The sequence below is a fragment of the Onychomys torridus genome, chromosome 5 (assembly GCF_903995425.1).
Source record: "Onychomys torridus chromosome 5, mOncTor1.1, whole genome shotgun sequence".
NCBI classification, from domain to species: Eukaryota; Metazoa; Chordata; class Mammalia; order Rodentia; family Cricetidae; genus Onychomys; species Onychomys torridus.
This window is the reverse complement of record NC_050447.1, coordinates 32,251,281-32,395,459: the sequence shown is the minus strand read 5'-3', so window position 1 is coordinate 32,395,459 and position 144,179 is coordinate 32,251,281. Positions and strand designations below refer to the sequence as shown.

The window sequence follows — 144,179 nt, the reverse complement described above, 5'->3', positions numbered from 1 at the left end:
AGTAATCGAGACCCAACTAGATATCCTTACTTGTTAATAACCATAGCATGGTATGTGATGTGTATGGACTTTAGTAAGTATGAAACTTTTCCCATTTTCTGGAAGCTCAGAAGTGACAATCAGTGTTAACTTTATGCATACTTCATTTTTCATGCTCTTCTATGTGTGTGTGCATGTGCACATGACTGTGTGTCTCTGTGATTCTCTGTGTGTTCCTAACTGAGTGCAGGTTTATCCACAATAAAGTTTATGTGTGATGGTCAGAGGACCACCTTACATGTCAGGCCTTACCTTCTAACACTTGGTTTGAGAAATGTTCCTTAGTCCACTGTTGTCCACACAAGCCTAGCTGGTGTGTGTTCTTGCAGAGATCCCCCGTTACTCCCTCACCATAGGAACACTCAGATTACAGACAAGTACTACTATATCCAGGCTTATGTGGGTTCTGGGATTTGAACTCTGATCCTCACACAGGCACAGCAAGCTCTTTTACCCATTGAACTATCTCCCAAATCCACACATACTTGTTCTTGCCAGTGATTGAAGCTTCTAAGGACAGCTTTGATATCCACATAACATACTCAGCCTGTAGAAAGCAGAGGTGTGGATTCTAACCCTTGAGCCTTTCATAAATAAAAGAAGTCCTTTCCCTAGATCCTTATATTCCCCATAGTTCCAGAGGGTAGTGCTATGGTAGTAGATACAGGACTGAAGTAGTTGGAGGCACTCACTTGATAAACCACCTCAGAGGAGCTGGAGATGAGACCAGGCAACACGACTACTCCAGTCTTCATGATGGCACCATGGAAGAGGCCTTGGGACATGGGGGACACAACAAGTGAAGACACACTTGTACCACCTGCTGACTTGCCAAAAATAGTGACCTGGTCAGGGTTGCCTCCAAAGTGGGAGATGTTCTGCTGGACCCAGCGTAGGGCGGCCACTTGGTCCAGGTAGCCCCAGTTGCCTCTAGCATGCTGGTCTCCAGTGCTGAGAAGTAGAAGGGATGTGGATCACAGGGCTGTCTAGGTTCTTCTCAAATGATACTGCCTAGCCCCAGACTCACCAGACTCACCTGAAGAAGCCCAGGACACCCAGATGGTACTGGATAATGACAACCAGCATATCCTCAGTGGCTGACAGCATGGATCCACCATACAATGGAAGCTGTGCCTATAACCAGAGCACTACCATGCATCCATACCATCACCCAGAGAAGTCAAGAGAGATGTCAGGAGGCTTCTATCGGACACATGCTCAAGTGGGACTGACTTCCAGATTATGGACTGCTTCCTATCTGTGCAGCTAAACACATCAGGACTCCTCAGCATCTTAGACCCAGGCCACATGTAAGAAATACAGTCTCATCAGCATATTTCCAAGTCCCACTGTCACACCAGGAGTCTCAGTTTGGATTAATGGAAATAAGTACAGAGCAATGTCACTCTTACTCCCAGACTCCTCAAAAGTGGAAAAGGTATCTCCATAAGAGTTTTCCTGATTATGAATCCAAAGAGTCAGCAAATATCATTGGCACAATCAATATCCCCAAGCTAGAAATTTGGCTTTTCTCAATGTTCATCCCTCAGACACCTGACTGGGTCTCTAGGGATCAAGTTTGTTGAGAGTCCAGAGTTAGTGCCTGGGCCACTATCTTTGACCCCTCAGAGCTCCAGTACTCAGTGTCTTATACCCAGGGTTTAGCTGCCTGGTGAGACAGTACCATGGCTGAGAAGGCTCTCTTGGACATACTCAAAAATGCTGACTTGCTAACTACACTGCAGTAGAGCTCAGGTTGGCTTTGTGCTTTCTAATCCTCCTGAGAAAGAAATCCTCTCCTGATTCAGGACTGACCAATACCTGATACTCACAGGCAGGTTAGAGTTCTCATGGGCATGGGCTGGTGTGTAGATGTTGAGATACAGGTGGTCCTCTGACATAGAGATAGAAGTTGTGATCAACTTCATCTTTTTCAGACCCTCTGTATTCATCATATCCTCATTTTGCAGCCACCTGATGACAATGGCAGATAGTGATCCAAAAAGATGTTCAGTGATCAAAAACAGACCCTTAGTCTGGATTTCCTTCCCGTCACCCTTAATGCCTGCTCCTCATGCTGTCCTCTACTACATGATCCCTGTCTGAAATCAGTTCCTCCCAAGGTAAAGGCCACAGGATCTCTGGAAGCTGTGAAGGACACATACTTCAGTGAGGCCTCCAATTGTGTGGGGTTTGGATGGAACACTTTATGAAGTTGGAATTTCTTAGGTTGTCTGTGAATGTGACGGGCTGCATGTAGTGACATTTACCACTTTTTCCTGTAGTACTTAATGCTGTTTTGATTGTTGACATAACATAGAATCACTTGAGAAGAGAGTCTCAGCGAGGGATTGTCTAGAACACATAGGTCTGAGGAGATGATAACATTAATTGAGGAGGGAAGATTTTCCCATGATTGGTGGGACCATTCCCTAGGAAGGGGCTTCTGAACTGTGTGAGTAGAAAAAGTGAGCTGAGCATTAGCAGGCAGCCAAGCAATCTTTACTGTAAAGTATAGATATGATGTTACCAAATCCCTTAAGCTCTGCTACTGTGAGTTGCTTCCTATGAAGGAATGTTCTGAAACTGACCTGTAATAAACCATTTCTCCAAGAAGTTTCTTTTACCAGTATATTTTATCACGGCAACAAGAAACAAAATAAAGCTGTATGGATAATATAGTGCTATGCCTACACCTGTGTTATGGGAGTCAATGGACAATGCTGTTCCATGGGATAGTTCTCCATCCCATGTCAGGCTCTCAGGGCACCTCTTCTTCCCACATAATATTCAGAAGTTTGTTTTCTTGAACAATGGCATAACAGAATTTTTCCAAGGGCCTGCCCTGAGAAGATTCCTCCCAGAGTCCTGAGGAAGAGGTTACATCCAGTGGGGGCTTATCTGAGGGAAAAGAATCTATGTAAACCATGCTCTTTCATCTATTACTTTATTTCTCTAAGACAAAATTCTATCTCTACAGCTTCAGTTCCATCCTGACTCTTAGTTCCTCTCTGTACCTACTTTTTCTGTCCCCTTATAGCCCTAGTAACAACTAACCCTTATGCTTTTGATCTCATCTTCATCCCCTGTACCTTCATCCTCCATCTTTCCTTGCAAGCTCCTTACTCCTGGCTCTGAGAAAATGCTACAAAAGATCTGCCTTACCATCTATGGAATCTCTGCCTTTCTCTCTTCTCTCTGGCCATGCAGTTCTGTGTACCATCTACAGAAACTACCTTGTTCTTTCTTTCCTGTCCACGTGATTCTACCTACCTCTGGAATTCTGCTCCAGTCCTTACCATACCCAGTTATGCAAAATTGTCCTCAGTCAATAGCTCTGCAATGTTACTAGGCCTGAAGGCAAGGGATGGTCTGAGCTTCATTTGCACAAGAAACAAAGCTAAGCATCTACAGTGCCTGCTGTCTCCTAGGCTCTGCAAGGCTGTTAGTTACCTAGTGGATCAGCATCTGAGAAGCTTAACTCTTCACCAATATAGCCTAGAAGTATATGGGCACACAAGAATTTCATAGCAGAAGACAGCTGAAATATTAAAAACTGAATAACACCAAATATTTATTGATAAATGGCTTCCTCTAGAAAAATGCCTTGAAATTTCTAGGTATAGCTTTAATATATAGCTGAATCTCTACAATATATTCTTGCAGCCTGGAATAATGGCACTTGGCTCTATGGATTGTCTCAGTGACTGTAGAAGATGGAGATGCCAAGGACACATCATTGTCACCCTCTTGAGAGACTTACAGTATATGACACTTGAGTCTGAGTTCTTGCTTGCTCTATGTCTACACTAACCCTTGTCCATAGACCTCTCACATGCTGGTAAAGATCACTTGGCACAGTCTAAGTCTGGGAGTGGCTTATATCTTCTCACTATAAAACCAAGAGATAACTCCATATAGGGACTGACCTCTGTCTCAGGAGACTGGCAAAGTTGTTCTACTAGAAGCCTTAGCCATTTATCTGAAAATGCATGGTAGACTACACATCACAGACAGAAAACTTCTGTGGTGTTGGGATGAAGGAAGCACCTCATTCTGGACCAGAGCTCAGAGCGCATTCTCACCAAAGGCCCTGTAAGTCCTTTGGGCCCCAGGACTTACATGGCTGGATAGGAGGTCCCATCTCTCATACCACTCCATGGTTCAGGGGCCTCAGGGGGTGCAAAGTACAGTGGTCCTACAGGTGGCTAGGCAAAGGGAATTCCCAGGGAGGTGTGCATTGGTGAAATTATTAAGGCCACTCCACGTAGTTAAAAGGGAGGTTTATTTTGTGGGATAACTTACAAATGAAGGGTTAGGTTGCAGGGTCTGGCAAAGGTATAGCGCAGTCCGGTGGTGTTCTCTGGAGAACTCTGCTCGGTCTACCTCCAGAGTCCAGGGTCCCGGAACCAAGAGAGAGGCCTCCTCCCGATCCTTGGTCTTCCGTTTCCTCCTCCGCCCTGCCTTGTGGGCGTGACCATTCCCGAAGCCTCAATGGGGGTTGGAACTTCCAGGCCAATTCTGGGATGGCTATCCACTACAGGTGTGGACACCAGCTTTGGTGCCCTTCACATGGACGAGGCTTAATCTAACTTGGCCTGTGTGTGTGTTCCTGATGGGGCTGGCTGAATCCTGGCCTGTGAGTGAAGAGATGCCATCAGGGTTAGTTCTGTTCAGGCAGCTGCCACCACACTGTTGTTTTCCATCTCATTTTCGCTAGGGTACATGAGGAAGGGAATCTGTGATGTCTAGGTTCAGGTGTAAGATGTGGGAGTAGGGTTTCTTTATCCCTACTATGGCTAGGAACATTGCTCATGCTCCTTTTGAGTGGCGGCTGTACATGTCTTTGGCAAACCAGGAGACTACTCAGAGATACTTGGCAGCAGGAATGCATTGTTTTCATTGTTATCCAGAGTTCTATAGCAGCTACAGTCACACACAGACAAGACAATGTCCCCTTTTTCTCTTTCCCCTAATCTGCAGGTCCAGTTCTGCTTAGACCTCCTTACACTGGAGTGACTTTTTTGGTATGGACATTTCTAATTCTCTGTGTGCTGCAGAGGTCACTGTGTGGGCTTTGGTGGGGGCATTGGGAGACACACAGTTCCCTTCTTCTTATCTACCATCTTTATGAACTCTTCCTACCCTGGCGCCTTCCCTTCTACAAGGTTAGCCTCTATTCTGCGAAACTGGGCCCACCTGGGACCCTGAGTCAACTACCTTTCTCCTGGACCAGCATTATAAATCTACAAACATACCAAGGCCAGCTTCTCACACAAGTGGACACTTGCAGTTTGGGAAGGAAATAGATGAGATTTCCTCTATAGGGATAAACTGCCTACAGTTTTTGGTGTGCTCAGTAGCTGATGTCATAGGGGTCTAGGAGCTGACCTCTGACAGCCTGGGTGACTCAAATTCATTTGTTGGTCCTGTATTTCTTGGCCCACAGAACTTTACATACATTTCTGCTATTTACAAATTACCCAGTTGTTGTTTCCGTTTTAGAGATATGGGTTTTGCTATGTTGTATAAGGCGGTATGGAACTCCTAGGTTCATGCACTATTCCTATCTCAGTTCAGAGTAGGTGGGACCACAGATATGTATCACAACACCTGCTGGTAGTTAGTGACCTATTTTGGAACAGCAGCCTGAGCTTGTGAAGATTATGGGACTTTGGGGCTCATAAATCCATAGTCTACATTGTTATAAGAACTTTTATTGAGTGGACCTAACAGAAGATTGGTAGTGTTTTGTGAAGGAGTAACATGTAGAGAACTTGTCATACAAATGGGTAAAGTGGGTAACTGCATATGTTAGGAATGGTTATGTGAATGTAAGGACCAAAAGGCCTTACAAACCTCAGACAGAACCCACCCTCCATGAAGTACACATGCCTCTTCACACAGGGTACTACAACTCTTTGTGCCTCTTCTGAGATCTCTTTAGCTCCTGGATCTTCTGGGGCAGAGTCTTGGTCCAGAACTGCAGCCTTCTGGACTTCAGGGCTCGGCCCACAGTAGGCTTGATGTCCAGCTGCAGGTACTGCTCATCATGGTCCAACATGGGCCAGTAGGGTAGACCCTCGCTGTTGGGGTTCCTGTGGATATGCCGGACATTGGGGAAGGGTGAGGTCACTCTGATCCAAAGTCTGACCCTCTGATTTGTGTCAGCACAGTGGAAAGATTAGGACAGTGGTTAAGGGGGTTGATGGGTCAGGTGTCTTGATATAAGCATACAAGTTTCACCAACTAGTTTCTCTCCATGTGGGGGAAAGACTACCTCACTTGTTTTATGTTTCCCTCTGAGAGGCAAGATCTAAAGAACAGTACCACAGCACTTCTGAGCCAGGTCACTGTGAGGTGACTAGTAACTGATAACTACAAAGTATCTGTATAAATGTGCTATGGGGTAGAAAAGACTTTATCATGTGATGAAATGTCCATGCATGATAAGAAGACTTCCATCTAAAAGGGAGTCCTAGATAGGGACCCAAACCAGAAGTTTGAAAGAGAGAGGTATGTTCTCACCCATGTCTTGCAAAACTGGCCCAGTACTTCATCATCCTCGTGTTGAGTAGCTGTTCCTCCTCAGTGAGGTCAACTGGAGTCATTAGAAAGAAAAGGGTCCAAGTATATGCCACATCATACAACTGCCAACTTATGCTTCAGACTCACAATTCCAGCTGTTGTCTGACCCCAAACTATTGACTTTGCTACCACCCTTTTTCACCATATACAGTATCCAAGATCCATGCAAGCCTCTAATTGAATTCTTATCCCAATGTACCACCATATCCTCCATTACAGGCTAGACTGTGAAGGGTCCAGATTCTAAACGCCCACCACCCCACGTACATATACATGTTTCGTAAAATGGACTGAGAGCTCAGGAGTCCCTCAGTGAGCCATCTGGGACCTTCTTCAGCTTAAAGAAAATAAGGAGGACTCACATTTCATGCCCCAGAAGAAGGACCCAAGGACAAAGGTAATCTCATCACCATGGTCAGCCTTCACATATGGTGGCCTGATATCCTTGAAGAAGCTGGGTGGATGTTGGAATTCATAGAAGTAGACAGGAGCATGGGAACCTGGATATAAGGACATGTGGTGACAAGGCAGCACTTTGCCTAGAACTGTTCTGACACACATTTTGTGACAAGAGAACTTGGTCTCAAGTTATCTGGAATCACAACAGTTGAGTGTGGAGTTCCAGCATGGAAGATTGGCTGTGGGAAAGCCCCCTGTTAAATAATGACTCTGTCCTCCACAGGTGAGTAGTTTGGTCAAGACACAGAGTATCACTCTGCTATTTTCTCATCAGTACTGGGATAAGATGGCACTCTCTCATACTCAACATAAGGATTTACTAGAAACAAGACTCTAAATTGTGAACCAACATTCAGTGAGCCTGAATGGGTCTAACCTAGGTCCTTTTTATATGTGTAGCTTTGTGTTTTTGTGAAACTCCTAACAGAGCGAGAGTGGGGACTGTCTCTGACTCTGTTGCCTGATTTGGGGACCCTTTTCCTCCTACTGATTTGCTACATTCAGCCTTGATGTGTGGAGAGGTGCCAAATCTTATTGCAATTTATATGCTATATTTGGTTGACATCTCTGAGAGACCTGCACTTTTCTGAAGAGAAACAGAGAAGGAAGGAATAGGGAAGGGAGAGGAGCAGAAGGAGGAGAGAAAGGAGGGGAAACTGCAGTTGGGATGTAATATATGAGAGACTAAATTAGTGAAAAAAGACTCAGTTGTCTGGAACCAGAGATCTGATCCAGACACAGGACAAGCATGGACACTACAGAGCTCCCCTGGGACCCACAGCTCTGAGCTTCCTCCCTCGACCTTGTTATAGATGTACTCACGCTGAAAATGTGCTACTTGGAGTGCAGGGATCACGAACGTGAAGTCTGCCATCATCTCTGAGAACTGTATTTGGAGGGTCAGTGGGTCCTCAGTGTCCCCCATGTACTCTTCCATTATCAGGTCACTACACTCAGGAGGCAGCTTCTACAACAAGGGGATCAAGAAGAATGAGGTGACATAGGCACTAGGATATGTAGGCAATAGCCTCAGGGTGGAGAAATGCGAAGGTGTGGTATGGGGAAAGCTTGGAGTGACCTCATATAGACAGGTCCAAACACACACACACACACACACACACACACACACACACACACATACACACACACACATTCCTGGGGATGCTCCTTGTGAAGAGTAGACAGAGGTCCTTGGAGTTGTGACAGTGTCCCAAGATTCTCACCATCTGTGCTGCTGTGCTCTTCAGAACAGCAGGCAGGGTCTTTCTGGTTATTTCCTTTATTTTCTGAGCAGAGCCCATGATCTAGGGTATGGAGAATGGTTTTAAGTGTGCCATGACATGAATATGGATCAATGAATCTCTGAGTTCCCATTGCCTACCAATGAGTCCCCAGGAACCCAGAAGATTACAACTGAATCTCACCATAGGGAGTAGCCAGCCATACTCATCATTGTTGACACCAATGATGCTGGGGACAGGGTGAAAATCAGCAGAGGCCAACAGCTCCTTAGGGTGCCTGGGAAAGAACTCCCCATCTACCACAGCAGGGATGACCTTGAAGACCTGAGAGGCATTAAAATTCAACGCTGAAGATCAGTGAAATACATATGCCAATGTCCACCCCTTTTCTACTTCCTAATTCATCTTAGGATGGTTATTCTTCACCATACTTCTCACACCTCACCCTGAAGAGAACTTACACTTAGACTAGCCTATGTTGGTATTGATTTTGCACCCAGGACTAAAAGGATACTCAACCATGGAGATTAGGTAATTTGTTCATAGTAATGAGCACTACCTGCAACACACCTTGCTATCTGCTATCTTCCCAGCAAAACAATTCTTCAAACCTTGTTAATAGCCAGAATCTCTGCTTCATCTTTGCCTCGTAGACAGCGTACCAGAGTCTCTGTGTTCACAGCTGCACAATCAGATAGATTCGCCACTATCTGTAAAGAGAAGAGCATGAGGGTGCCTGGATGCCATGCTGTCCAGGCACACAAGTTTTCCTAGCTCCTGTAGCCTTCCATTGGCTCTAAATTTTCTACCATGCTGTGTAATGTATGTGGACTGGAGTAAGTACAGAATTGTTTCCATTTTCCTGTTGCTCAGCAGTGACAGCTCTCTTCCCTCTCCTTCCCTTCTCCCCCTCCCACTTTCCACCCAATTTGAGAAATACTCTCTTGTTCTGCTGCAGCCTACACCAGCCTAGCTCGCCTGTATCCTTCCAGGAATTATCTTGTCCCTGCCTCCCATCTCACCATTGGAAAACCTGGATTAGACACAAGAAAAACCACACCTGGACATATATGTGTTCTGGGGAATTGAACTCAGATCCTCCACTGGCACAGCAAGCTCTCTTGTCTCTGGTATCATCACCCAAACCCATACATACTTGATTTGCCAATGACGTAAGCTGCTATGTACAGCTTTGCTGAACATAAAACATGCACCTTGTAAAAAACACTGTGGGGTGGGGTGGGGTGGGGTGAGGGTTCTAAACCTTGAGTCTTTAAGGAAGTGCTGAAGAAAAGTTAGTTCCCATGGTCCTCATTTTCTCTACTATACACAGTAGCAGAGTACTAGAGAGTGAGTGTTAAGACAGAAGGTCAGGGCTGAAGGGATAGAGTGCACTAACCGTGTAAACCTCCTCAGAGGAGCTGGAGATGAGATCAGGCAACACAGCTACTCCACTCTCCATGATGGCACCATGGAAGAGTCCTTGGGACACAGGGGACAAAACAAGTGAAGACACACTTGTACCACCTGCTGACTCGCCAAAAATGGTGACCTGGTCAGGGTTGCCTCCAAAGTAGGCGATGTTCTGCTGGACCCAGAGTAGGGCAGCCACTTGGTCTAAGAAGCCCCAGTTGCCTCTGGCATGCTGGTCTCCAGTGCTAAGAAGTGGAAGGGAAATGGATCACAGGGCTGTCTAGGTTCTTCTCAGCTGCCACTGCCCAGCCCTTGTCTCACCTGAAGAAGCCCAAGACACCCAAGCGGTACTGGATAGTGACAACCACTACATTCTCAGTGGCTGACAGCATGGATCCATCATACATGGAAGCCATGCCTACAACCAGAGCACCACCATGGATCCATACCATCACCTGGAGAAGTCAAGAGAGATGTCAGGAGGCTTCTATCAGGCACAAGCTCAGGTAGGACTGCCTCCCAGATTATGGACTGCTTTCTATCTGTGCAGCTAAACACATCAGGACTCCTCAGCATCTTAGACCCAGGCCACAGGTAAGAAACACAGTCTCCTCAGCACATTTCCAAGTCCCACTGTTTTTATCAAAAATCTCTGCATGGATTAATGGATTTAAGTTCAGAGTAATGCCACTATCACTCTCAAGCTCCTCAAATTATAGAAAAGGTGTCTCCATAAGAGTTTTCCTGATTATGAATCAAATATCATTGACACAACCAACATCCCCAAGCTAGAAATTTGACTTTTCTCAATGTTAATCCCTTGGACACCTGATTAGGTCTCTAGGGATCATGTTTGTTGAGTAAGTCCAGAGTTAGTCCAGGAAACACAACCCCTGACCTCTCAGAGCTCCAGTGCTCAGTGTCCCATATCCAGGGTTTAACGGCCGTCAATGGCTGAGAAGGCTTTTGTGGACATATTAGGAAAGACTTCTCATCAGGGTCTACACTGCAGTGGAACTCAGTTGGCCTTATGCTTTATAATCTTCCTGAGAAAGAAATCTCCACCCATACCCAGTTGACCCAACTCTTACAGGCAGGTTAGAGCCTTCATGGGCATGGGTTGGTGTGTAGATGTTGAGATACAAGCAGTCTTCAGACATAGAAATGGGAGGCATGATGAATTTCAGCATCTTCAGACCCTCTGAATTCATCATATCGTCATTTTGTAGACACCTGGTGACAATGACAGTTATTACAAGAGACTTTTGGTTGTCAAGACTGAGTTTTAGTACAGATTTTTCTCTCATCCACTCTCATCCATTTTTCTCCAAGATGTCCTGCTGAAGCATGATTACTCTCTAAAGCTCTTTTCTACCAAGGTAAAGGCTACAGGCTCAATGAAATCTGGGATGGAACCAGATTTCCAGAAAGGCCAGTACTTGGATGAGGGAATATATTTTGTTCTTTTTAATCTGGGATCTAGAGAAGTCTTGGGGGCTCAATGAGAAAGATTTCCTGCATGCACTGACAATCATCACTTCTCTTTGTACTTTTTAATTCCTATTGAGATGGTTAGTTTTGATTTCCTTCTCAAAACAACATAGAATCATTCAGGGATATTGTCTCAATGAAGGATTGTTTAGATCAGCAAAGCCTATGGGGGATTTTCTTGATTCAGTTAACAGAGGTGGGAATATTCCCAACCATGAGTGGCATCATTCCCTAAGAAGGGGCTTCTGAACTGTATAAGCAGAGAAGGCCAAGTGACCATTAGCAGGTATGTATGCGTTCTTTGATCTTTGATGCCAGTTAAAGATGTGATGTGATCCAGTCCCTTATGTTTCCCCCTCATAATGGAGAGTAATATGGTAGGAACTGTGACCCATAATAAACTGTTCCTGTCTTAAACTGAATTTACCACAGCAACAAGAAGTGAAGATACCTGGATAATGTGGTGCTATGTCTACACAGGTATTAATGAAGTCAGTGGATAACAATGTCCCAAAGTGTATTGGGTTGGTCTTCACCCTATGTCCAGGAACTTAGGGTAGCTTGACTTCCCATGTAATATCCAAGAAACTTTTATCCATTTCTTTGAACCATGGCACTGTGGATTTTTTTCAGTGAGTGCAGAGGATGGCGTTACCAAGGACACATCACTGATGTGCTCCTGAGAGACTTACAGTACATGCCACTAGACCCCAGGCTTTTGCTAGTTAATGTGCTTATATTGACCCTAGTTCATAGACCTCTTTCATGGTGGCAGAGATCACTTGGCACAATCTGAATCTGGGAACCGTTTTTTATCTGTTTCTCACTGCCAAACTGAGAGCTAACTCCCTATAGGAACTGAACTCTGACCCAGAAGACTGGCAAAGTTGTTCTACTAGAAGCCTTAGTCATGTATCTGAATATGCATGGCAGACTACACATCACAGACAGAGAACTTCTATGGGGTTGGGATGAAGGAAGCACTTCATTCTGGACCAGAGCTCCAAGCACATTCTCACCTCAGGGCTGTAAGTCCTCTGGGTCCCAGAACTTACCTGGCTGGGTAGGTGGTCCCATCCCTCACACCACTCCATGGTTCAGGAGCCTCAGGGGGTGCAAATCGCAGAGGTCCTACAGGTGGCTTGGCAAAGGGAATTCCCAGGAATGTGTGGACACCAGCTTTGGTGCCCTTCACATGGACGAGGCTTCCTCTAACCTGGCCTGTGTGTGTGTTCCTGATGGGGCTGGCTGAGTCCTGGCCTGTGAGTGGAGAAATGCCATCAGGGTTAGTTCTGTTCAGGCAGCTGCCACCACTCTGTTGTTTCCCACCTCATTTTCACTAAGGTACTTGAGGAAAGGAATCCAGGGTGTCTGAGTTCAAGTGTGAGATGTGGGGGTAGGAGTTTCTTTATTCCCCTAATTTCCAGGAACATTGCTCATGCTCCTTTTGAGTGGTGGCTGTTCATGTCTCTGACCAACAAGGAGACGACTACTCAGAGCCACTTGGAAGCAGGAATGCATTATTTTCATTATTATCCAGAGTTCTGTAGCAGCTGCAGTCTCACACAGATGTACTAAGTGTCCTTTTTACTTTCTTTCCCCAAATCTGCAAGTCCAGTGTTGCTCAGACTCCATACACTGGAGTGACTTTTGGGGTATGGGGTGTCTTTAGGTAACTCTAGCCTTCTGTGTGCTACAGGGATCACTGTGTAGGCTTTGGTGGGGGATTAGGAAGTCCACAATTCCCACTCTTTTGTCTTCTGTCTTTACCAGCTCCTCCCCTGTTAGTTCCTTTCCTCTGGAAAGATAAGCTGCTGACTGCAGAACTGGGCAGCTCTTACTCTGCTCCTCACCGCTAACTTAAGGAGTCTCACCTTGCACATGTAGGAAGAGAAGCAGGAGCCCACAGGTCACAGCATTCAGCCATCCGGGAAGTCTTTCCAGTGTCATGGTCGGCTCCTAGTCTGAGTCTGTGTGCCGAGTCTGTGTTGCTGCAGGATAGCTGTGTGTCATGGACAGGAAAGAGTAGATGTAGGTCTTGTGTAAGTAGGAATTTGGACCTAAAATAAAGTAGGTGGAAACCCAGCAGGGTGGGGCAAAGTTCTTGTCCAGGAGGTGCAGATTAGCCGGCAGAAAAGCAATCTTTGTTCCTGCTCTTTGGCCTCCTAGAAAGGGATATTATGGCATCTCAAGTCCTTTTGTACTACCATGAATATTGTATGTAAACTTAAATACATTCAAACCATGATAGCTGTCCTTGTACTCACTGGTCAGAGGTCAGTGCTGTGTTGATTGGGAACAGAAAACTATGATAGGATAAGCTGGGGTACAGTGCTCCTCTGAATAGGTAAGTACTGAAGATGCCACAGATGGAGAGAGCTGAGAATTGTGACCATTACAATACTCTTAGGATCTACTAAAACCCCATGCACAGGTTGTGGCTGTTTCATTCAAACACTGCAACTCTGACACGTTTTAAGTCCCAACACCTATTCATACCTCCTCCATAATCTGTTTCCTCTTTTAACCAGCTTTTGCTCAGATAAACTTCATAGTTCTTTATTGACCTGAGAAACACTTTTGATTTTTTCTGATGTATTTCTTTATTGTGTATGTATTTACATGTATGTGTGAATGGCATGGCACACACGTGGAAACCCACTTCCACCAGTCAAAACTCTTCTCTCACTATGTGGGTATGGGGGTCCGTTTCAGGTCCTCTGGCCTTATAGAAAGTTCCTCTACCTCCTGTTGTCTACTTAACAAATACTTAATGGGGCCCTGCTCATCCCAACACTGAGGACAGTCTGGGCTCTCACAGTCCACAATCAAGCTGAAGATACAGGTCTGTACCGGGAGTTTCATAATCCCAGAGAATCCTGGCAGAACAGATTGAAGAGTACAGGGTTAGAAGCTCCCACAAGGCCCAGATGACCACTTGGAGAAAGTGATACAGAGATCAACCTCAGCCTGTGAATTTACCTTTGCCCTGTCTTTCCAGACCCTGATAATCTGTGGACCCATGGTTTAACACTCCAGAACTTCTTCCTTGGTGTTTCTCTGTTTCTCTGAGCACAACACAGCCATGCCTTTCCCCATCCAAACTTGCTACTGTTTCAATATGGTGGCTGCAATGCACCCCTGTCCAAACTGTGGTCCCAGATCTTACTGGCTACTCCTCTCCCTGCCCTCAGTTCCTTGACCAAATGCAATGTTGGGTTGTTGACTTGAGGTTTTCACCTCCTTCTTACTCAGAGTCAAGGAATCAGCTTCTCCATGTTTCTTGGGCTTTCAGCTGCTTCTTTTTGGTATAAGACTTTTTCTCAGCTCAGCTGGTGTGCTGGTTAGAATGCAATGGCACCTGTAGACTCATATATTTGAATGTTTGGTTCCCAGTTAGGGAACTGTTTAGGAGGGATCAGGAGGGAGGTGTGGCCTTTTTGAAGAAGGTACATCACTGGGGGAGGGTTTGAAGTTTCAAAAACCCATGACTGGCCCAGTCTAACTCTGGCTCTTGCTGGTGGATCAGGGTGTAATCTCTCAGCTACAGCTAGAGCCCACAGCATCATGCCTGTCTGTTGCCATGCACCTACTAGGAAGGTTATCATGTACTCATTCTTTGAAACTATAAGGAATCCCCAATTAAATGTTTTCTATTACAAGTTCTTCTCTTGGATCTTTAGCCCAATGGGAAAAAACATTGTTTTCAAAAACCTATGTTTGAGATGTTCCTAAGATCTTGATTAAAAGTAGTCAAAATTGGGTTGTTCAGGTGTGCTTCAACTGGAGAGTGGATCAAATGTGTTACCTGCATGTGTGGTATGGCACTGTTAACTGAAAGACAACATGCTTGAATAACTTGTACCTAGTAACAGTCACAAATGATTCCTTTTCCAGGATAGGATAGCTAGGGCCCAGATGGTTTTAAATTCTATGGAGTTTTCAATCTGCTCCATCACAGACCAGTCAAGGGGTTGCAGAGAGCAGAGATCAGGCAATAATTAATATAAAAGATGACTAGCTAAATTTTTCCAGTGAAAGAATTATTCTCATCCTTGAAGTGTAGTTTGTTGTTTATCTCAAATTCTTATGCAAATTTACCTAGTTATGCTGGTGAAAAATAAATTTGTTTGTATAGAAATCATTTGATGATAAAGTTTTCCAAAGATAAGAGGATTACATAGTGTCTAAAACTGTCTTGTCCATCAGCAGAAATGCATACCTCAGAGAGGTGTGTTTACAGCAGGAACTAAGTAATGCCTTCAGGCTCCTGTGGAAGCTTCAGGCACAGCTCATCTGTACACAAAAGAAGGGCTCTTTTCTCTACCTAGCTTTAGAGTCCAGGCTAGAGTATTCTCTTTTCTCTCCTGCCGCCTTGTGTTCAGCGAGAGCATTGTAAGAATCTTCATTGATGATGTTTTATTGGTTTAAAACAGCAAATGATAGAAGGACTGGGTACCAGTTTTCCAGGTCAGAGAGTAGTTGCACACCCCTGTAATCTTAGGCCCCTAGACAAGAGAACTGTATTGTGTTTCAGGCCATGCTGGGCTGTGAAGTGAATTTTAGGACAATTAGTCCAACATATGGAGACCCTTTCTCAAAATAAACAAATGACATAAGGCATTCCTGTAAGATGAATTGCTAAATGGCCTTGTTTATAAAAATTCCAAACCAGACATTGGGGTGAAAGCCAACAGATCAGAGGAACAGAACAAGTCACAGCCACAAGTTCTTACTCTCAGAAATCCTCAGCCCAAGAAAGAGAGTTACTTCCTGTATACCCATGCCTATGTGCCCTTCTGTCCCTGCCCTCTTACTTCCTTTCTCCACCCAGCTATATCACTTTACTCTTTCCTCCCAGCTCTATCACTTCCTATCTGTCTGTACAGACCTCCAGACCTCTATGGTTAACTAGTGCTGAGAATTAAAGCCACCACGCCTGGCTCTGTTCCCAGTATGGCCTTGAATTCAGAGATCTGGATGAATCTCTGCCTCCTGAATGCTAGGATTAAGGGCATGTGCTACCACTGCCTGACCTCTATGTTTAATATAGTAATTGACTTTTTCCTCTGATTCTCAGATAAGCTTTATTGGGGTGCACAAATAAAATATTACCATACATTCCCATCTACCTCTATGCTTGTTACTGTGCTCATGTGGGGGTGGGTACAGGAGGGTACACAGGCTGGTGTGGAAGGACTTTAACCCCACAGTAGCTTGGAGCTGTAAATCAGTGCACGCCCGATCTTTAACTTCCTGATCCTGTCAGTCCTTGAGATTCTTCCCACACCTGGACACATGCTTCTTGCAGGGCAGGGATCAGAAAGGTGAATTCTGCCATTGTCTCTCAGAACTGTAGTTTGAGGGTCCGAGGTCTGTAGTGAAACATGGCTTTCTTTATCAGTAAGTCACCAAACTCAGGGATGACCTTGAAGACCTGAGGCCATTCAAGGTGAGGGAATAAAGTCAGGTCCCTAACTTTAGGTGTTCTTATATCTGAAAAGTGAATTCTTCCCCACACAATTATTAATTCATCCCATAATGCTCATATCCATCTCAAGAGATTTCACACTTAGTGTAGCTGATTTTGGTTTCTAATTTTGCTTTGAAAACCATAAGGTCAAAAAGTCATGGAGATGAGGTAATTGGTTCAAAGTAGTAAGGCCTCTTTATTCCATAGCCATTAGTCCCCTCTCTACACAAAATCACTATTCAATAAAAGTGAGAATCCCAATTCCTTCTTGACTCCAAGGCACCTGAGTCTATCTGTTGACATCTGACATATTTGACAGCAGCTGTACAGGAATTATGCAGGGGCAGAGACAGGCAGAGCGGGGGCAGAGACGCTGTCATAATAAAGACCAGAAACTGAGCTATTACCTGCTGAGGAGTTAGTAAAAACAAGGAGAATAAGAACCTGGAACAGGGACGCCTTTAACCCCAGCACCCAGGGAAGGAGCCATCTCCATGAGACATGACCAGAATGGATCCGAACACTCAGTCTGAGGCCAACCCAGGGCCCAGCTGCTGATCCTGAGAAACCCAACAACTTGGAGGTATTGGTGAAATTACCCTACTAAAAAACCTGCTTAGCTGAGATCCATCCGGGAGAGGATTCAGAATCCTACAGTCTGCAGTCTGAGGAAACAAGATCAGCTGAGGAGTTGATGAAGGAGCAAAACTTGACCTGAGAACATAAAAGAAGGTGCCCACCAGTCACCGAACCAGATCACCAGAATCATACATAAGCCTACACTATACCGACTGGGAACATGTAAGCCTCCATCTCTAGACTGGAAGATCAGGTCTCTAGCCCCTAGGCCCTACCCATCAGAGTCCCAACAACCAGACAGCTACCTTTCCTTGCTCCCCTGCCCACACGAAAAAAACCCCAAAAACCAAAAAAAAAAAAAAAAAAAAAAACAAACTCCTGCAAACTTAACAACCACTGAAACCATAAGCACACCTTGCACCAACTGGGAACAACTGCTCCCTGAGACAGAACCCACTAACACTGATTGGACTAAGCTACTCCCAAAGAAACAGAGCCCAATAGCACTGATTTAACCAAGAACTCCTAGTGGACCAAGACTAACAATTAGAACAAAAGAGGCACCTTCAGACACTGACACCACCTACACCAAGCAGAAGAAGAGATTAGTAGATGCCAGTGCAAAAATATAGGCAACAACATGAAGACCTATATGACAACATCAGAACCTAGCGATTCTACACTTGCAAGACCTGAACATACCAAGGCAGAAGAAGCAGAAGAAATCAATCCTAAAATGACTTAAAGAAGATGATAGAGACCCTTAAAGAGGAAATGAAAAACTCCATTAAAGAGAAAATAAAAACTCCATTAAAGAAGAAATTAAAAATTCCCTTAAAGAAATGAAAGAAAAAACAAACAAAAAATTGGAAGAAGTCAAAGAAAGCCAAGAAAAAGTAATTAAACAAATGAAGGAAACAATTCAAGATTTGAAAATTAAAATTGAGACAATAAAGAAAACACAAACTGAGGGAATGCTGGAAATAAAAATCTTGACTAAACAAACAGGAACTACAGCAGCAAGCGTAACCAACCGAATGCAAGAGATGGAACAGAGAATCTCGGACACTGAAGACACAATAGAGAAAATAGATGTGTCAGTCAAAGAAAACACTAAAGACAAAAAAGTTGTAACACAAAATGTCCAAGAAATTTGGGACACCATGAAAAGACCAAACCTAAGATAATTGGGATAGAAGAAGGAAAATAATACCAACTCAAAGGCACAGAAAATATATTCAACAAAATCATAGAAACTTTCCTAACCTAAAGAAAGAAATACCTATGAAGATACAAGAAGCTTACAGAACACCAAATAGGCTGGATCAAAAAAAAAGTCCTCTTGACACATAATAATCAAAACACTAAACATACAGAACAAAGAAAAAATATTAAGAGCCACAAAGGAAAAAGACCAAGTAACATATAAAGGCAGACCCATCAGAATAACACCAGACTTCTCAATAGAGACTATGAAAGCTAGAAAGTCCTGGACAAATGTTATGCAAACACTAAGAGACCATGGATGCCAACCCAGACTATTATACCTAGCAAAATTCTCAATCAACATAGACAGAGTAATCAAAATATTCCAGATAAAACCAGATTTAAACAATACCTATCCACAAATCCAGCCCTACAGAAAGCACTAGAAGGAAAAACCCAACCTAAAGAAGTTAAACACACCCATGAGAAAAATCAGGCAATAGATAATCCCACACCAACAAACACCAAAGAAAGAAAACACAATATGGCCACAAAAAAGTAACAGGAATTAATAATCACTGGTCTTTAATATCCATCAATATCAATGGTCTCAACTCACCTATAAAAAGACACAGACTAACAGAATGGATAAGAAAACAGGATCCATCCTTCTGCTGCATACAAGAAACATACTTTAACTTCAAAGACAGACACTACCTCAGAGTAAAGGGCTGGGAAAAGGCTTCCAAGCAAATGGACCTAAGAAGCAAGCTGGTGTAGCTATCCTAATATCTAATAAAATAGACTTCAAAATAAAATCAATCGTAAGAGATCAGGATGGACATTACATATTTATCACAGAAAAAATACACCAAGATTAGTCTCGAACCTGAACATTTATGCCCCAAATACAAAGGCACCCACATTCATTAAAGAAACATTACTAAAGCTTGAAATGCACATCAAACCACACATGTTATTAGTGGGAGATTTCAACACACCACTCTCACCAAAAGACAGATCTACCAGACTGAAACTTAACAAAGAAATGAAGGACCTAACAGATGTTATGACTCAAATGGACTTAATAGATATCTACAGAACATTCCATCCTAACACAAAAGAATATACCTTCTTCTCAGCACCCCATGGAACCGTCTCAAAAATTGACCGCATGCTTGGCCACAAAACAAATCTCAACAAAACATTGGAATAACCTCCTATATCTTATCAGACCACCATGCCTTAAAGTTAAACTTCAACAACAGCAAAAATTATAGAAAGCCTATAATATCATGGAAACTGAATAATGCCCACCTGAAACATCAATGGGTAAAGGAAGAAATAAAGAAAGAAATTAAAGATTTCCTAGAATTCAATGAAAACGAAAGTACAACATACCCAAACTTTTTTTTTAAATAATTATGAACATTTATTAAGCACCAAAGGTATACAGCAATGGTTTGTACATAAAAAGCACAATTATTGATATAATTTCCTGCCATTAAGCTTACAATCTAAAATAAAATACAGGAATATTGTCAGCCTACATCAAAGTTTCCTAAACTTGGAATTGGCTACTTTGGCAAATGGATGAGGCAAAATGACCTATTTCAGGCAAAGTATTAATAAGGCTTTGAACATGACACAAATCTTTTATGTGTATCCGTTTCCCCTATTACATTAGGATAACTAAGGACAAAAAGAGCACTTAGAAATTCGATAAGCCCAATGAATAATTTCAGATTGCCCCTAAAATTCAAACAGAGATGTTCTCTGGCAAATGCCAGCAGCCATCAAAACCCAACAACAAACAGGAACTAGACCAAGTCTCTGTGTTTGCTCCACTTAAACCTCTCCATCTTCTTCCAGGAACTAGACCAAATCTCTGTCTTTGCTCCAATTAAACCTCTCCATCTTCTCCACACTAAGGGCTCCAATGACACCCACCACAGAGAGAAGCATCATCTCTTGATTATGTATCATATAATTACCAAGTCAAACTTGCAGGAACAGTCCTGTCTGAAGAGGACTGAGCAAAGGCAGCAGCAGGGACTCTGGCTATGCAAGGACATGTAAGACGTGTAAGCAAAGGCTCAGGCCACATGTCTCCAAAGTGATGAGGGAAGCATGTGCACACTTGCTTTTCTGCTCCCTATTTCTAGTGAGGTACCTAAGAACTTAGCATTGAGACCCCAGACTACAAATTCTACTTGCCTAAGCACATGTATAATACTTCATAAATACTTTTAAGGTGCCCCCTGCTTGTTATTATTAGCTGACAAAGGCACACTGAAGATATTTTGGCTCTTATTGTCAAACACAATTTTAAACTGCTAAACAAGCACAAAAGCATGTATTATTTTTAATCACTTACAGTTTTCTTAATCACAAAAGAATATTAAAAGATAAAATAACTGGTTACAAGTTAGTTATCTGAAAACAGAAATGTATTCTATAATGTGCACAACCAAATATTTGAAAAAAGTCATGATTACAAACATTTGAATGGCAGAGTAATAGCATCCTGAGAAACACTTTGTTGTATATATGTGTGAGTATATATTTCTGAATGTGTGCGTAAGAATGCGTATTTGGAGGCAAGATATCAATCTTGGGGTGTCTGTCAGGAGCCATCCACTTTGCTTCTGGATCTGGGGCTCACCAGTTAGGCTGGGTTGGCTACCTAGTGAGTCCAGGGATCTGTTTACCTCCAGGTTCAAACTCAGGTCCTAAGGCTGGTATGACAAGTACTTTACCAACTGCGCTCTTTCCTAGGCCCCTGAGCTAGCCTTTATGGCAAAGCAGTATACTAGTGTTTTAGTTTGTGGGGATGTCTTGGGGACAGCATCACAGACTGTAACCTAGGATTGGCCTCCAAATCATAGCAACTTTCCTGCTTTAGCTCCCAAGTGCTGAGACTACACTGGGAGTCACCAGACCCAGCAATGTTGGCTATATATCTTGGTAACTTAGAAAAAAAAGGCAACACGGTAGCAGCAGAAACATTTTTAAAATGTTCATACTGTTGCATATTGAATTTCTACAAAAAGAATGGTCCAAACATTTCAGGACAAAAAATTTTATGAAATAGAACTGATTTTTACCTAAAGTTGATATTCTTATTACCCTCTTTCAATCTAAAAGTATTATTTATAACTTTTTACTATCTTATAATAGATAAAACCCAATTATGACATTTGAAATAAAAAAGCCTAAAACATATATCACCATCATTCTAATAGGAGGACAGGGAGTAATTTCCATTTGCTTCCTGAGAAAAGAATTTTTAAAAAAGCTTATATCAGTGGTGAATGATTCTAAATTTATAAATCTCAGAACAAGTATTTTTATTTGGTATTATATGAAACATCTAGAATTCTTGATTAGGGAATGCAGTTTTTTTCTTTTTCTTTTTTTTTTCTTTGCTTCCTTCCTTCCTCCTCCTCCTCCTCCTCCTCCTCCTCCTCCTCCTCCTCCTCCTCCCTCTTCTTCTTCTTCTTCTTCTTCTTCTTCTTCTTCTTCTTCTTCTTCTTCTTCTTCTTCTTCTTCTTCTTCTTCTTCTAACAGTCCACATACTGCTAAAGCTAAAGGCTTGATTTCATCTGTGTTTTACATCGGAATAGATATGTTTTCATTTTAACTCAGAAAAGGGAAGTGAAGAAAAGCATTCTCTCTAATGCTTTGATCCACCTTTAGAAAAGGGTGGGTCAAGTTAAGTACTATTGGTTAGAAGACAGAACAGAACAAAACAAACCAACCAGGGGCTGGAGAGATGGTTCAGCGGTTAAGAGCATTGGCTGCTCTTCCAGAGGTCCTGAGTTCAATTCCCAGCAACCACATGGTGGCTCCCAACCATCTGTAATGAGATCTGGCGCCTTCTTCTGGCATGCAGGGAGAACACTATATGCACAATAAATAAATCTAAAAAACAAACAAAATAAATAAATAATTAAAAAACCCCAACAAACAACCAGAAGTTACTTCCTCCCTAAAGTCTCAGCCTGTTTCTTAAGTCTTTTCTTCAGTTCCAGTGGGAATTTCTCATAGCACTTCTTACAGACTGGCTTCATGTCAAACTCCACAAATTTATTCTTGAGTGTTAACTTGGTATTGTAGGTGGAACAGGCAAAGCAGCCAACACACCAGGCCTTGTTGAGGACAGAGACCATATCCTCTTCTATGACATGGTTGCAGTGGAAATAGACATCACCAAACAGCTGATTATAGTGAGTTTCACAATAGGCCAAGCCCTTCCTCTCATAATGGTGATGTCCAAGAAATGGCTTTTCACATTTGACACAAACAAAATGCTCCACATGCCATTGCTTGCCCATGGCATTCACTACTCGCCCTTCAATGGGCCTTCGACAAGCACCACAGATAGGGATCCCCATCTTATCATGACCTGGCAGACAGTACAGCTCCCCTTTCAGTTCCCGGGCATCAGCAGTTAGCTCCTTCCTGCAGTTAGCACAGTTGAAGTGGTCTGGATGGTAAGGGTCATTCTTGAAGATCAGAGGCTGTTCATCAATGATGGCATGGCATTTCTGGGAGATGTATTTTCCAAGGCCTCTGGCCTTTTCACAATTATGACATGAAGGACAGGTATCTGCTAGCATTCTTGACAAACCCTATGTCTGCCAGCACTTCCTGGCAGAGGTCACATCAAAAGCACTCAGGATGCCAGCTGTTGTTCATGGCTTTAATAACCCAACCAATGATGAATTCACCACACTGGTGGCAGCAGAGAGCAAAGAGCTTCTGGAAATCATGCTCACAGTACTTCCTTCCTTCCAACTCATAGAAGAGTCCTTCTGGGAACTGCTGGAAGCACTGAGCACACACAAAGCACTGTTCATGTTACAGCTAGCTATTACTGTTCACAATCTTCTCGGCAGTTGCAAAACCTCCCTTGCAGTGCTCACACGTGGTGCTGGCCAAGGCATTGGCCATGTTGCTGTTGGTCATTCCAGGCCCCACACCCAGCATCTCTGGCAGTCCACTCCAGGTCCCTCGGTGCCTCAGTCCCCACCACCGCGGCCACACCCTCTTCCCTCGCTGCCCCAGCATACCCAAACTTATGGGACACTATGAAAGCAGTGCTAAGAGGAAAATTCATGGCTCTAAATGCACACATAAAGAAGATGGAGAAATCTCATTCCAATGAATTAACAGCACAACTGAAAGCTCTAGAGCAAAAAGAAACAAATTCACCCAGGAGAAATAGACGCCAGGAAATAATCAAGTTGAGGGCTGAAATCAATGAAATAGAAACCAAGAGAACAATACAAAAAAATCAACGAAACAAAGAGTTTGTTCTTTGAAAAAATCAACAAGATAGACAAACTCCTAGCCAAATTAACCAAAAGGCAAAGAGCGAACACGCAAATGAACAAAATCAGTAATGAAAAGGGAGACTTGACAACAGACAATGAGGAATCATCAGGTCATACTTCAAAAACCTGTACTCCACAAAATTGGAAAATCTGGAAGAAATGGATAATTTTCTGGATAGATACCACATACCAAAGTTAAATCAACACCAGATAAACCATTTAAATAGACCAATAATCTCTAAAGAAATAGAAACAGTCATCAAGAGTCTCCTAACCAAAAGAAGCCCAGGACCAGATGGTTTCAGTGCAGAGTTCTACCAGACTTTCAAAGAAGAACTAATTCCAATACTCTTCAAATTGTTCCACACAATAGAAACAGAAGGAACATTACCAAACTCTTTTTATGAGGCTACAATTACTCTGATTCCCAAGCCACACAAAAATGCAACAAAGAAAGAGAATTACAGACCAATTTTCCTCATGAACATTGATGCAAAAATACTCAACAAAATATTGGCAAACTGAATCCAAGAATACATAAAAAAAATATCCATCATGACCAAGTAGGTTTCATCCCAGGGATGCAAGGATGGTTCAACATACAAAAATCTGTCAATGTAATACACCATATAAACAAACTGAAAGAAAAAAAAAAAACACATGATCATCTCATTTGATGCTGAAAAAGCCTTTGACAAAATCCAACACCCCTTCATGATAAAGGTCTTAGAGAGATCAGGAATACAAGGAACATTCATAAACATAATAAAGGCAATTTACAACAAGCCAACAGCCACCATCAAATTAAATGGAGAGAAACTCAAAGTGATTCCACTAAAATCAGGAACAAGACAAGGCTGTCCACTCTCCCCATATTTATTCAATATAGTACTTGAAGTTCTAGCTAAAGCAATAAGACAACAAAAGGAGATCAAAGGGATACAAATTGGAAAAGAAGTCAAACTTTCACTATTTGCAGATGATATGATAGTATATATAAGTGACCCCAAAAATTCTACCAAGGAACTCCTACAGCTGATAAACTCCTTCAGTAAAGTGGCAGGATACAAGATCAACTCAAAAAAGTCAGTAGCTCTCCTATACACAAACGATAAAAGGGCTGAGAAAAAAAGTCAGAGAAACATCACCCTTTACAATAGCCATAAATAATATAAAATTCCTTGGGATAACACTAACTAAACAAGTGAAGGACCTTTTTTGATTTAAGAACTTTAAATCTCTAAAAAAAAGAAAATGAAGAAGATATCAGAAAATTGAAGGATCTCCCATACTCATGGATAGGTAGGATTAATCCTATTTTGTCATAGTAAAAATGGCAATCTTACCAAAAGCAATCTATAGATTCAATGAAATCCCCATCAAAATCCCAACACAATTCTTCACAGACTTGGAAAGACAAATACTCAACTTCATATGAAAAAACAAAAGATCCAGAATAGCTAGAAAGAATCCTGTATAATAAAGCAACCTCTGGAGGCATCACCATCCCTGACCTCAAGGTCTACTATAAAGCTATAGTAATAAAAACAACTTGGTACTGGCATAAAAACCGGCATACAGACCAATGGAATCATATCGAAGACCCTGATATTGATCCATGCACACATGAACATCTGATTTTTGACAAAGAAGCCAAAACTATACAATGGAAAAAAGAAAGTATCTTCAACAAATGGTGCTGGCATAACTGGATGTCAATATGTAAAAGATTACAAATAGATCCATATCTATCACCATGCACAAAACTCAAGTCCAAGTGGATCAAAGACCTCAACATAAATCCAGGTACACTAAATTTAACAGAAGAGAAAGTAAGAAGTACTTTTGAATGCATTGGCATAGGATATCACTTCCTAAATATAACATCAGCAGCACAGACACTGAGCACAACAATTAATAAATGGGACCTCTTGAAATTGAGAAGCTTTTGTAGGGCAAAAGACACAGTCAATAAGACAAAAAGACAGCCTACAGAATGGGAAAGACCTTTACCAACCCCACATCTGACAGAGGACTGATCTCCAAAGTATATAAAGAACTCAAGAAACTAGACATCAAAATACTGAACAATCCAATTAAAAAATGGGCTAAAGAGCTAAACAGAGAATTCTCCATCAGAATTCTCAAAAGAAGAATCACAAATGGCTGAAAGATATTTAAAGAAATGCTTAACATCCTTAATCATCAGAGAAATGCAAATCAAAATGACTCTGAGATACCACCTTACACCTGTCAGAATGGCTATGACAGTCAATGTTGGAGAGAATGCAGAGTAAAAGGAACACTTCTCCACTGTTAGTGGGAATGCAAACTTTTACACCACTATGGAAATCAGTATGGTGGTTTCTCAGAAAATTGAGAATCAGTCTACCTCAAGACCCAGTCATACCACTCTTGGGCATATACCCAAGGAATGCTCAATTATACCACAAAGATACATGCTCAACTATGTTCATAGCAACACTATTTGTAATAGCCAGAACCTGGAAACAACCTAGATGCCTGTCAACTGAAGAATGGATTAAGAAAATGTGGTACATATACACAATGAAGTACTACTCAGCAGAGAAAAACAATGACGGCGTGAAATTTGTAGGCAAATGGATGGAATTAGAAAATATTATCCTGAGTGAGGTAAACCAAACCCAGAAGAACAAACATGGTATGTGCTCACTCATAAGTGGATTCTAGATATAAAGCAAAGAACAATCAGAGTGCAACCCACAGAACCAGGGAGGCTATATAGCAGGGGGGACCCTAGGATAATTGTGGCTTATTATAAGTTTTGGTTCTACTCAATTACTGGGAAAGCCTCAATAAAAAATTTCACTACTAGAATAAGAATTTATACTATATCAAGCTGATAATAGAAAAATAAATAAATTAATTTAAAAAGAATTACGCAGGGAAGGACTGACTCATTCTTCTAGTAAGGGAGAAAAAAATTTTCGACATCCCTAAGTGAGCATGTGCACCCTGAAAATCTCATAGTGTATAGTGTGTGCGTTGTGGCCAGTATGAAACTGTTCCCACTTCCCCATGCTGAAAAGTGACAATCATAGGAGTCATCCCACCTCCTCACATGATTCTAAAGAAAATGGGGGACCATTAGGTACAATTTGTTGGCCAAGAAGAACACTTACCCTATGTGAGGCAGAGGGGTATGGATTGTGTCCCTTGAGATCCTCAGCATCTCATGAAACTTTCTCCAAAATTGAACACATATTTAGGTGCAAGCAAGTCTCAAAAAATACAAAAATAAAAAAAGAAATTGAAATAACACTTTGAATCCTATCTGACCACTATGGATAAAGCCCAATATCAACAACAATAGAAACAGTAGAAAGTCATGGAAACTGAACAACTCTCTACTTAATGAAAAATGGGTCAAGACTGAATTTACAAAGAAATTACAGACTTTCTAAAATTGAATGAAAATGAATACATAACATATTGAAACTTATGGGACATGTTGAAGGCAACTTTGCAACATTAAGTACCTACATAAAATATCGATCAATCTACCAGGCTGAGCTGAATCCCCAGGGAAGTCCTTGCCCTGGAGGAAATGGAAATGGGGGATGAATTGGGGGTGGAGGGGAGAGGAGGGCAGGGGTTGGGAAGAGGGAGGACAGGGGAATGCATGGCTGATTCGTAAAATTGAATTAATTATAAAATTTAAAGAAATAAAAAAAATATTGATCAATCTCATACTAGTAACTCAGCAGTTCACTTGAAAGCTCTACTAGAACATTAAAAAAAAGTAAGAAAGGAAAGAAGGAAGGAAGGAAGGAAAGAAGGAAGGAAGGAAGGAAGGAAGAAAGAAATCACACTCAGTAGGAGTGTAGATGGCATGCTGTAATCAAACTCAGGGCTGAAATCAATAATATAGAAACAGACAAAAGGTAATACAAATTATAAATGAAATGAAGAAATCAATAATATTGATTAATCCTTATCAAAACCCAAAAACTAGTAGGTAGAGACCAAAGATCCAAATTATCAAAAATTAGAAATGAAATGCAACAGACACCAAAGAAATCCAGAGAATTTTAAGAACATACTTTAAAAACTTGCATCCCACCAAATTGGAAAACTAAAAGAAATGGATAATTTTCTCCATACATAGTACTTACCAATGTTAAATCAAGGTCACATAAGCAATTTAAACAGACCTGTAACCCTTAGTGAAACAGAAGCAGTCATTAAAAGCATTACAACCAAAAAAAGGCTAGGGCCACATGGTTTAGTGTAGAATTCTACCAGACTTTCAAGAATAGATAATACCAATACTTCTCAAATTACTCCACAAAATAGAAACAGAAGGAACATTGTCCAATTCATTTAACAAAGCCACAATTACCCAAGGCCCAAACTACTTAAAGGCTCAACAAAGAAAGAGAATTACAGACAAATTTTTTCTTATAAACATAGATGTAAAAATATTCAATACATTACATGTAAACCAAATCTAAGAATACATAAAAAGATCATCTACCATGATCAAATAGGCTTCATTACAGAGATGCAGGGATAGTTCAACATAGGTAAACTGATAAATGTAATACACCAAATAAACTAACTGAAAGAAAAAAAAAATCCCATGATCATCTCATTAGATATAGAAAAGTCCTTTACAAAATCCAACATGCCTTCATGATAAAAGTCCTGAGGAGATTAGGAGCATACCTCAAAGTAGTAAAGGCACTTCACAGGAGGGCCATAGCCAGCACCAAATTAAATGGAGAGAAAAATCAAAGCAATTCTATTAAAATAAAAAAACCAGCCCTTTTCTCTTTCTACTCTCTTCCCTACACGTGGTCTCTCTGTCTCTCTGTTTCTCACCCTTTCTCTTTCTCTCTCCCTTTCCCCCAGTCTCTCAATAAAGTTCTTGAAAGGTTAAAAAAAAACAACAAAAAACAAACAAAAAAAACCAACCCAAAAAACCAAGACAATATTGTCCACTAACTCCATATATATTTAATGTAGCACTTGAATTCTAAGCTACAACAGACAGCTGAAGGAAATCAAGGGGATATAAATTGTAAAGGAAGGTGTCAAAGCACTTGTATTTGCAGACGATATGACAGTGTGCATAAAGGACCTCAAAAAATTATACCAGGAAACTCCTAGAGCTGATAAACACTTTCAGCAAAGTAGCAGGGTATAAAATTAACTCACAAAAATCAGTTGCCCTTCTATTTACAAAGGAAAAATGGACTGAGAAAGAAATCAGGGAAATATCTTTCTCAATAGCCTGAAATAATATAAAATATCTTGAGGTAATTCTAATGAAGAAAGTTAAAGATTTGTATAATAAAAACTTCAAGTCATCGAAGAAAGAAATTGGAGAACGTATCATAAGATGGAAAGCTCATGGTTCAGTAGGATTAACATAATAAAAATGACCATCCTATGAAAAGGAATCTATAGATTCAATGTAACTTCCACCAAAATTCCAAGGTAATTCTTCACAGAATTGCAAAGGATAATTTCCAACCTCATTTGGAAACAACAACAACAACAACAACAACAACAACAACAACAACACCCAAGATAGCCATGGGGCTGACCTTGGCCCTCTGCACACGTGTTTCAGCTGTGTGACTTAGTTTTCTAGGGGGACATCTGTCAGAGGGAATGGGGCTGTCTCTGACTTTGTTGCCTGCTCTTAGAACCATTTCCTCCTGTTGGGTTGCCTCATCCAGCCTCAATAGGAAAGGAGGTGTCTATTCTTGCTGCAACTTGATATCCTATGACTGGCTGATATACTAAGAAGGCCTGCACTTCTCTTAAGGGAAGGGAGAGGGAGTGGGTGGGGGAGAAGGGAGAGGTTTGGAGGAGGGACTGGAAGGAGAGGAGGGAGGGAGAGGAAACTATGATCATGCTGACTAATTACACATTGATTAATTAATTTAAAAAACCTAGATTTTAGATAGCTAAAAGAATACTGAATAATAAAAGAACTGGAGGTATCACCATTCAAGTTGTACTACAGAGTTATAGTAATAAAAACAGCATGATACTCATACAAAAACAGATATGTTGATCAACGAAATTAAATTGAAGACTCGGATATAAGTCCATACACCTATGGACACCCAATTTCTGACAAAGAGGCTAGAAGTACATACTGGAAAAAGACAGCATCTTCAACAATTGGTGCTGGTCAAACTGGATGGCTGCATGTAGAAGACTCCAAAGAGATACATGCTTATCACCCTGAATAAAATTCAACACCCAATGGATCAAAGACCTTGATCTAAAATCAGATACACTGAACCTGATAGAAGAGAAAGTGGCAAATAGCTTTGAACTCATTAATACAGGAAAAGACTTTTTGAAAAGAATTCTATCAGCACAGGCACTAAGATCAACAATTAGTAAACAGGACCTCATGAAACTGAAAAGCTTCTGTAAGGCAAAGGGCACCATCAGTCTTACAAAGTGGCAGTCTACAGAATGGGACAGAATTTTTACCAACTTCACATCTGATAGGAAGCTAATATTCAAAATATTTAAAGAACTTAAGAAACTTTAAAGAAATTAAGAAAAGAAATGTGGTGTTGGTGAAGACCTTTTCCCATTCTGTAGGCTGTCGTTTGGTCTTATTGACCATGTCCTTACTCTACAAAAGTTTCTCAGTTTCAGGAGGTCCCATTTATTAATTGTCGCACTCAGTGTCTGTGCTACTGGTGTTATATTTAGGAAGTGATCTCCTGTGCCAATGCATTCAAGAGTACTTCCTACTTTCTCTTCTATCAAGTTCACTGTAAGTGGATTTATGTTGAGGTCTTTGATCCACTTGGACTTGAGTTTTGTGCATGGCGACAGATATGGATCTATTTGCAATCTTCTGCATGTTGACATCCAATTATGCCAGCACCATTTGTTGAAGATGCTTTCTTTTTTCCATGGTACAGTTTTGGCTTCTTTGTTGAAAATCATATGCTCATCAGTGTGTGGATTAATGTTAGGGTCTTCAATTCGATTCCATTGGTCCACATGTTGGTTTTTATGCCAGTACCAAGCTGTTTTTCTTACTATATCTTTATAGTAGACCTTGAAGTCAGGGATCATGATGCCTCCAGAAGTTGCTTTATTATACAGGATTCTTTTAGCTATCCTAGGTTTTTTGCTTTTCCATATAAAGTGAAGTGTTCTTCTTTCTATGTCTGTGAAGAATTGTGTTGGGATTTTGATGGGGATTGCATTGAATAGGCAGGGGGATCGGGATCTGTCCCTGGTCTATGGGCAGGCTTCTGGAATCTGGTGACTGTGGTGTGACACATTGCACAGCCTTGGCGCAGTGGGAAGGAGCTTGGACCTGCCTAGGCTCAGTGTGCTGGGCTCTGCTGACTCCCCATGGGAGACCTTGATTTGGGGGATGTGGTGATGCAGGGTGGCTTGGGAAAGAGTGCTGGGGGTGGGAAGAGGGAGGAGGGAGGAAGAGATTCTGTGGATAGCATGTAAAGTGAGTAGAATACTTCTTAATAAAGAAAAATGAAAAAATTGAACTTAAAAAGAAAACAAATAACCCAATTAAAAATGGTTTAGATCTAAACAAATAATTCTCAATAGAGGAAACTCAAATGGCTGAGAAATATGTGCAACATCCTTAGCCATCAGGGAAATGCAAATCAAACTACTTTGAGATTTCATCTTATTACACCTGTGAGAAAGGCTAAGATCAACAAAACAAGTGACAGCTCATGCTGGTCAAGATGTGAAGTAAGAGGAAGACTCCTCTTTGTTGGTGGGAGTGCAAACTTGTACAGCCACTATGGAAATCAGTGTGGCAGCTCCTCGGGAAGATGGCAAAAGATCTGCCTCAAGATCCTGCTATACCACTACTATTCATATACCCAAAGGATGCTTCATCCTAGCACAGAGACACTATCTTCACTGTTGCTAAAGTTATAATAGTCAGAAATTGGAAACCACCCAGATGTCCCTAAACAGATAGTGGATTAAGAAACTGTGGTATATTTACGTAATGGAGTATTACTCAGTTGTTAAAAAATATGGTATCTTGAAATTTGTGGGCAAATGGATGGAACTAGAAAAAAATCATCATTCACAACCTTGGTGGCTGATATAGGGACCTCTAGGTACTGAAACTTTATGCATCACATAAGTTCAAACCTATTCTCCAATGGGATGTTAGTAAGAGTTGGGTCTTTAGGAGTTGTCACAGGGGACCAGGAGATTTAAAAAAAGCCAGGAACCAGACTCGGATCTAGGGTCTTGCACAACTGTTTCACTTGTTTATTTGCTCCTCTTTTTTGGGACAAGGTCTCTATGTAGCCCAGGTGGGCCCTGACTTCATGATCATACTGCTTGGCTTCCTGAGTGGTTGAATTGTAGACATGGGCTTCTCATCCTTACTTTGGGTTTTAATAAAGCTGTATGGATATTATCACACATGATTTCATGTGATCCATGTATTCAATTTTTAGATTTACAACCTAGAGGAGAATTGCTAAGTCATGAGACACATGTGTTAAACAATTCAAGAAATTGAGAGGCTAGGGATATAGCAGGGCTAGAGTGCTTCTCCCTTTGTACAAGGCCCTGGGTGTGATGTCTAGCTCCTTAAAAAAATAAAATAAAGGCAGGTCAGATGACATAGATTTTAAATGCTAGCTACTCAGAGAACTAAGGCAAGGGTGCACAAGTTAAGACCTTCCTGAGTTATAGCACAAGCTCCAGGCAAGACTGGGAAATTTAACTGTGGTCTGTCTCCACATTAAAAAGTACAAAAAAAAATTGGCTGGATAGTGGCAGTGGCACACACCTTTAATCTCAGTACTGGAGAGGCAGAGGCAGGTGGATCTCTGAGTTGAGGCCAGCCTAGGCTATAGAGTGAGTTACAGGACAGCAAGGGCTACACAGACAAACCCTATGTTGAAAACTAAGTACAAAACAATGGTGAAAATCTAATTTGATTTAGTGAGTTATTGAAGAGGGGGATGGGAGGAGGAGGAGGGAAAGGAGGAGGAGGATGTAGATGAACAGTCTTGTTAAATAGAAACACAGAGCCAAATGCAGAGTTAAAGCCAAGAGGTCAGAGCAGTAGCTAAGAGCTGAGACTTAAAAACACCTTCTTACTCTTCCTGCCGCTGCCATCCTTCCTCTCAGAAAGAGACCTACTTCCTGTGTGTCTGTCCTTTTATTGACTTTCTGTTCTGCCTTCTCATTGGTTGTAAACCCGATCACATGACCTCCTCGTCACTGCCTGTCTATACAGACCTCTAGGTCTCCATGATTGGTATTGAGATCAAAGGCATGTGTCTCCATGCTGGCTGTATCCTTGAACACAGAGATCTGCCTGTCATGTGATCGGGATTAAAGGTGTGCACCACCACCGCCCAGCTTCTGCTATGGCTTGCTATTTGCTCTGACCCCCAGGCAACTTTATTTATTAACATACAAATAAAATCACATTTGAGTACAAATATCACCATAGTAGGAGGAGAACAGCAATGAGGAAGAAGAAGGAGGGGGGAAGAGAAGAAGAAGAAATAATAAAGGTGGAAAGAGAATGCGGTGAGAATTTGCAGCACCTCAGGAGTGATAGGGGTAGGAACACATATGACACATTGTATTCATGTGCAAAATTACCAGAGAATAAAAAAAATCTCAATGTTCTTGGAATACAGCTCAGTGGTAGAACACTTACCTGACATCCAAATCTCTGTCCCCTTTTTAGCAGCTTTGGGGTAATTGTCTACACTGGAGCTGGTTGGGTGTTAAATTTCCATGACCATCTCTTACCAATGACCAAGTTTTCTCAATATCTGCAAATGACTTAGAACACTTCTGAAGAGCCTGAGCCCTGATGTCCTCATCACTTCAAGCTGCTAGCTAATTCAGTCCTGAGATAGATGTCTGTGACTCAGTTCCTTGGAAGATTAAAGCAGGAGGGCTTGGTGAGCTCAGTAACTAAAGGGCTACCCATTCTATATAATACACTGCAACTCAATAATATATATGCTATATACATGTGTGAACATGTATGTATCATAACATGTGTGTCTTGTAAACAGTAGAAGTGTGTTCATAGTTTTGGAGAGCATGAAGCTCATGTTGACTATATGAGTGTACGTGCTATATGGTGAGAGCTAGCTCTCTATGCAAAAGATGAACCAGTGTCTTCAACAGGGCAGATGGAATACATAATGATGTTCAAGATCTGGACACATTGTGTTCACATATGAAATTACCAAAAAATAAATAAACCCCCCAGGTTCTGGGAATACAGCTCAGAGGTAGAGTACTTATCTAGCTCATGCAAGACCCTAGATCCAAATTCACAGTTGTCTGAGGCAATAGTTCACAAACAGAGCACTTGCCTATCATGTACAATCCCTAAAATCAATCCCTGGCCCCATAAAAACAATCCACACTTAAGCTACTAAAAATGAGATAATTATTAAAAGTTTAAAACACATTCTGACTCCCTGTTGGAAGCTAAACTGAACTGAAAAGCAGAGGCAAACTAGCAGTAGGAACATCAATAAATGCTCTACATATAGAATGGAAACAACCTGCATGGTCAGTCTCACTAACAGGAAAATCTTCCCTGCCCCCAGTTCAAGTCAGCAGGGACTTAACATTGTCGACCAGGAGAGGGCACCTTGAGACCTCCAGCTGTTAAGTAAAGGATAACCATGTTACAATACAGAGACCTAGAGAAACTAAGTAACAAGGAGGACTCAAGAGTGGGGGTGCATGGATCTGCCTGGCAAATAGAACAGATTTTGCGGTGGAATAGGGCTGGGTGGATTTGGGAGCAGGAGAGATCAGACAGGGCAGGGAAGAACAGATAGGGAGGGTACTGGGAAAGATGCCTGAGATTTGGGCGCATTTGGGAGCTATGTGGAAACCGAGGGCAGTGGAAACTCCATGGATCCTATGATGGTGACCCTAGTGAAGACTCCTAATAATGGAGGATACAGAGACTGAGCTGGACATCTTTTGTAACCAGGCAAGGCTTCCTGTACTGATATGTAAGTAAAGCCTTTGTGTCTGGCTTTGAGAGAAATGTACAGTAAAGCCTTTGTGTCTGGCTTTGAGAGAACTGTTTCAGCAAAGCCTTTGCTGTGTTTAATCATTAGAGGCTGAGAAATTGTTTTGAGATGGTTTAAACCTTGAAGAAGTGTTTCTCTGGAGAGTGAGCACTTGATGCTGCATGAGAGCTTGCAGCTCCACTGACCTGGGTCCTAAGACAATCCTGGCAGATCAAGCGTTCTTACTTCTGATTACAGATGCTATAATAAAAAGGGCCTGAGATTTGTGTGGGTTGTCTGCTCCCATGGGCAGCAAGAGTAAGATGACTTTGATCATTGGAACCTTTCCCAGTCCCAATTGACCTTGTGCATGTTTGAATAAAGTAACTGGAGAGAGCTAGGTAGGTGTCAGTCTTTTTCGACAGGGCTGAACTCCTAGCTTAGCATCGTGGCGACCTTCTCTCTCTGCTGGGGCACCTATGACCCACCATCAAACAAAAGCTCCCAGTGGTGGGACAGGGACAGAGCCCTTTAATGAAACAGAGAAATATTTTAGGAGAATATAAAGACAAATGAGCAACATTTGTCACCTTTATATGATGGCATAAAGTTTTTAAAAATTATTTTTTAAAATTTATTTTACATACCAACCACAGTTTCCCCTCCCTTCTCTCCTCCCATTCTCTCCACCTACCTTCTTTCTACTCCTCCCTGTTCAATCCTCAGAAAGGGTGTGGCCTCCCGTGAGAGTCAATAATGCATGGCATGTCAAGTTGAGGCAGGACCAAGCTCCTCCCACTCCATCAAGGCTGAGTGAGACATCCTACCATAGGGAATAGGTTCTAAAAAGTCAGTTCATACACCAGGGACAGATCCTGGTCCCACTTCCAGGTGCCCCACAAACATACCATGCGCACAAACATACCATGCTACACAATTATCTCTCACATGCAGAGGGCCTAGGTTGGGCCCATACAGCCTCCCCAGTTGTCAGTCTAGAGTTCATGAGCTCCCATGAGCACAGGTGAGCTGTCTTGGTGGATTTTCCCATCATGATCTTGACTGCCCCCCCCCCCCCCACACTCCTATAATCTCTTCTCCTTCTCTTCATTTGGATTCCCAGAGCTTGGCCCAATGCTAGGCTGTGGATCTCTGAATCTGCTTCCATCAGTTACTGGATGAAGGTTCTAAGATGATAAATAGGGCACTCACCAATCTAATTACAAGAGAAGGCCAGTTCAGGCCTCTCCACTATACTAAAAGTCTTAGCTGCTGTGGATATTGCTCTGTGTAAATAAAGTTCTGATTGGCCAGTGGCCAGGCAGGAAGTATAGGCGGGACAAGAGAGAAGAGAATTCTGGGAAGTAGAAGGTTGGAGAGAGACACCGCCTGCCGCCGCCATGAAAAGCAACATGTAAAGACACTGGTAAGCCACAAGCCATGTGGCAAAGTATAGACTAACAGAAATGGGTTAATTTAAGATAGAAAAGGTAGATAACAAGCAGCCTGCCACGGCCATACAGTTTGTAAGCAATATAAAAGTTTTTGTATGCTTTCTGGGTTGGGTCTGAGCGACTGTGGGACTGGCGGGTAAGAGATTTGTCCTGACTGGGCCAGGCAGGAAAACTCTAGCTACACTTAGCTGGGCTCATCCTTGTAGTTTCCCTGGAACCAGGTTTCTCCCTAAACCCATAATGGCCTCCTCTATTAAGATATCTCTTTCATTGTTCTCCTTCTTAGTCCCTCCCACAGCCTGACCATCCCAATCCTTCATGTTCACCCCATCCCCTGCACCTCTACTACTCCCATCCCCAGTTTACCCAGGAGATCTCATCTACTTTCCCTTCTCAGGGTGATTGATGGGGTCCCTCTTAGGGTCCTCTGAGTTACTTAGCTTCTCTGGGCTGTGGATTGTAGCCTGAGTGAGCATATACCATGTTTGCCTTTCTGGGTCTGGGTTACATCACTCAGGATGATATTTTCTAGTTCTATCCATTTGCCTGCAGATTTCATTATGTCTTTTTTTTTTTTTTTTTTTTTTTTTTACAGCTGAGTGTACTCCATTGTGTATAGGTACCACATTTTCTTTATCCATTTTTTTTTTTTTGGTTGAGGGGCATCTAGGGTGTTTCCATGTTCTGGATATTATGAATAATGTTGCTATGAGCATAGTTGAACAAGTGTCCTTGTGGTATGATTGAGCATCATTTGGGTATATGCCCAAGAGTAATATCACTGAGTCTTGAGGTAGATTAATTCCCAATTTTCTGAGAAACCATCATATTGATTTCCAAAGTGGCACTCCTACTGACAGTGAAGGAATGTTCTCTTTGTTCCACATCCACTCCAACGTCAGATGTCATCAGTATTTTGATCTTAACCATTCTGAGAGGTATAAGATGGTATCTCAGAGTAATTTTGATTTACATTTCCCTGATGACTAAAGATGTTGAACAGTTCCTTAAACGTCTTTTGGCCATTTGAGATTCTTCTGTTGAGAATTCTCTGTTTATATCTGTAGTCCATTTTGTAACTGGGTTGTTTGGTATTTTGATGTCTATTTTCTTGAGTTCCTTATATATTTTGGAGATCAGCACTCTGTTAGATATAGGGTTGGTGAAGATCTTTTCCCATTCTGTAGGCTATCATTTTGTTTTACTTACTGTGTCCTTTGCCTTACAGAAGCTTCTCAGTTTCAGGAGGTCCCATTTATTAATTGTTACTTTCAGTGTCTGTGCTACTGGTGCTACATTTAGGAAGTGGCTTCCTGTGCCAATGCATTCAAGGTTCAAAGTTCCTACTTTCTTTATTATCAGGTTCAGTGTAACTGGAATTATGTTGAAGTCTTTGATCTACTTGAACTTGAGTTTTGTGCATGGTGACAGATATGGATCTATTTGCAATCTTCTACATGTTAACATCCAATTAGACTACCCACATTTGCCAAAGAAATATTACTAAAGCTTAAATCACACATCAAACCCCATACACTAATAGTGGGAGACTCAACACCCCACTCTCACCAATAGACAGGTCTGCCAGAGAGAAACTTAACAGAGAAATAAAGGAACTAACAGATGTTATGACTTAAATGATTCTAACAGACATCTATAGAATATTTCACCCAAACACAAAAGAATATGCCTTCTTCTCAGCTCCTCATGGAACCTTCTCTAAAACTGGCCACATACTCAGTCTCAGAGCAAATCTAAGCAGATATAAAAAAAAATTAGAATAGCCCCCTGTATCTTATCAGAAAACCATGGCTTAAAGTTGGAGTTCAAAAACAGCACAAATTAAAGAATGCCTACAAACTCATGGAAACTGAACAATGCTCAACTGAATCACCACTGGGTCAAGGAAGAAATAAGAAAGAAATTAAAGACTTCATAGAATGAATGCACAACATACCCTAACTTATGGGACACTACGAAAGCAGTGCTAAGAGGAAATTCATAGCACTAAATGCCTACATAAAGAATTTGGAGAAATCATACACTAGTATCTTAACAGCACACCTAAAAGCTCTAGAACAAAAAGGAGCAAAGTCACCCAGGAGGAGTAGATCAAAGGAAATAATCAAACTGAGGACTGAAATCAATAAAACAGAAACAAAGAGAACAATGCAAAGAATCAATGAAACAAAGAGTTGGTTCTTTGAGAAAATAAACAAGATAGACAAACCCTTATTTAGACTAGCCAAAAGGCAAAGCGAGACTATTCAAACTAACAAACTCAGAAATGAAAAGGAGGACATAAAAATAGAAATTGAGTAAATCCAGAGAATCATTAGGTCATACTTCAAAAACATGTACTCCACAAAATTGGAACATCTAAAAGAAATGGACAACTTTCTGGATAGGTACCATATATCAAAATTAAATCAAGCCTAGATAAACATTGAAAAAGACCTATAAGCCCTAAGGAAATAGAAGCAGAAATTAAGTCTCCCAACCAAAAAAAGGCCAGGGTCAGGTGATTTCAGTATAGAATTCTACCAGAATTTCAAAGAAGACTTAATACCAATACTCCTCAAATTGTTCCACACAATAGAAACAAAAAGAACATTGCCAAACTCTTTTTATGAGGCTACAGTTATCTTGATACCCAAACCACACAAAGACACAGCAAAGAAAGAGAATTACAGACCAATCTCCTTCATGAACATTGATGCAAAAATACTCAATAAAATACTGGCAAACAAAATCCAAGAACACATAAAAAATCATCCACCATGATCATATAGGCTTCATCCCAGAGATGCAGGTATGGTTCAACATATGAAAATCTATCAATAAAATCCACCATATAAACAAACTGAAAGAAAAAAACACATAGTCATCTTACTTGATGCTGAAAAAGCCTTTGACAAAATCCAACACCCCTTTGTGATAAAGGACTTGGAGAGGTCAGGGATACAAGGAACATACCTAAGCATAATAAAAGCAATATACAGCAAGCCAACAGACAGCATCAAATTAATTGGAAAGAAACTCAAAGCAATTACACTAAAATCAGGAACAAGACAAGGTTATCTACTCTCTCCATGTCTGTTCAATATAGTACTCAAAGTTCTAGCTAGAACAATAAATGGAGATCAAGTGGGTACAAATTAGAAAGAAAAACCTCAAACTTCCACTATTTGCTAATGATATGATAGTATACATAAGTGACTCCAAAAATTCTCCTAGGGAATTCCTACAGCTGATAAACACCTTCAGTAATGTGGCAGGATACAAGATTAACTAAAAAAAAAAATCAGTAGCCATCCTATATACAAATGATAAATGGGCTGAGAAAGAAATCAGAGAAACATCACCCTTTACAATAGCCATAAATAACATAAAATATCTTGGGGTAACTCTAACCAAACAAGTGAAAGACCTTTATGACAAGAACTTATGTCTTTGAAGAAAGAAATTAAAGAAGATATCAGAAAATGGAAAGATCTCCCATGCTCTTAGATAGGTAGGATAACACAGTAAAAATGGCAATCTCACCAAAAGCAATCTACAGATTCACTGCAATGCCCATCAATATCCCAACACATTTCATTACAGACCTTGGAAAAACAATACTTAAATTCATATGGAAAAACAAAAAAACCAGGATAGCTAGAACATCACCATCCCTGACTTCAAGCTCTCCTATAGAGCTATAGTAATAAAAACAACTTGCTATTGGCATGAAATCAGACATGTGGATCAATGGAATCAAGTCAAAGACCCTGATGTAAGTCTACATACCTATGAATGCCTGATTTTTGACAAAGAAGCCAAACTTGTGCAATAGAAGAAAGAAAGAATCTTCAACCAATGGTGCTGGCATAACCTGATGTCAACACGTAGAAGATTGCAAATAGATCCATATCTGTCACCATACACAAAACTCAAGTCTAAGTGGGTCAAAGACCTCAACATAAACCAAGTGACACTGAAGCTGATAGAAGAGAAAATTGAAAGCAGCCTTGAACTCATGAGTACAGGAGACTACTTCCTGAATATAACACCAGTAGCACAGACACTGACAACTAATAAATGGGGCCTCCTGAAATTGAAAAGCTTGTGTAAGGCAAAGGACATAGTCAATAAGACAAAATGACATCCTACAGAATCGGAAAAGATATTCCCGAAGCCCACATCTGACAGAGGACTGATCTCTAAAATATATAAAGATCTCTGGGTTGGGGATTTAGCTCAGTGGTACAGCACTTGCCTAGCAAGCCCAAGGCCCTGGGTTCAATCCTCAGCATATATATATATATATAGCTTATAAATAAATAAATAAATAAATATGTATATGTATATATATATATATATATACAGATCTCAAGAAACCAGACATCAAAATACCAAACAACCCAGTTACAAAATGGACTACAGATATAAACAGAGAATTCTCAACAGAAGAATCTCAAATGGCCAAAAGACGTTTAAGGAACTGCTCAACATCTTTAGTCATCAGGGAAATGTAAATCAAAATTACTCTGAGATACCATTTTATACCTCTCAGAATGGTTAAGATCAAAACACTGATGACATCTTATGTTGGAGTGGATGTGGAGCAAGGAGAAAATTCCTTCACTGTTAGCAGGAGTGCCACTTTGGAAATCAGTATGGTGGTTTCTCAGAAAATTGGGAATTAATCTACCTCAAGACTCAGTGATATTACTCTTGGGCATATACCCAAATGATGCTCAATCATACCACAAAGACACTTGCTCAACTATGCTTATAGCAGCATTATTCATAATATCCAGAACCTGGAAACACCCTAGATGCCCCTCAACCAAAAATGGATAATGAAAATATGATACATATACACAATAGAGTATTATTCATCTGTTAAAAAACCAATGACATAATGAAATTTGCAGGCAAATGGATGGAACTACAAAATATCAATCTGAATGAGGTAACCCAGACTCAGAAAGACATACATTATATGTACTTACTTATAAGTGGATACTAGATGTGAAGCAAAGGATAACTAGACTACAGGCCACAGCTCCAGAGAATTTAGGTAATAAGGAGAACCCTAAAAAAAGGAGAACCCTAAGATGGGCATATGGATTGCCCCGAGAAGGGGAAATAGATGAGCTCTCCTGAGTAAACTAAGGGTAAGGAAGGAAAATAGAGGGAGAGGCAATGACAGATAAGAACTTGAATGACCAGGATGGTTGAGCTAAGGGAATGGATGGAATGGGAGAGCAATGAAAGAGATATCTTGATAGAGGGAGACATTATGGGGTTAGGGAGAAACTTGTTGCTAGGGAAATTTCCAGGAATCCACCAGGATGACCCCAGCTTAGACTACTAGCAATAGTGGAGAGGATGCCTGAACTGGCCTGTCCATGCAATCAGATTGGTGAATACTCTGTCATCATAGAAACTTCATCTGGTAACTGATGGAAATGGATACAGATATCCACAGCCATGCACCAGACAGAGCTCTAAGAGTCCAGTTGAAGAGAGGGAAGATGGATTATATGAGCAATATGGGTCAAGATCATGGTGGGGAAATCTACAGAGACAACTGAACCAAGCTCATGGGAACTCATGATCTTTAGACCAACAGCTGTGGAGTCTGCATGGGACTGGACTAGGCCCTCTGCTTTTGGGAGACAGTTTTGGGAGCTTGGTCTGTTTGAGGGACCCCTGGCAGTGGGATCAGGATCTATCACTGGTTCATGAGCTTACTTTTTGGAGCCAATTCCCTATGGTGGGATGCCTTGCTCAGCCTTGATGCAGAGGTGAGGGGCTTGGTCTTGCCTCAACTTGAATGTACTATGATTTGCTGACTCCTCATGGGAAGCCTTACCCTTATGGAGGAGGGGATGGATGGGTGTGGGAAGGGGGAGAGGGAGCATGGGGGGAGTGGGAAGAGGAATAAGAAGGGGATCTGTAATTGGTAATGTAAAATGAATAAAAAAATTCTTAAATAAAAACAAAAACAAATGTGGGTGCCCTTGTAATTGGGGCATAAATGCTTAGAATTGAGACTTAACCTTGATGGATTTTTTTTCTGTCATGGATATGAATTGTCCTTCTTTATCTCTTTTGATTAGTTTTAGTTTGAAATCTATTTTGTTAGATATTAAGATAGTTACACCAGCCTGTTTCTTAGGTTTGTTTAATTGGAAAAATCTTTTCCCAACCCTTTACTCTGAGTTAATGTGTGTCTTTGGAGTTGATATGTGCTTCTTGTATGCAGCAGAAGGATGGATCTTGCTTTCATATCCATTCTGTTAGACTGTGTCATTTTATAGGCAAAATGAGTCCATTGATACTAAGAGATATTGATGACCAGTGATTGTTAATTCCTGTTATTTTTTGGTTTTGTTGTTGGTGATAAAGTGAGTGTGTTTTCCTTCTTTGGGATTTGCTGGAGTGAGATTATCTATTGCCTGTGTTTATGTGGGTGCAGCTAACTTCCTTGGGTTGGAGTTTTCCTTGTACTTTCTGTAGGGCTGGATTTGTGGATAGGTATTGTTTAAATCTGGTTTTGAGACGGAATATCTTGTTTTTTCCATCTATAGTGATTGAAAGTTTTGCTGAGTATAGCAGTTTGGGCTGGCATCTGTGGTTTCTTAATGTCTGAAAAATGTCTGTCCAGGACTTTCTAGCTTTCAGAGTCTCCATTGATAAGCCAGGTGTATTTCTGATAGATCTGTCTTTATATATTACTTTGCCTTTTTTCTTTGTAGCTCTTAATATTCTTTCTTTATTCTATATGTTAATGTTTTGGTTGTTATGTGGTGAGAGGATTTTTTTTGGTCCAGTCTATTTGGACATAGGCCAAATAGCTTTATTTATTAACCAATGGGAGCAACACATATTCACAGCATACAGAAAGACATCCCAGTGCACTTCCCCTTTTTTTTTTGTCTAATCAAAAAGGAAGGTTTTAACTTTAACATAGTAAAATTACATAGAACAAAATAGTTATCAAGCAAGAATTACAGTTACAATACTAGTATATTTGTATTTGGCAAAATTAAAGAAAATATTTTATTTTCTATCCTATTTTTGTGAGTCTAAAATTTTGTATCTAATTTATGTTTTATCATGACTAAGGAAAACTATAATTATAACTATAGTTATATTTTATATAGTGGTAAACTCCATCAAAGACCCCAGAAGTATATAGTATTACCTAAGTAAACAGTTGTAAGCAACTTCCAAAAATTCTAGAAATTACAGAGACATCTGGCTGCTTGGCAAGTCGCCCAAAGCCCCACCCCTGGGCACCAGCCATCTCTGGAAGACCTGCCCAACTTGGCCCCAGTTTCTGGCCATTCAGCAGGCCCTGCAGAAAGGTTCCCCTTTTCCAAGACTGCAGGCAGACCCTGCAATCTCCACACCCTGCCCCAACACCCATCTGCCTGAGACCCCAGCCACTTCCTGAGCCTCAGAGACCAGCCCCCAGCTCCTATCTGCCCCGGAACTCCCATCTGGACCAGAGGTGAGTGCCTGGGGTCACATCCAGAGAGGTCTGCACCTAGGTCCCAGCTGTGGGCACCAGCCATTCTGGGGAAGACCTGCCCAACTTGGCCCCAGGTTCTGGCCATAGAGCAGCACCCCCAACCCCACCGGGAAGGTTCCCCTTCTCCAAGACCCCCTGGCAGACCCTACAATCTCCACACCCTGCCCCCACACCCATTCTCTGGAGACCTCAGCCACTTCCTGAGACTTAGAAACCAGGCCCACGCTTCCATGCTGCCCGGGACTCCCATCTGGACCAGAGCCCCCAGCTCCCATCACTCACCAGAGCTCCCATCTGGACAAGATACAGAGACCCCAGCCACTTCCTGAGACTCAGAGACCAGCCCCCAGCTCCCATCCAGCCAGCAGTCTCATCTGGACCAGAGAGAGGCTCCCTAAATCTGTCAGCTCTGTCTGGACCAAGTGCACTGATAAGACCAAGAATGAATCCTTGAGGAGATGGGCAGATGTCAAGGCAGAAGTACATACAACAAAATAAAGAGCAATACAGCATCACCAGAACCTAGCCCTCCACCAGCAGCTAGACCTGAACATCACAGAATGGAAGAAGCATAAGAAAACAACCTTATAAAATAACATCATGAAGAGGCTAGAGCCTTATATAGAAGAAATCAAAAATGAAGTGGAGGAACAGACAAACAAAAAATGGGAAGAACGCTATAAAAAACTAGAGGAAAGGACAAATAAAGCAGAAGAAAACAATAAGTCCCTGAAAGAAAATCATGAAAAAACAATGAAACAGATGAGGGAAATAGTCCAAGACCTGAAAAGGGAAGTGGAAAAAATGAAGAAGACACAAGTGGAGGGAATGCTGGAAATAAAAAATCTGAGTAAACAAACAGGAACTTCAGATGCAAGTACAACCAACAGAATGCAGGAGATGGAAGAGAGGATCTCTGGTATTGAAGATATGGTAGAAGAAATAGATTCATCAGTCAAAGAAACACTAAAGCCAACAAAGTCATGATCCAAAATGTCCAAGAAATTTGGGACACCATGAAAAGGCCAAACCTACGAATAATAGGGATAGAGGAAGGAGAAGAATACCAGCTCAAAGGCACAGAAAATATATTTAACAAGATCATAGAAGAAAACTTTCCCAACTTAAAGAAGGAAATACCTATGAAAAAACAAGAAGCCTATAGAACATCAAACAGACTAGACCCCCCAAAATGTCCCCTCGCCACATAATAATTAAACAACTAAACGTACAGAATAAAGAATGTTAAGAGCAGTAAAGGAAAAAGGCCAAATGACTTATAAAGGCAAACCCATCAGAATAACACCCAATTTCTCAGTGGAGACTTTGAAAGCCAGAAGGACCTGGACAGATATAATGCAGACACTAAGAAACCATGGATGCCAGCCTAGACTAATATACCCAGCAAAACATCCAGTCATCATAGATGGAGTGAACAAGACATTCCAAGACAAAGCCAAATTTAAACAATACTTATCCACAAACCCAGGCCTACAGAAAGCACTAGAAAGAACATTCCAACCTAAGGAAGTCAGATACTCCCTCGAAAACACAGGCAATAGATAACACCAAGAAGTAAACCCCAAAGAAGAGAAGTAAACACACACTACCACCAAAAATAAAAAAAAAATAACAGGAATGAACAATCACTGGTCATTAATATCCCTTAATATCAATGGACTTAATTCACCTATAAAGACATAGACTAACAGAATGGATATGAAAACAGGATCCGTCTTTCTGCTGCATACAAGAAACACACCTCAAATTCAAAGAGAGACACTACTTAAGAATAAAAGGGCTGGGAAAAGACTTTCCAATCAAATGGTCTTAAGAAGCAAGCTGGTGTAGCCAACCTAATATCCAGCAAAATAGACTTCAAACTAAAAACAATCAAAAGAGATCATGAAGGACATTACATACTCATCACAGAAAAGATCAACCAAGATGAATTTTCAGTTCTGAACATTTATGCCCCAAACACAAGGGCATTACTAAACCTTAAATCACATATAAACCCCCACACATTAATAGTGAGAGACTTCAACACCCTGCTTTCACCTTTGGACAGATCGGCCAAATTGAAACTTAACAGAGACATAATGGACTTAACTGATGTTATGACTCAAATGGACTTAATTGATATTTATAGAACATTCCACCCGAACAAAAAAGAATATACCTTCTTCTCAGCACCCCATGGAGCCTTCTCTAAAATCAAACACATACTTGGTCACAAAGCAAATCTCAACAGATACAAAACAATTGGAATAACCTCCTGCATTCTATCAGACCACCATGGTTTAAAGTTAGATTTCAACAACAACAAAAACTACAGAAAACATACAATCTCTTGGAAACTGAATAATGCTCAACTGAATCACCAATGGGTTAAGGAAGAAATAAAGAAATTAAAGACTTCTTAGAGATCAGTGAAAATGAATACACCACATACCCAAACTTATGGGACACTGAAAGCAATGCTAAGAGGGAAATTCATAGCACTAAATGCTCACATAAAGAAGCTGGAGAAATCTCACACTAGTGACTTAACAGCACACCTGAAAGCTCTAGAACAAGAAAAAGCAGAGTCTCCCAGGAAGAATAGATGCCAGGAAATTATCAAATTGAGAGCTAAAATAAATAAAATAGAAACAAAGAGAACAATACAAAAAATTAATGAAACACACAGTTGGTTCTTTGAGAAGATCAACAAGATAGACAAGCCCTTTGTCCAAACTAACCAAAACACACAGGGAGAGCATCCAAATTAACAAAATCAGAAATGAAAAGGGGGACATAACAACAGACAATGAGGAAATCCAGAGAATCATCAGGTCATACTTCAAAAACCTCTACTCCACAAAACTGGAAAATCTAAAAGAAATGGATAATTTTCTGGATAGGTACCATATACTTAAGTTAAATCAAGGCCACATAAACCATTTAAATAGTCCACTAAACCCTAAGGAAATAGAATCAGTCATTAAAAGTCTCCCAATCCCCCCAAAAAAGTCCAGGACCAGATGGTTTCAATGCAGAATTCTACCAAATCTTCAAAGAAGAGTTAATATCAATATTCTTTAAATTGTTCCACATAATAGAAGCAGAAGGAATATTACCAATCTTCTTCTATGAGGCTACAATTACCCTGATTCCTGAACCAAACAAAGATGCAAAGAAGAAAGAGAACTACAGACTGATCTCTCTCATGAACATTGACGCAAAAATACTCACTAAAATACTGGCAAACAGATTGCAAGAATGCATCAAGACAATTATCTATCATGATCAAATAGGCTTCATCCCAGAGATGCAGGGGTGGTTCAGTATATAAAAGTACATCAATGTAATACACCATATAAACAAACTCAAAGAAAAAAAACCCACACGATCATCTCAGTAGAGACAGAAAAGGCATTTGACAAAATCCAACACCCCTTCATGATAAAGGTCTTGGAGCGATCAGGAATACAGGGGACATACCTAAACATAATAAAGGCAATCTACAGCAAGCCAACTGCCAACACCAAATTAAATGGAGAGAAACTCAAAGCAATACCACTAAAATCAGGAACAAGGCAAGCTGTCTCCTCTGTTTGTAATAGCCAGAACCTGGAAACAACCTAGATGCCCTTCAACTGAAGAATGGATAAAGAAAACGTGGTACATATACACAATGGAATACTACTCACCAGAGAAAAACAATGATATCATGAGGTGTGCAGGCAAATGGATGGATCTAGAAAAAAATCATCCTGAATGAGGTAACCCAGACTCAGAAGGACAAACATGGTATGTACTCACTCTTAGGAAGATACTAGATGTAAAACAAAGATGACTAGACTGCTACTCACAACTCCAGGGAGGCTACCTGGAAAACAGAATCCTAAGAAAGACACAGGGATCGCCCAATGACAGAGAAATGGATGAGATTTATATGAACAACCTGGATGAGAGTGGAGGTAATGAAGGGCAAGTTTTGAGAGAAAAGGAGCTTAAGGGAGCAGGAGATTCCAGCTGGATCAAGAACAGAAAGGGAGAACGAGGAATAACAGACCACGATAAATGAAGACCACATGAGAACAGGAATAGGTAGAGTGCTGGAGAGGTCCCCAAAAGTCCACAAAGATACCTCCACTGTACACTACTGGCAATGGTCAAGAGAAAGCCCAAACTGACCTAGTCTCGTGATCGGATGGCCCAATACCCTAACTGTCATGCTAGAACTCTCATCCAATAACTGATGGAAGTGGATACAGAGATCCTCATTCAGGCCCCAGGTGGAGCTCCAGGAGTCCCAATTGTCAAGAAAGAGGAGGGATTGTAAGAGTGTGAATTGTTGAGATCAAGATTGGAAAAGCACAGGGACAAAAAGCCAAACTAATGGAGACACATGAATTATGAACCAAAACCTGTGGATTCCCCCAATTGGATCAGGCCCTCTGGATAAGTGAGGCAATTGAATAGCTTGAACTGTTTGGGAGGTACCCAGGCAGTGGGACCTGGACCTGTCCTTAGTGCATGAGGTGGTTGTTTGGAACCTGGTGCTTATGCAGGGACACTTTGCTCAGCCTGGAAGGAGGGGAGTGGACCTGCCTGTTCTGAATCTTCCAGGTTGAGCTGAAACTCCAGGGGAGTCTTTGCCCTGGAGGTGATGGGAATGGAGGGGAGGGGCTGGGGGGAAGGCAGGGGCGGGGGTGGCATGGGGGAGGACAGGGGAACCCATGGTTGATATGTAAAATTAAAACACAAATATAATAAAAAACTATAATGAAAATAATGGGGATATTCTTAGTGTTACAAATATATATTAATTATAAATGTTATTCAATTTTTGGTTCTTAGCTTTAATATCTGAATCATCCAGAGTTAGTCTCTGCATGCATATCTGTTTCTTGTGTCTTTTGTTGTGCTCTTTTCCTTTGGCTTTATTTATTTTATTTTATTTTGTCTATTAGAAGCCTATTTGTTTTCTAATGAGAGAGAGAAAGGGGGTGGATTTGGATGGGATGGAGGGAGGAAGAGAGGGAGGCATTGGAAGTGATAGAGGTAGGGTACAACAATAATAATGATATAATTTGTAGAAACAATTCTATTTTCAATATAACAAATTAGTTAAACTGGAAGCAAATATCTGAAAAATTCAAGGAGATGATCCTATTTAAAAACTATAAAATAACAGATTTTGTTATGTAAAACAAGGACAAAATTCTGCATAAAGTCCAAAAGGTATAATAAAAATATAATAAATTTAAAATATTATGATACAATATAATATAAACTATTAATCTTCAAGTTTTTGTACCACATCCTTTGGAAAGTTTAGTGTATTTAAAAGGGATTTAAATATTTTGTGTGTGTTTGTGTGTACATGTGTGCATGTGTGTATGTGTATATGTGTGTCTGTCTATGTAGGCATGCTTTTTTGCATGTATGTTCCCTAGAAGTTTGTAGGTTTCCAATGTCTATAAGATGCAATCAAGTCATCTGGAACTGGAATTACAGGTGATTGGGAACTGTCTAGTGTGAGTACTGGAGCAAACTTAATTCCTCTCAAAGAGTTGCCAGTGCTTGTAATTATTAAGCCATTTCTCCAGCACTGATAGTTTAATACCTCATAAAAGGCCAGCAATATTCACTTTCCAGTTATGAAATGTAATCATAAAGAAAATACTCTAAATGAATGAAAAGGGAAGGAAAAATGTATTTTATTTAGTGTATTCTGTGTAGTATATAAAAGGGTTTAGCATTAATGTGTCTTTTCAAAAGCACTTTATCTTTTCAGGGCCATGGCTGAAATCCTTTGAATAAAATCCATCCAACATTTAAAATAAAAAAAGGAAAAAGGAAAGTCACCCAAAGTTCCCCTGCAATGTTGGAACATCTGTCTTCAGCCTATAAGCCTAGGGTCTATGGCAGACTTTTTTTGTGAAGCAGGAAATTTGAAGGATTGTTTTACTTATTGGCAAAGTTCATTAGTCGCTTTCCCTGTGTCCTGCAGAAGAATGTCTGGCAGTATCTTCTGTGAAGCAGGTACCTGAAGGACCATCTCACCTGTTTTGGCAAAGTTCAGTTACTGGTCACTTTCCCATGGTTCATGCATGTCCAGTTTATACAACATATCATAAAGCAGACCAGTAAAGAGCAGTTTCTTGCTCAAATGGCCAGTTTTGCCAAGAACTAAACTCAACACGGAATGTCTTTGATACTCACCTTCCTCTTTGAAGTAAATTGGTGCTGCCAGGAGCATACGTGTCTCACTGTTCATTTTAAATGCCATATTCTGTAGGTCTTTGAAGTGTTTGAAGGTTATCTACCTAATTGAAATACATCTATGTATATCTAGAAAACTTAACTAAGATGACTATAAAAGTTTGATTATCATAGATGACTAACTATTAATGTGCATTTCTTAATTATATATTTTAATTTTAAATGAGTTGCATAAGCACAATACCATAAACAAGAGTAGAAATATACATGCAGTATAAGAGGATTAACTTTAAATTTGTATCAATAAACAAAAATCTATATTAATGTAAAATATGTAAGATTAATAATTGTGTTTTTGGGCAGGGTGGTGGTGGCACACACCTGCAATCCCAACACTCAGGAGGCAGAGGTAGGTGGATCTCTGTGAGTTCGAGGCCAGCCTGGTCTACAAAGTGAGTTCCAGGACAGCCTCCAAAGCTACAGAGAAACCCTGTCTCGATAAAAAAATTTTTTTTTTTTTATTAAATAGATTCAAAAATCTACCCTTTGGTCCCATCATTTCTATATCATACACTTCTATATCATATCCCCCTTTCTTATTTTAGAAAAAGATTAACCATGACCAATAACAATTTGTAACCAACCCCCTAGACAAAGACAATTTGTGGTAAAGTATGTATAGTTTTCTAGACTATGTCCTGCTGATTGGGGTGCTGCCAATATCATGGGAATCCTAAGAAAATTTAGAATTTTGGTCAAGTATTGACAGTAGTAGTCTGTGAGGCTGGATCACCTCAGCCAGCACCCTTGAACCTGTTCTGGATGCAGAACTCAGAGGAAACTACAACAGAGGCATTTTGAGATGCTGATCATTGGGGCCATTTGTTTTCATTGATGTCTGGTCCCTTTATCCTGAAAATACATAAACTTTTATAGGTAACATATATATCTGCATTAGTACAAGTACAGACTGGGCATTGTACACAAGTCAGCAAAGGTAATTTCTTGTAAAGTGTTTGAGCAGGTAAAATATGCATCATATGTCTGCAGTTCATTCAGGTTTATGTTTTTATGTCCATAATCAGGATTTCAAGGGATCTTCCTCTATCAAATCTGATCATCTTTAATTTTGAATGAATCTATAGCCTCTCATTTCCTGAGGAAACAAAATCATAACCTCTCTCCCAAAGTGTCACACCTTTTGACTTAAATTTTCGAGTCAAGATATTTTTAAATTATGTATGATTGTTTAATCCAGCAGCTTTTATAATCAAATGTCTTATAGCAGTTAACAATTTTAAAGACAACACAGTAATATACATAATCCAGAATTTCTGTGGATTTTCCATCCTCGTGTGGTTCATTTCCTTTATATTACTTTTCTCCCCTTTCTAAGGACTTTATTTTACTATTTTAAAATGATTTATTTCTTTTTTATGACTGTCTATACCTTCTCTTTACTCTCACAAGCCTACATATATTTTTAAATACACTGTAACCCGTTTAGAGCTTTTTCCATCTGAGTCTGTTCTTATTGTATATCTGTAATCCTTTTCCAACCAGGAGAGATTTTAAAGTGTTAAGCTGCATGGCTAGGATGAAAGCGGCAGCAACTCTGGCTGCTGGCTCCACCCAACTTGGCTTTTCGACATGGCGCAGGTACCAAGGCATCATGCTTACCTCCCCAATTCTGGGAAGCAGTATTAAGTAGTACTTGAAAACAATATTAAGCCTGCAGTTGTGCTCCCAAGCCTGAAGACAGAGGCTGGGAGAAGCCTCTTTGTGTCATGGCCCATGAGAGACCACAGGAGCCCACCATGTTATCGCTGAAGCCCACAGTGACCAGGGGACAAGTCTCTGTACTGTGGCCTGTAATGAGAGATGTGAACTAGGAAGCTGATTTTAGCTACATTCTAGAATCATGTCTTAAATTCTCTAAGGTTTTAGGTGGAAAATCTTACCACTACGTATGGGTGACAAATGTAGCTGGAAGTTTCTCTGGATGAATCTCTCTCACCCACGGTCCTGTATGGCCTATAGATTAGGCTCATTACTAACTACCTCAACCCATTCCTATTAATCTATGTTTTGCCATGTGGCTTTATGGCATTATCTATTTTCTCACATCTTGCTTCTCCTGGCAGCAGCTCACAGTGTCTGCTGTGACCCCACCTTTTTCTCTCTCTCTCTCTCTTGAATTTCCCACCTGGCTCCATTCTGCCCTACCAAAGGCCAATGCAGCTTTATTTATTAACCAATGAGAACAACACATATTCATAGCACACAGAAAGACATTGTACAGCACAGAGGTGCCTCAGCTAAGGTTTGTGGGGGCTTGGGTGCCTAGATCAAGCATATCACCCAGTTCTTCTGGATGGAATGGGTTTAATTGTGTCTATGAGTATAGTGATATTTTATTTGTATTGAAATGTGATTTTATTTGTATGTTAATAAAGTTGCCTTGAGGTCAGTGCAAGCCAGAGCAGAAGCTGGGCGGTAGTGGTACATGCTTTTAATCCCAGCACTTGGGAGGCAGAGCTAGGTAGATCTCTGTGTGTTCAAGGACACAGCCAGCATGGCAGACACACACCTTTAATCTCAATACCAACCATAGAAGACCTGGAGGTCTGTACAAACAGGCAGTAACGAGGAGGTCATGTGGCTGGGTTTACAACCAATGAGAAAACAGAACAGAAAGTCTATAAATAGACAGGACACACAGAAGTAGGTCTCTTGTGGAGAGGAAGAACAGCAGAAGCAGTGAATGGTAAGGTTTTCCGCTCTTGCTCTGACCTCGTGGTTTTTAACTCTGCAATTGGTTCTGTGTTTCTTATTTAACAAGCCGGTTACATCTACAATTGGCGCCCAACGTGGGGCATGAACCCACGACCCTGAGATTAAGAGTCTCATGCTCTACTGACTCATATCTGATCTTCACCTTGGCAAAAATAGCCATTTGGGCAAGAAACTGTTCTTGCCTGGACTGCTTGATTGACTGGACATGCAGGACCCATAGAAAGGTAACCACTGAACTTTGACAAAATGGTCCTTCAGGTACCTGCTTCACAGAGGAAACTGCCAGAAATTCTACAGGACACTGAGAGAAGTGACCAAGAGACTCTAGCCCTGTGGGTTGAAGACAAATGCCCCAACTTTACAAAGGAGCATTAGGTGATTGTCCAGGCTGCCAGCTGTCTCTGTATACCCTGCAAGACTCCTGAAAGTTACTTGCATCCTTCTCCTGGTTCTCAGGTAATATTATATCCTTCTGAGGTCTTTGATGTGGTTGATGACTAGATAGTTATAATTTCCTCAGTTATGATAAAAGTTAAATTAGATATAAAGACCTTAGACTCACAAATATAGGATAGGTAAAATATTTTGTTTAATTTTGCCTAAACAAATAGACTAGATATTGTAACTATAATTCTTGCTTGATAATTGTTTTGTTATATGTAATTTTATTATGTAAAAGTTAAAAACCTTCCTTAAAAAAAAAAAAAAGAAAAGGGGAAGTGCTATGGATATCACTCTGTATAAATAAAATTCTGTTTGGCTAGTGGCCAGACAGGAAGTATAGGCAGGACAAGAGAGAAGAGAATTCTGGGAAGTTGAAGGCTGGGGGAGAGAGACACTGCCAGCCGCTGCCATGAGAAGCGACATGTAAAGACACTGGTAAGCCACAAGTCATGTGGCAAAGTATAGACTAACAGAAATGGGTTAATTTAAGATAGAAGAAGTAGATAACAAGAAGCCTGCCACAGCCATACAGTTTATAAGTAATATAAGTCTCTGTGTGCTTTCTTGGTTGGTTCTGAGCGTTATGGGCCTGGCGGGTGAGAGAGATTTGTCCTGACTGTGAGCCAGGCATGAAAACTCTAACTACATATGAGGTCTGTTCTTCCAACTGGTGTGGGTGGCACTTGTGCCTATGGGGTCTGCTGATGTTGCTGGAGAGAGCTGTTCATGGGAGGCTACTGGGGTGGGTGGGACTGGGCAGCAGAGTGGGTCTCTTCTTCCAACTGCTGTAGGTGAAGCTTGTGCCTATATGGGCTATTGTTGCAGGGGATGGTTGGCCAGGGGAGAATGATGAGTTTGCACAGCAGAATGTGTCTTGTAGGTTACAGAGTCCAATGGGTGGTGAAGTAGCCTGCCTGCAGATCCTTTACCTGCTGACTAATGGCTGTTGCACCAGAACAGTGGAATTCCAGCAGAGTTGGGGGCAGGGCCCAACTGCCTTGCTGGAGCTTAGATAGGGGAAGGGGGAGGGGCACAGTATATGCTCTGGGGTTTAGGGCCTAGGAATTGGGGCAGTTTAGCTGGGAGATCAGTCACTCACCCCTTCTTCTAATTGATGCAGGTGGTGCTTGTTGATGGTATAAAGTTTAAGTAGAAGTTTTAAATAGGGGCCTCATAACAGGTTTAGGGACCACAATAAGGTAAGAACAAAAATTAATAATATGGAAAAAGAAGTAGAATGATTGTGTAACAAGGAACCAAAGAGTTTTAGGGGAATTTGTGAAAGTTAAAAGTAGCCTTTTTAAAATTTTTATTTATTTATTTATTTATTTATTTATTTATTTATTTATTTATTTATTTTTTAACATGGAGAGGTACTCAGGAAGATAGGGATTGGATACTCTCCTCTTGGACAATTTTGGACCTTCTGATACTTTCCATCTCACCTCCAGGATACACCTCATAGTCAAACATATTTACAGATGTCCTGAGCATGTGAACATGAAGCTAATAATATCTCCAGGCCCTGGTGCATGGGGAGAAACTTCAACAGACTCCTACACACACACACACACATACACACACACACACACAACACACACACACACACACATACACACACACACACACACACACACACACACACACACACACACACACACACACTGTCTCAGGCTAGAGTGACTAAGGGGGACAGGTCTAGATCTCTTTAAAAATGTCACTCACCACTTCTGAAATAAATAGATAAATGGATGGATTGTATTAAATGTCAGTCATAGGTAACACCTAATTGTGTCACATGTTGAAGCTGATTCTCCAATGTAATGATATTAAGAACTGGGACAGTTAGAAGGTTGTGAAGCCATGGGCACCATTGCTTATACCTTCTATCCTCTGAGGACAAGAGTTACAATCTTTGGGCTAGATAGTTAGCCCTTGCCACACAGCAAAGCTGCCAGCATCTTGGACCTAGACTTCTGTATCTCTAAACTTATGAACAATTTTTTTTTATTATTTTTAAGCTACAAACTTATGATATACACATAGCCATACAAGCATATTAATATATAATTATTGATATGTAAGGCCTAATGCCCCTGTATCATATGGGCTATTCTTGGAATCCTGAGCTCATGCATCCTCCTGTCTCTGCCTTCCAAGTAGCTGGGCCATAGCCATTTGTCTCAGCACAAAGCTTGAAGCTTAGGAAGATTTTGCTATAGCAGCTGTATTAGGCAAAGTTCCCTAAGGGAGCACAAGAGATAGAATGTGCATGTGTTATAAAGGGGGATTTACAGCCAGGTGGTGGTGGTACACACTTTTAATGCCAGCACTTGGGAGGCAGAGGCAGGTAGATTTTTGTGAGTTTTCTGTGAGATTGAGGTCAGCCTGGTCTACACAGCAGTGGAAGGACAGCCTGGGCTATTAACACAGAGAAACCTTGTCTTGAAAAATAACAACAAAAAAGAATGGCTGGTTTACAAAACAAGGGCTGGGTGTTCTAATAATAGCCATCTGCACCCTAGAGAGGTTCAGAACACCTGTAGTTGCTTAATCCTTGAAGCTCAGTGTCAGTTCCAATCTATCATTGAAGTTTTGGAAGGCTATTGGAGTCTCTAGTTTTCAACACACATTGGAAGGCTGAAGATGTTGGAGTCTGATGTCATCAACAGATGGTAGCATCAGCAGCAGAACCAGTTAGATGCATTCACCAGGAAGAGGCAGAGGCAGGAAGGCAAGGAACACTGCTGTTTACATGCACCTCTTTATGTGTGGGACACACTATGGAGAAGGTCCTTCTCCCCTCAAATAATCCTTCTTGGAAATGCTCTTCAAGTCCCATCCAAAAGTGTGTCTCTTAGTTGATTCCAGATGCTATGAAGTTGGAAATCCTTGAATTTTTCTATTGGCATGGTATAATAATGGCTGTGCCTGACTTCACCAGTCAGCAAAGCATGATGTTAATTTAGTATTTCCCTTCAAATTATCTGTGCTTCCATTCCTGGCCTAGGAAAATGTTCTCTCTTCCCTCAACTTCCCTTCTGAAGGAATAGCTGGGCTTTTGGAGATGGACTGTCTCAGCTCTTCTAAGAACAAAGACATGGAACTAGATTTTTTTTGTTACCTGAACAGCCTGATGTGTCTTAATCACTGGCAGCAGGAGCCCAGTAATGAGCTCAGGCCACAGTGGGAGAATCTGGCAGCAGCCCTCCTGGAGGATCCTTCTCTACACGTGGTATCCAGGATGGACGATCAACAATCTTAACCTTGACCTCAATGGCCAGGCTGTGCTGGGGTGGGTATTCCTTGCACTGAATTTTAAAAGGGAGAGTTTGCATCCTGGGAGAACCTGACTTGTAGGGCAAGCATATCAGAGGTAAGGGGCTAGGGCATATTAGGGTCTCTGGCATAAAGGATCTGGCCTCCTAAGGACAGAGAGAAAATGTTTTGGGAGAATTCATGAAGCTAGAGGAGAATTTGGCACCTTTATATGATGATATAAAGTAAAACAGAGGATATTAATTAGAAAGGTCAAAAATATCTAGTGACAGCAAAGAGGTAAGAATGAAAGTCATGAATATAGACAATCAAGGAGAAAGGAGTTATCACAGGAGTCAGGAGGTTTCGGGGAAACTGTATAAGTAAAGAGAAATCCCCCATACATGGACAAGTGCTCAGTGAGATGAGAGATAGAACCTCTGTTGTACATGTATGGACCTTCTGACACCCCCACCCTGCTATTAAGGACTCACCCCATACTCAAACATCTTCATAGATGTGCTGTGATCATGCAAATGTGGGCATTGCCATGTCTATCGAAACTTTGGACAGACCCCAGGAGACACAAAGTAACTAATTTGTTTCTTCTGGACACACATAGACACACATACACAAATGTCTCACATACACACTCACATAAATGTATCTCATGCACACACACATGCATGCACAAAACCTCATACACACATATGGGGACACAAATGTATGCAAGCACATATGTGTACACAATTGTATACAAACACACACACACAAACAAAGCCACATACACACATATGCACAAAAGGGCATGTAAGCATGCATGCATGCATGTACACAAATGCATGTGTGGTGCCCACAGAACCTAGCAGAGGGAGCTAGATCCCTGGGACTGGAGTTATAGACAATTGGAAGTCACCATGTGGGTGCTGGGAGTCAACCCTGGCCTCTCTGAAAAGCAGCCAGTGTTTTTAACCCTTGAGCTATATCTTTAGCCCCAGACTGATACTTTTTAATAAAAATTTGTGAAGATCTAAGTTAGCTTATCTAATCCATAATCACACATCCAAAAAAAAAACAAAAACAAAAACAAAAAACAAAAACAAGCAGGTATTGGGGACTTGAAAGATGTTTCAGCAGTTTGCAGCACATATTGCTTATAGAGGACCTGAGTTCTGTTCCTAGCACCTGTATCAGCTTATAACCACTTGCAATTCTAGTTCCAAGGGATCTAATGCTATCTTCTGGACTCCAAGGGCTCCAGAATATATGTGGCATATTCTTACACTGTCAATATACATATTCATGAATAAAAATAAAAATAAATCCTCAGAAAAGTAAGATGGGCAAAGTGAATTCTGTTGGTAATCTCAGCACTGGTGAAGCCTAGGCTAGATGATGGTAAGGGCAATGCTAGCTTGAGCATGCATACACACATGTGCATGTACACACACACACACACACACACACACACACACACACACACACACACACACACACACATGCAAATACTGTCCCAGACTGGAGGAGATCCCATCCCAGATACTTAAACCTACTTATCATACAAAATTGTGCCAGTAAGTACTTTGGAATGGGATAGATGAATGGGCTTCAATGGTGTACAGGGTAGAAAAAAGAAATCAATACTGATGAATGAACAGATTATATCTTAACTGAAATTATAATTGACATTTAATCTACAAACACAACAGCTAGAGACACTTTAGGATGTTTTCAAATCCAGTGACTGACATGTGAACCTCTATATGTTGTGTTTTGAAAGTATGAGTCATATTTCTATATTGAAACTTAGACTCCAATGTGATGTTATTAAGAGTGAGGCCTATTGGAGACCTGGGTCAGGAGAACTAGTTATCCCATCTATCAGTGAAAACACAAGGTATCATCTTTGGGTAATACAGCAATCCTGTTGGTATCTTAACTTTGGACTTTATGTTCTCCAAAAGTATGAAGCTGATGAGAGAGGGTATGTGATTTTGACACAACTCACTCAGATGATATGAGTTCTTCTAAGAACCTACATAAACATTTTCCAAAGCTCTTCTGCTCTATTTTAAGAGGGTTTTGGTCTTAGAGAAGAAGACAACATGGATGAGAGCTTAAGAAAGGAAGGATGGAAGGGGCCTCCTGCAAGTAGAGTGTGTAAGGAGATGGGTACTTTGGGACTCACAAATCCATACTGTTATTGGAGCATTTATTGAGTGGGTCTAACAGAAGATGACCCAGCAGGATAAAGAGTCACATGCAGAAGATTTGTCATAAATGTAGAAGAGCAGACAAGTGCAGAGGTTATGTGAATGTTAGAATCAACCCAGGTTCCTCAATATTACTGGGAACCTCAAGTTGACCCCATAAGTAGGAAATCCCACATACCATTCCTCACAAAGGTGCTAAAGCTCTGTGTGATTGTCCTTAGTTCCCTGTATCTCCTGGATCTTCTGGGGCAGAGTCTTGGTCCAAAACTTCAGCCTTCTGGCCTTCAGAGCTCGGCCCACAGTAGGCTTGATGTCCAACTGCAGGTACTGCTCATCATGGTCCAACATGGGCCAGTAGGGTAGACCCTCGCTGTTTGGGTTCCTGTGGATATGCCAGCCAGTGGGAAGGGTGAAGTCACTCTGATCCAAAGACTGACCTGCTTATTTGGGTCATGGCAGTGGAACAATTATGCCAAAGGTTAAGAGGGCTGATGGGAAAGGTATATTGATAAAGGGATAGAAGTGTCACCCACTAGTTTCTGCTCCATATGAGGGAAGGGAATCAGAAACTATTTTATGTCTCTCTCTAAGAAACAAGATCTAAAGAGCAGTATCATATCACTATGGCCCACCAGCCAGGTCACTGTGAGATGACCAGTATCTGATAGCTAGAAATTATCTCTATCATGTGATGGAAGATCCATGCAAGCTAAAGAGATCACCACATAAAAGGGAGTCCTAGATAGGGATCCACACCCAGAAGGTTGAGAGAGAGGTGTGTTCTCACCCATGTCTTGCAAAGCTGGCCCAGTACTTCATCATCATCCTGCTCAGAAGCTCCTCCTTCTCAGTGAGGTCAACTGGAGTCATGAGGAAGGTAAATGTTGAAGTCCCTGTTACCTCACACATCTGCCACCTCATGCTTCACACTCATAATCCCAGGTGTTGTCAGACCCAACCTATTGCCTTTGTTACCTCCCATCTTCACTATACAGAATTCATGATCCATGCATGCCTCTAATTGAATTCCTACCCCAATGTGCTTTCATCTCTATCACAGGCTAGACTGGAATGTGTCCAGATTCTAATCCAGGTAAATTTTTAAGGCTGTGATATGGTATATATTTGATTTTATTCTCTCCCAGATCCTAAGTTTCCTCAAATGAACTGAGAGCTCAGGACATTTTAGGCAGTTGTCTGTGACCTCATTCACTTCAAAGAAAATAAAGAAGACTCACTTTTCATGCCAAAGAAGAAAGGCCCAAAGACAAAGGGAACTTCATCACCATGGTCAGCCTTCACATGGCGTGGCCTGCTACTCTTGAGGAAGCTGGGTTGATGTTGGAACTCATAGAAGTAGACAGGAGCATAGGAACCTGGAGGTGGGTACAAATGGTGATTTAGTAGCCCCTCACCTGAAGTTCTTCTGAAACAGATTTGATGACAAGATACCTTGATATGAAGCTACCTGGAATCATCAAAGTTAAATAGGAGGAGCTCCAGGCTGGAGCACTAGCTGTGGAAAAGCTCTTGGCTAAAGGGTGCTCATGGCCTTCCCAGTTGAGTTGTTTCAAGAGTCAACAGAGTATCAGTCACCCACTTTCTCTTCTGTACCTAGATGTCACTCTATTTAAGTAGACATGAAAAAACCTGGATACCTCCACTGCTCACCCATGACCCACACCTGTGAGCTGATCCTCTGAGCCTTGTTATGGATGTACTCACGCTGAAAATGTGCTACTTGGAGTGCAGGAATCCCAAACATGAAGTCTCCCATCATCTCTGTGAACTGTATTTGGAGGGCTTGGGGATCCTCAGTATTTCCCATGTACTCTTCCATTAGCAGGCCACTACACTCAGGAGGCAGCATCTACACCAAGGAGAGCAGGAAGAATGAAGTTAGGCATGTTGTTGGTTAGGTAGGCAATAACATTTAGTATTGGAAGACTAGGGCCTGGGATGAGGTAGGATATAGGTAAAAAGGTTTATGCTCTGAGGTCACCCCACACGGAATCACACATATGTACTGTGGTGGTTTGAAAGAAACTAGCCCCCAAAGAGAGTGCTGGCACTCTTAGGGCGTGCGACTTTGGTGAAGTAGGTATGGCCTTCTTGGAGGAAGTGTGTCACTGTAGAGCTGGGCTTTGAGGTCTGATATGTGTTCTAGCCACACCCAGGGGTTCAGGCCACTTCCTGCTGCCTGATGTAGGAATCTCAGCTCCTTCTATAGTACCACCTCTGCCTGCACACCACCATCTCACACCATGAGAATAATGGACTAGACCTCAGAAATTGTAAGCCCCCAATAAAATGTTTCCTTTATAAGAGTTTCTGTGGCTATGGTGTCTCCTCACAGTAATAGAAATCCTAACTGAGACATATACTGACCTTTATTAATAAGAATCTTTCTGAGAAGGAGATATGAGGAGCCTCTCTATTTGCATAAGACCAGAGGTATCTCACCATTTGTGCTGCTGTATTCTTCAGAACAGCCTGCAGGTTCTCTCTCCTTATTTCCTTTATTGTCTGAGAGGAGCCTATGGCCTGGGAATCAGAGGACACTGTTAAGTATGGGATCTGATTGACTTGGATTAAACATGTATTGAGTTTCCACTGCTTAGCATGAGTGTCCAGGCTCCCAGAGGATTGGAACAGAGACTCACCATAGGGACAACGAAACCATACTCATCATTATTGAAACCTATGATGCTGGGGACAGGGCGAAAATCCACAGAAGCCAACAACTCTTGGGGATGCCTGGGAAAAAACACTCCATCCACTGCAGCAGGGATGGTCTTGAAAACCTGAGAGGCATTAAAATTCAATGGTGAAGGTCAATTAAATGCATATGCTGATATCCACTGAGTCACTACTACCATTTTCTCATTTCTCACTAGTTTCAGGGTGCTCTGCTACTCTGGAAGGGAATGTACACTTGGAACAGTCTATCTTGGTGTTCATATTGTACACAGAATTAAAAAAACATAAAGAGTGATGAGGCTTGTCCACACAGAAAATTATGCTAACCTTATTAATAGCCAGAATCTCTGCATCACTCTTGCCTCTCAGACAGTGCACCAGGTTCTCTGAGTCTGTGGTCTCACATCCAGACATGTTGGCCACTGTCTGTAAAGGAAACAAGCAGGGAAAGAGTTTTCTCAATTTCAACTAGATGCAATTGCACCTAATTCTCACACTTACTGTGTGTTGTGTGTCAACTGGAATAAGTATGAAATCGTTCCCTTTGTCCTACTGGTCATAAGTAAGAGCTTTTAAAAGTACCCTTTCTCTATGCATGCTTGTTCTTTTTGTTTAGGGTGGTTTTATTTTTTCCACCCCTCTCCCTGTGTTTGTGTATGTGAGAAGAATAAGTGTGACAATGTTTGTGTGTGAATGTCAGTGGATAAAGTTTCCTTTCTTCAAGGACCCCCACAACCCTTATTTGAGGCAGGGTTTATTCTTTTTCTGTCCCTACAATAGCTGAACTGCTCTGTGAATATACAGGGATTCCCTTGTTTCTGTCATCCACCTAACTACAGGAATAGTGAAATTATAGACACATGTTACTATCTCCAGCCTTTTGTGAATTCAGGACATATGAACTTAGGTCCTCAGGCTTACACTCTAAGCACTTTTGAAAAACAACTGAACCATCTCCCAATTGCATGTATATTTTTTTCCAATGATGGGAGTTTCTAGGAGCAGTTTTTTGGTCAAATAACATACTCACACCATATAAAATAGATGTGAGTGGAAGCTACTCCTAAATTTCTGAGAAATAACTGGGAAGAAAACTATTTTCTCCTGTGCTTATTTCCCCCAATGAACAGAATACCAGAATACCAGAAGGTGATGGCTGAGGGGGCAGATTAGGGCTATGATGGTTGAAGGCACTTACAGTGTAGACCATCTCATGGGTGTCAGAGATAAGGTCAGGCAGCAGGGCCACTCCACTCTCCATGATGGCTCTGTGGAAGAGTCCTTTGGACATGGGGGACACAACATGTGAAGACACACTTGTGCCACCTGCTGACTCGCCAAAAATAGTGACCTGGTCAGGGTTGCCTCCAAAGTGGGCGATATTCTGCTGAACCCAGTGTAGGGCAGCCACTTGGTCCAGGTAGCCCCAGTTGCCTCTGGCATGTTGGTCTCCAGTGCTGTGAAGAGGAAGGTATATGGATCACAGGCTGTCTAGGTTCTTCTTAGCCGCCATTGCCCAGCCCAGCCCTGGAATCACCTGAAGAAGCCTAGGACACCCAGACGGTACTGGATATTGACCACCACCACATCCTCAATAGCTGCCAGAGTGGATCCATCATACATGGAAGCCATTCCTAAAACCAGTCCACCACCATGAATCCACACCATCACCTGGAGAAATCAATAGAGATGCCATGAAGCTGCTAGCCAGCCCAACCTCTGCAGGACTGCTTACTCCAGTATCAACTGGAGAATCTTTGCAGCTACACAAATACATGGCCAGGGGCCTCTAGTAACCCCATCAATGTATATCTAGTTGCCGTTCCCACCATGTGTCTCAGTTTGAATTCAAAGCTCTATGTATAGAGTAATGCCATCATTACTCAGGCTCTTCATAGTGGAAGAAAGAGGGTCTGTCTCCATGGATATCTTTTCAGATTAAAAAAGAAAAGGATCACTAACTCTCATTGGTACAACAGATAATCCAAAACTACGAATGAGTGACATCAGTATTTTGGTCTTGAGCAGGCAAGTGGTTCTGTAGGGCTCAGTTTGTAGAATGAGTCTTGGTTTTATCAAAGAGCCAGAGCCTTTGATCATGCAGTGCTCTAGTGCTATGTGTACCTTACACAGGATTAGCTGCATAGTGTGGCTGCTTGTGACACAGCAGGGTGAGGCTTTTCAACTGAGTTCACACTGCAATGGAGCTTAGGTTGCTTTCGCCTCTTCTAATCATCTTGACGAACATACCCTGTCCCTAAATTGATCATGGCCCAACACTCACAGGCAGGTTAGAACCCTCACGGGCATGAGCTGGTGTGTAGACGTTGAGATGCAGGCAGTCCTCAGACATAGAGATGGGAGGCAGGATCTGTTTCATATCCACCCTACCTTCTATATTCATCATATCAAAATTTTGCAGACACCTGATGGAAGTAGCAGACAGATATTCCAAGGATTGTATGGTGGTTAAAACCAAATGTGAGTCTGGATCTTTTCTCAATCACCTTCAGTTCCTGCTTCTTGTGATGCCTTAACACCTATTCTCTCTCTGAAGTCCCTTCCCACCAAGGTAAAGGCCACAGGCTCTATGAAAGCTGGGGTGGAGCCAGATTTCTAAGAAGTCCTCCATTTGGCTTGGGCTTGGATGTTGTTTTTTCCTATGTTTCAGATATAGAATATTCTAGGTGTCTCTATGGGAATGATTGGCTGTATGTGGAGGCATTTGCAGAATTGCATAATAATAGAAAAATGACCTAAGCATTAGAAGGTATATCATTTTCCTCCTGCTCTCTGTTCCTGGATGTTGATGTGATGTGACCAGCTCTTGCAATTTTCCTTCACTGTGAATCCCCCTACATGATGGATTGTAATCTGGAGCCTATGATAGTAGCTTTCTCCTCTAAGTTGCTTTTGTCAGTATTTTATTACAGCAACTGAAAACAAACTAAGATTGCAATAGTGTAGTGTTGTATCCACAGGTGCTAGAGGAATCGGTGGACACTGCTGCCCCAAAAGATGGTGAGAAATCCTTCATCCCATGTACAGACTCTCAGGGAACTTCTTTTTCCTACACTGTCTCCAGAGGGAATTAGTTACATATCCTTGCTCCGTGGTTAGTAAGTGCACTTGGCCCTAGAGGTCATCACAGTGACTGTGAGGGTGAGGTTAGTGAGTATTCAGAATGCTGCACTCCTTCAGGACCTGAAGTCTATTCTACTGGATTCAGGGGGCACTTTCTGCTTAATAGGTCACATAACTCATGCCTAGAGACTCCTCCCATTGTGGCAGAGAACACTGGGCTCAATTTGAATCTGTGAACAATTTTAGATTTGTTCTGTCCTATAATACCTGTATCTAACTCCCTGTGGGTGTCCAGCACTGACAAAAAGGTGGCACAGTTGTTCTACTCAACTTTATTCCATGCTTCAGAAAAACACTTGGGGGACTCCTGCACTATGAGAGAAATCTGCTATGGGCCTGAGATGGAGAAAAGACTTCAGCATAGCTCACAGCTTAGAGCGACTGATTACCCTAGTGCCAGACATCCTCTGGACCAAAAACTTACATGGCTGGATATGAGGTTCCATCTCTTACACCACTCCATGGTTCAGGGGCTTCAGGGGGAGCAAAGCGCAGTGGTCCTACAGGTGGCTTGGCAAAGGGAATTCCCAGGAATCTGTGAACACCAGCTTTGGTGTCATTCACTTGGATGAGGCTGCCACGGACCTGGCCAGTGTTTGTGTTTCTGATGGGGCTGGCCTCTGATGAGTCCTGAGCTGGGTGGAGAGATATCCTCAGAGTTAGTCTTATGCAATCAGCTGCCAGCAGATTGTGAGTGTTCCTATCTCATTGTTACCAGGAAACACAGCAGAGGAACTGTGTGTGTGTGGGGTGAGTGTTGGAGCTTCCCTACCCCTCAAGGCCAGGAACCATTCCTCTTACCCCTTTGAAGGTTGTGAGAACATTTCTCTGGCCAAAGAGGTCACACACTCAGTCATTTGGCCACATGAATTTGTGATTATTGTCATAATAATCTGAAGGTCAGCAGTAGCTGCAATCATAGCCATATACTGTGGGAAAATTCCTTCAGCTCATTTTTTCCTTGAATTGTCTAGCACTTTCCAGAGCTCTTTACACTGAACTGTCTCTTCACTATGAAGTGACCTTTGACATCTCTGACTCTCTGTGTGCTGGTAGGCCCACAAAATCTGTGGGCTGTGGCTAGGGAATTAGGAGGCACACATTTCCCACACTTTTATCTGTGTGCTAGATTCTATCATTTCCATCAGCCCCCATCCCTGGGCCATCCCTCCCACAAGCTCAGCCTCTGACATGCAGAATTTGGCAGCTCTGACTCTAGTCAATCCCCATTGCCAGCTTAGTGAGCCTCACCCTGCACATGGAGGAGGAGAAGCAGGAGCCCAAAGACCACGGCATTCAGCCAGCTATGCAGTTGATTCAGTGGCATGACAGCTCTCATCCCGAGTCTGTGCTGCTACATACAACTCCCATGTTTCACAAACAGGAAGCAGAACCTGTGGGCTTTGTCCAGGCAAGAGTTTAAATCGAAAGGATGTAGGCGGAGACTTGGTGTGGTGGGGCAAAGTCCTCACTGTAGAACTGATTCATCAAAAGTGACAGGAGCCAATGGCCGGGAGGCAGGGCAAGTCACCTCTGCTATTTCTATTCACTCTTTGGCTTCCTGGAAAGGCACAGCATGGATTCTGAAGCTCTTCTAGGATACTAGGAACCCTGTCCTCACTCTTGGGCAAAGAGCTGTAACAGAAGTTAGAGGGCTTCTGTGAGTAGGTACTCACTCAAGAAGTCACAGGAGAGACAGAGGACTTCTACTCACTCAAGATGTCACAGGAGAGACAGGTAAATGCAGGAGCTCCGAGTGTGACCTTCATCTTCAAGACTCCTTCGTGCTTTGAAGACTCAGTTTACTGAGCTATTTCCAGGGTCCCTGGTCCTTGAAATGATCTTAGGGCCTACTTGGACACCTCCCTGTTAGGTCATAGTCATTTGATCAGAACACAGTGCAGTTCTGGTGCTTTAAAAGTCCACAGACCCTATTCATGCCATTCTCATGATATGTCTCCTCTAGTGGCCAGTTCCTGTCAAGAAAAACTTCACAACCATTCATGCATTTAACAAATATTTTTAAATGTTTGCATTTATTTATTTATTGTGCTCATCTACGTGTGTGTGTGTGTGTGTGTGTGTGTGTGTGTGTGTATGCTCCAGGCCATGGCTCATATACGGAGGAAAAAGGACATTTAAGTAAGCCCATATTTTAATTCCACCATATGAAGCCCAAAGTGGAACTTAGGTCATCAGGTTTGGAGGAAAGTTGATTAATATTACACATAACCATATGACAAACACTTTATGGGGCTTGCTGTTCCAACACTGGGGTCAATCTGATGTCTTAGGAACTATGATAAACCTGAAATATAGGCCTATAAATAGAAGTTTCAGAATCACAACAAAATGCTGAGAAGATATATCAGTCCAGACTGACTTCCTAGAGGAAGTGGTGTAGGGTTCAGTGTCAGACAGCCTTTAGTGAAACTTGAGAATTGACCTTGGCTTCAAATTATCTTCATGATTATCTAAATAGTAGTCTAGATCCCCATAGCATGTCACTGTGGCACTTCTTAGTGTATCTCTGGCTGTTTCCCTGGCACAGCATAGCTCGGCTTTTCCTGCCTCCTCTGATCAACAAAGGGCTCCTTTAATTCCATGTCACCTCTCCGAGCCTTCTTTGCATGTGTTCTCTCCACTCCAAGTTCCCTACTAAAGGAACTGCTGGACCATGAGAGTTGAGAAGTTTCCTGTTCTATAATTTCAGAGAGAAAGAACCAAATTCCCAATGGATCTTGGACATCCTGTGCTTCTTAGGCCCAGACATGTTTGTAGCTCAGCTAGAGAAATCCCTGTGTGCTCTGCTGCTCACTGCACCATCACTCAGAGGCCCTGTGTTGGTGATGGCCATGGCCACAGTAGAAATGTGAAATGAAGAATGAAGAAGACACTCAGGTTCTGTTCTGTGCAGGCAGGGAATGAGTAGGGAGATTGTGAGAGGTAGAAAAAGAGATGAGGAGAGAGAGAGAGAGAGAGAGAGAGAGAGAGAGAGAGAGAGAGAGAGAGAGAGAGAGAGATGGATTAGTTGGCCCTCTGCTTATGTAGGAAGTTGGTAAATGTGACCCCCAGCCTGGACTACATAGTGAGATAAGAAACATGATTTATCCCCACCAAAGAAGAGTCTTAACAGGGAAGTGACTCAGGCTGCAGCTGCTGAGAGAATAAATGGAGCTGAGACTCTGCAATGACAGGAGGGACTCTCAGGGACATTATGCAGGATGGCAGCTAGTCTGCAGTGGTTCCTCTTATAGGACCTGACAGGAAGAGCTGCAGTGTTCCTAAACCATAAGCAAGTGCAAACTACAGCAACAGAACACAGTGCAGGAGGCCATGGAGGGATTCTTGAGATGGGGCATGGTACCCATGAGCTCAGGCACTGAGCTTTTGCTTAGCATTCCCCTCTTCTGTGCCTTGGTGTCCAGGGCAGACAGCACATGCAAAAGTCATGGTACCTATGGGTGGTCTCAGTGCAGTGACTGAAAAAGAATTCTTGGTCAAAGGTAGAGGGTTGTACAAGTCCTTGGGTCTAGAGAAAATGTTTTGGGGAAGCAAAAGGCATATTGAAGACAATTTGGTATCATTGCAAATGACATAAAATACAAGACATGATGAATTGGTGGATGTGAGCAGTTTAAGTACAATACTAACAAAGAGAGCTCTAAGAGTTGAAATTAAATGAAAATTCATCACATGGAACACACAGAAGAGACATTATGGTTCAGGAGGATTTATGGAAAACAGGAAGACACTCCACACATTGAGAAGTCATCAGTTAAGGTGCCAGGGATAGGGATATCTTCTGCTAGACAAGCCTCTCCTGTCTCACACCCATGACACACACCATAGCAAAAGATCTTCACACTCCTTACAGGTACATATCCCTGACCCAGGAGACTGGCAAAGTTGTTCTGTTAGAAGCCTTAACCATGTGTCTGAATATGCATGGCAGACTACACATCACAGACAGAGAACTTCTGGGTTGGGATGAAGGAAGCACCTCATTCTGGCCCCAAGCTCAGAGCACATTCTCACCTCAGGGCTGTAAGTCCTCTGGGTCCCAGAATTTACATGGCTGGGTAGGAGGTCCCATCTCTCACACCATTGCATGGTTCAGGGACCTCAGAGGGTGCAAAGTACAGTGGACCTATAAGTGTCTTGGCTAAAGGAATTCCCAGGAAGTATGGACACCAACAGTGGCGCCCTTTACATGGGATGAGGCTTCCTTTAACCTTCCCTGTGTGTGTTTCTGATGGGGCTGGCTGAGTCCTGGCCTCTGAGTGGAGAGATGCCATCAGGGTTAGTTCTGTCCAGGTATCTGCCACTTCCCTGTTGTTTCCCACCTCATTTTCACTAGGGTACATGGGGAAGGGATTCAGGGTGTCTGGGTTCAGCTAGTAGGATGTGGGTGTAGGACTTCTTTCCTTCTCTTTTTTCTTCCTTATTTTCTTTCTTTCTTCTTTCTTTCTTCTTTCTTCCTTCCTTCCTTCCTTCCTTCCTTCCTTCCTTCCTTCCTCCCTCCCTCCCTCCCTCCCTCCCTCCCTCTCTTTCTTTCTTTCTTTCTTTCTTTCTTTCTTTCTTTCTTTCTTTCTTTCTTTCTTTCCTTCCTTCTTCTTTCATTCCTTCCCCCTCTCTCTTTCTTTTTATATTTCTCCTTCTTTCCTTCCTTCCTTTGTTTTGTTTTTTAGGCAGAGGTTCTCTGTATAGCATTGGCAGTCAGTTCTGGAACTGCTCCGTAGACCAGGCTGGCCTCAAGTCAGGGAGATCATCTTGTCTCTGCCTCCTGAGAGCTGGGATTAGGGTGTGTTCATTCACAGCCTGGCTAAGGTAGGAGTTTCTTTATCCCCACCATGGCCAGAAAGATTGCCCATGCCCCTTTGAGTGGTGCCTATGCACATCTCTGCTCAACAAAGAGACATCCTCAGAGGCACTTGACAGCATGAATGCATTATTTTCATTGTTATCCAGAGTTCTGCAGTAGCTACACTCACATACAGAGGAAGGAACTGTGCCCTTTGCTTTCTTTCCACTAATCTGCAGGTCCAGTTGTTCAGACCTCTTTACACTGGAGTAGCTGTTTTAGTAAGGGCTGTCACAGACAGAGAGACCTCAGAATGTGACCATAAAGGGATCTTAAGATGTACATGGACCCCTTAGCCACATTCCCTGTTCAACCCATCTCTATAATTTACACCAGGGACTTAGTAATGCCTTTAGGCTCCTGTGGAAGTATCAGGCACAGCTCATCTGTACATAAAGAAAGGGCTCTGTCTCTTTGAAGCTTTAGAGTCCAGGCTAAAGAATAGTCTCATTTTTCTCCTGCCCCCTGGAGAGGGCATTGCAAGAATCATCACTTTGATAGGGATGTAAAATTAAATTAAATTATAAAATAAATTAAAAAAAAGAGGGACTGGAGAGATGGCTCAGCCAGAGCGCTTGTCATACAAACATGAGCAACTGAGCCTGGATTCCTCTGTAAAAAATAAAGCAAAATATCCAGGCATAGCAGTAATGTGATAATATCAGCACTAGAGGTAGAGACTGGAGGGTCTCTGGGGCTTTCCAATCAGCCAGTCTATTTCAATACATAGCAACACATTTAACATACAGAACATCCCACAGCACCAATGGCTGCCTTGGCCAGCTGCTCCAGCCTTGGTCACTGCAAATCTACTCTGGTTAAATTCTTCTGTGCCAGCCAGGGTGGTGTTGATCTGTAAACTTCAGCGAAGGGAGCTGGCTGATGCTATGAACTCTTGCCTTGGACCCTTGTCTTCTGGCAGAGAAAACAAAATTCCATTTCACAATCTGTGGATTCATCTTGCCTCACTCTAGGTTGGGAAAGTGACCATTGCTCCATTACCTGGCCAGTGCAGCAGAGGCCTTGTTCTCACCACTCTCTCCAGTTCATACCTGCAGTGGTGTTGTCTCAGAAGATAAAGTCACTGTACCTTTCTGTATGTGCTTGGAAGCTCTTGACATCTGGGAGAGGTGGTGATGCTGAGACCCATGCTATCTTGATTCCTCTCTAGAATGATCAAATGGAAATCAATAAACATGAAGCCTGGAAAAAATAAATGCATGGATAAATAAATAAACAAATAGATAATTGATGGATAGATAGATGATAAACAGATGGATAAATAACATAAGGCATAGCTCTCTGCACCTATGTTTGGTGCTGTGCTCACGTGGGGTGAATACAGGAGGGAGCACAGGCTGTGGTGGAAGGACTTGAACTCTAACCCCACAGTAGCTTGGAGCTGTAAAACAGAGCATACCTGATCCTGTCCTTCCTGATCCCGTCCTTCCTTGAGACTCTTCCCACACCTGGACATATGCTTCTTCCAGGGCAGGGATCAGAAATGTGAATTCTGCCATAGTCTCTTAGAACTGTAGCTGGAGGGTCAGGGGGTTTGCAGTACCTCATGGCCTCCTCTATCAGCAGGTCACCAAACTCAGGGATGACCTTGAAGACCTGAGGCCATTCAAAGTGAGGGAATAAAATCAGGTCCCACACCTAACTTTGGGTTTTCCTATATCTAAAAAGTTAATTCTTCTCCCACACTATTAATTTATCCCATGATTCTCATATCCATCTCAAGAGATTTCACACTTAGTGTAGCTGATTTTGGTTTCTAATTTGCTTTGAAGATTTTAAGGTCAAAAGGTTACGGAGATGAGGTAATTGGTGCAGAATAGCAAGGTCTCTTTACTCCATACCCGTCAGTCCCCTTTCCTCACAAAACCATTGTTTAATTAAAGACAGAATCCCTCTTCTCTCTTGCCTCTCAGGCAGTAACCAGAGTGTCTGAGTCCATCTGTTCACACACAGACATGATGGATAGCAACTGTACAAGAATTATGCAGGGATGGGCTGGCTCATTCTTTCAGTATGATAGAAGAAAATTTTCAACATTCTCAACTGTGTGTGCTCTGCAAATATCACAGTGTACACTGCAGGCACTGTGGCCAGTATGAAACTGCTCTCACTTCCCCATGCTGAAAAGTGACAGGCATAGGAGCCATCCCACCTCCTCACATGATCAAAGACAATGGGGACCATTAGATACAATTTGTTGGCCAGGGAGAATGCTCAACCTGTGTGAGGCAGATGAGTATAGATTATGTCCAATGAGACTCTCCTCAGTTCCCTGGAACATGTCACTTACACCTTTATGGTCCTCCTTATCCTCCCACTGTAGGCAGAGCCAGGAGCTCACAAGATGAACAGAGAGTCAGCAGGTCAGGACAGGGCAAGAGGGCACTCACTGTGCAGACAATCTCAGGGAAGATGGAGATGAGAATGGGAATAAAAATTTCACTGCTCTACCTGTTTGCCACAGTGGAAGTGTCTGAGACTTGTCAAGCATCCTTGTGCCTCAGGCAAATAATTCCATTCCCATCACAGTATACAAGGGGTTTAAAATTTCTTAATTATAGTTCTCTTCCAAACTTCAGCACCAGAAAGCAGTTAGTTGGTTGCCAGGAAACATGGATCAGGACTATAGTTAATATAAAGGGGTGAGATGGAACTGGTTTGAGAGACAGAAACATCCTCACACTTGAAATGGATATGGTTACAATGTTTCATGCATGTGCTCAAAATGACCAAGGTATGCAGATAAATGGATAGATTTATTACATATAGATCATTTAATAATGAAGCTCTTTAGAAATAATGTAGCTATTGAAATTCTAAAGTGTCCTGTGAGGCCCAGATGGGTGTTTACAGGAGGAGCTCTATAATGCCTTCAGACTGCCATCCTCCTGCACTCAGAGGAATTGCTCTTCCCTCTCCCAGCACCTCAGTCAGGCTGTGCTGTATCCTTGTCTACCCGACGGTGTCCAGGGCAGAGCATGCAAGAATTACCATTTTCATCTAATGATCCTAATAAACCTAGGATATGCAAGTTCTAATTTGAGTGAAGTTGATGATGAACATCACAAGGATGCTAACTTTTTTCTGTCTCGGAGTAGGAGACTTGGATGCTGTGCACTCCTTAGGCAGCCATTTTCTTTCCATGCCCAGAAGTACAGGGAGGTGTCCAGTGAAGCCTTTCTTGCCCTTCTGGGTTTGTCATCTCTGCACACTTCCACTTCCTTGGCACCTTGCCTCCCAGAGCACCATGTTTTGACGCTGTAGAATTTGACAGACTTAAGCTTCAAATCAGCCCGGTGTTTCTGATCCTCATGGATCAGTGTCTTTTGTGCCAACTGATGTGAGTGAGGCCAGAGCAGCAGCATATATACAGGCATCAGAGGGTTTTTGCCTACATCGTTCCAAGGTCAAAAGCTCAGTCCCTGTCCTCAGTGACTTGATGCCTACATGGGATGCCTTGCTGCATGGCATATCTGTCCATGAAGCTCATTTGGTCCACAACTGATGGCTGACAATGTTACAGACACAGACATAACTTGATGAAGTGGTCCTGCTTCAACCCTGGCACAACCATAATGTTTCATCCTCCAAGAGAAGCTTTCCTGAATTGTCATTTAATGGGATGGTGTCTTTCAGTCTGAGGATAGAAACACCCATAGCAAGAAGAGGTCAGATTGTAATCACTATGTGAAAATCAAACATATCTGCACACATTTATCTTCTTTTTGCTTTTATTGCTATGAAGCAGAGCTGGCATTCTTTTTTATTTCTTGGGTGACCAGTGAGTCTATTGGGGATGTGGTGTCTGGGGAAAAGGCTGCTTACAGGAGCATGGATAACTCAAAGGCCAGCCCAGCCTGAGTGATGACTCAGGAGAGCTGCTCCGGAGAGATCTGTGTATGATTTTCACACAGCTCAACCGATCCAAGGGGCTCCTCTCCTTAGCAGTCTACTTCTTTCAGAGTTGGCATTTGAAAGAACAGATGTTTGCATGTTTGCAGAACAGGATTAAAGAGAGGCATCCAAGGAGAGGACAAGATACACTCAAGCATGGGTGTTGTCTTCTCAAGAGAGCCTCCCCTTTACAGTAGCCATACATCTGACTTTAGAGCCTTCTGGAATTACATGTTAAGAAACCTCTTCTTTGTTAGTGAATGGGGTTGTGTGTGGTTGCTGATGTGCACTGGATAGAAGTCCACCAGAGATGTGGTACTATAAACAGGTTCACTGTCTTCCTTGTGAGGTTCCCAGAGCCTTGTAGCATTATATCTGGCAGAGGAGTAAAGCTGAGCATACTTAGGCCTGCAGCATGATTAAAGCTCTTTTAATGTTCCCCCAACCTTTTTTTGGTTTTTTGACACAGGGTTTTTTTGTTTTTTGTTTTTTTGTTTTTTGTTTTGTTTTGTTTTGTTTTGTTTGTTTGTTTGTGTGTGTGTGTGTGTGTGTGTGTGTGTGTGTGTGTGTAGTTTTGGTGCCTGTCCTGAAACTCTCTCTGTAGACCAAGCTGTCCCTAAACTGCCTAAAGGTGTGTGCCACCACCACGTGTACACGTGTTTTAATACTCCCCTTTTAAAACATCTCTCTACAAAAGGAATATTGTCTTGATGCAGATAATCTTCACAGCTAACATTATTGTGCTGGAGTTCTTTTGTGTTTTCTCGTAGTATATACTAATGACACACAATAGTCATTTTCATCATGACATTTTCATACATGTGAATGTGGCACTTGCTCATGTTCATTCTCCTATTACTCTCATTTTTCCCTTCTCCTTTCTGCTGTCAGCTATTGGTGAAATTATTAAGGCCACTCCACGTAGTTAAAAGGGAGGTTTATTTTGTGGGGTAACTTACAATGAAGGGGTAGGTTGTAGGGTCTGGCAAAGGTATGGTGAAGTCCAGCGGTGTTCTCTGGAGAACTCTGCTCGTTCTACCTCCAATGTCCTGGGTCCCAGAACCAAGTGAGACCTCTCCTCTCCACTCTGGGTCTTCAGCTTCCTCCATCAGCCCTGCCTTGTGGTTGTGACCATTACTGAAGCCTCAGTGGGGGTTCGAACTTCCAGGCCAATGCTGGGATGGCTACCCACTACAGTCAGCTAGTCCCTCTTCTCCTTTATTACCTTTTTGATTGTTGTTGATCATTCAGTAAGTTTGGTTAGAGCAATGAATTGGGTGATGGTTTATTTACAGGAGTATGGGTGGTTTACTGGTAGCTACATCACTGTGGGAAATGTCTCTTTCCTCCCCAGTATTCACCACTCATCTAGAGATGCCGAGGAAGAAATGGAGCCTCCTGAGCCTGTATGTACCTCAGCAACCCTTCATTGCCTGAACATTCTCAGGGTTTCATTGTATGATCAGATTCTTGTGAGATTGCCAGACTTCAGTTGGAGACCCTCCTATCTCCTTTACCTCAACAAGAATGCTGGATTATCTCATGTGTTTCACCACACCCTGCTCACACCTATCATTTTAAGTAATCCTGGGGAGTGTGTGTAAAACACTGACCTTGATGTCCCTGTGGATGAGCCAGCCCTGGGTGTGGTAGAAGAGGAGGTGATACAACTCTGTGCTTTCTTATAGTTGTCTGTGATTCAGAATCCGGGTACGCGAACCAAGACTGTTCAGAAGAGCAATCATGTATGACAACATTAGATCTTCTTGCCTGTAATGTCGAGTGACCATTAGAGTCGAGGAACCTGCAGACAAGGGACTCAGGTCATGGGAAATGTGACTTCCTTATAGTAGCTCCAGCTGGGGGGCATATGTCAAGGATTTGCCGGAGTCCACAGAAGAATGTTGGGGAATAAGAGGCATCAAGGTTTGCACAAACTCCCTGTCCTGGTACTCTCTTGGCTCAGTTTCTGATAAGGGCCTGAAGACTTTGTTGCAGGCCCAGACCACATTCTCTTTGCCCTAGAAGCCATGTTGTACCTTTGTCCAAAGTTAGACACATTAGGAAGGGAACCTGGGCCTCTCATTTCAGCAGTGTGGTGTAAGGCTGGAGAGTTCTAGGTCTGTTTTGGCCAGGATACTTTCCAGAGTCTTCTTGGGGGCAACCTCATAATTCTCTGACCTACATGGTGAGTCATAAGAGCCCAATGACGTCATGAAGGTGTTAATAATTTCATTGGTATCCAAGAGTCCTCATCACCAGCAGCCACAGTCTAACCACAGCCACACACAGAGAAAGGAAATTGTGATGATATAGTGTGTACCCTAAGAATGCTTGCCTGAGGATCAGAGGACAGAGCCAGCCATTAGATTAGACACAGAGGCCAGATAGTGATGGCCCACACTCTTAATCCTATCACTCTGGAGGCAGAGATCCATGAGGATCTCTGTGAGTTCAGGACCCCACTGGAAACAGAGTCAGGCAGTGGTAGCATACAGGCCTTTAATCCCAGGAAGTGACAGCAGGGCAGAGAAAGGTATAAGGTGTGAGGAAACAGGAACTAAAGTGGTTCAGCTGAGACACTTTTGGGTGAGGACTCAGAGGCTTTCAGTCTGAGGATTCATGGAAACAGGTTGGCTGAGGAGTTGGCGAAGTGAGGTTGGCTGTTGCTTGTTCTGCTTCTCTGATCTTTCAGCTTTAACTCCAATATCTGGCTATGGGTTTCTTTCTTTCTTTTTTTAAATTAAAAGACCATCTAAGATTTGAACAACAGGAAATGTCCCATCTCTCTCTCTCCTCATGACCATCTGACTCGTCCTTTGGACCTCTAGGCCCATCATCGGTCAGAGCCCCTCACACTGTTTTGTTCCTCAGTGCTCACTGACTTCAGGCATCACTGACCCTCTGTGTGCTACAGGACCACCCTGTGGGCTTTAGTGGATGCATTACCCCTCACTGCTGTCTGTCATCCCCATAAGCTCCTCCCTCCCTGATCCATTGCCCCCTGCCCTCCCAGCCTCTGACTCTGCAGAGGTTGGCAGCTCTGACCCTGTTCCCATCTTCCCCTTTCAGAGTCTCACACTGAACACACAGGAGGAGAAACCCACAGGCTACAGCCTTTATATAGCTACAAAGTTGATCTATAGTGGCATGATCAGCTAGCTCAGTGGTTCTCACCCTTCCTAATGCTGTGACGCTTTAAGACAGTTGTGGTGACCCCGAGCCATAAAATTATTGTGTTTCTGACAACCAGGGAGCTTTCTTGGAACTACACTAGGCTCTCTGCATGTATGTCACAGTTATGTGAGTGGTTTTCCTGTGGGACTCTTAGCAGTGAGAGCAGGGGATGTCTCTGACTCTTTCTTGCTTTTGAGACCCATTCCTCCTGCAGCATTGTTTCATCTAAGCTTGGTGGAGGAGAAACAGAAATGGTGGAAAAGGAGTGGATGGGGTGGGCATGGTGTATGAGTGTGGGATGACTGGGAAAATGGGACAGAGGGGAAGCTTTGGTTAGGAAGCAAAAACAAGAAATGAATATAATTTTGCTGTAATGAATTGTAATGTAAACTCCTGATATTTGGGATATAGCACATGCAACCCCTGTGAAAGGGTCGTTTGACCCCCTCCCTCCTCCCCAAAGTGGCCCCTACTGATAGGTTGAGAACCGCTCAGCTCGCTCCTGGGCCTGAGTTTGTGCTGCTATAGGATGTATTTTGTTTCTCAACAGGAAGCAGTTGTGGGCCTTGCCCAGGTAGGAATTTGTACCCAAAAGGTCTAGGTGGGAGCTGTATGGGGCAGTGTAAGATGATGTCACAGGAGACCTGCACTGATCTGCAGAGGTGAGGAGAGCCTGTGCTTATCGGGCTGATAAAGCCACCTATCATTTTGCTTTTTTATTGCTCTCCCTTCTGGAAGGCACAGCATAGACTCTGAAATCATTCTGAATATCAGTAACCCTCATCCCAAACCTCAGCCCAAATCATGGTAACCCCCTTGTCACAGATCCAGCTGGGTGAAGGAGTGGGGAGCAGGAAGCAGAATATTGCACTAAAGATTCTGGATCTCTTAGCAGGTGTGTGCAGAGGATCCCACAAAATGGAGAAACCGCAGATGGAGAAGGCATGGACATTTGAAGTTTATACCCTGGGACTTAGGCCTGCAGATGCCCACCCCATGGACTGCTGTATCTCCCTTGGGATTTTGTCTGCTGTCTTTTGCTTTTTATTTGTTTCCTTTTCAGTTTCATTTCATTCGTATAATTTTAACTTTCCTTTTTTATTTCTTCAACGACACACTCATCATTCAAAAGGGGGTTGTTTAATCTCCATGAGACTGTGTGTGCTTTATAGTTTCTCTTGTTGTGGGTAGGGAGTTTTATTCCATTGTAATAAGAGAAATTATTAATGTTTCTATATTTGTCAAAATGTGCTTTGTATCCTAATATATGACCTATTTTATAAATAGTCTTGGGATGGCTAAAAAGAATGTGTATTCTGCAGTGTTTGGATGAAATTTTTTGTAAGTAGCTGTTAAGTCCATTTGTTCTATGATATTATTTAAATCATATTTTTCCATTTATTCTGTGTGGCTTTCTTAAGTGCCCATCTCCTATTCATCCCTCTTCTATTCTGTACCCACACTAGTGCAAGCTCCCACTGAGATCAAACTTAGAGACATTTATATCCACCTGACAAACATTTCCAGGCCTGTGGTTTCCAAAACTGGGACTCTCTGAACTCTCAGAGCCTATGATAAAGCTGGAATATTGGCCCATGAACAGGAATTTCAGAATCCCAGGGAACCCTGCCAGGATACCCAAAGAGTACAGAGTAAAGATTCTGAAATAACTCAGTATGAATTCCTGGATGAAGTGCTAAGCAACCTCAGACTTTAGAGACACCTGAGGACTAGCTACCCTTGGCTCCCTCTGTCTAGTCCCCTAAGTCTAGTGCATCCACACCACAGTACCATTAGGCTTTTCTCTTTAGTGGTTTGTAATGTTCTCACTGGCATGATGCAACAATGGTGTCTCCTGCTTCCTCCAATCAGTAAAGAATTCTACAGATTCAGCATCTCCATCCAACACTCTATGCATTCCAGAGAGTATTGTGTTTTCAGTCCTTACTAGGACAAATGTGCTCTCTGTCTCTGTCTGTCTCTCCAACCTAATGAATAATTGGTCTATGGAAGATCCCCAAGTTTAGAATTATGAAAGCAGTTTATTTATGTTACATGGAAAATCTGATGTGCTCTGTTAATCCTGGGCTACTGTGTAGCATGACTTGGGGGAAGGTCCCTATGTGCTCTGTCAACCAATGCACTGTCATTCAGAGACCTTTTGTGGGTGATGGTAGATAAGAATTTTTTTTTTTCTGAAATCCAGCTTTAAGCCATGGCAGTCAGATAGGATTCAGGATGTTATTTCAGTTTTTAAAAATATTATTTGAGACTTGCTTTGTATCTAAGTATTTGGTCAATTTTGGAGAAAGTCATGAGGTGCTGAGAAGAAAGTATTTCCTTCACCTTTGAGTGAGAAGTTTGGTAAATATCCAAGAAGACCCACATTAGAGAGAATCCACATTAACAAAATTAGAAATGAAAATAGGGATATAATAATAGACACTGAGGAAACACAGATAATCATAAGAACATACTTTAAAAACTGGAAAAATGAAAGAAATGGATAATTTTTTCAATACATACCACTTACTAAAGTTAAATCAAGATCAGATATGCAATTTAAATAGACCTATAACCCCTAGTGAATTAAAAGCATTCATTAAAAGTCTCCCAACCAAAAGAAGCCCAGGGCAAGATGGGTTTTAGTATAGAATACTACCACACTTTCAAAGAAGAATTAGTGCTAATACTACTCAAATTATTCCACAAAATAGAAACAGAAGAAATATTGTCCAATTCATTTTACAATGTCACAATTACTTTGATACTGAAATACAATTTTTGTCACAAACATGGATTAAAAAATACTCAATAAAATAATTGCAAACTGAATCCAAGAACACATCAAAAAGATCATCCACTATGATCAAGTATGCTTCATCCTAGAGATGAAGGGATGGTTCAACATAGGTATACTGATAAATGTAATCTACCATATAAACCAGTTGAAAGACAAAAACCACATGATCATCTCATTAGATGCAGAAAAGGCTTTTAACAAAATATCCAATACTCCTTCATGATAAAAGTCTTGAAGAGATTAGAGACATATATCAACATAATAAAGGCAATTTACAGCAAAGCTATAGCCAACACCAAACTAAATTGAGAGAAATTCAAAGCAGTTCCACTAAAATAAAAAAGTAAGACAAGGGTGTCCACTCTCTCCATATCTATTCAGTATAGACTGGAATTCTAAATTAGATCAATAAGACAACTGAAAGAGATTAAAGGGATACAAATTGGAAAGGAAGAAGTCAAAGTACATTTATGTGCAGATGATACGATAGTATGCATAAGTGATCCAGAAAATTCCACTAAGAAACCCCTATAGCTGATAAACATTTTCAGCAAAGTAGCTGGATAAAAAATTAACTCACATAACTCAGTTGCCATCCTATATACAAAGGACAAATGGAATGAGAAGTCAGGGAAATATCTTTCACAATACGTCTCAAATAATATAAAATCACTTGAGGTAATTCTAAGCAAGTGAAAGGTTTGTGTGATAAACTTCAAGTCACTGAAGAAAAGTTAAGAACATATAAGAAGATGGAAGGATCTCCCATGATCATGTATCAGTAAGACTAACACAGTAAAAATGTTATAGTAAAAATTGTATAACATATGCATAATAATACTATAATAGATGATCATAGTAAAAATGACCATCCTCAAAATAGGACCCTACAAATCAATGCAACCACCTCCAAAATTCTAACACAATACTTCACAATTTCTCTATACATATGTAAACACAAAACCCAGGATAATTAAAACAATCTTGAATAATAGAAGAATTGCAAGAGGTATCACCATTCTTGATTTCAAGTTGTATTACAAAAAGCTATAATAATAAAAAGAGCATGGTATTGGCAAAAAGACAAACACATTGATCAGTGGAATCAAATTGAAGACCAAGACATAAATCCACACACCTACTCTGACAAAGAGGCCAGAAGTGTACACTGGAGAGAAGACAGCATCTTCAACAAATGGTGTGGTCAAGCTGGAGGGCTGCATGTGGAAGACTTCAAATGGATCCATACTGAATGAAACTCACCTCCCAGTGCATCGGAGACCTCACCCTAAATCAGACACACTGAAGCTGATAGAAGGGAAAGTGGGGAATAACCTTGAACTAACTGGCACAGGAAAGGATTTTCTGAACAGAACACCTTTAGCACAGGCACTAAGATCAACAAGTAATAAATGGGCCTCATGAAACTGAGAAGCTTCTGCACAGCAAAGGACACTGTCATTCAGACAGAGAGGCAGACAAAATGGGATCAAACTTTACCAACTATACATCTAAGATAGGGTTAAAATCCAAAATATATAAAGAACCCAAGAAACTAAGTATCCAAAACCCCCAAATTATCCAATTAAAAATGGGGTACAGATCTAAGAATTCTCAGTAGAGGAAACTCAAATGGCTGAGAACACTTAAAGAAATGTTTAACATCCTTATCCATCAGGGAAATGCAAATCAAAAGTACTTTGAGATTTCACCTTATACCTGTTAGAATAGCTAAGATTAACAAAGCAAGTTACAGCTCATGCTGGCAAGGGTGTAGAGTAAGAGGAACACTCCTCCATTGCTGATGGGAGTGCAAACTTGTACAGCTACTGTGGAAATCAGTGTGATAGTTCCTGGGCATGATGGGAATTGATCTCCATCAAGATCCAGCTATTCCACTCCTGGGCATATGCCAAAGCCTGACATCTTCTTTAAATGTTTAACATTCTCATAGCTTAGCAATTCTGCTCTAGCTTGTAAATCCATAATTAGAATACATATGATCATATAAAATCATGTGTGAGAATATCCATACAACTTGATTAAAACCCAAACCTGCAATGGGAGGCCAATATCTGTAATCCAACCATTCAGGAAGCCATGGCAGTGAGATCATGAGTTCAGGGCCAATGTGGGCTACATAGTGATCTTGTCCCCCAAAAGGAGAGTAAATAAGCAAGTGAAATTGTTGTGTGTAGATTGGGTAATTGGATAGAATGTGTCGTGTGCACATGGGATTACATGCCATTCTACTATAAAAGGCGACCAAACACTATGTGAAGTGCCAAGGCTGAAGTGACAAGGCAGGTCACAGAACACTCTACTTATGTGGAATAGGAGACAAGCCCTAATATAACAAGAAAAGTAATGTCTTGGTTTCTTTAAAACGGGGTCAAAGGTAGTGAATGACAACAGAGGGGCCTGAGAAAAAGCCTTTGGTGGGAGACTGAGGGCTGTTCTGAATCTGATGTGGTGGCAGTTGCATGCCTTGAGAATTTTCTCAGACTTACTAAACAATACACCTAAAAGAGATTGATTGCATTTAAGCAATCCACAGTAGTCTGAGGGTATATTTCACAGGCAGAGCACTTGCCTAACATGCACAAGCCCTAAGATCAATCCCTAGTCCCTTAAAAACAATCCACAATCAAGCTACTAAAAAGGAGATATTATTAAAAGTCTAAAATACATTCTGGCTCCTTGTTGGAAGTCTAGTGTGTATGTACAGAACTGAAAAGCAGAGGCAAGCTAGCAGTAGGAACATCAATAAATGCTCTTCAGATAGAGTGGAAACAATCTGCATGGTCATCTCACTAACAGGAAGATCTTCCCTGCCCCAGTTCAAGTCAGCAGGGACCTAATGTTATCCTTGGAATGCCACTGTCTACTCTTTCTACCAGGAGAGGGCACAAGATGTAATCATTGAGATCTCCAGCCAGAGACCTGTTTCTCACCACAGCAAATCTGTGGACATCTGGACCCTGGATTTCTCAATCTACAAAATTGTAATTTGTTACTGTTTATAAGTTACTGAGGTTATGGTTTCTGTTTTGTTTCTGAGATGTGGGTCTTGTTATCTTTCCCTGGGCTTATGTAATCCTTCTACCTCAGCCTCCAAACATCTGAGGCCACAGACACTAAAAGCCCAGTTTTTAGTTTATTGTCTATTGGGAACAGCATTGTGAACAGCATAATTAACAGTGTCTGAAGCTTCTGCTTCATTTGAAGAGGGTCTGAAGGCTTGGAAAAGAGGAAAGAGAGGATGGGGAGAAGATGGTGGGAGGAAGGAAGGAGGGAAGGAAGGAGGAAGGGAGACAGATAGGCAGGAGTCTAATCCTAATAAAGTGTTAAAGAAGATGGGGGAACTTTGGGGCTCACACATCCATATGATTGAGAATATTTATTGAGTCTAATAAAATGTGTCCAGAACTATAAGGAGCAACACAGAGAGGGTTTGTCATGCAAATCTGGAAGGGAAAATGTTAGGAAGAGAAGTGCTTATGTGAGTGTTGGAACAAATAAAAATAAATAAATGGACTTTGTAACCTCAGGATGACTCCATTTGCCTTTCACCCCACACACCTTCCCTGTCACAGGGCCCTAAAGCTCTGTGTGTTTGTCCTGAGTCCCCTTTAGTTAGTTTAGTTCCTGTATTTTCTGGGGGCAGAGTCTTCATAATCTAGAACTGCAGCTTTCTGGTCTTCAGATCTCAGCTCACAGCAGGCTGAATGTCTAGCTGCAGCTTCTGCTCGGCATGTGGACCAGTAGTGTAGACCCTCACTGTTGGGCTTCTTTTTGATATATCATCCAGCAGGGAATAATAAGGTCACTCTCATCCAAAGCCCAATTCCTTGATTTGGGTCAGAGTAGTGGATGAACAGGTCAAGGACTTGAGAGGACAGATGGACTGGTGTACTGATATAGAATACAAGTGACACCCACCAGTGTCTGCTCCATTTGCTGTCTAATTTTGTGTCTCCCTCCCAGAGGGAAAAATCTAAAGAACAGTACCACAATACTGGTCTCTGTGGGATGGGGAGTAACTAAAGCTAGAAGGTATCTGCCTAAGTGTGCCCTGTTTTGGAGAAGACTGTGGTATAATTAAGAACCAATGTATGCTAATGAGGCACACCCACATGGGAGCCCAGGGTGGAAACCCAACCTTAAGGAGACAGAGGGTGTGTTCTCACCCTTGTCTTGCAAAGTGGGCCCAGTACTTCATCCTCCTCCTAATCAACAAATACTTCTTCTCAGGGAGATCAACTGCAGATAGAAAGAGACAAGAATGCAATTTCTAGCCACCCCATGCAGGTGCCAACTCATGCTCTACCATAGCAACCATAGCCCGAACCTGAACCCTAAGCCTGGTGTATACTCTTCCATCAGCACTCAGAACCCAGGATCCATCCAAGCCTCTACTTGAATTCTCTGGGGATCACTCCTATCAGTGTGCTCTCATTCCTTCTAGCACAAGCTAGACAAGGAAGGTTCCTATTCTAACCCTGCTAGAATTGTCGGTTTTTATTTGTTTATTTTTAGCTAAGAAATGGTTATCAGGCCTGGAGATTTAGCTCAGTGGTAGAGCACTTGCCTAGCAAGGGCAAGGCCCTGGGTTCAGTCCTCAGCTCAAAAAAAAAAAAAAAAAAAGAAAAAAGAAAAAGAAAAAAAGAAAAAATAAGAAAAAGAAAAAGAAAGAAAAGAAATGGTTATCACTCAATCCTGTTCTCTCCCACAGCCTCAGTTTCCTCACCTGGGGCTCCATCCAGCTCAAGGAAAACAAGAAAAATCACGTTTCATGCCCCAGGAGTAGGACCCAAAGACAAAGGGAATGAGATCACCATGGTCAGCCCTCACCTGGAATGGCCTGACATGCTTATGCTTGATGAAGCTGGGCTGATGCTGGAACTTATTATAGAAGTAGATGGGTGCATGGGAACCCGGGAGTGAGGATACATGTTGACATAATGATTTCTCACATTTAGCTTTTCCACCTAAACTTTGGTGACAAGAAACCTTTCTCTAAGTTATCTGGAAACACAGTAGAGTGGTGAGCACACAGTATTGAAAGGACAGCAAACCATGGAAACAATTAACTGGTTCAAGTAGTAAGGATTGGCAATCCCACACCCTGATGATCAGGTCCTCCAAGCCACACAATTCTCCCAACCTGGTTGATAGCCAGAATATCTGTTTTAGTCTTGTCTCATGGGCAACATTCCAGGGCCTCTGAGTCCTCAGCCTCACATCCTGACAGGTTGGCCACTGCCTGTAAATGGAACAGGTTCATCCCTTCCACCAAGGAGCAGTTTTTCCTTGATTCCAAGTAGATGATATTGCCCCCCAATACCACATCTTACTGTTTCTTGTGTGTGAAAGGACTTAAGTGGAATTGTTCATATTTTCAGTTGCCCAGAAGTGACAGCTGGGACAGGGACCATTCTACCTGCATATTTGTTTTGTTGTTGTTGTTTTGTTTGTTTTTGTGTGTGGCGTTCATGTATGACAATGGGTATGATGTGTCATGTTTTGGCTGTGAAGGTCAGAGAACACCCTCAGGTGTCACTTGTCACCCCTTGTTTGTATTTGTCTACACTGGCTTAGCTGAACTATGACCTTCCAGGGAGTCTACTGTCTCTACTTCCCATCTGTCCACAGGAGCACTGGGTTTACTGACACATATTACCTCTTCTAGCCTTAGGTGGGCTCTGGGGATTTGAAATTGGGATCTCACACTTGCACAGCTGACCCTTTTCCTCAAACCATGCATTCTGGCTGGATTTTGTTGTTGTTATTGTTGTTGTTGTTGTTAAATTGACACTAGCCAGAGTCATCTGGAAAAAGGAACTTCAGCTGAGAAAATGCATCTATCAGATTGGTCCATAGGTGAGTCTGGGCATTTTCCTAGTAAATGACTGTTACAGGAGGCCCATCCCACTGTGGGCAGTGCCACTCATGGGGAGGTGTCCTGGGATGTATAAGACAGCAAACTGAGGAAGCTATGGGTTACAAGGCAGTAAGGCAGTGTTCCTTCCTGGCCTATGCTTCAGTTCTGGTCTCCAGGGATCTGTCTGAGTGCCTACTCTGACTTCCCTCCAAGTTGAACTATATACTGGAAGCTGAAATAAAACTTTCATTGCAAGTAGCTTTTGGCCGTGTTCTTTATCACAGGAAAACTAGGAAACCACGAACACGTGGTTTTTTGCCAATGGTGGAAGCCACTGGGCACAGCTTTGCTGTCATATAACATACTTAGCATACATAAAGCAGAGGGAGATGGATTCTAAATTTTATGCCTCTCAGAAATTACCGGAAAGAAGCAATTTCCCATGATCCTTGTTTTCCCCACTTAACAGATTAATAGAGTGCCAGAGGCAAGAACTGAGGTAGCAAGTAAGGATTGGTGCTGTTGAGGACACTCATTGTGTAGACCACCTTGGACTTCTCAGAGATAAGGTCAGGCAGCAGGGCCACTCCACTCTGTACAATGTGGCAGAGTCCTTTGCACTCTGGGGGCACAAGAAGTGAAGACTCACTTGTTCCTCATTCTGACCCGACAAAAATAGTGATCTAAATTGTCTCCAAAGTTGGCCACATTTTGCTGGACCCAGTGTAGAAAAGCCACTTGGTCCTTGTAGCCCCAATTGCATCTGGCAAGCTTGCCTCCAGTGTTCTTAAGTTGCAGGGATAAGAAACAGGTCTGTCCATGTTCTATTCAGTCCCCTTATCCAGCCCAGTCACAGGCTTACTTGAAAAAGCTGAGGATACACAAATGATACTGGATATAACTATTACTATTTACTCACTAGCTGCCAGTCATGGAAGCCATTCCTATTTTTATTTTTATTTATTTTAAAATTTTATAATTAATTTAATCTTACATATCAGCCACGGATTCCCCTGTCCTTCCTCCTCCCGCCCTCTCCCCCAAAACCCATCCCCCATTCCCACCTCCTCTAAGGCAAAGTCTCCCCTGGGGATTCAGGTCAGCCTGGTAGATTCAGATGAAGCAGGTCTAGTCCCTTCCACCCTACACCAAGGCAGAGCAAAGTGTCCCAGCATAGGCCCTAGGTTCTAAAAAGCCAGCTCATGCACTAAGGACAGGTCCTGGCTCCACTGCCTGGATGCCTCCCAAACAGTTCAAGCTAATCAACTGTCTCACTTATTCAGAGGGCCTGGTCCAATTCCATGGGGGCTCCTCAGCTATTGGTTCATAGTTCATGTGTTTCCACTAGTTTGGCTATTTGTCCCTGTGCTTCTTCCAATCATAGTCTCAATATCTCTTGCTCATATAAGCCCTACTCTCTCACTGATTGGACTCCTGGAGCTCCACCTGTGGCCTGGCCATGGATCTCTGCATCTGGGAAGTCATTCCTATAACCAGTCCACTACCATGTATCCATACCATCACCTGGAGACATCAACACTGATGCCATGAGGACCACTCTCAGCCCAAGATCAAGTGGATTGCCTACTGGATTATCAACTGTTTGTCTCTGTGCATGTCAGCATACACACAGATTGCCTCAGGATCTCAGGAAATGGTCCACTGTTGTGGATGATTGATAAATAAAACACTGATTGGCCAGTAGCCAGGCAGGAAACATAGGCAGGACTAGCAGAGAGGAGAATTGAGGGAACAGGAAGGCAGAGAGGAGGAGATGCCAGCCTGTTGGCTAGGAAGCATTATGTAAAGACAGCAGGTAAAGCCACGGAACATGTGGCGACATACAGCTTAACAAAAATGGGCTGAGTATAAGAGTAAGAGCTAGACAATGGTAGGCCTAAGCTAATGGCTGAGCAGTTTAGATAATATAGGTGTCTGTATGTTTATTTTCTAAGTGGGCTACAGGACTGCCAAGGCTTGGCGGGACCTGGAGAGAAAAACTTCAGCTACAAATGGCACCCAAGGTAGGGCAAGAGTTTTACCTAAACCCTGAAAAAAAAAAAAAAAAGAGAGATTCTAAAACGGAGCTAAAGACAGATTCCTAGTTGTCTCTTTCAAGTTGGTGGGTTCCTAGCATGCAAGTCTGACTGGCAGTGTGGCAGGAATGAGGCATCTACCAGGAGCACCTAACGCTGCTGGGTGGTGGATTTAGCCTTTGCTAGTACAGAAAAAAAAAAAAAAAAAAAAAAAGAAAGAAAGAGGTTTCTGGGCTACATGCTGCTTTGATAGAAGCATAGAACCACTGTTTCTAAGAGCTGATGGCTCCCAGAGCTGGTGGCAAATGTACCAAAGCCATAATTGAAAGCTAAGGTGGGTGGAGCCACCAACCAAAGCTGCTATTTTAGCCCTAGTAATGCTGCAGTTTTAAAACAATAGATTCACAATAAGACAGATTCAGATAAAATAGGATTTTAAATGGTTTACAATGTGTGTAAAAATGCACATAGGCTTAAAAGAGAAAGAAAAAGGAATATATATATAGTTATATAAAGAAATAGATAGTTTTTAAAAATAAAGTCTTTAAACAGACAGTAAAGGTAGTATAAAAAATAAGCCATATAAAGATGGACATTACACATAGAATCTGGATTGTGTTGTCTTTGGGATTTTTAACTACAAAAAAAAAAAACCAAAAAACCACATTTGATCATAAAAGCTGTTGAGTTAAACAAATATGTATATTTTAAAGGTACCTTGACTTCAAAATTTAGATGTAAGGATATGTTGCTTTGGAAAGGAGGCTCTGCTTTTGTTTCCACAGAAAACAAGAGGCTATGGATTTGTTCCAGATTAAGATACATCAGGTTTGACTAGTCAAGACCCTCGGAAAGGTCTCCGATGACACCATTGCCCAGATGATCCAACATCCAGAACAGTTTCAAGGCAACTGGCTCAGATGATACACCCTCATGGACTACTTCATAATCCTAAAATTTTCTTTGTGTCCCCATAAGATACAATGCCCCCCTACAGCAGGAAGTAGTAAGAAAAGCTACACCCGAATTCCCAAATATACCAAGCTGGCTGAGGAGATGGAATTGGCTCACTCCTCTAATCCCAAACATACTGCTAAAAAAAAAAAAGGTTAAGAAATTCTTTTGTCCCACATCAAAAGAGCCATAGTTCATGTGTTTCCACTAGTTTGGCTATTTGTCCCTGTGCTTCTTCCAATCATGGTCTCAATATCTCTTGCTCATATAATCCCTCCTCTCTCTCACTGATTGGACTCCTCGAGCTCCACCTGGGGCCTGGCCATGGATCTCTGCATCTGGGAAGTCATTCCTATAACCAGTCCACCACCATGGATCCATACCATCACCTGGAGACATCAACACTGATGCCATGAGGACCACTCTTAGCCCAAGATCAAGTGGATTGCCTACTGGTGTGGGACAGAAAAAACAACAACATTTTTATTTAAATCAGATTGATTATAAGTGTGATCTGTTTCTAAAGAAAAAGGGGATATAGATACAACAGGATGAAAGAGTAGATTATTGAATCTACTTTTAAAGAGCAACTTGTTTAAAATGTTTTACATTGCTATGTATTTTAGTTTATTGATACAAGTTTAAACAATTTTTTTATACTATATATATATATATATATATATATATATATATATATATATTTCTATTCTCATTTGAGGTATTATGTTTAATGTAACTCATTTAAATTGTAATGGATAATTAAGAAACACAGATTAATAATTAGTCTTCTATGATAATCAAACTTATAGTCATGTTGTTTTTAGGTATACATAGATATAATTCAATTAGGCAGGTAATCTTCAAACACTTCAAAGACCTACATAATATGGCATTTAAAATGTTTTTAAAATTTAGACTTTCTGGACAATGAGACATGTCTGCTCCTGGCAACACCAATTTACTTCAGAGAGGAGGATGGACATCAAAGACACTCCATATGGAGTTTTTCTTCACGTTGGTAAAAATAGCCATTTGGGCAAGAAACTGTTCTTGCCCGGACTGCTTGATCAACTGAACATACAGGACCCATAGGACTGTGACCACTGAATTTTGCTTGGCAAAACGTTTTTTTGGGTTCCTGCTTCACATTCTACAGGACACAGAGAGAAATGACTAAGAGACTCTAGCCCTGTGGGCTGAAGACAGATGCTCCAACTTTACAAAGGAACATTAGGTGACTGTCCAGGCTGCCAGCTATCTCTGTCTACCCTGCAAGACTCCTGAAAGTTGCTTGTATCCTTCTCCCATTTCTCAGGTAATAGTATATCCTTCTGAGGTCTTTGATGTGGTTGAAGACTAGATAGTTATAATTTCCTCAGTTATGATCAAAGATAAGTTAGATATAAAACCTTAGACTCACAAATATAAGATAGATAGAATATCTTCTTTAATATTGTAACTGTAATTCTTGCTTGATAATTGTTTTGTTATATGTAATTCTACTATGTTAAAGTTAAAACCTTCCTTTTTGAAAAAAAGAAAAGGGGGAAGTGCTGTGGATGATTGATTGATCAATAAAACACTGATTGGCCAGTAAACTAGGCAGGAAGTACAGGAGGACTAGCAGAGAGGAGAATTGAGAGAACAGGAAGGTGGAGAGGAGAAGACACCAGCCTGCCATCCAGGGAGCATCATGTAAAGGCAGCAGGTAAAGCCACAGAACATGTGGCGACATATAGATTAACAAAAATGGGCTGAGTATAAGAGTAAGAGCTAGACAATGGTAGGCCTGAGCTAATGACTGAGCAGTTTAGATAATATAGGTATCTGTATATTTATTTTATAAGTGGGCTACAGGACTGTTGAGGCTTGGCTGGACCCAGAGAGAAAAACTTCAGTTACAGTCCACAGATGGGGTACTCTAGAACTATAAGCATAGTTCCATACCTGCTGGGGACCAGCCTCAGCATTTTGGGGGTCTGAGGACAGGATACCTGGAAGGCGTAGTAACCACTCATAGACAGTGCTCAAGCAAGCTGACAGGTCATTTCGGGCTTCTGCAGTAGCTAAGTAGCTTTTGCTACAGCTTCTGCTTTTGCCTTGGTAACCTCAGTCTTTTATTTTCATGAGCAAGGGGAAACAGAAAGAAAAGAGGGAAATCACGCAATATGGAGTGTTCTCATAATTCCAAAGGTTATTCTTAGAAAATCACCAATATATTCTTCATCATCTTTAATTAAACCCAGGAACTATCCCAGGCTTAACACCAAAGCGAGCATAATCTATTTTTATTATTAATGATTGTACGATCTTCTAAGCACATGACCCAGAGGCTAGCAACATGCAATTTCATAAAAAAAATGTAAAAATAATAACAGTGGCTAATATACTAGACAGTCATTTCCTTCTCACAGCCTGCTTAGACCTCAAGACCCCTGCAGCTGCCTAACTTCCTCCCTCAGCCTTCTGCAAACACCAAGCCCCATGACTGGTGGACCACAATGACCTCAGACAAGAAATCTGCCCCTGCAAGTCAGCAACTTTTGTCCTTCTTATCCCAACAATTCCAAGAAAGACCTGATCCAATTTCCAGAGCTTCCATTAAAGGAAGCTCACCTTTTCTGGCAGCTCTTTTCAATCCAGGAGCCCAATAAAACTTACAGCAATCACTCCAACCATTGCCACATTGTCTGCACACTCCTTCAGGAGGAATCAAAATATCAGGATTAAAGTTGCCATCTCCCCCCCCCCCTTTTTTTTGTTGTCACCTTCCTTTCTTGGTGGAGGCCACTATTTTCCTCCTATTCTAGATTCCCACACTTCTAGTTTGTCATCCCATCTATACATTACTCCATATCCCTTAGGTTCTCAAGTTTTACACAATGCCCTTGGAATATCATCAGAAACTGAATTATTCATCATGGCCAATTTGAGTCCAGTTTGCTGGTACACATAATACCATGTGCTATAGTTGACCACACATTCAGTACAGTTTATCCAAGCCTGAAAAGCTTCCCCAGGATGCAGGTTCTTTCCTATGACATGCATAACTGCCTTAACCCCAGCCTGGGTGATCATCTCAGTATAATTTCCCATGAAATTTACTTCACTCCTTTCTTGTATCACAGAAATTACCATTGATCTAGGAACACAAAACATGAAGATAAGATAGAAGAAAAAGACTAGCATTACAAGTAATTATATGGAGGAGGACATGACATGTACATGCCATAAAGCACGACCTCGAGACATGTAGGCATTTCTGCTTTGGCCCTCTAGAGACATGCTAAGCAGAAGATCTGGAGGGGAATGCACAGAGGGTTGATGGTCCACAATCTCAGGTCCCTCATCTCCAATCTACTGGCAGCACATTAGGCATCTTATATGCCATTCCTGGCACATTACCACCCTCAATCAGGAAATCTCATCATGGATTAGTGGCTCTAGGTCTAAAGTAATGTCATCACCAACCACTCTGAGACCCATCAAAGTGGAGCAAGTAGGAATGTCTCCATGAGTGTCTTTCCTGATTGCTATTCAGAAGGGTCACCAGATCCCATTGGCATAACAGATAACCTGCAGCCTGAAATTTTGGTGATGTCAATATGTGGCCATTGATCATCCTACAGAGTGGGTCTACCAAGTTCAAGTTGATAGAATTCTTGGTTTAATCAAAGACCTAGAGCTTCTTACCTCTTTGATCCCTGTAGCTGAAGGTTTTTCTGTCCTCTCCCAGGACCAAGGTCCCCACATCTGCTTATAAATCACTCAGAAACTTATATTAATTAAAACTGCTCAGCCATTAACTCAGGTTAACTATTAAATAGCTCTTACACTTAAATTAACCCATAATTCTTACTTATGTTTAGTAATGTGGCTTGGTACCTTTTCTTAGTTCTGCCTTCACATCTTGTTTCCTCTGTGGATGGCTGGTGACTCCTGATTCAACCTTCCTATTCCCAGAATTCTCCTCTCTGCTTGTCCTGTCTATACTTCCTGTCTGGCTACTGGCCAATCAGCTCTTTATTTATTAACCAATCAGAGCAACACATTCACAGCATACAGACTGACATCCACAGCAGAACCTCTGTGTTCTGAGTCACACACCCAGGTTAAAGCAGCCCACCATGGCTGAGATGACCTTCTTGACCCAAATATGGTAAGACTAATCATGGTCTAAACTACAGTGGAGCTCAGAATTACTTTGTCTCTTCCAATCTTCCAGAGAAAGAAACATCTTTTTCCCCCAGCTTACCACAGCCTGACACTCAGAGGTAAGTTAGAATCTTCATGGGCATAAACTGGTGTGTAGATGTTGAGATATAGGCAGTCCTCAGACATGGAAGTGGGTGACTTGATGAGATGCATCTCCTTTATGATCTGAAAACTCATATCAGTCTGCAGACACCTGGTGAAAATGGAAGACAGTTAGTGCAAGATATGTCATTGTGAAACCTACATGTTAGTCTACACTTTCTCTCAGCTACCTCCAGATGCTGCTTCTACAATGCTCTGTCATATCTGACCCCTCTCTAAAGTCCCATCATATGAATGTAAATCTACTAGGTCTATAAATAGAAATGGAGTAAGAGTTTCAGGGAGGCCTCTGGTTGAACAGTAATATTATGAGCCCTAGTATATGGAGACTTCTGAAATATTTTATGGAAATGATTGCCTTTCTGTACTAACATCCATCCATTCTGCCTGTACTACTTAAATCCTGGTGTAGTAGTTAGTTTTGATTGCTTACTGACACAATGTAGAATCACCTGGAAAAAGAATCTTAATGAGGGTTTTCTAGATCATGTTGGCCTGTGGCTATGCCTTTAGCAAACTATTTTGATTATGTCCGTTGAGATATGAGTATCTGCCTATTGTAGGAGGTGCCATTCCCTAGGTAGTGGCTTCTAGATTGTATATGAATGGAGGGTAAGTGAAGCATTAGCAGGCATGCATGTGTCCTTTTGGCTCTGTTCATGATTAGGCATGTGATATGATCAGTTCCCTTGAACTTCTGCTCTGGTGGTTTCCCATCTATAGTTGATTATAACTTGTAATTGTGACCCACATTAAAATCTTTCTTCACTCTGTTCCCTTTGTCTAGGTACTCCATCACAGCAACAGAAAACCAGGACACTTTGGTATCAGGATTCTGTGCCCACATAGAGCTATAGGGATGAATGGACAATAATACCATAGGGCAGGGAGACATTCTCCATCTCACTCCAGACTCTCAAGGTACCTCCTTCTTCCACATAGTCTCCAGATGAAAGCAAGTGTACTTGTTCCTTAGTCAATGGCACCTGGGTAATTGATGGTCACAGTGCCTGTGAAGAATGGCCTTAGTCTCTCTCCTCACTGCAGTACCTGCAGCTAAATCTCTACAGGTGTCAACTGTGACCCAGGAGCCTGGCACAGTTGTTCTTCTCTAATCCTTAGCACATTCATCATAAACATGCCTGGCAGATTGCCCTCAGCACAGACTGAAGCTGCTGTAGAGCTGAGATGGAGGAGGCACTGCAGTGAGGCCTAGAGCTCAGTCAGGAAGTACCCCAGGGCCCAGAACTTACATGGCTGGATGGGAGATCCATCTCTCACAACACATCATGGCTCAGGGAGTTCAGGGGGAGCAAAGTGCAGTGGTCCTAAAGGTGGCTTGGCAAAGGGAATTCCCAGGAAGGTATAGATACCAAATTCACCATCTTTCACATGAACAAGGCTTACTCTCACCTGCCCTATGTGTGTGATCCTGATGGGGCTGACTGTGTCCTAGCCTGTAAGTAGAGAGATACCATCAGTTGTGACACTTGATAATTCCCAACTCATTGTCACTGTGCTACATGGAAGGTAACACAGCTGTGGGGTGTTGAAATGAGGCTTCTGGATTACTTAGGGCTGGAAACCATGTCTACTGGCCCTCTTGAAAATTGACAGGATACATCTCTAGTGAACACGGTGACAGGCTGAGAGCCACTTGGCATTATGAAGGAATTATTGTCATTATCCAAGGTCAGAAGGAGCTCTAGCCATAACCACACACACAGGAGGGACATGTCTCTCTTGGTCTTCAATCCCTGCTGGCTCCTCAGTACAAGGTAACCTTACACATCTCTGACCCTGCAAGTGCCACAGGGCCCATCCTGTGGGCTTTGGTGGGGGCATTTGGGGATGCACAATTCCACACTTTTATCTGTCATTTCTACCAGCTTCTCCCTCCCTGGTGCTTTCCTCCCACAAGCTCAGCCTCTGACTTTGCAGAACTGAGCTGCTCCAAGCCTGGTTCCCTCTTTTCACTTAGACTGTCTCACAATGCACATGGAGGAGGAGAAGCAGGAGCCCACAGGCCACAGTATACAGCTAGTCAGGAAGTCTATTGAGTGGTATGTTGAATCCCAGGATTAAGTCTCTGCTACTACAACAAGATGATCATCTCATAACAACAGAAAACAGAACAGGTAGGCCTTACCCAGGCAGGAATTTGTACCTTTTAGGGGTGTAGATGTGGAAATTTGGTTGGGGGTGGGGGAATATTCTTATTGCAGGAGAAATGATAAGACAGAAGCCACAGGAAGCTATGGAGATATTTTATTTGTACTGAAATGTGAATTTATTTGTATGTTAATAAATAAAGTTGCCTGGGGTCAGAGCTAATAGCAAGCTTTAGCAGAAGCCAGGTGGTGGTGGTACACACCTTTAAACCTGATCACATGACAAGCAGATCTCTGTGTGTTCAAGAATACAGCCAGCATGGAGACACATGCCTTTGATCTCATTACCAACCATAGAAGACCTGGAGGTCTGTATAGACAGGCAGTGACAAGAAGGTCATGTGATTGGGTTTATAGCCAATGAGAAGACAGAACAGAAAGTCAATGAAAAGATAGATACACAGGAAGTATGTCTCTTTCTGAGGGGAAGGATGACAGCGGCAGTGAAGGGTAAAAAAGGTTTTTTTTTTTTTTTTAAACATGGTTGCTTTTATTTTCAAGCAATTGATTAGTGAGTATAAATGTTAACAAGTGTATATTTTTTAATTCTTTTTTGTTTATTATATTTGTGTTTTAATTTTACACATCAGCCATTAGTTCCCCTGTCCTACCCCTCCTGTCTCCCCAGACCCTCCCCTCCATTCCCATCTCCTCCAGGGCCAAGACTCCCTTGGGATTCATTTAAACCTGGTGGATTCAGTACAGGCAGGTCCAGTCCCCTCCTTCCAGGCTGAGCAAAGTGTCCCTGTGTAAGCTCAAGGTTCCAAATAGCCAGCTCATGCACTAAGGACAGGTCCAGGTCCCACAGCCTGGGTGCCTCCCAAACAGTTCAAGCTATTTAATTGCCTCACTTATCCAGAGGGCCTGATCCAGCTGGGGACTCCACAGCCTTTGGTTCATAATTCATGTGCTTCCATTTGTTTGGCTATTTGTCCCTGTGCTTTTCCAATCTTGGTCTCAACAATTCACGCACTTACAGTCCCTCCTCTTTCTCGACAATGGAGTCGTGGAGCTCTACCTGGGGCCTGGCTGAGGATCTCTGCATCCACTTCCATCAGTTATTGGATGATCGAGTTCCAGCTCGACTGTTAGGGTGTTTGGCCATCTGATCACCAGACTAGGTCAGATTAGGCTTTCTCTTGACCATTGCCAGCAATCTACAGAAGATGTATCATTGTGGATTTCTGGGGACCTCTCCAGCACTCTACCTATTCCTGTTTTCATGTGGTCATCATTTATCATGGTCTGTTATTCCTTGTTCTCCCTTTCTGTTCTTGATCCAGCTGGGATCTCCTGCTCCCCAAAGTTTTCTTTTCCTCAAATATTGCCCTTCATTACTCCCACTGTAGTCCAGGTTATGTATGTAGATCTCATCCATTTCTCTGTCACTGGGTGATCCCTGTGTCTTTCCTAGGGTCCTGTTTTCTAGATAGCCTCCCTGGAGTTGTGTAGCAGTCTAGTCATCTTTGTACATCGAGTATCCATCCTACTATGAATATATATATGACATGTTTGTCCTTCTGAGTCTGGGTTACCTTACTCAGGATGATTTTTTTCTAGATCCATCTATTTGCCTGCAAACCTCATGATGTCATTGTTTTTCTCTGCTGGGTAGTACTCCATTGTGTATATGACCATATTTTCTTTATCCATTCTTCAGTTGAAGGGCATCTAGGCTGTTTCCAGGTTCTGGCTATTACAAACAATGCTGATATGAACATAGCTGAGCAAATGCCCTTGTGGTATGATTGAGCATTCCTTGGGTATATGCCCAAGAGTGGTATAGCTGGGTCTTGGGGGAGATGGATTCCTAATTTTCTAAGGAAGCGCCATATTGATTTCCAAAGTGGCTGTACAAGCTTGCATTCCCACCAGCAGTGGAGGAGAGTTCCCCTTGCTCCACATCCTCTCCAGCATAAACTGTCTTCTGTGTTTTTGATCTTAGCCATTCTGACAGGTATAAGGTGGTATCTCAGAGTCATTTTGATTTGCATTTCCTGGATAATTAGGGATGTTGAGCAATTCCTTAAATGTCTTTCAGCCATTTGAACTTCCCCTGCTGAGAATTCTCTGTTTAGTTCTACAGCCCATTTCTTAATTGGACTGTCGGGCATTTTGATGTCTAATTTCTTGAGTTCTTTATATATTCTGGATATCAGCCCTCTGTCAGATGTGGGGCAAGGCTGTGCCCTCTCCCCATACTTATTCAATATAGTACTTGAAGTTCTAGCCAGAGCTATAAGACAACATAAGGAGATTAAGGGGATACAAATTGGAAAGGAAGAAGTCAAGCTTTCCCTATTTGCATATGACATGATAATATACATGAGTGACACCAAAAATTCAACCAAGGAACTGATACAGCTTATAAACATAGCAGGATACAAGATCAACTCAAAAAAATCAGTAGCCCTCCTACATACAACAGACAAACAGGCTGAGAAGGAAATCAGAGATACATCACCCTTTACAATAGCCACATATGATATAAAATACCTTGGGGTTACTCTAACTAAGCATGTGAAGGACCTATATGACAAGAACTTTAAGTCCTTGAAAAAGGAAATTGAAGAAGATGTCAGAAAATGGAAAGATCTCCCATGCTCATGGATAGGCAGGATTAACATAGCAAAAATGGCGATCTTACCAAAAGCAATCTACAGATTCAATGCAATTCCCCATCAAATTACCAACACAATTCTTCACAGATCTGGAAAGAATAATACTCAACTTCATATGGAAACACAAAAAACCCAGGATAGCCAAAAGAATCCTATGCAATAAAACAACCTCTGGAGGCATCACGATCCCTGACCTCAAGCTCAACTGTAGAGCTACAGTAATAAAAACAGCTTGGTACTGGCATAAAAACCAACATGTGGACCAATGGAATCAAACTGAAGACCCTGACATTAACCTGCACACCTATGAACATATAATTTTTGACAAAGAAGCCAAAACTGTATAATGGAAAAAGAAAGCATCTTCAACAAATGGTGCTGGCATAACTGGATGTCAACATGTAGAAGGCTGCCAATAGATCCATATCTTTCACTGTGCACAAAACTTAAGTCCAAGTGGATCAAAGACGTCAACATAAATACAGTTACTCTGAACCTGATAGAAGAGAAAGTAGGAAGTAGTCTAGAATGCATTGACACTGGAGATCAATTTCTAAATATAACACCAGTAGCACAGACACTGAGAGAAACAATCAATCAATGGGACCTATTGAAACTGAGAAGCTTTTGTAGAGCAAAGGACATGGTCAACAAGACAAAGCGACAGCCTACAGAAGAGAGGTTTTTTAGCTACTGCTCTGACCTCTTGGGCTTTTAACTCTGCATTTGACTCTGTGTTTCTTATTTAATAAGACTGTTACATCTACATTTGGTGCCCATGTGGCAAGGATTCATTAAAAACCACTAAGCTTGGCTCAGCTTGACTGGGCTTGGTGGCCTCGGCAGGCCTGGCTCCCCAGCTTGGGCCAGCTTGGCCTAGGCCCCAGGCCCAGCTGACTGTAGCTACAAGTGGTTACCTGCAACTGGAAATACTTGCTTAAAGCTGGTGCTATGAACAAGTCAGGCTGGCCAGAGCTACCCATTGGCTGTACTCACTGTAATTGCAACAGCTATATGCAACTGCAGATAGAGTTACTTGAGGCCAAAATGCCAACACACATGGTCAGAGCTTAAAGAAGCCAGAGCCAATGCTCAACTCAGCTCAAGCAGGAACATATGGCTGGATTTAAGCTTTTAGCCAGTACTTGTGGCTATGCTTTCTTGCTTTCTTCTGTCTGTCTGTCTGTCTCTCTCTCTCTCTTTGGATTTATACTTTAGATGCTAGGTAGCTGTTTTGAAATTCCCTCAGATTTCTACTCTTCTACGCAGACTTGGTAAGTCAATTAAGATATCAGATATTTTAAAGGAAAAAGCTATTTAAAAGAGAAAAAAAAACCTTTTTTTCCACATTAAAAAATGGTTATTATGTGTACATTGGAAGAAAATTGGACTTTGATAAAATTTTAGGCAGTCTGAAAATGGAACAATTATATGGGAAAAATAATGTTGATGGGATTATGCACATTATTACTTTCTTTATCCTTATTTTACTATTTAAAAAGATAGTCAATTTAAGTGCCAGTATAAAAACTTTAGAAAACCTGTTAAACCTGTTGAAATGAATTATAGAGAAATTCAGACTAAGACAGAAGAAATTACTGGTGAAATTATTTCAGGATTGGATTATAAGGTTACAGAAAGAAAGCCTGTTTTCACACAATAACCCTTAATTTATCCGGTAACCTTACAGTAGCTACCTGGTCAAGTGAATGCACAAAATATTTGGACTCCAATTGAAATGTTAGACTTACGAAGGTTTAAGGAGGCAATAGTATCTTATGGCATTTGTAAATCAAATGTTAAACCTCAACTTATAATAAGATTATCCCACAGGACTGGCGAGAGCTGGTAAATGCTGTTTTGGACCTGGGGCACAGCAGCAGTGGCACATGTGGTTCAAAGAGGAAGGTAAAAACATAGAAAATCAATGGAGGGCTAAAGGTATACAAATCTCCTAGGATCAGCTTGTTGAAGAAGGCCAAAATGCTGCAATACAAACACAATGTTTATATGTTATCTAAACCCTAATTCTGTGTCAAATGGCAACCTTGAATGCAAGGAACAGAACTGAGGAACCAGGAAAGGAAACTGAGTCATTTACAAAGGTTATACAAGGCCCAAAAGAATCCTTCATAGATTTCTTACAAAGACTGACTTCAGCAGTAAATAGAATGGTCTCGAATTCAGAAGCTAGCAAGATAGTAATTGAATCTTTGGCTTTTGAGAACGCAAATGCAGCATGCAAGAGAATAATCAGGCCGTTAAAGGCAAGATCTGCACCCTTGGAAGATTGGATTAGAGACATGTTTAATGTTGAGGCAAATGACTATGATGATATGTGGATATGAGAAGCAATTTCAAGAGGTTTGAGGAATGTCAGATGTTTTGGATGTGGAAACAAAGGACATTTGAAAAAGAACTGTAAACAGAGCACTCCTAGAAACAATGTTTCTTCAAGGAACAATGACAACAGAATGCCACTTCCTTCTGTGGTAAGGGAAAACACTGGACCAACAAATGTACATCAACAAGGGACAGACAAAGTAATTCTTTGCCTCAGTTTTTGGGAAACTTCCAGAGGGGCCTCAGGCAGGCCCCCACAGTAAATCCAGTTCAGACCTTTCCTGCAGTCATAGAGGAGACCCCTACTCAGAGCAATTAAATAACCAAATGCCTATTGGAATAAACCAGGCTACTCAGAGTAATGGAACAACTGAGACAGAGAGAACAGAAAATTCAGGAGAAAACATAAAGAATTTTTTTGGCAAACTTCTATAAATAAACAAAGACCAAAATTACCAATAAAAATAAATGGTGTTTTGTTTTCTGGTCTGGTAGACACAGGTGCTGACATGACCATAATTGCACCAGAATTTTGGCATCCAACTTGTCCTCTTCAGGAGGCAAATGTTCAGCTGTTAGGAATTGGAACATTATCTCAAGTGAAACAGAGTGCAAGATGGCTCGAATGTATAGGTCCAAAAGGACAGAGAGGAAAATTAAAACCATATGTGGCTAACATGGGTATGAACCTGTGGGGTTGAGACCTGTTGCAACAATGGAATACTCAGATTAACATCCCTCCAACCTTAGAAACAAATCCTAAACTAGCACATGTTTCTGAGAAAAATATTAGAAGATATTATTCTAATGAGTGGTCACCAGCCATCCATATTATACAAGAACAGGGCACAACAACTGATGATCTTCCAAAGACACCAACAGCTCTACCTTTAAAATGGTTAACAGACAAGCCTGTATGGGGTTATAAATGGCCTTTAACAACAGATTGAAGGCAGCTGAACAGGCAGTGCGCCAATGGCTTCTGATGTGCAGTGGAACAGCAGCTGAAACAGTTATTCTTGAAGAGTAACTAAGCTGACAGAGTCTAACCTTTCTATGGTAGACTGGCATTTAATAGAGGGATGTGGAGAAGAATGGGAAGCCGAGATGAAGCCACACACACACAGAGCCAAGAAGAATGGACAGCTGAATTAAAAAAAAAAAAATCAACAATTTCCAGAATTTAAAATCCTGAATCATGACATGACACTAGTGAAATTCATGTGTTTCTGGTACATGGACTGCTCTCACCAAATGTGAGGTTGAACTGTTGACCTTGTGTACATCCTAGTTCACAAATGAGTCTGTCAGATACGCTAAGCCTATAGGCTGAAGATGATGTCCCAACACTGTGGAGAAACCTTGGGCGAATCTCCAGGCAGCTGGCTATTTCTGTCAGCTCACATTTGGTTTTTGGAAGCTGCTTGTCTGCACTTCCTGTTTTTATTTTTGTTAGGTAATATTTCCTTCTTGGGTCTCTGAGGGAGTTGAAGACTAGATAGTTCTAGTTTTCCTTGTTAAGAATTTTAGAAAAGAAACTCATTAAAGAGTAAGTGTATAAATTTGAAAGATGTTATAATAGAGTTCTGTTAGTAATATAAGTTAGGATAGAAAGTGAATCAGGTACATTTTGGACTTAACAAAATAGGAGAGATAATGGAATTATTTTCTCTGAATTTGTCAAATGCAAATGAACTAGGCATTGTTTAGGCATTTATTGATTGTATACATGGCATATAGTTATTGTACTTTTGTATATAATTTTTCTTATATTATAATTTTTTCATTTTTCTTTTTATTAAAATAGAAAGGAGGAAATAAGGTCATATTTTATTTGTACTGAAATGTGAATTTATTTGTATGTTAATAAATAAAGTTGCCTGGGGTCAGAGCTAATAGCAAGCTTTAGCAGAAGCCAGGTGGTGGTGGTACACACCTTTAAACCTGATCACATGACAAGCAGATCTCTGTGTGTTCAAGAATACAGCCAGCATGGAGACACATGCCTTTGATCTCAATACCAACCATAGAAGACCTGGAGGTCTGTATAGACAGGCAGTGACAAGAAGGTCATGTGATTGGGTTTATAGCCAATGAGAAGACAGAACAGAAAGTCAATAAAAAGATAAACAGGAAATAGGTCCCCTTCTGAGGGGAAGGACGATAGCGGCAGCAAAGGGTTTTAGCTACTGCTCAGACCTCTTGGGCTTTTAACTCTGCATTTGGCTCTGTGTTTCTTATTTAGTAAGACTGTTACATCTACAGGGAGCCAATAGTCAGCAGGCAGGGAAAAGCACCTCTGCAATTTCTGTTCCTTCCCTGGCCTCTTGGATAGACACAATATGGTGTCTGAAGTCCTCCTAGGATGCCAGGATCCCTGTCCTTGAACATGGAGTCATCATATTCCCTTGTCCTTTTACTCACCAACCTAATGTGGGTGTTGATGTGCAGACCAGGGAACAGAAAGCTGTAACAGGAGAAGCCACGGGGCTTCTGTGAGTAGGTACACACACAGATGGAGAGAAGTGCAAGGGCAGGAGCTCTAAGTGTGTCCTTCATTCTCAAGACTCCTCTGTGTTGTTAGGACTCATAGAGTGGTGAGTCTATCCTCAGGGTCCCTTGTCCTTATGGTGATCTTAGATCTGCAGGTCCCCTCCCTGATAGTTCATGGCAGTTTCGTTGAAAGACACTGGAATTCTGGCTCTCCTACCTTCACCTCCATATGAGGCCACTCACACTGCCAGCTCCTGCTGAGATTGACTTCACAGTCATCTATCTATTTGACAAACATTTGACTGTATATCCATTTTTTCCCACATTTACTCATGTATTGTGTGCATGTATGTACGTATGCATATGTGTACTCAAGTTCTATCAAGTACGTATGGAGGTCAGAAGAAAATTTGTAGTTGTTAGGATTCTGCCCTCACTCCACACTCCAGCTCTGTGCAGTTCAGGGTCTTACATCTTACATCATCAGTGCATGCTGGCGAGTAAGGATGAACCTTAAAAGCCAGACGCAGACTCCATCCTCTCTCTCTGCTCTGTTCCCTCCCCCTCCATCTTTCTCTCTCTTCAGGCCTGGCTCTCTTCTTTCCGCTCCCCCCTTTCCCCTCCTAATAAAGCTCTGAAATATAACACTGGGTTCTGTCATGACTGTGACCTTTCTATGAGGTAAGCAGTACCGCAACCAGCGCCGTTTATCACCCTTTTATTGGTGTCGTCACTCGGATAGGAAATTCTCCTCACTCAGTGTCCAGGCCTGAGTATTGTTGGAAACCTATGCTGAAGACCTGCGACTACCTGATCCAGATTCGCTCTTTTCATTTGCCCAGCCACCACCTTTGATCCACCACCTCCAGCACTGTGGTACTGCACTGGGACTGTGCTCCAGCCACCACCATGACTGCTGCTGCCTAGTCTCCCCCACCACATGTGCTGCCAAGACTGGTGAGCCCTGCAGTTTCCTGTCACTGCAACCTGAGCTATATTCTTTGCATCAGAACCCCGGAGGGTCCTTGGTACACATTCAATCTTGACGAAGTATTGGATGCTGTCTGGGGACCCAATGGGTCCTCCAGGACATACACCCCAGCCCTTACCCTTATTGTGAACATGGTTTGGGTAATTTGTGCTGTTAATGCACATTGTAGACTGCCTATTCTCAAGGATGCTTGAAATAGGAGCCCGGGATCCCATTTGTTATTTTAATTTTTTACTTTTCTTTCCTGGCGCTGCAGCCATAGGATGGGGGCTTCCTTTTCATGGTTCCATTTCTCCTCTGACAAATGCCTTAAATATCCCAGATACCAGTAAATTTGGCTGTTTCAACCCCGCTATTTCATGGGAATTATCTAACTTTTGTTGTCAAACAGGCCAGTGAAAAGCATTGCCTTATCTCCATGCTTTTACCCAAGCTCTAAAGCGCTAAAGCCCCTCCCTCTCTGAATCTCTTTCTTTCCCCTGACCATGTGCATTCCTAAACCTAAGGAATCTCTGACTCCAAAGAACCTTATCTTATCTGTTCTCTGCTCTGCTTTCTGCTCTCAGGTATTGGGTGGGCTCTCCAGTACTGGGCTCTCACCTTAACTCCTTCCACTCATTCTCAAGCTGCCATGAGAAACACAGATGGGTCTGAAAGCAGGCTAGGATCCATGCAAATAAGTTTACAGTAATCAGGATGGCTCTTTAGCCAGAGACCAGTTTATAGCTTGCCTCCTGGCAGGTCTTCCTAAAGCTGTCCTCAAGCCAGGAGACATCAAGAAAAAAAAATTCAAGACATGGAATAAGGTCAGTCTCTTGTCCTCCCAGACCTCCCTGACATTAAGGCTAAAACTTAAGCATCTGGAGAGCAAGGCTCCTTACCCTACAGGTGGAAGTTTCATCTGTGGCATTTAAGGTGTACCAGGAGAGAGATGAAAAAGCCCAAGAACAGAATTGCCAAGTGCTGGCACATGCTGGCTCCCAAAAGCCACTGGGTCCCTGTTTTAAGTGCGGGGGTCGGGTGGTGGTGGTGGGGAAGGCCATGTGTGCTAGTGTGTGCCTTGCCAGGCCATCAATTGAGCCTTGTTCAGAGTGCCACCTAGAAAGACAACTGGTCAGCTGACTGCACCCAGGCATCAAGGGGCCAGGGGACAGACAAAGACCTCCAGCACACCTCTAGGCTTGTCCACAGGCTCGTTCGCAGGGAACCCAGAATGCAGCATGGAAGCGATCTGTTTCTTTCCTTCTGGACATTGGAGCCACTGACCCAGTCCTGGGAGTTTTTGGGGTCTCACCTTTCCTCATTTCCCTATTGTCGGGGTAGGGAGGACATCCTTACCCACCTCATCAGATTTAATTGCATTTTCAGGGTTACTTAATGGGAAAAGATTTTCCAGTAAGATAGGAGCTTTCATTTCATTGCTCCCTCCATGTGCCTCACTCCAGACCTGTCAGCAGTGCTTCTCCTTCTCATGCACACAGACAGGGCCCTGATTTCTGCCTTGTGCCTAATTCCAAAAGAATGAGATCTCACCCCACAAGCTTTTCTCTTCCTGGTTCCCTCTTCTAATTTAGCTGCTCAGCTAAATTAGCTAAATTAGGCTGCTTCAGACTACCACAGAACTGGAGTCCAGGGATCATCAAGTAAGAAACTGCAATAGCTAAAAGGTATTTACACCCCCAGACCCAAAAGTGTCTGGGCTATACAAAAACAGACTTTAATATAACCATCTATTACTGTTAAATGCTCTCAACAATCGATCACATGTGTCTCCTCGATGCTAAACTAGTAAAGTAAACAGGTGCCTTAAAATAATCTGTCTATAAAAATTAAAAACATGTTCCAATCTCTCTGTCTCTCTCATTAACACTAACCAGTATAAGAAGAGTACTAAACACTACAATGGTCAGTAATTTTCTCATGGCTGCTTCTGAACACGTTCATTTGTTTCCCCATGCAGCAGAAACCAGCTTAATTCCATCTGGACAGGTTGTATCTACTTCAGGATTTTTCTGTCTCACCAGCGTCCTGTTAGACACAAAAACGGCCAGAGTGCCAAGCCAAGAGGGCTGGATGGCTCCAGGACAGCAGGACAGCCCACCATCCCAGGACACCTGTCTACTTCAGAAGCTCCCTTCCCCACAAGAGCCAACCAATGCCCACCAAGTCAGCTGGAAGCAGTTTTTCTGGGAGAAACGATTTCCCTATTCCTATTCACTTGCTTTTTTATAATAAGCAAACAGTCTAAAATGTTAGGATTCTGCCCTCACTCTAGCTATGCACAGTTCAGGGTCTTGTGTCTTATATTATCAGTGTGCACTGGCAACAACATATGTGCCTTAGTGCGTGGACCCCACCCTCTCTTTCTGCTCTCTGCTCTCTCTCTCTGCTCTTTCCCACCCACCATCTTTCTCTTTCTCCAGGCCTGGCTCTCCTCTTTCCTCTCCCTGCTTTCCCACCTAATAAAGCTCTGAAAACTAACTCTGGGTTCTGTCATGACTATGACCTTTCCACACAGCAACCAATGCCACCACCAGCACCATTTATCATCCTTTCTTTGTCTAACTGGCTAAGCCACTTGCCAGCACACCTGACATACGATGGGGTTCTGAAGCATACAAGTCCAGAAGTAGGAGTTTCAGAATCACAAAAACCCTGGTAAACTACATCAAAGAATATACAGCCTGGAGTTCACACTTAGCCACAACTGACTTCCTGGGAATCAGTGGGAATCAACATTGGATAGCCTTTAGTGCTAACTGAGATTGGCCTTGGCTCTGTGTTTCCAGTCCTGGATAGTCCAGGGACCCCCAGACCTGCACTGAGGATTCCGTCACAGCCACGGCTTCTCCTGCCTCCCCCTTGATACAGTGTCATGCCTCCAATGTATGCTTGTCCAGTCTGTGGTCCCAGCCCTTCCAGGTAGATATTACACTTTTAGTTTTCTGACCTGAGGAACTGCTAGGCTGTGGGGGCTGAAATGCTCCCAACTCCTCCAATCTCTGGATCAAGAAACAATTTCTTTACATTTCTTGGACATTCTGTTGCTTCTTCCTAATTCCAGATTGCTTTACAGTTCAGCTGGAAGAAAGGCCCCACATGTATATCATCATTCAGAGTCCAAAGACATAGTAAAAATGTGGGCTGGAGAAGACACTCAAGCTCTCTTCCTCTCTCTTTTTAATGTAAAATAGATTCTTCTCTCATAATAAAACCTGACCATGGTTTCTCCTCCCTCCACTCCTCCTACATCCTCCCCATTTCCCTTCCCTGCTAGATCCACTCCCCTTCATTTACCTCTTCAGATAAGTCAGGCATCCAGGACAGGACAGCCATGCAATTTCTTTTCTGTAGAGGGAGGCAGGGAGACAGTTTCATCAACAGACAGACAGACATCGAAACAGAGATCTAAAAGCAGAGACTCCAAGCTCATGGAAACACCTTCAATGAGACACCATTTCCCACCCATTTCATATATAAATTGTTAGCAAAGACATGGAGCAATTGACACCCTTGTACATGACCATAGGAGATACTTAGGGGTGTAGTCAATTTGAAAGACAGTTTTGGATTTTCTTCAAAAGTTAAACACACACTTGATTGAGCAGTTCTGCTTTCAGCCTTTAACAAAGGAAATGAAAGCACTGATCACAAAAAACAAACAAGCAAGAAAACCAAAACCAAAACAGAAAACCCCCCCTAAACCATATATTCCAAAACGTTGATGAGAACTTCACTAAAAGCAGCAAAACCAACAACAAAATATGGAAATCCCTGAGAAGCACATTAGCCAAGGAGTGAGTAAAACATGTGTTCATACACAGAATGATACTGGAAGTCAAAGGACAGTGCCACATGAATCTCAAAGACATTATATTAGAAAGGGAAAGAGTCACCAATGATTCCTTTTCCATGATAGAATAGCCAGGGCCTTATGGTTATAAATCATATGCCACTTCCTAACTATTCCATCAGAAAGCAAAGAATGTTTGCCATAATCAGCAATCAGAAAATGATTAACAAAATAATCCAGGGGACTTCTTTCTAGTGAAAGAAACTCTCATACTTGAAGTCAGGGTGGTTGAGTTCTAAATAGTTCATATTTATGTGAATTAACCAAGCTATGCACACAAACCATTCAACAATACATCTTTTCTTTTTTCTTTTTTTTCTTTTTTGGTTTTTTCGAGACAGGGTCTCTCTGTGTAGCTTTGCGCCTTTCCTGGAACTCACTTGGTAGCCCAGGCTGGCCTTGAACTCACTGAGATCCACCTGGTTCTGCCTCCTGAGTGCTGGGATTAAAGGCGTGCGCCACCACTGCCCAGCTTAACAATACATCTTTTCAACAAGACTCTTGATCAAAGTCTAAAACCCTCTTTAGCTGTGTCCAGCGTACTTGCAGAAATACCATGGAAATCTCACAGATGTGTGTGCAGCAGGAGCTCAATAATGCCTCAGGCCCTCCTGGAAATCCCAGGCATCAGCCCTCCTGAACTCAAAGGAAGGGCGTTTCTCTCTGCCCAGCTCCGGAGTCCAGCTGAAGCTTATCCTCAATGCTCTCTACTTCCTGTTATTGAAGATTAGTATTGCAAGAATGATCATTTGGTGCTGTCCAATGACTGGCATGCAAGTTAGTGGATGAAACCTGTAAGTGCTAGCTAGTCCCCAGGATGACACATGGAAGATTTAAAGAAGGAGGGACACAGCCCCTCTTTTAATTCTTCTCTCATATATTAACCCTGACCTCAGTTTCTCCATTTCCCTTCAGAAAAGAGCAGGCCTTGCAGGGATATTGACCTAACAAGGCACAACAAGTTGCAATAAGACTAGGCACCATACCTCAGATCAAGGCTGTGTGAGACAACCCTGTGGGAGGAAAGGGTCCCAAGAGCAGTGCAGAGGGTCAGAGACGCTCCACTTCCACTGTTAGGAGTCCCACAAGTCCCTTCTTAGGCAGACATTCCCAAGCTCTGCCTAATGTTTGCCTGTGAGTCTCTGCAATTGCTCCCATCAGCTTGTAGATGAAACCTCTGATGATGACTGGGTTAGGCACTGATCTACGAGTATGACAGAATATCATTAGGAATTATTTAATTAACTATTTTTGCCAGGTGTGCTTGCTTCTATTCTAGGTCTCTGGGTTATCCAACCTCCCATTGTTTCCAGGCAGTGTTATGTTTGGGCTCCCTCTCCTGGCATGGGCCTCAAGTTGGATCAGTTATTGCTTGGTCACTTGCATATGTTATGGACCACCATTTCCCCAGCACATGTTGCATGAAGATCAAATTGTAGGTCCATATGATGTTTCCTTAGAAAATTGGTAATCACTATACCTTAAGACCCAGCTATTCCACTCTTGGGAATATATCCAAAGGACCCTATACACTACCAGTAAAACTCTTGCTCAATTATGTTCATAGCGGCTTTATTTGCAATATCCAGATACTGAAAACAGCCTAGATGTTCTTCAACTGAAGAATGGATAAAGAAAATGTGGTACATTTAACAATGCAGTATGACCCAGCTTTTAAAAAAAGAAACTACATCATAAAATTTGCCAGCAAATGGATGGAACTAGAAAAAAATTATCCTGAGTGAGGTAATCCAGAAGGTGAAAGACAAACATGGTATGCACTCACTGATAAGTGGATATTAGCTGTTAAGTAAAGGATAACCATGCTACAATCCACAGACCCAGAGTAACTAAGTAACAAGGAGGGCTCAAGGTGGATGTATGGATTTCCCTGGGAAGGGGAAATAGAAAAGATTTTGTGGGTGGACTGGGAGTGTGTGGGATTGGAAACAGAAAGGATCTGACATGGCTGGGAGGGACATAATGAGAGGGTACTAGGAGAGATGCCTGGAATTTAGAGGCATTGGGAAGCAATGTGGAAACCTATTGGAGTGGAAACTCCCTGGAATCTGAGTGTGACCCTAGTGAAGACTCCTGGTAATGGAGGACATGGAGCCTGAACTGGTCATTTTCTGTAATCAGACAATGCTTCCAGTGGTGGAACAGGGACAGAGCCCTTTAATGACGGAGAGAAATGCTTTAAGGGAACACAGAGACAGATTGAGCACATTTTTTCACCTTTGTATGATGGCATAAAGTGTTAAGTATAAGTTTTTAATAGAGGACCCAGAAAAAGTTTAGGGCCAAAAATAAATTCAGAATAATTAAATAATGTGGAAGATGAAGGAGAATGATTGTGTCACAAGGAACCAAAGTGTTCAGAGGGATCTGTGAAAATAAGAAATAGCCTTCCATACATGGACAGGTACATGGGGAGACAGGGATAGGATGCTCTACTCCTGGACATTTCTGGACCTTCTGATCTCCCAGGTCGGGGAGAAACTTCAACACACACACACACACACACACACACACACACACACACACACACACTCAGGCTAGAGGACCTAATGGACACGTCCTGATCTCCTCAAAAATATATCACTCACTACTTGTGAAATAAATAGCTGAGTGGATGGACTGTCTCAGTATTAAGAACTGGTTGTCATTTCATAGGAACTATTGTTATACATTCTATACTTTGAGAATGACTCCTGCACAAAGGACCCCACTTAAGAGAGATGGTCTCTGTTCCATGGTCCTGAAATGGGTCCCAGTTGCCCAGCATGGCCACATCATTGACCCAGAAGAGGTCTTGACTCCAAAGGGGCCTTTGGCTTTGAAATGGATGGCTAACCAAAGCCCAAGAGTCAATATGGTCTGGCAGAGGGGAGATAAAAAGAAGAGTGGCTTCCTGTGTGGCAGGAGAACCAGCTGGGAGAGTTCAAGTCTTCTCACCCAAAGCACCTAGATGAAAGGTATTTGTACCCCATTACAAGGTTTCTCTGCCAACGCATTAAGCCAGATCAAGCCGAATTCATAGTACAAGACAAAGTTTATTAGGCAAAGAACTTCCCAGTGACATTTCCAGCCTCCAGATGTAAGGCAGGGGAAGAGAGCAGGAGAAATGACATGGCCACACTGAAGGAGGGGACCCAAGTACCCTGCAGGCACCAGGTGGGGTGATGAGGAATCCTACACAAGCTGGGCCCATGTCCCACCATGGTAGGCAAGGTCCTGAGCAATTTGCAGCCATAGGGGAGAAGCAGTGGCCATCACAGAGAACTTGGAACTGTGCCCTCAGGCGGTTCTCTGATAGGGCGAGGTCAGGAGAGAGAACTGGAGATGAGCCTGAGCTTACAGCCAAACACCCTTCAGCAGCCAAGCCTACACACCATTCCTCACACAGGGCACTAGAGTTCTTTGTGCATGTTCTGAGATCTTGTTAGCTCCTGAATCTTCTGGGGCAGAATCTTGGTCCAGAACTGTAGTCTTCTGGCCTTCAGGGCTTGGCCCACAACAGGCTTGATGTTCAGCTGCAAGTACTGCTCATCATGGTCCAACATGGGCCAGTAGGGTAGACCCTCACTGTTGGGGTTCCTGTGGATGTGCCAGCCAGCAGGAAAGAGTGAGATCACTCTGATCCAAAGTCTGACCCCTTGATTTGGGTCATGGCAGTGGTACAATTAGGCCGGTATTAAATGGGGCTGATGGGATAAGTGTCCTGATATAGGGATACAAGTGTCACCCACTAGTTTTTGCTTCATGTAAGGGAAGACTACTTGACCTGTTTTATGTCTAAGAGGCAAAATCTAAAGAATTGTATACTATGGTTCATGAGCCAGGTCACTGTGAGATGACCAGTAACTGATACCTACAAAGTGTATGTATAAATGTGCTATCCAGTAGAGAAGAAATTATAATATGATGGAAGCTCCATCAATTCTAAAGAACCAACCACCCCAAAGGGAGACCTATAGGGACTCACATATCCCTATAACCCATTAGGGAAGGTTGAGAGAGAGGTGTGTTCTCACCCAAGTCTTGCAAAGTTGGCCCAGTACTTCATCATCCTCCTGTTCAACAGCTCTTCCTCCTCAGTGAGGACAACTGGAGCCATGGGAAAAATAAATATTGAAGTCTATGACACCCCACAGAACTGCCAAATCATGCCTCACACTCACAATCCCAGCTGTTGTCAGAACTGTAACTATTAGTTTTGTTACATCCCTTCTTCACTATACAACCCAACATCCATGCATGCCTATAATTGAATTTGTGCCCCAATGTGCTGTCATCTCCATCACAGGCTAGACTGGGACAGGTCCAGATTCTAATCTTGGTCTAATTTTTTTTAGGCTATGATATGGTACACATTTGATTCTATCATCTCCCAGACCTAGTTTTCATGAAATAGACTAAGAGCTCAGGAGTCACTGAGGTGTCATCTGAGACCTCAGCCAGGTCAAGGAGAATAAGAAAGACTCACGTTTCATGCCAAAGAAGAAGGACCCAAAGACAAAAGGAACCTCATTAGCATGGTCAGCCTTCACGTGAGGTGGTCTGAGACCCTTGAAAAAGCTGGGCGGATGTTGGAACTCATAGAAGTAGACAGGGTTGTGGGAACCTGGAGGTGGGGACAACAAGTGACTTAGTGGCCCCTCACCTGGAGTTTTTTGATACATATTTGGTGTCAAGGTACCTGGATCTAAAGTTACCTGGAATCATAAATGTTAAAGAGGAGAGGAAGTTCCAAGCTGGAGCACTAGCTGTGGAAAAGCCCATGTCAAAATAGTGCTCATGGCCTTCCCAGCTGAATGGTTACATCAAGTCAATAGATTATCAGCAACCCATTTCTCCTCTATACTAAGATGACACTCTCTTTAACTAGACACTAGACCTGGATACCACACTGCTCTACAGTGCTTACCAGTAACCTATATCTCTGAGTTGCTCCCCTAAGCCTTGTTACAGGCATACTCACGCTGAAAATGTGCTACTTGGAGTGCAGGGATCACAAACACAAAGTCTCCCATCATCTCTGTAAACTGAATTTGGAGGGCTTGGGGATCCTCAGTATTCCCCATGTACTCCTCCATTAGCAGGTCACCACATTCAGGAGGTAGCATCTACACCAAGGAGATCAGGAAGAATGAGGTTAATCATGTTGTTGGTTAGGTAGGCAACAGCCTTTGGTATGAGGAGAATGGGGCCTGTGATCAGATAGGGCATAGGCAAAAAGATTCGTGGTCTGAGATCACCCCACACAGAATCACACATATACTGACCTTCATTAATAGGGATGCTGTCTGAGAAGGAGATATAAGGGACCTCTCTATTTTGATAGGACCAGAGGTATCTCACCATTTGTGCTGCTGTATTCTTCAAAACATCCAGCAGGTTCTCTCTTGTTATTTCCTTTATTGTCTGAGCAGAGCCCATTACCTGGGAAGCAGAAGTGTGGGATCTGATGGACTTAGATTAGAGATGTATTGAGTTCCTACTGCTTAACATATGAGTCAGCATCTCCCAGGATTGGAATTGAGTCTCACCATGGGTATGGTCCAACCATACTCATCATTGTTGACACCAATGATGCTGGGGACAGGGTGAAAATCCACAGATGCCAATAACTCTTTGGGATGCCTGGGTAGGAATACCCCATCCACCACAGCAGGGATGATCTTGAAGACCTGGGGGGGCATTAAAAGTTAATGCTAAAGGTCAGTAAAATACATATGCTGATCCAATGAGTTACCACCATCGTTTTCTCATTTCTTAACCATTTTATCATTTTTTATTAGCCTCAGGGTGCTCAGCTCACTCTGGAAGAGAATCTACACTTCGATTAGCCTATCATGGCATTCATATTGTACACAAGAGTTAAGGGCACAAAGTCTGAGTAGATCTTTCAAGACACACAATTCTACCTACCTTATTAATGACCAGAATCTCTGCTTCACTCTTGGCTCTCAAACATTGCACAAGAGCCTCTGAGTCTATGGCCTCACATCCAGACAGGTTGGCCACCGTCTGTAAAGGGAACAAGTGAGGAGAAGAAATTTTTCGACTCCAACTTGATGCTAACTACCACACTATAGTGTGTGTTGTGTGCTGATTGGAATAAATATAAATTGTTTCCTTTGTCCTGCTTTTCAAAGGTGACAGCCAGCAATCAATATCCTTTCTATTTGCATATTTGTTTTTGTTGTTGTTGTTTGCTCAGGTGGTTCTGTTTCCTCCACCCATCTTTCTGTGTTTCATGTATGAGAGAAGGACCAAGTGTGCCAACGTTTGCATGTGAATGATAGAGGACAAAGTCGCCATTCTTCACCCATGTCCCCTTTTTGAGACAGGCGGTCTTCTTGCTTTACTGCTCATACACTAGCTAAGCTGCTCTGCAAACATCCAGTGATTCCCGTGTTTCTGCCTCTCACCTGACTACAGGAACATTGGAATTACAGATACATGCTACTATCTCCAGCCTTTTGTGGGCTCTGGGGATTAAACTTAGGTTCTCAGGCTTGAACTCTAAGCACTTTTAAAAACCTACAGAGCCATCTCCCAAAGCAATACGTGGGTTTTGTTTGTTTTGTTTTGATTTGATTTGATTGTTGTTTTTGTCAGTGATGAAAGCTGCTAGGAGCAATTTGCTGGTGAGATAGCATAGTCATCCAGTAGGAAGTAGAGGCAAGTAGGGGCTAACCCCTGTGTTTCTCAAAATTAATAGAAAGAAATGGTTTTGCTGATTATTGTTTTCCCCCACTGAACAGAAGACCAGAGTAGCAGATCATGAAGGCTGAGGGAAAAGACTAGGGCTAGGATGGTTGAGGGCACTTACAGTGTAGACCATCTCATGGGTGTCAGAGATAAGGTCAGGCAGCAGGGCCACTCCACTCTCCATGATGGCTCTGTGGAAGAGTCCTTTGGACATGGGAGATACAACATGTGAAGACACACTTGTGCCACCTGCTGACTCTCCAAAAATAGTGACCTGGTCAGGGTTGCCTCCAAAGTGGGCGATATTCTGTTGGACCCAGCGTAGGGCAGCCACTTGGTCCAGGTAGCCCCAGTTGCCTCTGGCATGCTGGTCTCCAGTGCTGAGAAGTGGAAGGAACATGGATCACAGGGCTGTCTAGGTTCTTAGCTGATTCTGCTCAGCTCAGCCCTAGGCTCACCTGAAAAAGCCCAGGACACCCAGGCGATACTGGATATTGACCACCACCACATCTTCAATGGCTGCCAGAGTGGATCCATCATACATGGATGCCATGCCTGCAACCAGTCCACCACCATGGATCCACACCATCACCTGGAGAAGTCAATAGAGATGCCAGGAAGCTCCTAGCTAGCCCAAGCTTTGCAAGACTGCTTACTATAGTATCAGGCAACTGATGTGCCTCTGGGCAGCTCCATAAATACATAGAAATCCTCAGCACTTCAGGGCCTTGGTCATGGCTAGGAGCTTCTAGTAGTCCCCATTCCCACCATGTCTCTCAGTTTGAATTAATGGCTGTGTGTATAGAGTAATGCTATAATTATTCAGACTCTTTATAGTGGAAGAAGGAGGGGCTGTCTCCATGGATTCCTCTACAAATTAAAAAAGAAAAGGATCACCAACTCTCATGGGCACAACAGATAACCCAAAAGTAGAAACTAATAACCTCAGTGTTGAGGCTTGAGCATCAAAGTGGTTCTGCAAGGCTCAGGTTGTTGAATGAGTCCTGTTTTTTATCAAAGAACTAGAGGCTTTAGTCACTCAGTACTCTAATGCTCTGTGCCCCATACCCATGTTTCAGCTGCATAGTGTGGCTGAGAAGGCCTTTTTTGACACAAGCAAGAGAAGAGTTTTCAACAGAGCCCACACTGCAATGGAGCTCAGGTTGCTTTTGCCCTTCTAATCATCTTGAAAACCATACCCTGTCCCCAAGCTGATCATTGTCACACACTCACAGGGAGTTTAGAGCCCTCATGGGCATGAGCTGGTGTGTAGATATTGAGATACAGACAATCCTCAGACATAGAGATGGGAGGCAGGGTCAGTTTCAAATCCTTCAGGCCCTCTGCATTCATAATTTCAGGGTTTTGCGGACACCTGATGGAAATAGCAGACAGATATTCCAAGAGATATACAGTGGTCAAAATCAAATGTGATTCTGTATTTTTTCTTAGCTACCTTTAAGTGCTGCTCTCATGATGCCCTGTTAACACATATTCTCTCTCTAGGTCCCTTCCCACCAAGGTAAAGGCCACAGGCTCCATAAAAGTTGGGGTAGAGTCAGACTTCTAGGGAGGACTCCAGTTGGCTAGGGCCTAGATGTTGTTTTTTTTTTTTCTGTGCCTGGGATATAGAGTTCTAGGTATCTCCATGCAAATTATTGCCTGAATGTGGTGATATTCACTGGATTGCATAAGAATAGAAAGTGAAGTAAGCATAGCAAGAATACAGTATTTCTCTACTCTCTGTTCCTGGCAGTAGATGCGATGTGACCAGCTCTTGTAATTCTCTTTCCCTGTGAATACCCCGACATGATGGATTGCAATATGGAGCCTAAAATAGTAGCTTTCTCCTCTAAGTGGCTTTTGTCAGAATGTTGTTACAGCAACAGAAAAAAAAAAAAAAACCTAAGATTGCAATATTAGAGTGTTGTAGCCACAGGTGATAGAGGAATCAGTGGACACTACTGGCCTAATAATACAGACTCTCAGGGAACTTATTTTTCCTACACTGTCTCCAGGGGGAGTTAGTTACATATCCTTGGTCCTTGGTCAATGGTGCCTGGCCCTATAGGTTGTCACAGTGACTGTGATATTGGGGTTAGCAAATATCCATCATGCTGTACTCTTCAGGATCTGAAGCGTATTCTACAGGATTCAGGGGGCACTCTTTACTTAATAGGCCACATAATTCATGCCTAGAGATCCCTCCCATTGTGGCAGAGAACACTGGTATTAATTTGAATCTGTGAACAATTTTATCTTTGTTTCTCTCTATAGTATCTGCATATAACTCCCTATGGGTACCAATCTCTGACCCAGGAGACTGGCAAGGTTGTTCTACTCAACCCTAGTTCATGTGCTAGAAAATGCATGTGGATCTCCTCACAATGGAAGAAAACTGCTACAGAGCTGAGATGGAGGAAAGACTTCAGCATGGTTCAGAGCTCAGAGCAACTCTTCATCCTAGGGCCAGACATCCTCTGGGTCCAGAACTTACATGGCTGGATATGAGGTCCCATCTCTCACACCGCTCCATGGCACAGGGGCTTCAGGAGATGCAAAGCGCAGTGGTCCTAGAGGTGGCTTGGCAAAGGGAATTCCCAGGAAGGTGTGGACACCAATTTTGGTGTCCTTCACATGGACAAGGCTGCCTCGGACCTGGCCTGTGTGTGTGTTTCTGATGGGGCTGGCCTCTGATGAGTCCTGACCTGGGTGGAGAGATGCCATCACAGTTAGTTTTGTGCAATCCGTTACCACAGATTATGAGAGTTCCTATCTCACTGTTACCAGGGCACACAGGAAGGAAACCTGGGACCTCACAGTTCAGCTGTGAGGTTTGAGTGTAGGAGCTCCTCTATCCCTTAGGGCTAGGAACCTTTCTATTACCCCTTTTGAAGGGTGTCAGAGCATTTTTCTGGCCAAAGAGGTCACATACTCCAAGCCATTTGGCCACATGAATTTATGATTATTGTCATTCTTATCCAAAGGCCAGTAGAAGTTACAGTCATAGCCATAAACTAAGGAGGAAAAACATCTTCTGATCACTTTCCTTAGAACTGTCTAGCACTCTCTAGAGCTTCTTACACTGAACTGTCTCCTCAGTATGAAGTGATCTTAGACATCTCTGACAATCTGTGTAGGCCCACAAAATTGGTGGGCTTTGGTTAGGAGATTGAGAGGCATATGTTTCCCACACATCCATTACCCCACCCTCCCCCTGTTCCCTGGGCCATCCCTCCCACAAGCTCAGCCTCTGACATGCAGAATTTGGCAGCTCTGACTCTAGTCAATCCCCATTGCCAGCTTAGTGAGCCTCACCCTGCACGTGGAGGAGGAGAAGCAGGAGCCCAAAGACCACGGCATTCAGCCAGCTATGAAGTTGATTCAGTGACGTGACAGCTCTCATCCTGAGTCTGTGCTGCTACATACAACTCCCACGTTTCACAAACAGAAAGCAGAACCTGTGGCTTGTGCCCAGGCAGGAATTTAAATCAAAGAGTGTAGGCGGGAACTGGGTGTGGTGGTGCAAAGATCTCTTGTTGGAAAACTGATTAGTCATAAGTGACAAGAGCCTGTGGCAGGAGTTAGTGCAAAGTCACCTCTGCTATTTCCTTTTCCTCTTTGACCTCCTGGAAAGACACAGCATGGATTCTGAAGATCTTCTGGGATACTAGGAACCCTGTCCTCACTCCTGGCCAGAAAGCTGTACCAGGAGAAGCCAGAGGACTTCTCTGAGTAGGTACTTACTCAAGATACCACAGAAGAGATAGGCAAATAAAGGAGCTTTGAATGAGAACTTCATCCTCAAGACTCCTCTGTGCTTTGAAGACTCAGTTTACTGAGCCTGCTTCCAGGGTCCTTGGTTCCTACAATGATCTTAGGGTCTACTTAGAAACCTCCATGTTAGGTCACAGTTGTTTGATCAAAACAGTGCAATTCTGTTCTTTTTAAGCCCCTGTTTACTCCATCCTTATGCTATGTCTCCTGTAGTGGGCAACTCCTGCCAACATCATTTATCCACTTAACAAATGTTTAATTGTTTTAGTTTATTTATTTACTTTGTATTTTCTTTTTCTTTCTTTCTCTCTTCCTTCCTTCATTCCTCCCTCCCTTCCTTCCTTCCTTTCTTTCTTTCTGTTGCATGAAAAATTTGTTTTCTTTTTTTAATTAATGATTTTTTTATTCATTTTACATACCAACCACAGATCCCCCTCTCTTCTCTCCACCCACCCCTCGAGTTCTCCCCCTGCCCATCCCACCCTTCTTTCCATCCTACAACAAGATAAGGCCTCCCCTGGGGAGTCAGCAGAGTCTGATATATTTAGTAGAGGCTGGTCCAAGCACTTCTCCCTTCCTCAAGGCTGTGCAATGTGTCCCATCATAGGTAGTGGGCTTCAAAAAGCCAGCTCATGCACCAGGTTTCACATCACAGGTAATGAGCTCCAAAAGGCCAGCTCATGCACCAGGGATGGATCCCAATCTCACTGCCAGGGGCCCCTCAAGCAGATCAAGCTACACAACTGTCTCACTTATGCAGAGGGCCTAGTCCAGTCCCATGCAGGCTCCACAGCTGTTGGTCTAATGTTCATGAGTTCCCACTAGTTTGGTTTGGTTGTTTCTGTAGGTTTCCCCATCAAGATCTTGATGCCCCTTGCTCATAGAATCCTTCTTCTCTCTCTTTGACTGGACTCCCGAGCTCTGCCTGGTGTTTGACTGTGGATCTCTGCATCTGCTTCCATCAGTTACTGGATGAAGGCTCTATGATGACAGATAGGGTATTCACCAATCTGATTGCTAGGGTAAGCCAGTTCAGGCACCCTCTTACTGTGTTCATGTGTGTGAATGCTCCCATGCCATGGCTCACAAATGGAGGTGAAAGGGTAATTTGTGCAAGTTCCTTCCTCTGTGTAAGTTCTTTCCTCTAATTCCACCATATGGAACCCAAAGTGGAACTTAGGTCATCAGGGTTGGAAGAAAGTTCTCTTACCACCCCTTGATCGATATTACACGTAACCATATGACAAACACTTTATGGGGCTTGCTGGCTCCAACACTGGGGTCAATCTGATGTCTCAGAACCTATGATAAATCTGAGATAAAAGTCTATAAATAGAGGTTTCAGAATCACAATAAAATGCTGACATGAATTATCAAAAGATGCAGGATCAGAAGTCCATATTCAGTCCAGACTGATTTCCTAGAGGAAGTGGTGTAAGGGTCAGTGTCAGTTGCCTTTACTGCCACCCAAGAATTGACCTTGGCTCCAAATTATCTTCATTATTACCTAAGTAATAGTCTATAGCCTAACAACATGTCACTGTGGGACTTCCTCTTTGGTGTCTGTCTAACTGTTTACCTGTTCCAGCACAGCTCAGCTATTCCTGCCTCCTCTAATCAACAGGGGCTCCCTATATTCCATGTCACCTTTTCAATGCACTCTTATCCTGTCTGAGGTTCTAGCCCTTCTTGGAAGATGTTTCTTTACTTCAAGTTCCTAATCAAAGGAAGATCTAGACAATGAAAGCTGAGAAGTAGCCAGTTCTTTGAATCTTGGGATGAAGGACTAGATTCCCAATGTATCATGGACATATTGCTGAGCTTATTAATTACAGACATTTTTATAGCTCAGTTAGGGAAATCCTGGTATGCTCTGCTACGTATTGCACCATTACTCAGAGCCCCCATGTGGATGATGGTCATGACCACAGTAAAAACGTGAAATGAAGAATATACTGATGCTCTGTTCTGTGGAGGGGGCAGGGAGTGAGTATGGAGAGCACAAGAGAATGAAAAAAGGAGATGAGATGAGATGAGATGAGATGGGATGAGATAGATAGATAGATGATAGATAGATAGATAGATAGATAGATAGATAGATAGGTAGATAGATGGATAGATAGATAGGGAAAGAATAGAAAGACTCAAGTCTATGAAAATTCCTTCAATGATATACTACTATATTCCTATTTAATATATCTAGATTTAAGACCAATAAAGCCAAGTGTTGGCAAAGATGTGGAGCTACTGGCACTATCATACACCACTGGAGGAGATACAAAATGATATGGTCATTATAGACATCAGTTAGACAGTTCTATTAAAAGTTAAACACATTTGTCCTGTGATTGAGTAGTTCTACTCCCAGGTCTTTAGCTCAAGGAATTGAAAACACCAATCACAAAAACTCATATTACTAAAGTTCATAAGAGCTTCAATAAAAATAGTCAAAATGAGGTTACTCAGGTGTGCATCAACTAGGGACTGAGTAAAATATGTTGTGTGCATATATGGAATGACACTGTTAACCAAATACAGCACACTTGAATCTTATAACCTCTTACTCAGTAACAGGACCATTCACATAGGAATCCTTTTCTGAGATAGGATAGCTAGGACTCTGATGTTTCTAAATTATATGTAGTTTCCAAACTGAACCATCAGAAAGTGGTTGTCCTGGAGCAGAGACTAGGCAATGACTGACAGAGAGGAACTACCTTCAGGTCAAGGTGGGAGACTCATACTTATGTAAAAGTGATTGCATAGCTCATATTTATGCAAAATTTTCCTATCTATGCTGGTAAGTAGGCAAATTTGGTTGCATAGAAATCAATGACATCAGAGACTCCAAAAAGTGACACTGTGTATAAGGGTAGGGGATGGGGGATGAGAACATCAGGGAGTGGAATGGTAGAGCTGGAACAGGGTCAGAGTGGGAGAACAGTGAAACAGATAGCATGATACAGGGGGACAGAATGGGAATAGGGAGAAACTGGGTGCTAGGGAAGTTCCCAGGAATCCACAAGGATGACCCCAGTTTAAACTACTAGCAATAGTGGAGAGGGTGCCTGAACTTGCTTATCCTAGTAATCAGTTTGTTGAATACCCTAACCGTCATCATAGAGCCTTCATCCAGTAACTGATGGAAGCAGATGCAGAGATCCACAGTCAAACACCAGGCAGAGTTCTGAGAGTCCAGTCAAAGATAGAGAAGAGGGATTCTATGAGCAAGGGGCATCAAGATCTTGATGGGGAAACCTACAGAAACAACCAAACCAAACTAATGGGAACTCATGAACATTAGACCAACAGCTGTGGAGCCTGAGGGACTGGACTAGACCCTCTGCATAAGTGAGACAGTTGTGTAGCTTGATCTGCTTGAGGGGCCCCTGGCAGTGAGATTGGGATCCATCCCTGGTGCACAAGCTGGCTTTTTAGAGCACATTACTTATGGGGTGACATGTTGTACAGCCTTGATGTGGGGGGAGGGGCTAGGACCTGTCTCAGCTGAATGTACCAGGCTTTACTGACTCCCCATGGGAGGCCTTACCTTTTCAGAGGAAGGAATAGGGGAGTCGGTTTTGGGAGGTAGGCAGGTGGAGGGGAAGGAAGAGGGGGTGATCTGTGGTTGGTATGTAAAATGAATAAAAACTCCTTAATAAAAAAATGACACAGCTACTGAAAGTCTAAAGACAATTTGGTGAAATGTCCTATATGTCAGCAGAAATGGAGACCTCACAGATGCATGGGTGTGGCAGGAGCTCAATAAAGTCCCTAGAAAAAGTATCAGGCAGCAGTCCTCCTGGACTCAAAGGAAGGAATCTTCTCTGACCATCTACTGAGCCAAGTTTTTATGAGAGTATTGTCTTTTCTCTTGCTCCTTGGTGTTTGCAATGTGGAATATAAATATCATCCCATCCATGAATAAGATTTAACATCTCCCCTTCATACTCTATGTGTATTCGGGCCCTGCTTAGGCAGATGCTCTCTTTGTCCTCAATTCCCTTTCTGGTGAACATCTGGGCTTTGGAAACTGAAAGGATCACTCCACCTGATTCTTCCAGCTCAAAGACATGGGCATAGCTTCTTTATGTTATCAGGAAAGCCTGGTGGTCCTCTTAATCCTTGGCTGCTGTGTAGTAAGACTTGGGGTAACATCCCTATGTGCTATGTCAGCCAGTGCACCATCATTCAGAGGCTCTTCACTGATGATGGTGGAGACCATACAGAATGAGAAGACTCTCCAATTCTGTGTGTGTGGTGGAGGGGATGGTCTGGAACCTTTTATTTGTAGGCAGGAAGAGAGAGGTGGACTAAAGTCTACAGCATCCTCTTCATGGAGATACTACTGCATATGCATTTACTCAGTGGTGGCAAAGACAGGGAGCCACTGGCATGATCACACATGCATGCTCTGAGGAGATGCAAAATGGATAGTCATGTTGAAAGACAGGTTGACCTCTTCTTCAAAAGTTAAACACACTTGTGCTGGGACTCAGCAAATCTACTCCTGTTGATATAGTCTACCGAAATTACCAGCATGCCTTTTCCATTCTGTATCTGACCTTGTCCTCTGCCTCTATGGCATCTATTATCGGGTCAGCTCAAACCTGTACTCTACAATGAAAATATTAAGAGTTGGGCCACAAGGAGGCTCATGTCATGGACATCATTCTTTGTTCATCAGCTCAGTGTAACCAAAAAGAACAATCTTTAGATGAGAAAGCTAGTGCTCAATACTTGGTGGTACCTTAACTTTGGAATTCATAGTCTGCAAAATTGTGAACAAATTCCTATTGGTTATAAGCCACATAGGTTATGAGATATATGAACTCATGTATGTAAATTACATGTGGTGGTATTTTATTTGTGCTGACATATGGTGATATATTATTTACATTATATGCATTAATAAATAAAGCTTGCCTGAAGATCAGTGGGGAAGGCCAGCCATTTCAAGTAAAGAAGAAGTCAGGCAGCACACGCTCTTAAACCCATAGCAGGCAGGCTCTCTGTGTGTTCAGGGCCACACTAGTGAACAGAGCCAAGCGTGGTGACACAGGCCTTTAATCTCAGTACCCACCATAGAAACCTGAAGGTCTGCTCAGACAGACAGACAGTGACAGAGCTATGTAGGAAGAGGAAGTGAGACAGCTGGGCTAAAAGCCAATGAGAGGGCAGAAAAGCAAGTCATATAAGCCTGGGTAGGCAGGAAGTTGTGCACTTTGGAAGCTGTCAAGTTGGTGAAGTGAGTTCCTGGCTTTCCACATTTCCCTGATCTCTCTAAGGCTTTAACCCAAATTTCTGGGTTTTAAAAAATTATTTAATAAGACCTTTTAAGACTCATGTTACAGGTACATATATCAATCTATCCATATATGCAATTGTGATGCAGTGTATGTATATGTTACAGGGTAAACTTTAACTCTTGAGCTCATAAAATCCACCTGCCTTGGTCTTCCTAGGAGTCATGTCTGTCAAAGACCTGAGCTTGCAGCTTATGAGGATTTTTTTATGGTCACATAAATTTTCTGAGATACCAGGGCTGTGGAAAATCAAAGGTTTTATAAGCTACTTATATAGATGAGAATACTTAGGGCGTGCTAACAAATGAACATGAGATTGTCACATCCAATGACCCCTGGTGTGTCCATTTTCCCAAACATCTGAAGTGGAGACAGAATATTGAATCCAGGCTCTTATACATGTGAGACAAGTGCTCTGTCTCTCAACTATATATCCAGGACATGTATTTTAATCTTTGATAATTTAATACACAGATACAACATATTTATTCATGTTTACTCCCCTACCTAGACCAACTCCTTGCAAATTCCCAGACAATTCATTCCTTTTCTCCACACCCTCCCCATCTCTTTCTCTCTCAATATAATTCACATAAACTCACCACATCCATTTAGGTGTCTAAAAAACATTTCATATCCCACATACTAGCTGGCCCAGAGTCCAGAGTCCTATGAGCATTAACAATCTTGCTTCTCACAAAAATAGATCAAGTTGAGCTCAGAGTCCAAGTGGATTGGTTTCTGTATTTCTTTACATTAAGACAATATCTTGAAATGTAGTCACGGTGGCCTGGGACTCTAACATTCCTGGCTCACCCTCTGAATTCTGGGATGAATAATGTGCACACTAAACTTTTTAATTAAACCCATATGGCTAACTTCAAGCATAACTTTGGGTGCCACATGCTTCAGATACCTCTGAATGAAAGTGAAAGCAATGAACTGAGGAGAATCCATCAGTTAAGGTACCAGGGACAGGGATGTCTTCTGCTAGACAAGCCTCCCCTACCTCACACCCATGACACACCATAGCAAAAGATTTTTACACTCCTTAGGGGTCCTGATCTCTGATCCAGGAGAATGGCAATGACGTTCTGTTAGAAGTTTTAGCCATGTATCTGAATATACAAGGCAGACTACACATCACAGACAGAGAACTTCTTTGGGGTTGGGACGAAGGAAGCACTTCATTCTGGACCAGAGCTCAGAGCACATTCTCACCTCAGGGCTGTAAGTCCTCTGGGTCCCAGAACTTACATGGCTGGGTAGGAGGTCCTATCTTTCACACCACTGCATGGTTCAGGGGCCTCAGAGGGTACAAAGCACAGTGGACCTACAAGTGTCTTGGCAAAAGGAATTCCCAGGAAGTATGGATACCAACATGGACAAGGCTTCCTCTAGCCTGCCTTGTGTGTGTGTTCCTGATGGGACTGGCTGAATCCTGGCTTCTGAGTGGAGAGATGCCATGTAGTTTAGTTCTGTCCAGGCAGTTGCCACCACACTGTTGTTTCCCATCTCATTTTCACTAGGGTACATGGGTAAGGGATTCAGGGTTTCTGGGTTCAGCTGTGGGATGTGGGTGTAGGACTTCCTTCCTTCCTTCCTTCCTTCCTTCCTTCCTTCCTTCCTTCCTCCCTCCCTCTCTCCCTCCCCTCCCTCCCTCCCTCCCTCCCTCCCTCCCTCCTTCCGTCCTTCCTTCCTTCCTTCCTTCCTTCCTTCCTTCCTTCCTTCCTTTGTTTATACAGAAAGAGTTTCTCTGTATATCCTTGGCTGTCCTGGAACTCACTCTATAGACTAGGTTGACCTCAAGTCAGGGAGATCATCTTGTCTCTGCCTCCTGAGAGCTGGGATTAGGGTGTATTCATTTACCACCTGGCTAAGGTAGGAGTTTCTTTATCCCCACCATGATTGCCCATGCCCCATTGAGTGGTGCCTATGCACATCTCTAGTCAACAAGAAGACATCCTCAGAGCCACTTGGCAGCAGGAATGCATTACTTTCATTGTTATCCAGAGTTCTGTAGCAGCTGCAGTCTCACACAGAGGAAAGAAGTGTCCCTTTTGCTATCTTTCCAGCTGATCTGCAGGTCCAATATTGCTTAGACATCCTCACACTAGAGTGTTTTTTTTCTGTTTGTTTGTTTTTAAGTAAGGACTGTCACAGACAGAGAGACCTCAGAATGTGACCATTAAAGTGATCTTAAGATATACATGGACACCTTAGCCACATCCCCTCTTCAACCCATCTCTATAATTTTCCTTCATTCTGGCTCTCCAGACCTCAATAATCTCAATAATAATCAATAATCACCATGGTCTAGCACTGCAGAGCTTTCTCCTTGGTGATTTTCTGTTTTTCCTACCATGACACAGCCATACATTTCCCTATCAAAACTCCATGTTGCTTCACTGGAGTGGCTCCAATGCATTCCTGTCCAGTCTGTGTTCCCAGCCATTAATGGCTTCTGTTCTCCCTACTCTCAATTACCTGACCAAATGTACTGATGGGCTATGGGGACTGAGAGGTCTTCTTCAGCCCCTCTTTATTCAGGGTCAAGAAATCAGCTTCTTCATGTGTTCTTGATACATTCTTCTTGATACAGAACTTTTCTCCACCTCAGCTGATGGGATAGTTAGAATGTGAATGGCCCCCATAGACTCATATATTAGAATGTTTGGTTCCCACCCAGCTGGTGGACTGTTTGGAGGGATTAGGCAGTGTGGTCTTGTTGGAGAGGTGTGTCACTGGGGGTGGGGTTTGAGGTTTCAAAAGCCCATGCCAGGCAGAGGCTAATCCTGCTGGTGGATCAGCTACTGTGCTAACATCATGCCTGCCTGCCTGCAGCCATGCTGCCCACCAAGGTGGTGATCATGGAGTTGTCTTCTGAAACTACAAGGAAGACCCCAGTTAAATGCTTCCTTTTACTAGTTGTCCTTGCCATAGTGTCTCTTCACAGCACCTGAACAGTAACTAAGACAGCTAGGGGAGGGATGGAACCCATGTGAATTGTTATTCACTGCACCTTCACGCAGAGACCCTCTGCTGGCAATTGCCAAGGCCATAGCAGATATGTGGAATGAAGAAGCTCAAGTGCATTTCTATAGAAGGAATCTGGGAGTGAGTACAGGAGCAAGTGGGAGAGAGAAACAGAGGCTCTGATTGCATTAGAACACCTGCAATGAGACACTCCTTCACACCCATTCAGTACAATCAGACTTAGGAGTCATAAGTCCAAATGGTCACAAAACTATGGACTCATTGGCACCCTCATACATGTCTGGAGGAGATGCAAAATGATAGTCATAGAAGACAGTTTGGCACTTTGTCTTAAAATTAAACACATATGTGTTATAACAGTCAGCAATTCTAATCTCAGATCTTTAGCCCAAAGAAAAGAAAACATTGATCTTGAAATCTGTTTAAGATGTTCCTAAGAGCCTAAATGGGTGTGGTGAGTTTATGTGGATTATATTGAGAGAGAAAGAGACGGGAGTTGTAGGGAGCAGAGACCAGGCAATGATTAACATAAAGGATCACTAGCTAATTATTTTCAGTGAATAAGCATTCACATACTTGAAGTACCTGTTTTTGCTTATCTCATATGAGCCCCCTAAGCCCACAGAGGGGTGTTTGAAGGAGGAGCTCAATAATGCCTTCAGACCAGAGTGGAAACATCAGGCAGCCATCCTCCTGCACTCAGAGGAATTGCTCTTCCCTCTCCCAGCACCTCAGTCAGGTTGTGCTGTATACTTGTCTACCCCGTGTTGTCCAGGGTAGAACATGAAAGAATCACCATTTTCATCTAATGATTCTAATAAACCTGGGCTGTGCAAGTTCTGATTTGAGTGAAGTTGTTGATGGACATCACAAGGATGCTAACTCTCCTACGTCTTGGAGTGGGAACCTTGGATGCTGTGCATGCCTTAGGTAGTCTCTGTTCTTTTCATGCCCAGAAGTACAGGGAGGTGTCTAGGGAAGCCCTTCTTGCCCTTCTGGGTTTGTCATCTCTGCAAGCTTCCACTTCCTTGGCACCTTGCCTCCCCGAGCATCACGTTTTGACACTGTAGAATTTGACAGACCTAAGCTTCAAATCAGCCCAGTGTTTCTGAGATGCCTTCCCCTATCTCATCCACATGGCTGAACATCTCTTGAGCAAAACTGATGTGAGTGAGGCCAGAGCAGCAGCATGTACAGGCATCAGAGGGTTTGGCCTACAACTTACCCAGGTCAAAAGCTCAGCCTCTTTCCTCAGTGACCTATTGCTTGCATGGGATGCCTTGCCACATGGATTCTCTGTCTATGAAGCTCACTGTGTCCACATCTGATGGCTGACACTGTTACAGACACAGACACAACTTGATGAAGTGGTCCTGTTTTACCCTGGCACAACCATGATCTTCATCCTCTAAGAGAAGCTTTCCCTGAATTGGCATTTAGTGAGATGGTTTCTTTCATTCTGAAGGTAGAAATGCCCAAAGTAAGAAGTGACCAATAAGTGAAAACCAAATATATATGCATACATTTATCCTCTTTTTGCTTTTGTTTATTTCTATGAAGCATAGATGGTATTCTTTTTCATTTCTTGGGTGACCAATGAGTTTATCAGGGTGTGATGTCTGGGTGAGAGGTTGCTTACAGGAGCATGTGTGGTTTTCCCACAGTTCAATAGATCCAATAGTCTCCTCTCTTTAGCAGTCTATTAATTTCAGAGGTGGCATTTGAAAAAACAGATGTTTTCATGTTTACAGAACAGGGTTAAAGATGGACACCCACAGAGAGGACAAAACACACTCAAGCATGGGTGTTGTCTTCTCAAGAGAGCTTACCCATTACAATAGCCATATATCTGACTTTAGAGCCTTCTGGACTTACACACTAAGAAACCTCTTCTTTGTTAGTGAATGGGATCATATGTGGTTGTTGATTTGCGCTGGATAGAAGTCCATCAGTGACGTGGTACTGTAAACAGATTTACTGTCTTCCTTGTGAGGTTTCCAGAACCTTGTAGCATTACATCTGGCAGAGGAGTAAAGCTGAGCATTCTTAGGCCTGCAGCATGATGAAAGCTCTTTCAATACCTGCTTTAAAACCTCTGTCTACAAAAGAAATGTTTCCTTGATGTAGATAATCTGCACAGACAACATTGTGTTGGCGTTCTTGTGTTTTCTCTCAGCATATGCTAATGACACATAATAATGGGTTTCATTATGACATTTTTATACATGTGGATGAGGCATTTGCTCATGTTCATTCCTCTATTACTCTCAATTGTCCCCTTTTCCTTTCTGCTCCCAACTAGTCACTCTTCTACTTTGTTGTCTTTTTAATTTTTGTTGATCATTCAATAAGTTTGGTTATATTAACTAATTGGGTGATGGTTTCTTTACAGGAGGATGGGTAGTTAATTGATAGCAATATCACTAAAGGAAATATCTCTTTCCTCCCCAGTATCCATCGCACACCTAGAGATGCTAAAGAAGGGATGGAACCTCCTTAGCCTATGTGACTGAACAACCCTTCATTGCCTGAACATCCTCAAGATTTTCTTGTATGAACAGATTCTTGCCGAATTGCCAGACATCAGTTGGAGAGCCTCAAATCTCCTTTGCCTCAAGTGATGGATTATAGGTCACATAACCTGCTCACCCCCACCTTCTTAGGTAATCCTGGTGAATGTGTGTTTGACACTGTTACTTTGATGTCCCTGTGGATGAGGCAGTTCCAGATGCCATAGAAGAGGATGTGATACAACTCTGTGCCTTCTTATAGTTGTCTGAACCAAGACTGTTCAGAAGAGCAGCCATGCATGAGCATGTTAGAGCTTCTTGCCTACATGGCTGCATGACCAGTAGAGCCCAAGAAACTGCAGACAAAGGTCACGGGCTGAGGGAAGTGTGGCTTCCTTAGAATGGTTCAGAGGGGACATAGCAGGACTTTGTCAGAGTTCACAGTGGGCTGTCTGGAGATAAGAGGCATCAAGGTTTACATACACATCCTGCCTTGATATCCTCTTGGCTCAGCTTCTGATAAGGAATGGAAGACAATGTTACAGGCCCAGACCACATGTTCTTTGCCCTAGAAGACAAATTGTACCTTTGTCCAGGGTCAGATACATTGGAAGGGAACCTGGGCCTCTCATTTCAGCACTGTGGTATGAAGTTAAAGAGTTAGAGCTCAGTTTTGGGCTAGGAAACTTTCTAGAGTCTTTTTGGGGGCACCTGGGTAATTTTCTGATATAAGTGGTGAGTCATAGGAGCCCAATGATGTCATGAAGATGTTGATAGTTTCATTGTTGTCCAAGAGTCCTCAACATCAGCAACACAGTCTAACCACACACACACACACACACACACACACACACAGAGACAGAGTGACAGAGAGAGACAGAGAGACAGAGACAGAGAGAGAGAGAGAGAGAGAGAGAGAGAGAGAGAGAGAGAGAGAGAGAGAGAGAAGGGAAATGTCAGAACTGTCCCTCTATTCCTGGCCATCTGTCTGGTCTTCTACCTCCAGCCCAGCACTCAGCAGAGCCTAACACACTATTCTTCCTCTAAGTGCTAAGTGACCTCAGGCATCACAGACCCTGTGTATGCTATAGGACCACCCTGTGAGCTCTAGATGAGACATTGTCCCTCCTTTAGATGAGACATTGTCCCTCACTGCTGTCTGTCATCCCCATAAGCTCCTCCCTCCCTGATCCATTGCCCCCTGCCCTCCCAGTCTCTGACTCTGCAGAGGTTGGCAGGTCTGACCCTGTTCCCATCTTCCCCTTTCAGAGTCTCACACTGAACACACAGGAGGAGCAGCCCACAGGCTATGGCCTTCAGGAAGTCAGGAAGTTAATTCTGTGGCATGATCAGCTAGCTGAGTGGTTCTCACCCTTCCTAATGCTGTGACCCTTTAAGACAGTTGTGATGACCCCGAACAATAAAATTATTGTGTTTCTAACAACCAGGGAGCTTTCTTGGAACTGATATAGGCCTTCTGCATATATGTTATAGTTGTCTGACTTGGTCTTTATGTGGGACTTTTAGCAGTGAAAGCAGGGGATGTCTCTGTCGCTTGCTTTTGAGACTCATTCCTTCTGCATGATTGCTTCATCCAAGCTTGGTGGAAGAGAAATAGAAATGGTAGAGAAGGAGTGGATGGTGTGGGAGGTGGAAAGGTGGGGGATGACTTGGAAGATGGGAAGGCAGGAAAGCTGTGGTTAGGATGTAAAAACAAGAATATAAACCGAGCTGTGGTTGCGTATGCCTGTAATCCTAGCACTAGGGAGGCAGAGGCAGGTGGATCTCTGTGAGTTCGAGGCCAGCATAGTCTACAGAGCTAGTCCAGGACAGGCTCCAAAACTGTGAAAAAACCCTGTCTCAAAAAACAAAACAAAAAAAAAAGAATACTAAAAAATTTATGGGGTTGGGGATTGAGGTCAGTGGTAGAGCACTTGCCTAGCAAGCGCAAGGCCCTGGGTTCGATCCCCAGCTCCAAAAAATAATAATAAAAAAAATTATAAAAAACTTCATGAATGTAATTTTGCTACTTTTATGAATTGTAATGTAAATATCTGATATGTGGCATATGGGGTAAACAACCCATATGAAAGGATCATCTGACACACCCCCCATCCCCACTCCAAAATGGTTGCTAATGACAGGTTGTGAATAGCTGAGCTCGCTCCTGGGCCTGAGTTTGTGCTACTATGGAATGTATTTTGTTTTTCAACAGGAAGCAGTTGTGGGCCTCGCCCAGGTAGGAATTTGCACCCAAAAGATATAGGTGGGAGCTGCATGGGGCAGTACAAGATAATGTCACAGGAGACCTGCACTAACCAGCAGAGGTGAGGAGAGCCTGTGCTTATCAGGCTGATAAAGCCACCTATCATTTTGCTTTTTTATTGCTCTCCCCTCCCAAAGGCAGAGCATGGACTCTGTAGTTGTTCCGAATATCAGTAACCCTCACCCCAAACCTCACCCCAAATTATGGTAACTCCCTTGTCACAGATCCAGCTGGGTGTAGGAGTGGGGAGCAGGAAGCAGAAGGCTGCACTGGAGATTCTGGGTCTCTAGTCAGATGTTTGCAGAGGATTCCACAAATAGAAAAACCAAGATGGTGAAACAAGGTGGAGAAACCACAGGTGGAGAAGGGTATGGACATTTGAAACTTATACCTAGGGACTTAGGCCTGCAGATGCCCACCCCATGGACTGCTGCATCTCACTTGGGATTTTGTATGTTGTCTTTTGCTTTCCATTTGTTTCCTTTTCCTTTGATTCTTGGAATTTTTATTCCACCCTTTGATTTCTTCAATGAAACATTCATCATTCAAAAGAGTGTTGTTTAATCTCCATGAGACCGTGTATGCTTTATAGTTTCTCCTGCTGTGGGTGGGTAGTTTTATTCCATTGTAATAAAATAGGACAAATTATCAATGTTTCTACATTTGTCAAAATGTGTTTTGTATTCTAATATATGACCTATTTTATAGAACGTCCCAGTGGCTGCTGAAAAGAACGTGCATTCTGTAGTGTTTGGATGGAATTTTATATGGTATCTGTTAAGTCCATTTGATCTATGATATCATTTAAATCATACTTTTCTATTTCTGTGTGGCTTTCTTAAGTGTCCATCTCCTATTCATCCCTCTTCCATTCTGTACCCACACTAGTGCAAGCTCCCACTGAGATCAAACTTAGAGACATTTCTATCCACTTGACGAACATTTTCAGGCCCTGTTGTTTCCAATAGTGGGACTCTCTGGGCTCTCACAGCCTATGATAAAGCTGAGATACTGGCCCATGAAGAGGAGTTCAGAACCACAGGGAACCCTGCCTGGATACACAAAGAGTATGGGGTAAAGATTCTGAAACAGCTCAGTATGAATTCCTTGGTAAGGAAGTAAGCAACCTCAGGCTTTATGGACTCCTGAGGACTGGTTGACCTCAGCTCCTCTGTCCAGCCACTAGGTCTAGTGCATTCTAGACCAGTACAGTAGACTTTTCTCTTCAGTGGTTTGCAGTGTTCCTACTGGCATGGTACATGAGTTCACCTGTTTCCTCCAATCAGTAAAGAATTCTATAGATTCAGCATCTCCAACCAACACTCTCTGTGTTTCAGTGAGTATTGTGTTTTCAGCCCCTCCTAGGGAAATATGTGCCATCTCTTCTCTCTCACATACATAAGGAATGACTGGACTATGGAAGATGCCCAAGTTTAAAATTGTAGAAGCAGTTTATTTGTATTACCTGGACAACCTGGTGTGCCCTCTTAATCCTGGGCTGCTATGTAGAACTTGGGGGAAGTTTACCATTCATACAGAGGCTTTTTGTGAATGATACCGGAAAACAGTTTGTTGTTGAAATCCAGCTTAAAGTCATGGCAGTTATGTAGGATTCAAGCTATTATTTGAATTTTTAAAAATATTATTTGAGACTTGTTTTGTGTTTAAGTAATATTGGTCAATTTTGGAGAAAGTCATGAGGTGCTGAGAAGAAGGCATATCCTTTGTGTTTGGGTGAAAATTTTGGTAACTATCTGAGAAGATGCATATTAGAGAGATCCACATTAACAAAATTAGAAATGAAAAGGGGGACATAACAACAGACACTGAGGAAATTCAGAGAATCATAAGAACATACTTTGAAAACTGGCATTACACCAAACTGAAAAAACTAAAATAAAAGGATAACTTTTTGGTATATACCACTTACCAAAGTTAAATCAATATGAGATAAGCAATTTAAAAATAACTATAACCCCTAGTAAATTAGAAACATTCATTAAAAGTCTCCCAACCATAAGAAGCCCAGGGCCATATGGTTTTAGTGTAGAATGCTACCACACTTTCAAAGGAGAATTAATGCCAATACTGCTGAAATTATTCCACAAAATAGAAACAAAAGAAACATTGTCCAATTCATTTAACAAAGCCACAGTTACTCTGATACCTAAATCACAATTTTTGTCATAAAAATGGATGCAAAAATACTTGCAAACTGAAACCAAGCTCAAAGCAAAAAGATTATTCACCATGATCAAGTATGCTTTATCCTAGAGATGCAGGGATGGCTCAACATAGGTAAATTGATAAGTGTAATCCACCACATAAACAAAATGAAAGACAAAAATCATATGATTATCTCATTAGATGCAGAAAAGTTCTTTAACAAAGTCCAATACTCCTTCATAATAAAAATCTTGAAGAGATTAGAGACATGCCTCAGCATAATAAAGGCAAATTACTGCAAGGCCATAGCCAATACCAACCTAAACATAGAGAAACTCCACTTAAATCAGGAATAAGACAACGCTGTCCAGTTTTTCCGTATCTACTCAATATAGTATTTTAATTCTAATATAGTGCAATTAGATAACTGAAAGAGATCAAAGAAAGAAATCAAAGTATCTTTATGTGCAGATAATATGCTAGTATGTATAAATGACCTGAAAAAATCAACTAGGAAATTCCTCTAGCTGATAAACATTTTCAGCAAAGCAGCTTTTTACAAAATTAATTCATGAAAATCAATGTCCTCCTATACACAAAGGACAAACAGACTGAGAAAGAAATCAGGAAAATATCTTTCCCAATTGCCTCAAATAAAATAAAATCTCTTGAGGTAACTCTAAGCAAGTGAAAGGATTGTATGATAAAAACTTCAAGTCATTGAGGAAAACTTGAAGACCATATTAGAAGATAGAAGGATCTCCCATGATATTGGATCAGTAAGATTCACACAGTAAAATTGTTATAGTAAAAATAGTGTAACTTGTATAGTATAACAATAGTATAACAGTTCCATCAATTTGTCTGCAAATTTCATGGAGTCATTGTTTTTCTCTGCTGAGTAGTACTCCACTGTGTATATGTACCACATTTTCTTAATCAATTTTTCAGTTGAGGAGCATCTATGTTGTTTCCACATTCTGGCTATTATGAATAATCTGCTATGAACATAGTTGAGCATGTGTCCTGTAGTATGATTGAGCATTCCTTGGATATATGCCCAAGAGTGGTCTAGCTGGATCTTGAGGAAGATTGATTCCCAATTTTCCAAAAAAACACCACACTGATTTCCCAAAGTCACTGTACAGGTTTGCACTTCCACCAACAGTGGAGGAGTATTCACCTTGCTCCACATCTTCTCCAACATAAGCTGTCTGGTATGTAACCACTCATAAAAGTGGATACTAGAAGTAAAGCAAAGGATAACCAGACTACAATCCACAACTCCAGAGAAGCTAACAAACAAGGAAGGAGGGATGCATGGATCTCCCTGGGAAGGGGAAATAGATGAGATCTCCATGAGCAAAATGGAGGTGAGGGGTGGGCAATGGAGGGTAGGGCATGGCAGATGAGAACATAAGGGAATGGGATGGTCAAACTGGAACAGGGATGGAGTGGGAAAGCAATGAGAAAGATATCTTGATGGAGGGAGATATCATGGGGATAGGGAGAAACCCAGAGCTAGGGAAGTTGCCAGGAATCCCCAAGGATGATCCCAGCTTAGACTACTAGAAATAGTGGAAAGGGTACCTGAACTGAACTGGCTTGCCCCAGTGATCAATCAGATTGGTGAATACCCTGTCATTACAGAGCTTTACTTCAATGACTGATGGAGGCAAATGCAGAGATCCACAGCCAAACATCAGGCAGAGCTCCAGGAGTCCAGTTGGAGAGAGAAGATGGATTCTATGAGCAAGTGCATCAGGATCATGAGGGGGAAACCTGCTGAGATGACCAAACCAAACTAGTGGGGACTCATGAAAGTTGGATCAATGGCTGTGGAACTGGCATGGGATTTGACTAGGCCCTCTGCCAGGTGAGACAATTGAGTAGCCTGATTTGCTTGCGGGGCGGGAGGGGGGGACCCCTGGCAGTAGAGTCAGAATCCATCCCTAGTGCATGAGGGTTTTTTTTTGTAGCCCACTACCTATGATGGGACACCTTGTGAAGCTTTGACTCAGGATACTTAAGCAATACTTGAGAGTGACCATTACTATTTCCTCAGGAGCTACCAGTGTGGATCCATCAGTCATGGAAGCCGTTTTTATAACCTCACCACCATGGATCTATATTACCTCTTGGAGGTGTCAACCCAGATGCCAGGGGGACCACTCCCAGTCCAAGATCACCTGGTCTGCCTACTAGATTATCAACTGTTTGCCTCTGTACATGTCAGCATATACACAGATCTCCTCAGGATTTTAGGATGTGGTCTTCAGATTGGGTTCTCCAGGCTTATAAGTATATTTCCATTCCCACTTCCCCAACATGAAATCTCAGCATGAATTCATGGCTCCAGATCACAAGTAATGTCATCACCTCTCAGAGCCATTAAAGTAGAAGCAAATAGGGAAATCAGATCCCATTAGCACAACAGATAACCTGCAGCTAGAAATTTTGGTGATGTCAATATGCAGTCATTGATCATCCTCCAGAGTGGGTCTGCCAGGTTCAAGTTGGTAGAAGAATTTCTGGTTTAATTAAAGACCTAGAGTCTCTTAAATGTCAGAGCACTGAGTCACACACACAGGTTTAAGCTGCTAACTATGGCTGGGATGAACTTCTTGACCCCAATAAGATAAGACTAATAATCAGGGTCTAAACTACAGTGGAGCTCAGAATTACTTTTTCCCTTTGAATCTTCCAAAGAAATCCTTTTCCCCAGCTGACCACAGTCTGATACTCACAGGTGAGTTAGAACTTTCATGGTTATGAGCTGATGTGTAGAAGTTGAGCTGCAGGCAGTCCTCAGATATAGAAATGGGAGGCATGATCAGATCCATCTCCTTTATGACCACTAAATTCACCATATTGATTTATAGGCACCTGGTGAAAATGGAAGATAGTCATTCCAAGGAATGTCATGGTCAAATCTAAGTCTTAGTTTGTACTTTCTCTCAGCCACCTCCAGCCACTGCTTCCCATGATGCCCTTTAATATCTGACCCCTCTCTAAAGACCCTTCCTACCAAGGTATGTCTACCAGCTCTGTAGAAATGTGAATGGAGCAGGATTTTCAGGGAGACCTCTGGTTGGATAGTAATATCCTGAGGGCTGGTTGATGGAGACTTCTGGAAGACTCTATGAAAGGATTGCCATTCTGCCTGTACTACTTAAATTCTGGTGTAGTGGTTAGTTTTGACTGTTTACTGACACAATGTAGAATAAGCTGAAAAAGAATCTTTTTTTGTATTTTTTACACTATTTGTCTTTTTTTATTTTATAATTCAATTTAATTTTACATATCAGCCATGGATTGCCCTTTCCCTCCCCGCCAGCCTTGCCCCCCGCCCACCCCCCTATAGCCATCTCCTCCAGGGCAAAGACTCCCTTGGGGATTCAGCTCAACCTGGTAGATTCAGTCCAGACAGGTCCAGTTCCCTCTTCCCAGGCTGAGCAAAGTGTCCCTGCATAAGCCCCAGGTTCCAAACAGCCAGCTCTTGTATTAAGGACAGGTCCTGGTTCCATTGCCTGAACTATGAACCAATAGCTGAGGCACCCCCAACTGGATCAGGCCCTCTGGATAAGTGAGACAGTTGATTAGCCTGAAAAACTATCCTAAGGAAGGTTTTATAGATTGTATTGACCTGTGGCAAATTATCTTGATTATTTCCATTGAGATATGAATATCTGCCTATTGTAGGAGGCACCATTCCCTAGGAAGGGACTTCTGGATTGTATTAGAATGTAGAGTAAGTGAAGCATTAGCAGGCATGCCTGTGTCCTTTAGGCTCTGTTTCCTATTGGTGATGTGATGTGATCAGCTCTTTTGAACTTCTGCCCCTGTGGTTTCTCATCTATAGTTGATTATAACCTTGGACTGTGACCTATAGTAAAATCTTTCTTCACTATGATGCTTTTGTGAGGGTACTTTATCACAGCAACAGAAAACAAATTAATACACTTGGGTATTGGGATTCTGTGCCCACATAGGAACTATAGGGATGAATGGACAGTACCATAGGGTAGTGAGACATTCTCCATCTCACTCCAGACTTTCAAGGTTGCCCCTTCTTTCACATAGTCTCCAGATGAAAGCATGTGTACTTGTTCCTTAGTCAACGACACATGGACAATGGATGGTCACAGTGACTGTGAAGAATGGCCTTTAGTCTCTCTCCTCACTGCAGTACCTGCAGCTAAATCCCTAAAGGTGTCAACTGTGACCCAGGAGCCTGGCACAGTTGTTCTTCTCTAATCCTTAGCACATTCATCATAAACATGCCTGGCAGATTGCCCTCAGCACAGACTGAAGCTGCTGTAGAGCTGAGATGGAGGAGGCACTGCAGTGAGGCCTAGAGCTCAGGCTGGAAGTCCCCTGGGGCCCAGAACTTACATGGCTGGGTGTGAGGTCCCATCTCTCACACTACTCCATGGCTCAGGGGCCTCAGGGGGAGCAAAGTGCAGTGGTCCTACAGGTGGCTTGGCAAAGGGAATTCCCAGAAAGGTATGGACACCAAGTTCACCATCTTTCACATGTACAAGGGTTCCTCTCACCTGCCCTGTGTTTGTGATCCTGATGGGGTTGGCTGAGTCCTGGCCTGTAGGTGGAGAGATGCCATCAGTTGTGACACTTGGGAATTCCAACCTCATTGTCACTGTGCTACATGGGGATGGTAACCTGGATCCTCTCAGTTCAGCTGTGGGGTATGGAGATTAGGCCTTCTGGATTTCCTAGGGCCAGAAACCTTGACGACTGGCCCTCTTGAAAACTGACAGGATACTTCTCTAGTCAACAAGGTAATGGGCTCGGAGCCACTTGGCATTGTAAAGGAATTATTGTCACTATCCTAGGTCAGTAGGTGCTCCAGCCACAACCACACACAGGGGTCAGTGGTGGGACATGTCCCTTTTGCTCTCCTGTCCCTGATGGCTCCTCAGTTCATGGTAACCTTCCACATCTCTGACCCTCCATGTACCACAGGACCCATCCTGTGGCCTTTTGTGGGGGCATTAGGGGAGTGTAAAATTCCATACTTTCATCTGTCATCTTCACCAGCTCCTCCCTGCCTGGTGCCTTCCTTCTCACAAGTTCAGCCTGTGACTCTGCAGAACAGGGACAGCTCTGACTCTGATGTCCTCTTCTCACTTAGACTGTCTCACCATGCACGTGGAGGAGGAGAAGCAGGAGTCCACAGGTCACAGCATACAGCCAGCCAGTAAGTCTATTAATTGACATTCTTGGATCTCAGGCCTAAGTCTGTGCTGCTATAAGATGTCAGTCTCATAACAACAGGAAACAGAGCACATAGGCCTTGCCCAGGCAGGAATTTGAACCTTTGGAGGTGTAGGTGTTGAAATTTGGTTTGAGGTTGGGAGAATGTTCTTATTGCAGGAGACCTGATAAGGCAGAAGCTACAGAGAGCCGATAGCCAGCAGGACGGCAAAGCCACCTCTGCTGTTTCTGCTCCTTCCCTGGCCCCTGGGATAGACACAGCATGGCTTCTGGAGTCCTTCCGGAATGTCAGGATCCCTGTCCTTGAACATGGAGTCACTATGATCCCTGGCCCTTTTGCTTTCCAACCTAATGTGGGTGTGGGAGTGAAGATGAGGGAGCAGAAAGCTGTAACAAGAGAAACAACGGGGCTTCTGTGAGTAGGTACACCCACAGATGGAGAGAAGTGCAAGGGCAGGAGCTCTGAGTGTGACCTTCATCCTCAAGACTCCTCTGTGCTGTCGGGACTCCTAGAATAGGGAGTCCACCCTCAGAGTCCCTTGTCCCTTATGATGATCTTAGGATCTACAGGTCCCCTCCCTGATAGTTCATGGCAGTTTCATTGAAAGACTGAAATTCTGGCTCTTCTGCTTCTACCTCCATAATGTGGCTACTCACATTGCCAGCTCCTGCTGAGATCAACTTCACAGTCATTTATCTATTTGACAAACATTTTAGCTTTCCCCCACATTTACTCGTGTATTGTGTGCATGTATTTATGTTATTTAAATTCTATCAAGTATATGTGGAGGTTAGAAGCAAATTTGTTGTAGTCAGTTATCTCTTTCCACTATATGGGTCTCAGGGACAAAACTTAGATTGTCAAGGTTGGCAGCAGACTCCCTAACTGGCTAAGCCACTTGCCAGCCCACTTGGCATACAATGGGGTTCTGAAACATACAAGTCCAGGAATAGGAGTTTCGGAGTCACAAAAACCCTGGTAAACTACATCAAAGAATATACAGCCTAGAGTTCACACTTAGCCACAACTGACTTCCTGAGAATCTGTGGGAATCAACACTGGATAGCCTTTAGTGCTAACTGAGATCGGCCTTGGCTCTGTGTTTCCAGTCCTGGAATAGTCCAGGGACCCACAGCCCAGCACTGAGGATTTCCTTCACAGCCATGGCTTCTCCTGCTTCTCCTTTGATACAGTGATACCTCCAATGCATGCTTGTCCAGTCTGTGGTCTCAGCCCTTCCTGGTAGATACTCCACTTTTAGTATTCTGACCGGAGGAACTTCTGGGCTGTTGGGGCTGAAAGGTTTCCAACTCCTCCAGTCTCTGGGTCAAGGAACAATTTATTTGTGTTTTGTGGCCATTCTGGTGCTTCTTGCTAATTCCAGACTGTTTTTATAGCTCAGTTGGAGGAAAGTCCCCATAGGCTCTGGCTTTCTGTGCATCATCATTCAGAGGCCAAAGACATGGTAAAATGTGGGGTGGAGAAGATGCTCAAGTTCTTTTTTTTAATGGAAAATATATTCTCTCATACAATACACCCCAACCACGATTTCCCCTCCCTCCACTCCTCCTAGATCCCTCCTACTTTCCCTCCCCACTAGATCTACTTCCCTCATTTACCTCTTCAGATAAGAGCAGACATCCAAGTCAGGACAGCCATGCAATTTCTTTTCTGTAGAGGGAGGAAGGGAGACAGTCTCACTGACAGACAGACAGACAGACAGACTCTGAAACAGAGATATAAATGCAAGAGACTCCAAGCTCATGGAAACACCTTCAATGAGACACCACTCCACACCCATTTCATATATTCATTGTTGGCAAAGATATGGAGCAATTGACACCCTTGTACATGAGCAGAGGAGATACTAAAGAGTGTAGTTGTTTTGAAAGACAGGTTTGCCATTTCTTCAAAAGTTAAACACACACTTAATTGAGTGATTCTGCTTTCAGGGCCTTAGCAAAAGAAAATGAAAGAACCAATCACAAAAAACAAACAAGCAAAGCAAAACACAACAAAAACCCACAACTCACCACTTAGCTAAACAGAATGTGTCATTGTTGTTTGGCTAAGGAGACTGAGTGACGAAGTTTGTGTTCTCATAAAGAGATCATATGACTGTGGTTTAGCTAAACAAACTGTGTGTCAAAGTTCCAGTTTCTGGTTGGGTGAACACAGCCCCACTTCCTTCTTTAGTTTTATTACTTAAAAAATAAAATCATGTGTATAGTGGTTTTTGGATTCACTGATTTCTTCCCTTTTGCCCTCAAAATTCTGATGGTCTGAGATGTTTGGGAAAGGAAATAAGATAAATAAAATTATTGAAAAAGTAATATAAAACCTATAAATTTGAAAGTATCAGTATTGATGAAATAGCTGAATAGGATGTTCTAACTGGACCTCAGAGATAAAGAGGAAGACCAAGATTGTGAAAGTACAAAAAAAGAAAAAAACACAAATGATTTTGGAAAGATTTTCTGCATATTCTGTAGTGAAGATACTAATGCTTTTGTAGATATAAAATGCAAATTTGAAAACTAAGAATCAAGAAAAAGGATATAGTTTCACATTATGAGTTAATCATTAGAAGATTATAAAAATAAGAAAGATAGGAATGATGCAGAAATTATATAGATATATAAATTAGGATCTATATAAAGGTTTAAAATAGATTATAGCATAATTTGATAAGAATTTTTGTTTTGTTTATTGTAAGTTACGAATTAGCCTTTTAGATTCTAATTGTCTGGCAATGATGACCATAAGAAAATAGTTTTTTATTAAGAAATTTTTTATTCATTTTACATACTAATCACAGATACCTCTCTCTTCTCTCCTCCTGCTCCTTTAGCGCCCCCCCCACCCTGACCAACCACCCCTCATTCCCTTCTACAATAAGGTAAGGCTTCTCATGAGGAGTCAGCAGAGCCTGGAACATTCTGTAGAGGCAGGTCCAAGAGCCTCCCCCTCCCCCGCTTCAAGGCTGTGCAAGGTGTTCCCCATAGGTAGTGGGCTCCAGAAAGCCAATTCATGCACCAGGGATGAATCCTGATCCTACTGCTTGGGGTGCCCTTAAGCAGATCAAGTTACACAACTGTCTTGCTTACACAAATGGCCTAGCCCAGTCCCATGGAGGCTTCACAGGTGTTGGTCTAAATTTCATGAATTTCCACCAGTTTGGTTAGGTTGTCTCTGTAGGTTTCCCCATCATGATCTTGATGCCCCTTGCTCTTAGAATCCCTCTTCTCTCTCTTCCAGTGGACTCCTGGAGCTCTGCCTGCTGTTTGGCTGTGGATCTCTGCATTTGCTTCCATCAGTTACTGGAGAAAGGTTCTATGATGACAGCTAGGGTATTCACTAATCTGATTACTAGGGTAAGCCAGTTCAGGCACCCTCTCCACTACTGAGTGGAGTCTAAGGTGGGGTCATCCTTGTGGATTCCTTGGTACTTCCCTAGCACCCAGTTTCTCTCTATTCCCATGATGTCTCCCTCTGTCATTGTATCTCTTTCATTGCTCTCCTACTTCATCCATGTTCCAGCTCGTCCCTCCCATCCCCTTTTGTTTGAACGTGAGGAAACATTTAAGGCCTCTCCTCCCTTGCCTAGATAAACTTTGTCTACCTGCTCCAGGAACTGTGATCATTGAATTTTATGATTATGACTTTCTAAGGATCTTTTGATTCATGTTGAGAAAATAGTCACTTAACAGATATATTTTGAAATGCAAATATAGAATGATGTAATCATCGTTGTAAGATATAAAAATAAACTCTATGGCCATGGGAAGCGAGAGATATACATATACAGAAGAGAGAGATACACGTATATTTTCTCCTATATACTGCCTCCCAAGCACAGTAACAAATAAGATATTCCTAGATGCTCAGAAAAAGATTCAAACTGATGTTTGGTGCAACTTCTTTATATCACCTGCTACATCCATCCTTCTCAAGTCCTGATCTCTGCTAGAGCTGGTCCCAGCAGAACTTCATTAATAGCAGCAGCAGCAACAACAACAACGAAACAGTGGAAACCACTTACAAGCACATCAGCTGGGAGTGAGTAAAACGTGTTCATATGACATGTCAGTCAAAGGACAGCTCCACATGAAGCTGACATTATATAAGGAATGGAAACAGTCACCAATCATTCTCCTCCCAGGAGCACCTCCTCCCATATTCCCCAGATCCACTCCTCCTCCACTTCCCCTCAGAAAAGAGTAGACCTTTGAGGGATATCAACCTAACAGGGCATAACAAGTCCCAATAATACTAGGCACAAACCCTCAGATCAAGACTGGGTGAGGCAACCTAGTAGGAGGAAAATGTCCCAAGAACAGGCCAGATAGTCAGAGACCCTCCTCACTTCCATTGTTAGGAGTACCGCAAGAAAACCAAGCTACAAAACCATAATTTATATGCAGAGGACCTAGCTCAGACCCATAAAGTCTCTATGATTGTTGCTTCAGTCTCCATGAGCCCCTATAAGCCCCTGCTTAGTTGATTCTGTGGCCCATGTTCTTGTGGTGTCCTTGACCCCTCTGGATCCTACAATTCTTCCTCCCCATCTTCTGCAGCGATCCCTGAACTCTGCCTAATGTTGGCTGTGGGTCTCTGTAATTGCTCCCATTAATTTCTGAATGAAGCCTCTCTGATGACTGGGCTAGGCACTGATCTAAGTGTATAATGGAATATCATTAGGAATCGTTTAATTCACTTTTTTCCAGTTGTATTTGCTTCTATCCTAGCCCTCCAGGCCATCCAACCTCCCATTCCTGGCCATGTAGGGAATGTCCCGTGTGGGCTCTCTCTCGTGGCATGGGCCTCAAGTTGGATCAGTTATTGCTTGGCCATTTCCACATGTTATGTACCACCATTACCCCAGCATGCACAGCAGAACAAAGTGTAGGTCCATATGGTGGTTCCTTAGAAAATTTGGAATTGATTTACCCAGCTATACTATTCTTGGTCATATATCCAAGGGACCCTCCACTGGACCACAAGGATATTTGCTCAAATATGTTCATAGAGGCTTTATTCATAATATCCAGAAACTGGAAATGACCTACCTAAGTGTCTCAACTGAAGAATAGATAAAGAAAATGTGGTACATTTAACAATGGAGTATGACTCAGCTGTTAGAAAAAAAAAGTGACATCATGACATTTTCAGGCAAATGGATGGAACTAGAAAAAATTATCCTGAGTGAGGTAATCCAGAAGGTGAAAGACAAACATGGTATGCATTCACTGATAAGTGGATATTAGCTGTTAAGTAAAGGATAACCATGCTACAATCCACAGACCCAGAGTAACTAAGTAACAAGGAGAGCTCAAGGGGGAAGTATGGATCTCCCTGGGAAGGGGAAATAGAAAAGATTTTGTGGGTGGACTGGGAGTGTGTGGGATTGGAAACAGAAAGGATCTGACATGGCTGGGAGGGACAGAATGAGAGAGTACTAGGAGAGATGCCTGGAATTTAGAGGCATTGGGAAGCAATGTGGAAACCTATTGGAGTGGAAACTCCCTGGAATCTGAGTGTGACCCTAGTGAAGACTCCTGGTAATGGAGGACATGGAGCCTGAACTGGTCATTTTCTGTAATCAGACAATGCTTCCAGTGGTGGAACAGGGACAGAGCCCTTTAATGACGGAGAGAAATGCTTTAAGGGAACACAGAGACAGATTGAGCACATTTTTTTCACCTTTGTATGATGGCATAAAGTGTTAAGTAAAAGTTTTTAATAGAGGACCCAGAAAAAGTTTAGGGACAACAATAAAGTCAGAGTATAAATTAATAATACAGAAGATGAAGGATGACTGTGTCACAAGGAACCAAAGAGTTCATGGAGATTTATGAAAGTTAGAAATAGCCTTCCATACATGGGCAGGTACTCAGGGAGACAGGGATAGGATGCTCTTCTCCTGGACATTTCTGGTCCTTTTGATGCTCCACTTCCAGGACACACTTCAGAGTCAAACATATTCATAGATGTCAGGAAAATGTGAACATGAGCCTAATAGTATCTCCAGGCCCTGGTGGATGGGAAGAAACTCTGACTCCAACACACACACACACACACACACACACACACACACACACACACACGCACTGTCTCAGGCTAGAGGGCCTAATGGACAGGTCCAGATCTCCAGAAAGATGT

The 144,179-nt window shown here is 42.4% G+C and overlaps 3 protein-coding genes and 3 pseudogenes across 9 annotated transcripts; all 6 read right to left on the bottom strand.

Moving 5' to 3' along the window:
* LOC118583955 overlaps window positions 1-5,278 on the bottom strand; it is a 19,884-nt pseudogene extending 14,606 nt beyond the window's left edge.
* Window positions 5,279-5,950: 672 nt separating this feature from the next.
* On the bottom strand, window positions 5,951-13,184 carry LOC118584708 (pyrethroid hydrolase Ces2e-like). 3 transcript variants are annotated; one of them, XM_036188954.1, is made up of 12 exons: window positions 13,106-13,184; window positions 12,287-12,491; window positions 10,832-10,973; window positions 10,062-10,195; window positions 9,727-9,985; window positions 8,939-9,037; window positions 8,511-8,651; window positions 8,310-8,390; window positions 7,909-8,053; window positions 6,990-7,127; window positions 6,568-6,640; window positions 5,951-6,137 (listed from the first exon to the last, which is right to left on the bottom strand). In XM_036188954.1, the coding sequence occupies exons 1-12, from the start codon at window positions 13,179-13,181 to the stop codon at window positions 5,951-5,953; spliced, it is 1,680 nt and encodes a 559-aa protein (XP_036044847.1). In that variant the 5' UTR covers window positions 13,182-13,184. The 3 variants fall into 3 exon arrangements, with proteins under 3 accessions (XP_036044847.1, XP_036044845.1, XP_036044846.1); XM_036188952.1 differs by lacking the exon at window positions 8,939-9,037 and having other exon boundaries at window positions 13,106-13,181; XM_036188953.1 differs by lacking the exons at window positions 9,727-9,985; window positions 10,062-10,195 and having other exon boundaries at window positions 13,106-13,181.
* A 9,285-nt stretch (window positions 13,185-22,469) lies between these two features.
* LOC118584709 lies at window positions 22,470-23,481 on the bottom strand (annotated as a pseudogene).
* A 35,487-nt stretch (window positions 23,482-58,968) lies between these two features.
* Window positions 58,969-65,944, bottom strand: LOC118584707 (acylcarnitine hydrolase-like). Of its 5 annotated transcripts, none has more exons than XM_036188949.1 (12): window positions 65,864-65,944; window positions 65,042-65,247; window positions 63,758-63,899; window positions 63,011-63,144; window positions 62,672-62,930; window positions 61,801-61,899; window positions 61,437-61,577; window positions 61,237-61,317; window positions 60,499-60,643; window positions 60,012-60,149; window positions 59,561-59,633; window positions 58,969-59,155 (listed from the first exon to the last, which is right to left on the bottom strand). In XM_036188949.1, exons 1-12 carry the CDS (start codon window positions 65,942-65,944, stop codon window positions 58,969-58,971), a joined length of 1,686 nt encoding a protein of 561 aa, XP_036044842.1. The 5 variants fall into 5 exon arrangements, with proteins under 5 accessions (XP_036044842.1, XP_036044841.1, XP_036044840.1 ...); XM_036188948.1 differs by having other exon boundaries at window positions 61,801-61,895; window positions 62,668-62,930; window positions 65,042-65,252; window positions 65,869-65,944; XM_036188947.1 differs by having other exon boundaries at window positions 65,042-65,252; window positions 65,869-65,944.
* Window positions 65,945-85,730: 19,786 nt separating this feature from the next.
* Window positions 85,731-108,604, bottom strand: LOC118584554 (annotated as a pseudogene).
* A 1,848-nt stretch (window positions 108,605-110,452) lies between these two features.
* LOC118584706 (acylcarnitine hydrolase-like) lies at window positions 110,453-138,019 on the bottom strand. The gene is made up of 12 exons (XM_036188945.1): window positions 137,944-138,019; window positions 116,257-116,467; window positions 114,993-115,134; window positions 114,218-114,351; window positions 113,881-114,139; window positions 112,974-113,072; window positions 112,592-112,732; window positions 112,404-112,484; window positions 112,024-112,168; window positions 111,529-111,666; window positions 111,077-111,149; window positions 110,453-110,639 (listed from the first exon to the last, which is right to left on the bottom strand). The coding sequence occupies exons 1-12, from the start codon at window positions 138,017-138,019 to the stop codon at window positions 110,453-110,455; spliced, it is 1,686 nt and encodes a 561-aa protein (XP_036044838.1).
* Between the last annotated feature and the right edge of the window lie 6,160 nt (window positions 138,020-144,179).

Excerpts from the sequence above, each read along its gene's own strand:
- LOC118584708 (XM_036188954.1), bottom strand. The coding sequence starts at position 13,181 with ATGACACTGGAAAGACTTCCCGGATGGCTGAATGCTGTGACCTGTGGG. Across the intron at positions 8,054-8,309 it reads AGAGCACAGCAGCACAGATG|AAGCTGCCTCCTGAGTGTAG; the intron begins GTGAGAATCTTG and ends CCCTTGTTGTAG. Across the intron at positions 7,128-7,908 it reads CCAAGTAGCACATTTTCAGC|GTTCCCATGCTCCTGTCTAC; the intron begins GTGAGTACATCT and ends CCTTATATCCAG.
- LOC118584707 (XM_036188949.1), bottom strand. The coding sequence starts at position 65,944 with ATGCCACTGAATCAACTGCATAGCTGGCTGAATGCCGTGGTCTTTGGG. Across the intron at positions 60,644-61,236 it reads AGAATACAGCAGCACAAATG|ATGCTGCCTCCTGAGTGTAG; the intron begins GTGAGATACCTC and ends TCCTTGGTGTAG. Across the intron at positions 59,634-60,011 it reads TTTCTTCTTTGGCATGAAAA|TTGACCTCACTGAGAAGGAG; the intron begins GTGAGTCTTCTT and ends TCATGACTCCAG.
- LOC118584706 (XM_036188945.1), bottom strand. The coding sequence starts at position 138,019 with ATGTCAATTAATAGACTTACTGGCTGGCTGTATGCTGTGACCTGTGGA. Across the intron at positions 114,140-114,217 it reads GGTGTCCTGGGCTTTTTCAG|CACTGGAGACCAGCATGCCA; the intron begins GTGAGCCTAGGG and ends TCCACTTCTCAG. Across the intron at positions 111,150-111,528 it reads CTTCTTCTTTGGCATGAAAC|TTGTCCTCACTGAGGAGGAA; the intron begins GTGAGTCTTTCT and ends CCATGGCTCCAG.